The sequence below is a fragment of the Athene noctua genome, chromosome 5 (genome assembly GCF_965140245.1).
Source record: "Athene noctua chromosome 5, bAthNoc1.hap1.1, whole genome shotgun sequence".
In the NCBI taxonomy this organism is placed as follows: Eukaryota; Metazoa; Chordata; class Aves; order Strigiformes; family Strigidae; genus Athene; species Athene noctua.
In genome coordinates, this window is record NC_134041.1 from 14,313,561 (window position 1) to 14,457,739 (window position 144,179).

Here is a 144,179-nt window from a genome sequence, read left to right on the forward strand (position 1 = left end):
TTAAAATTAAGAGTGGAAGAATTAAAAGTAAATGGAAATTTGGCATTCTCATAATAGAAAGACTGATTGAAGACCTTTCCTACAGCCAATAAAACTATTTGGATTCACACACCTGTGGGTTTTCTGAAGTGAATGTCAACTTTACCACTCAATTCTGTACTTGTACACTTATAAATACATGCCACACATAACCCTATAAGGTATAATAAATATATGCATTTAAATATCTATATTTATTTTAAATCCCAACTAGTTATGCAAACATCCTATACCACTTGCATTTTTGGTCTAGCCACCATGGGCATCTAAACTTCAGTGCAGGCTGCCATCTCACACAGAGTTACAGCAGAACTGCCTATTAACACAGCCAAGGCTCCTTACACAAGATTTTTGTGTTTATAAAGCTCAAATCTCTTTCTTAGTGTAACTATTACTCATAAGCATTAAAGTTTTTTTGAAAGCCATGTTTAGGCTCTCCAGACAGCTCCTGGGCTTTCTGTAGTAGCACTGTGCTCGAGCCATTGTTCTAATAGATGATGGCAGTGCCATTGTTGAACTTGGAGTCAAAAGATGCTATAATTCTAGGTAGAAGTGTTGATACTAAATAATTCAGTGTCTTTCTGGAAGGTAGCAGCCCTATAACCTTTCAGTTCTCCTCACCTACCAATCTACAAAGAAAAGTTGCTAGGAGAAGCTATGGAGGAGTGTGGGAACAGCTCGTCTTACAGGCATAAAAGTTGCTGGTAAGAACAAAGGGAAATTAAAATATGAGACATACAGCTGTAAAAGAAAATATGCTCTACATGAAAGCACATCAGCAGCTCCATCTGTAAATTTGCACTCACCCAACATGTTGGGAAATGTATAGAAATAGATAAAAAGAGACTGACAGCAGTGCATGTACCACAACTTAGGCAATGTCTGAAAAGAGGGTAACAAATTCTCTGTCTTAATGAAGCATGGAGAAGAAACTGATCTCACAGTACAGTTTGAAAAGCCAGGCCAGTCACCTGGGAAACAAGAAAAAAGGAAAAACAAGCAAATAGGCTATCAGCTCAAGCTTCACAAAGCATTCGCAAAATAGAACTACCATAGACTTGTGAGTTAGTGGTTAATAGGCTCTAAAATTATAGAACTGTCTACACTACATGTGGAAACACAGGTAGGTGAGCCAACCTTTACACTGAAGAAGATAATTACTGAAGCGGCAGGTTCAAAGTATATTGAAATGAAGACCATTAAAGGTATTTCTAGAGAGATTTCTCTGACTTCAAGGAGCCATTTAGTGATACGCTTGAAACAGTCTGCCTTATCATCCTGAATTTACAGCAAATGGGAATTTGTTGCCATTTAATGGGTAAATCGCTTCTTCCTCGCAGGAAGGGTGAGACCTGTGGACAGAGCTTCAAAATGGACCTGGGCTGAGCCCATGGACCTTTAGCTGTGAGAAATAAAGTGCTAAGGACCATGACCAAAGGCAGAATGAGGCAGTGTGCTTCTTCACAAACAGGGGAAGAACAATCACTAAAGTGGGCTTGAGCTGCCTGCAGTGAAAGGTGGTATAAAGGGTGAGAAGACTTTTGGTAACTCTGTGAAAGTACAGGTTCAGGGAAGCAGCCAGGTTTTTCATGAGGGTATTCCCCGACCCCGAGAGATAAGGGGACCGTACTTTGCTAAAGAGCACGAGGCACACAAGAAGCTGACAACACTTTCAGATTGATCCGGAGAGAGGGAAGAGATGCCAGACTTCCCAGGGAGGCAGCAGTTCGATTTCTCGTCATAGCACTTTGCCCTCACTGTCATTCATTTTGCTCTAGAGCCTTATAAGATCTTCGACCCAAAACAGATGTTTTGTCCCACTAATGATACTTAATTGGAAACCTATTGTTTTTACAGACTCTTAGGTGTCCTCAATCGGCAGATTGAAATAACATGAGGGAAAAGGGATTTAAACTGAAACACACAGGTGATACTTTGTCCATTTTATTACCTCAGCATTAAGTAGTTTATTTTTGGCTCTCTGTCTTGGGAGAAAATGATTTGGATTTAGCCTTGTAAACAAAAGAAGATAGAAAGATTTTAAACAGTTTAAATAAATACATACTAAAAACCACTCTGGAAAGAAATTAGAATAATTTGAAGCTGCACAATAAAAAAGATATATATAAAAAAATTCTACTTTTCCATTTTGAAGTCCATTTAAAATTCTTCAGATGAGAAGGCTGGAAAAAGGTGTCTACTTCAGTCTCTTATCTGAAGCCAGGAGCAAGTGTACAATGCAGAAAAAAAGGAACCAAAAAAACCCTTTTGTTTTTCTCTTTGATCCCTCCCTCGATCCTTCAGAACAATATAAGAGAGCTTCAGCTATTTTCTTTTTCTTAGTCTTGCTATTCTGGAATACCCCTGAATTTCATATATTCTGTTTTTCCCAGTTGCTTTTCTTTCTTATCTAGAAAAGTTATTCTAACATATCTCACCATTTTCAGCTGGCCTCTTTTTTTGTGGCACTATAGGCACAGTGACTGTCCCAAACTCAAAGCCAAATGAGAAGCGCAGTGCAACATTACTTCTGAGATCGATCCGATGGATCCCTGATCTCTTAAACAGCCCATGCTGCAGTTCTCTAAACCTCTCACTAATTTACATTGTGTCAGAGGACTTAAACTATTCTAACTATGAAGAAGACTGAATAAAACCAGAGACTGATGAATACTCCTCTTAGCTGTCCAGAGAAGCTCCGTTTAAAGCATCCTCTAGGTGATGCTGCCTCCTCCTGCGGTGCCCTGACTCTGCCACTCTGACAGCAAGTTAGACACTGACCTTGTCTCTTCCCTTCCCTCCTTTGTGCACTCACAGGCAGATGTGGGAGGCACTGTCTTCCCAAACTGCTCACAAGCTCACAAAACTGGTCTTGTATTTACCACAGGTGCTGCTAGTAAACAAGCCAAAAAAAAAAAAAAAAAAGCAAACCAAACCCCACAAAAAACCCCAACCAACCAATACCAAAAAGACCAAAGTAGAGTTATTTGTCTAAAATATTCTTTGTTTTGCTTGTGTTTATGCTATGTTGATTACCATCTGTGTTAATGGCTTCCACAGGGATTACCAAAAGGTGAAAAAGCCCAGCTTCACCTCATCATTACAGTACAAGGGATAAAGAGAAAGGGAGAAACAACAAATATGTATGAAGACAGTCCAAGGACCTGATTCACTTGCAGCAACTTACTTCTCTGGCAGTTAATTCATGTGCTGTAGTGGGAGGAATGTTCTCCATGCAGGGATGTAGGGGGAGAGAAAAGAATGCTGACTTATGAGCTCCACTTGTACAAATAAATGTCACTGTTTACTTGTGAAGCACAAAAGACAACAACACTTAAGGTATATCTGCTTGAAGGAGCTTAACAGGGATGCCAACTCTCTCCACATTTCTGTTTCTTGCCCTATTTAATTAGCTAAGAACTCTCCAGAAACAATTTATCTTAACCTCATTAACAATCTCTGACAACAGCTTTCTCTCCAGCTTTGCTTCCCCTAAATTCTCATGATCAAGAAAGACACAGTTCATAGTTTTCTCTTCCCTGATTTTATTCAGTTTTGGTAGGGTTTTTTTTGTTGTGTGTTTTCTTTTTTTTTTTTTTTTTTTTTCTTTTTTTTTTTTTATGAAAGCCTGCAGTATGTAATGAACGATTGCTGCCAGGAGCACACTGCAAAGTGTCTATGTGACGATTATGTGAGAGGTTCATAGTCTTTCACGTTCCATGGCATAGAAGTGAGCCTTTGGGGCACCTCAAAAAGTTTTAAAACACTTGATTTCATTCAGGGAAGAATCAAACAGTTTCACTAGAAGAAATTGTCTTTACACACATAAAAAATGAAGCTTTCTAAAGGGATCTTTTAGTTAGATGACAGAAAACCTGCATTTTGTAATACCGCAGGGGTTCTTTTAATAAGTCACTGAAAAGTTCCATTTGACAAGTTAAACCCTGAATTTTTTTTCATACTTATTATAGCCAAGGAGGTGCTAACCTAATACAATGGGCAAAGGAGTGTTATCACAATACAATAGACCAGACAGAGTTAGTACAATACTGGGCAATAAGGGATCTCACTATAATGAGTGAGAGAAGCAGTGTCTGCAACATAAGAAGCACGCTTCAGAAAAGAGAAAAGAAATGTATTTGGTTTGTTACTGGTCATTTTATAGCTGCAATTGTAACCCAATGCAATGACCTCAAGATGCTTAAGAGTCTTCTTTAAAAGGGAGAATGATTATTTCAAAGGTTCACAGGCCAAAAGAGACCATTACAGTACCTAAACTAGGGGCCTCAGTAACACAAGCTATAGATTTTTGCACAATGTTGCCTCTATCCAACCTGACAATTTGGAGTTACAATAGTGATGTTAGTCTGGAGCTTAGTTTGGCCCTCTATATTGCTCACACTGATGTGCTGTAAGGACTATGGAAGTATTTAGAGAATGAGATGAGAGAGTTAATCCTGGCTTCCATTTAGATATATTTGACAAAAAGTTGCATAAATTAAGTCTGAAATCACTTCTTTTTCTGTACTTTTTTGGTATCTCTTTCCATGACCTTTATTATATTCTTGGCCCTCAAGTCACTTTCCTCCATTTATACTCACTTCCCAGCTCACGCTCAACTTTCAAGGAGCACTAGCTCTAGCATCAGGATAGTCCTATAGAAAGTATGAAGGGTGTTTTGCTAGAGCATTCCCATCCAACACAGAATTCTAAAGCACAATGTGGGCAAAAAGTATGCTCAGAAGAAATCCATACAATGTGCTATATGTAAATCTCCACAGGTATTCAGCAAACTACACTCTGCAAATTTATGTGACCTACTTTTTCAGATTGTTTAGCACCTAATAGTATCCTTGCTGCCAATCAAATGGCAGCTGCAAATATAATATATGCCCTTGATCTGGGAAGAACAGAACGATCTATGGATAACTTGAATAAAACTTGGGCGAGGTGTAGGAGAAAATGACAAGGATATGAGTTCGAATTTACAGCACAGCTGTATGAATGCTTGGCTGGGGAAGAAGTGCTGCTCATTCACTTGAAGTGAATTCAAGTGGCCAGAATGAAATATGTGGGGTAGAATGGTGACATTAAGCATAATTGTAATATACAGAGATACAATTTCGATCACTTTAGATACGCATATGACAGGCATCTGAAAGTCCAAGTAGCACCTTTCCTGATTACCAAGAAGCTCGATTACAAAGCTTCATACAAAACAGTGACACGCTTGAAAATACCTGTCAGCAATCATAATGTATGCTGCACTAACTTTTCTGATGTAGGTATGAAAAGGAGGCAAGCAAAGTATGTTGGAGTTACTTCGTGCAGTACAGTTTAAGGAGGAGTGTGCTTACTTCTGGACTTGATTTTTTAAAACATTATTAATGGTTTAATACTGAGGAAAAAGGGCATTCTTATCTAACACAGAAAAGTGGTAGTGGTATATAGGCTTGAATTCAAACATGACAAAATACAGCAAAGTTACAAATATCGCTAGAATGAAACAACCCTTTCGGTTTCAGTAAGGCCCAATTTACAGGTACTAAGAAAAAGAGACTGTGAAATATTTCTGAGTTCCAGTTGCTAAATAGCCTGCAGGAGTCAGAAAACTTGGTTTTGTGGTTGAGGCAGTGGATACAACCTGAGAAGAACTGGTTTCAATTTATAGTTCCATGTTGCTTTTGGAGCAAATCACTCTTAATACAAAATGTGGATAGTATGTCATGCCTATTGGACTATAAAAGTTTTAAAGGCAGGGAAAATCTCTCACTGGGTGAAGACTCAGCACCTACCTCAGAGAAATATCTATCTTGACTGAGAGGCTGAGGTATCCCTATATTAGAAATACTGAACAATAACAAAACAAATATTGCTGTCTCTTTCCAACCTCCCCTCGCTGCTGGAGCTTATCTCAGATGTGAGGCTGGGTACATAGATCTTCTGCACTTAGCTTTGTTGTGATGCTGAGGGCAGGCACCTCTTGCTTGCTGAAGATCAGGAAAGCTGGCAGAGACAAAAATGAACCAGAGAGGTGAGGGAAAACAGAAGGAGGAAATGATGGAAGAAAATGAGCTGGTGATGATATTCTGGTGGGCAGATGATGAAAAGCAGTTGCTCCTGAAGACCACTGTTGAGATCAGGGAAGGTCTTTGGGCAAGTGATGGTTGAAGTAATGCTATTTAAATGGAAGACAGGGTGCTGGCAAAATAAAAGCAAAGGCTCGTGTGAATCACACACACTGTATGAAAAGCATTTCCACGTCCACACGTTTACAAGCCAGTAACAAGGGCTTTCCAGGTCTTTTTTGCATAGTGTCAGTAAGGATCAGTGCTTATCCCGAGCGATTTTCACTTCATAGTCTGGCACTAGCTAGAATAGAAAGTTCTCAGGGCATTAGAAAATGTTGTTTTCACCTCAAAAATAAACTAAATATAGGGGTAATGATTAAGGCGAATAAAACCTGATTACATAGTCAAGTATCCACAGTTCAGAAAGCAGGTACAAAGCATGAGAAACAGCAAGGGTAAGAGCTCCAAGTCTTTTTTCTAGTTAGCACTCAGTGCAAAAACTAACCCTTGCTCTGAATTCTCTTCTCCTTATTCCTGTGTTTGATGCTTCATGCAGTCTTCACCATTCTACTTCTCTCATCCTTTCCTGTCACAAATCCCTACATCTGCAATACTGCTGTGCCTTGCTTCAGGACATAAGGTGGCACATGGGATGTGAGCTAATGGTTTCAATAGATGTATATGCTTTTAGTTCAGAATGGAGAGGGCATAAGTTAGAAAATGAACTGCCCCCTCTCTATCAGCCTTACGCTCTTCCTTCTCTAAGGGACGTCTGGAGTATAATGTGGTGGGAAGACATGTTACAGACGGGTAAGGCATGGTGAGAAACTGGTTTTATCTGTCAAATTAGACATGGAGATACAATGAACAGCATTTTCTGGACATTAGGATGAAGGTTTGTTTGGCAGGGGTTTTGAAACTCAGTCACATATTTTTTATTTAACAGCTTACTAGATAGTGTATTATAAAATTGAGTGAGTGTTTATGATCTGTGTTGGAAAAGGACTATGGGATGCAAGTTGCTGGTGAAAGTGGTTTCAGTTTGTGTCTGAAAAGGCTGGCAAGGATGAAGGAGACCCTATTTAGCTTGGCCCTTAAGAACTTGAAGAACCTTGAAGAACTGCACACCGACCACCATACATCTGCTCCATGGTTCCTCCTGGGGCAGAACAATAGTCGCCCCATTTCACTGTGGGAATTCAGCACACAGTGCTTTCAGAAGAGGACAGCAACTTCCTTCAGTTTATACAGGCATATGCATTTATTGCTAAGGGAATCTAGCTTCCCATTAAGTGCCTCTCAACTCAAATAGCTCCCATTGTTCTGTCTTTAAAGATGTGAGATGTGCTTTTTTTTGTGAAAGCATGCAGAAAAAGACCTATACTACCAAAGACAACTTTTCTTGCTTCTTATCCTTTAAAGGCTTTGCAAAATGTTCCTATTTAATAACAGTTATCTTTATGTAGTAGCTGAATCTTTTCATAAGCTAATAGTTGTAAAGCACTGTCTACTTTGCTTAATGATACTATTTTCCCAATATAAAACAGGGCTAATGGGTGTCAAATGTGAAAGCAATATTCCTGCAATTTATCACTTAAGCCTTCTTTCACTCTTTTGGGGTGAATTGTTGTATTTTTAAAGGGAAATTGATTGCCATGAGTGAATTCTTTTATTCTTCTACATTAACAATTCATGAATGAAGCCAATAGCTGCAATACAATCTTCAGTTCCTTGTCCCACCAATAACCTCAGCTGTATCCTGGAGGGTAAACTCACACTGCATCAATCAACGGTCTTCGTGGTCTGTAGCATAGCCATGTGAACTGTGGCTTACACTATGTTCTCCTTTGCTCCCTTGACTTCTGGCAGTTGGGAACTGCACAAAAATGAATTAACTGTTACAAAGTTTCCTGGCATGCTGTACTTCACATGTTTGGAAAGTTACATTACTAGAAAGAACAAAGAATATAGACGTTTACTCTGAGGTTTGGAATCAAATGCCAATGGTCAAATGATCCTTGTGCACCTTTCTTCTCTGCTCTCCCCTTCCCCCTGCCATTGTTAAGCATTGGGCAAGTCCAGTTAAAAAGATTCTGGGAGATCAAAGAGATCTCAGTTAGGGGACATTTTGGACTACTTATTTAAAAAAAGAAAAAAACCCTCACCAAAAATCCCAACCCCGAAACAGCACTATAAAACTGAACTGGAAAAGGCAAAGAGGCCAGCAGTTTAAGAATATATTAAGATTGCACCTGCAAATGAGTTCACTCACTTCTTTCCATGAGCAAACCCAGTGCTTGTATTCCCAGATGAGAAATAAACACACAAAGCTGGGCAGGCAGACATCCAAATGCCGAGACTTAGTGTAACTGTGTGCCTACAAAACTCGTATGTAGAAAATGGAAGCCGTGAATGCGGACTTCAGCCCAACTTGTGAAGCCAGACCTGTTGTGGAGATAAACTAATTGAAGTGTGGTATAACTGCCGGCTTCCAGTCACTGTTAAAACTTATCTCTGGCATGTCTCTCTCCTCACCACTGCTGACTCCTCTCTTGAAATCCACCTGTCCATTTTCCCTCTTTACCAGCTTCTTTAGGCTCAGTCTCCCCACAAGCATGTGTATACATGTGCCTTTTGCTGTTGTAGCTCCTCTCCAGCCACATTTGTAGTCTCTGCATGCTACAACCTGTACCCACACCCACACACCTCCTGCACTGGGATGTTGCTGGTCTGCACACCCCAGGCACTGCTAGAGAGACTTCACACAGGAGTAACCCCTTTGACTTTATGGACACCCAAACCCATTTACATGCTCGGCAAAATATCACTAATGTCACCACATAAGAAGTAATTTCGAAAATGTGGGGCTGATTTTCAGTTCCTTTCTACTAGATCTATACTAATTTAACCTGTAATTTAGTGCACATCTTAAAAAAGAGACACATATATATACATACACAAGATATTTATGATTTTTTGCAATATTTTTCTTCCCCCCCCCCCGTATTTCCTTATATATGCTGCTTTTCATTAGACACTTATTTCTAGATCAGTTGCATCATGGCACTTGGTATGGCTGGTTTATATCACTCTGTAGAGCAAAAAAACCCTCATACCCTAAAAATGTTAAAAATCTGAATGCCTTTCATTAAAAAAACCAATTTTTTTGGTGACCGAAATCCAATAAAATTTAATGAACTATTACTTTCTCAGGAAAATAACAAATGAAGATGGAAATAAGTAGCTCACCCTTGTTACCGAAATGATATTTAAGAGAAGCTGCTGTGGCTTCATTTCTGTAGCATTTGACCTCCTTGGGATAGAGGAGATACAAAACATTTTTGTTTGCAGATTGTAAGATAACAAGCAGTACATCTGAAAATACAAACCTGAGATAACTCTTCTTACAAATGATCTTGGGAGAACAGGAACAGGTACAAGATATTAAAAATGAAAGAGGCAGAGAAAGAAATGACAGACATGCAGGTTGTATGAATAAAGAGCTAAGAAAAGATCTGTGGAAATAATTGATTTTTCTGAATCACGACTGACACTTCTTAAAAATCCCCAAGTAATTTGATGTCCACCTGAACCTAATGTTTTGGGTTTTTTTGTTTTTTTTTTTTTTTCAGAATTATCCACAATTGAAACAAAAATTGCTTGAGGTCAAATAAAAATGTTTCGTTCTACCTGAATTTGATTTGAGGTGTTTTCTGAGACTTTAAAAAAGTAAAATAAGAACAACTTGGAAACAAAGGATTTGATTCACAGGGACTTAAGCAGCACTGCTAAAATTGAAGAAAGAGAGGAACAAGTAACGATGGTGCCTTTCACAAACTGGAGCAGGAACAAGGCCTGGGATGTGGAAAACTCAGGCTCAGATTTCACCTTTATCAAGTTGCAGTACAGACATTAGTCTAGCTTTCCTTTCCTATCTTCCAAATGTAAGTTTAGACAAACATTCAATAAGACTTTGATTACATGTTCATTATTCAACATGTTACAAGATAATGTCTATAGACCCTAGCTGAGATCAGGGTCCTGTGTACACCAGACAGCATTAAAGGAATGACTTTACTCCACATAATGGAGAGAGATCTACATCCTGTTCTCAAGCTGCGGCAATACACAAAAAGGCTAAAGGTTTCTTTGTCCAAAGCAATCCCTGGAAACAGGTCAGAAATCCCAAGTCCTGGTTCAGTGGCTTTCCAAAAAATATTCCAAGACACTATAAAGACTTTCTCTGATGTCCCTCCACTCCTCTGCTCCATGAACTGGTAGTACTGAGACTCCAGGAAAGCTCTGACCAGGTAACACTGATTGACAAAACATTTTACACGGACAAGGGCCAGTTAAACTTCACCAGACTAGTCTGCAGTGTCATAAATATTTGCAGGATTGACTGTTCCCTCCAGAGGCAGCCCCATGCTTCACCGTCCTTGCTGCATACAAATGAAGTCACTCCACAACACAATCGAGTGCATATGCTGTGGTGTGACCTCCTGTTTGGTGACATCCATCATTGAAATGTTCTGCGGTAGCAGCTGTCTGAAAATCATCTGGTACATGAATTTTTACTCTGATTTCACTAAAACCCAATCAATAAGGGCACATAGCTTTAGCGTTCTCATATACCTGCTCTGTGAATAAAGTAAATGAAATATTTGTGCAGACTTTTGTGATTCGTCTTGAAGGACCTGACCAGAAATTGGAACATGTCAGGAGCTAGGAGGAGGGGACTACTGACAAGGAGCATTGCATGGACATGCACTGTAAAGTCCTCTCTTCTGGATAGAGGAGAAGGAAAATCAATCCAAATATGAATGAACACTTAGAAAAAAATCTCTAAAGATTCATTTGGCATAAGTTAGTCTTTCACTTTCTGATGCTGGACCCTAGCAAGCATGTAATTCTGATTAAATTAAAGGAGCATTATAGATAGGTGTTCCAATATGAGTATATATCCCAGCTATACCTATATTTGCATAGGAACTTGTGAAAATATTATCTGGGCAAAATACTTGTAAGTATATTATGGGGGAGTTTTGTTTTTCCTATAAAAAGTAAACCCATAAACCACCCGATTACTTTTTAATTATGGAAAAATCAGGTAGCAAGTGGAAACAATCACTGTCTTTGTATTCTAATAAGAAAACTGGGGCAAATCAAAAGTGCAAGTAGCAGTTTCAAAACAAAAGATTTTTCTTTATTGAATGTGCAATTAAGCACAAAGTTCCTTGGCTACTAAAAAATTTACATGACTAATCAGAAAGCTTCTAAAACAAAGTCATTAAGTATGACTTAAGTCATACATGCTATTAAGTATCCAATACTTGGATACTTGGATTACTTGGATACTATCACACTTGGATCAAAAAAGACCCAATGCCTCTGGTGGCAACACTGAGAAAATAGATATGCTTGTTATGTTCTGAAGCTTATTCTTACTTATTGACTTTTAGTTATTCTCACAGACAGGATGTGTGGCTTCGTAAGAACAGCAGTGCCAGCATGAGGCAGTAGGGTGATTATTCCTAAACGTTATGCTATTGTTCTTAAAACACTCTTCTACAAAAAAAACCAATGCAACAAGCTAAAAACAATAGTAGTGTACTAAGAAAAAAACAGTGGCTTTAAAAAAAAAAACCCTCTGGAAAATGGAGAGGAGATTTTGCAGAAGAGCTCTTATTCCTTTTAAAAATTAGGCAGGGTATTATGTTTTGCTTTCCAAGGACTTACGTGGGACTGAACACACAAAATGGCTAAGAGCAGAGACCAGAGCATTTCAAATGAGATGATAGTAACTCTTTCCCTCCAAGTTTTTAATTCTGACAAAAGTGTGGATAACACAGAAACATATCTGCTCATGTTTATTACTGTTCTAGTGAGAGAACGACATCTGGTTAAAACTGTAATTTACTTTTCATCTACAGAAGTTATATGTTAGTCTTCAGTATTCAAGAAGAGATTCCTATGTGATTTTAAGCATTAAATCTGGTTGGTGCCTTGTCTTAACATCCTTCATCTTCTCTCCAGTTCTCTTGCTCCTATCTTATTCCCTAACTTCTTTTCCAGCTGTCCACAATTATAAAAGTAAATGATTTCAATATGATGCAAAAGAGTAAACAAACCCTTATCCTGCAATTGTTCTAGGCACTGTGAAAGAACAAATAATCATTTTGACAGGTAGACAAGAGACAGGTCAAAGTGATCTGCTGAAAGTCTGCCTTCAAGAAAGGTCAGGAATGTAAAGCTTCTCTCTCATTTCTTTTCTTCTACCTCTTTCTTTTCTTTCCTTCCGCTCACCCCCCCCCCCCCCATTTCAGGGCGACCCAACAGCATTCACAGATATTCAGCTAAAATAATCAGTGTTCATAGAAAACCATTTCTAAGGCAGGCATTGCAGAAATATATGATCTTTCCTGTATTTTTTTAAAGTAGTACTATGAGATCCCCTTGAGTTTGCATAATGATATAAAAAGCCATTCCCATGTTATTAAAAAATGACAATAAAACATACCCTAAACAGTTAACTTCTTAAAGATAGGATAATAAGTAACTTTCCTCTAAGATGAAGAGTCTGGACACTGGAATGGGAGAAATCCAGTTCACCAGCTTTTTGCTTCTGCTTCTCACTATTGCAAGAAGAGATCCTGTGCTGTTAAAACAAGGTACATGTTTTGAAATAATAATCCAGAGCCCTAAAATATGGAGGCTAACATTTAAAAAAAATCATGCAAGTACTGCAAAATATTTATAGAGACATCTAAATATATTACTTCTATATCTTTATATGAATAATAAATTTTTTACTCTTTTTAAGTACCTCCTGTCTCTTTCTGAAAATGTTCTCAAGCTTTTGCCCTCCCCCAGGCTATGAAGATTAGACTTTTCTCCCCTCTAATCACAGCAGGCATCACTCTGCAATCACTGCTTTCCAGCAGCTGGCCTTTTTTAGCTGGTAGGTGGACAGCCTTATCCTGATCTGTGGACAAGGGGCAGTTGGGACACCTGTTCTGGCACTCATGGTCTTGTGTGATTCATGGGGAACTGCAGTGGGAGCTGGGGCAGGGAAGAGGCAGTTCCTGGCCACAGTGTCCTAGGAGCAGGGTGGCGGCTGGAGGTCCTGCTGCCCCTCTGACTAGGGCTGCCACGTGGGGAATGGAGGTGTCAGGGTACACTGGTGGCCCAGTGCTGGCCAGAAACATGACACAAACTTTGTCCGTCCCAGTGTGTGTGTGGAGATGGCTTCCAGGAGGCACCACCAACCCACATTAGAGACCTTTGTAATCTGGTAGCTCTCAACTATACATTTGCTTGTGTTATTATTTCTCATGCTAGCTGGCTTAAACTACTAAGGGTAATTCTAGGACAAGCTACAATTCCAATTTTTTTATGCTGTGTAGACATGACCTTTGACTATTTGATTGCAATTGGCATTGGATCAGGGCCTGTAGCCAAAGCTGTGTCGCTAGCATAACATGCAACACTCTGCAGAGCCTCCAAGTCTAAGCCATCACCTCTCTGATCTAAAATACACATAATTGCAATGAGTTGGGAGATCCTCCAGCATTTCACAGCATATATTAACAAAGATTTTCTGTTTTCAGATACAGAAATACACAGAAGGCCAAATTCTTAGCTTGCATGAAACAGTGAAGTTTAATGTATGAAGGGAAGAACTCTGGTGTGTGTGCACGGGCATGGGGACACACCATTTCCATGTTCCACTTGGTAGTTCTATGCAGATAAGTCTGTGAATGACCTGGAAAAAAACTGACAAAATGGTTGTGGCTTTACAGTCCAGTTTAGGCTAAAACACAACTATTAAAGAACGTGATTTGGGCATTCCACATCCTGTTAGATAAATTTGGGTCCTGCCTTTTACATACAGTGCGATGGTAAATTCTTGTTAGAAATTCATACATACAACAGAATTACAGTTCTGATTTCATGGAAGAATTGTGGCTAAGACTAGTTCAGCAATGAGAGAAATGTCAACATCTCAGCTCTAGGTGCAACACAGGGCTGTCTGGATTAGTGACTCTGCCTCTGGCTCTTCTACGCTGTGCGAGCCAGAGACCAGCCTACTCTAAAAACACAGTGGGTCTGTCAGAGGAGCACTGCAGCTACCAGTGCACTGAATAACATCGAAGCTATTGGCATCAAAAAAACCAACCCAAAAATCTCTCTCAAAAGCAACTGCCCTGTCAACCTCTACATAATTTGATTTATCTGTCACACACACTTTGTAAAAGAATCAACCCATTAATTTCAACAGGGTCAACTTCACACTCACTAAAAAGGGAATGGGACACAATGAATAGGTTTTGGTCAGGCACAGTACAATATTTATGACCTTTTTCCCCCATTACAGTTATGCCACAAACACATTTTATGCGAGTAGATCTTGTTAGACAAGCAAGCATTTGCAAAACATTACAAATGCAACTGAGTATAATGAGTACACTTCCAGAGAGGATATTCTAGTACCCTCCAGGCCTTGATTGGGCAGCTCATTTAAACATCAGGTTAAATCCTGTTTAAGTGAAGTGCCTTATAGAAGTTTTTCAGCAGTGCTCTTAATGGCTGCGAAAAAAATGACAGGAAACAGAATGAAGTCAGCTCTCATTTTCTTTCCCTTTTTCAGCTAAGGACCCTAAGAAACCTTACTCTCGTTCTTGGTGGTGTTTTTTGTTTTATTTATTTTTTTTTTTTTTCCCAGACTCATGAATTCTGCGTGGATTTAAGAGGGAGCTATTTATTTCCTTCTCCCTCTCCCACCAAGTGCCACAACCCCGATGCGACACCACCACCGTTTACCTGCACGGCTTTTTGCGCCCCCGGCCGCACCGGGCCCAAACCGTACGGCCCGTCCGCCTGCCCGTTGGCCCCGGGCTGGGCTTTCCCGCCGGGCCCCGCTGTGTCCAGCTGTGCGGGTCCAGCTGTGCGTGTCCAGCTGTGCCCGGCTGTGCCCGGCGCTGCCCGCGGCGGGGCCTGCCCCCGGCAGGTGGCACTCGGGCTCCTCGGCAGCGGCGCGGCGGGCGGGCCGGCGGCGGGGAGGGGGCGTTTGCCAGCGCGGGTTTCGTCGCCGGGGTAGAGGCAAAGAGGCGCTTTCAGTGCCCTGACTGCAGCAGCATGTGCCGGGCGGTGAGCGCGGCCGTGTCGCGCAGGGGAAGCCAGGGCGCGCAGGGACGGCCCCGCGCGGGTGCCCCCCTCCTGGAGGGAGCCGGGGCTTGCGTCTGAGCATGTGTAATAGCACAGCGAGCCGCCGTGGAAGGAGAGTTTAAAACATAGTTATTATCCTCAGGGGGAAATCTCTGCATCAAGAGGGGAATAGATGTGCATACTGTAACTCCTGTTAGTGTTAATGGGAATTATGTGTGTAAATCCCCAAATCCCAGTGCACAAAGATGAGAGTGTCCCCGTAAGGGTCTGAAATACGCATTTGAATTAAGCCTGACTGTCGGGAAACTCATAATGCTGTGGCTGTTATTATAAATTTATACTTACTAGGACTAAGTTTCACCTGAAACAACAGAGTCTGAAGTGTTATTTGTTCCAGCAAATTATTTTGTTAGATGTGATAATCAGTTCACAGCAGGACTGCAAGAGGCTACTCAGCTTGTTGACAATTCTGGGTCCCATCCAGCTTCAAGTGGCTTCTGAAGCGGCTCTAAAGGCCACAGAGGGGATTCCCAAACCCAGCTTCTCAGGGGGATGTGGCCAGGGCAAGGCTGACTGTCCACAGACACTTCTCAGGACAACCCTTTCCCAGGGGCAGAGTTACCTGTCCTGCCAAGCACAACCGCACCCCAAAGCACAAACTACAGGCGAGACTCAGCAGAGGTGCTGCTGTTCCCAGCCCCCTGTATTTTGCCAGGTGGATGAGATTTTTTTATGATGAGCTAAGTGCCTAAGACACAGTATGAGGTGGAGGAGGAGCTGCAAATCAGTTCTCCTTGACCTACTGGGCTACTCTGTAGTTTATTTCTGAAATTACATGACCTAAGGGTATTCCTGCCATTAGCATTACCTTTAAATTAGGAAGGTGCCTTTCATAGGAGCTTTTGTCCCACATTTATCATCTCAACTTCAGATCAGATTCAATCCCAGAGTATCCCTCCTCCCAGGGCTGGGAGGAAGGAAACCCTGTCCTGACCCTGATGTATCAGCAGCTCAGTTGGGTGAGTAAGTCATGGCACTGCAGGAGGGATGCCATGTGGCTGGGGGGGCTCCTAATGGGGAAACATGTCTAAAGAAGCCATGGCCGTGGCTTCAGCCTGCCCTGTGTCACCTTCATCATTTTATTATATAGCCCAACACCTAAGGGTACATGGAAGCATAGAGGACAGGTGTGGAGGGCCTGAGCCAGCAGTGCGTGCATAGCAGGGAGGGGTTCCCTTTCCAGGACTGTCCAGTTTACACGCTGCAGGGATGCAACAGCACTGGGTGCCAGCATGAGCTTCAGGGACACTCTGTACAGAGACTGCCACAACCATGGTGGGTGACACCTGCCAAACAGCCCCTAACACCCTCTCACTCTGTCATATTTTATTCTTCTTCCTGTCTCTTTTCATATCAGTGCCCAGACTCTTCGCTCCCCTTGATTAGCCCACTCGCAGACAGCCATGTGTGCTTTTTAATCCTGCACAGTCCCAAGGTTAGGCTAAAGCAGACCAGCACATAATGCCACCTTAGATTTAAATACCATTCAGAGAGACTGGGAGTTGCTTTATTCTGAATGATTCCTTAATCTATTAAGATACTTGGAAAAGCACCGTTAATTATTTTTAAACCCCACTTTCCTAGTTTAAGCCTGGGTGTAACTCCAACAAATTCACTTTTGAATCCTGTAATGGAATAGAAGTATTGCCAGTCCTCATTAAAAACACCACAAAAGCCACAGCAGCAGCGCTGTGTTCCTTGTAATGATTTGTTTCACTGATAGATCAAACGGCCTGTTGACAATGGTTGACTGCAACTGACAGCCTCTTCTAATAAGATAAAGAAGTTGTACATTTTATTGATTATAAAGCAAATTGGGTTGTTGTCCCTTTAAATTTTTTATTGACTACAAAATGGAGGACTTATGCCTTTGAAATTGCAGTTTGCCATGACATTACAATGAATTATAATCCTAACCTATTCATGCTTCCTCAAAGGCCTAACCCATTTGCCTGCCTCACAAGCATGTTGTAAAATGCCCTGCATTTACATACATATTTTCAGGAGCTTTTTATTCAAGAACTGCAGCAGACTCGAGAAAGGGAAAGGGGCTGAATGGGCAAGAATTCTTGAGATCCTGGAATTTTAAGAGTCTTGCAATATCTCATCATAAGCTACGAGCTCAAGGCAGACATTTTCAGATAAGGTTCTTAGTTTTTTGTTACACAGGAGGTGAAGTTTTTAATCCCTCCTTGCTCTGAAGATCTATGTTCCTGAACATCCTGGGAATGGAGCTCATATTGCTAAAATAAATCTAACACTTTCTAGATCAATATTTAGGGTCAGATTTTATAGAAGCTCAAGGCACATCAAGGAACTCTTTAAAGGCCAACCACCAAAACCAGGACCTCCAGATCTGCTATCAGCATCTCTCTTGCAACCCGAGATATCTCCCTGTCTGACCCCAAGCTGTGCAGGTGCCTCCAGCTCTGCCTATGTCTTTGTGCAGAGCACAGCATGTACATGGGGATCTGTGGTGATACAGTGCCTGACTGATACCCAACCCTGCCGTGTGGCATTGTTCAAAGGCAGAGGCCAGTAAACACCTTACGACCATCAGGCAGAATGCCTCAAAACCACCATAGTGTCAACTTTACTCTCCTAACATGAGACAAGGAAAGAGAAGAGTTGCTTTTCCCTTCCCTGACACATCTTTGCAGATAAGAAAGCTGGAGCACTTGACTCTGGCAGTAACGTCACCCAGTTGAGACAGTGGCAGGAAGGAGTCCTGGCTTCTGGTCTCTAGTCTCAGGGCTATTTCTGTTCTCTCGTTTTTCCTGCTCTTTTCCTGTTCATCCCTAACAGCGGGAGAGTATAAAATGGGGGGGGCTGTTAGGAAAAAAGTCATGGAAGTTGCTGTCAGAGCACAGGCTTCCACCTCCTTTTTCAGTGCACTTCCAAAGTGACAGACATTCAGGCTCCTCTTGGCCCCATGATGTTTTGCTTTCAGTGTGAGATTTGTCAGGAAAATGTGCCCCTACTTTGCTGAGTCCCAGCTCATCGGCAGGTACCTGGAAAAATGCTCCTGACAAGTGAGGGATGTATATCTGAATCCCTACAGGAGCTGGAGCATGCCCTACTCAGATCCACTGTTCCCAGCTATTAGGCACTTTGGTATTAAGTGGATCAGTGTTGCCATTGCTGTTGGCTGTGAATCAAGAGGGGGGAAAAATAATCCTTGCTCTGTTATTAAGAAACTAGATGTAGGTAACATCTCCCAGAAACACTGGATCCCGTACATGATGGCAGTTGTCGTCCTAGCAATCACCTTTGTGTATCCTCATGCTCCTCCCTTTTCAACCTTGTTCTTATATATGAATAAATAGGAGAAAATGTCAGATATCGCATCACCCTGAAAAACATCACTCTGGACTGAGTATTTTATCCATATGATCCTTTGCATGTTCTCATCTTCAGCTTCCTTAAGTAAAAAGAGCACACACATACGCTATGACACACACAATTCACAGTAGATCACAAGGGAAACCCTGTGCTGGAAACTCAGTTTCCAGCTGCTTTAGATGTGGGCAATTCATGAGCTGCGGCCCACAAAGTGATGAGGCACCACAGATACTACTGGCCTGCAACAACCCTGGGGCTTTCACTTCCCAGGGACCTCCCCACCGTGTGGAGACCAGCTCCCAGATCAGCACAACTGGTCTATCAATCTGGAAACTCAGCTCTTCAAAGAAGCAGTATTTCCACGAACGGTGACCAACTGATTAAACCCATAGTTTGGCACTTCCATACCTTATTCTACTTTAAAATTAAATGTCTGAAGTGGTTTAGTAACACCACCACTGATTTCAGTACCAGCATTTTTGCTTAAGAGACTAGTTTGAAAATTGTGGTCCAGGTACATGGGTTATTACCAGGTAACACCCATTCACTCATGAAAAGGATCAGTTAAAAGCAGCTTGCAGTGCAATAGTTCATGCTTTCTCTGTCCTACAGGGATTGAAAGTCCTTTGGTTTCCTGTTTGTCGATAGGGTGCTTTCACCAGTGCTCAAGTCAGTCAAAGGGAGAAAAAAAATAGTAAAAAAAAATTAACAGAGCTCATAGAAATATTGCATTCTTTCCTAGAGTGGAGGCAAAACAAACAAAAGTTTAAAGTAAACAGTCTCTACCAGCAGATCTTTTTCCCTTTTATTTCATGAAGTACAATGCCCTTCAGCCAGCAGAAGGCAGAGAAAGTTCTTCCAGGAAAAAGAGTTATTTGCAAAAGTTTACTTTAAAGTTTTGTTTGCTTTGCTGCACACACACACACAAAAAAAAAAAAAAAAAAAAAAAGAAAAGAGACCCTTTCTTGTTCCACTTTAGTGCTAGGTAGAAAGAAAATGGATTTCTCTTTATCGACTGGTATAGGTCTAGCAGAAGTAAAGGCAAGTTTCCTCATGGTCATGCCTCTGCACTCAACCATGATCTGGAATAACGTTGTGAGAGATAAAGCAGGACTGTCCTGTTCACCTAGGACATGCAGACCGGTGGAAAAAACAGATACGAGCATCTCTGATAGTTCCACTGATATAAACAAGCATAAAGCTACCAAAGTCAAACAGTGTAATTTTAGTCTAATAAACTTCTCAATGAATCTTTTCCTTCTAAATCTCTGTCCGTTTTGTAATAAAGACAGAAGTTGCAGTCTGTTTTCATTCACACTCCTATAAATCTGGAGTGACTGGAAGGGAGCTAAAAAAGCTCTGTGGTTGGTTAGGACAGAAATTCTAACTAAAAAGTAAAGCGGTCTCAAAACAATAACCATCACCTTTTGTGAAAAATGTTCCCATTTCTGATCAGTTCCACTGTTTCTGTTTGAAACAGGCTCCTTGATCAGAAGTTAATAAATGCATGTGGTGAAACACGCGGAGCACTTCATAAAACATATAAGAAAAATAGGGTTGTGTCCTGAAGACTTTATAACAGGCAGAATAAGAAAGAAAAAATAGACTAAGATAAAAAGAGATTTCTAGCAATGTATAAGCAAAGTGGGATAAAGCTGAATAGCAGCTGGATTAGTGCAGCATGAGTTTGTTTTTAAAGTACATCCCTTTTCTGCACTTCCACCCTCTCCCCTCTGCCCTACCGCCCTGACCTTGTTCCTCCTCATTTCAAAAGAGCCGTCCCTCCTTGTTTCCCTTCTGACCTGCATTCCTCACTGCTGGCTGTAATGTGGTGATAAAGGCACCAGTAAACCCAGCCAGCTTGCCTAAGATCAGAAGATACAGAGGGTGATGTTAGCAAATTAACTGATTGGTATAAAACAAAAGGAGAAAAAAAAGTTGTCAGGAAGCTGAGAACTTTTGAACCCATTTGAACAAATAAGTGGCAGAGGAGCAGGCATGTCAGTCACAGGAATATCATCTGCAGGAGCCAAGCCAGGGCTTGGAAGCTGCAATCAGATGCAGCCTCTGGTAGGGGAACAGAGCTGTTTAAGAAAGGGGAGTTCCAGCCTTGCAAAGAGCAGGACACAGTGGGACTCCCTGCTGCCATTTCCAGCCCTGACAGACCTGTACTTGATACCCTCAGGTTGCTCCAGTCTGCAACACGTGCAAAGAGACACTGGAGTCTCTTCGTGCTCCCCTTATGATTATGGTTTCAAGGGCCCTGGTCTGGTAAAGAAAGCATGCTGTACTGAAAATAATTACAGTAAGGCTTTGAGATACACGCAGACTCACTTATTTAGTAATATTAACTGGCTTTCCTGCTTTTCCACCAGCACTAGGAGGGTTAATACCTTCCTCCTGGGCTGGCCTCCAGAGATTTTGCTCTCTGTGGCTCCAGATGGCTTTCAGAAATCTCTAAAGTTTTGCTGCCCTCATTAGTGACAGATGTGAGAGTTATAATTTGAAATTTAGGTTCAGTAAAGCATTGTGAAATTCCAAGAACCCGCAGAAGCACTCTTAAATGTGCCTGTGGTACAGATCACAGAAAACATGCTCGCACGTAATGCTGAACAAGAGACTTTATTACCAAAAACATCGCTTTCTTTTTCCCCCTCCACTTTATCTTAGACTTCCAGTGCAGCCTTCCCTGGAGCCTCCCACTTGGCTTTTTGCTGCTCCCTAAAGCAGGAGCGCTCAAGGCCTCGCAGTGTGGCGGCTCACTGCAGCGGATGCGCCGGTAAGAGGCCTGGCAGTGCCTTCTCCTGGGCTGACTCCTGCACGCCTCCACCATCCCCGACAGCACAGCGCCAGCCTCCTGCCTCAGATGCTCACTGCCTCGTACAGCTGGAGCCATGCACTAACTCTGTACTGGTATCAGCCCTGCTATTTCAGTACATTCATTTCAACCGGCACCTAAAGTAACCTGAACTAGAACCCATCTCAACCACTGCTTTCATCACAAAAGCAGATTTTTTCATTACCTCCATGCAGCATGCCTGAGAACCACATCCAGAGCATGCTTTCGTTATAAATTCCCTTCCTTTCTTCCTGCTATAGAAAGGGGAGATCTGAAACATGGCTGCACTCCTGGAGAGGATGTTTCCTTTGGCAACAAGCCTGTAACCCTCATCTGTAGAACCTGACAGGTAAAGCCTCTGAGGTCAGCCTGCTTTGGCACTGTACAAGGCCTGGAGAAGGTACTATCGCTTCATTGTCACTACATACAGCCCCTCACCAGCAGCTCTTGTGTGCAGAAGACACACGGTATCCTTCATTAGTATTGCCTGAAATTTTATTTGGGGGCGGAGGCCTAAAGTAGCCATGCAACATGTGATCATTTCTGAATGGGCTTGACGTAGATGTAGGTAGTAGAGAGAATCTAACTTTTTGGCCATTCACGTAGTTAAGATTACACTGAACCCTTGAAAGGACAGCTTACTTTAAAATGTTTTTATGTAACTTGAACATTGTGTATAAGTAGAGGATATATTTCTGCTCATCCTTCTCAGCACAGACATACAACATGTGCAAAGAAGAATATTTCTGAGATGAATGCACCATCCTAAGGTTGTCAGATCTAGAAGGTTGCTAATCATTTGTAGCTTACAGCATATGTATTCCATGCACACAATTACTTTCTGAAAAAAGCAGTAGCTTTAAAGGAGAAAAACAAATGAAACAAGACACTTCAAGCCATGTGACGGTATAAGCAGATCTCATAGGCTTACATGGTTTCATGGAAGCTGAGCAGAACCACAGGGTCTTTCCCTTTTCCTGTCTTATTGTAAAATTTTTCCTGCTGTTTCTGCAGGATTATGCTGTCTGATTCACTACCCTGTAATATTTTTAGCCTAGAAATGTTGCATACAAATAATTCATTAAAAAGGTAGCATACAGGATATCATTGAGAGTTACTTTAAGATTCAGTTGATAATTTTTCACCTTTGTTTAGCTTCAGGGAAGGTATCCTTGCAAACTGTTACCATTTGATGATTCTCTCATTTTCCCGATAAGCCATAAATCTGGTGGTGTTTTCCCCTGCCTTCCCCTTTAAATGCTATCACCTCCTCTTCGCCATCACTATTCCCGTTTCTTTTGTCAAGTTCAGTTATTCAGACAGGGAAGTATGTGGTTCTCTAGATGATAGCTTTCCATTTTGTCCTGGGATTTTTATATTCCCCCCCCCCCCCCCTTTGAAAACTACATATTTGAGTTAGGAGACATGCTGTTTTCTGTTACCCACCAAGTATCACCATTTTTACCTTTGTATCCCATTTCTCTCTCTTTCTGCCTCTCTGTTGCAGCACTGAGATCCCTTACTGCAAAGCCAAATGCTGCACTCCAGTCTCCTCAGTTGTGTGGTTATACTGGGAGCTGTAAGGCAACTGCAGGTGGGCTGTGGGTGCTGGGTAAACCACAGAGAGGAGGGTCTCTGGATAGGTATGTCCTTGTTAGTACCTGCCAGAGGAGGGTGGATACATGGCTCTGCTCCATCCACTTAGAGAGGGACAGTATGCACCACTGCTTCTGAGAATAAGGTGTCAAACCCGAAGTCTTTAGGAGTTATATTATAGGCATTAGGTGCCAATAGTAATAAAGACAAATCAGAGCTGAGTATAAGAAGGGAGATTATCCTTCACTAGGACACACACTGTAATTTCAGTGAGGCTATACTCTGCTTCTCTGCTTCCATGCAGCCCACCTGCCACAGAGGTATACAAGCTGCCTCTCCCTTAGCATCTATCTATATGGGTTACAGCTGCTACTAATTTAATTTAGGGCCTAACCCCTTGATGACAAAAGCCATGACTTGTGCATATGAGTTTGATGAGTCCTAGCTGGGTATTTGCACATGGTATTTCTGCAGCTCTCTTACACAACAAGGAACATATTTTCAGCTTAAGAAGTGTGACCTGATTTTTCATCATTAACAGAAATGAGCTGATACTGACATGGTTAAGGTGGGCATTTATAAGTGTGTCATCAGGAGGGAAAACCCCACATACATTAAGAAAGACAGAGATGAAATCAACAATGGCTCAGGAATGGCAAGAAAAGCAACTTTAAGCTTGCTTTAAAAAACAGAAAAAGGCTCGTAACATCAGTGAATGAAAAATAGCTAAACAAATTTCACTATTGATAATGAGCAGGAAACCCAGTGCTTGGGATCATGAGTTTATGCAAATCTGTTATTACTGCAAATTGGCGTCCTAAGACCCTGATCATACAACGCTTGCACGTATGCTTAACTTTATGCACATGAGCAGTCTCATTAACGCCAAAGACTTAGTCGTGCATAAAACTGAACAAATGCACAAGTGTTTTTGTAAGACTGGGATTTAAACGCAAGGGATAGAAAACAAATTTACTGTATCATCAACAATTATTTCTGAAACCCATCAGAAGCCAGGGTGGTGCCAGAGGTCTGTTTTGTGTAGTAACATTCAAAGAGAGGAGTGGGATTTTGAAGACTGCTGCCTTTAACTCAATCCATTAGGCCCAATACTGATGGGCCAAACAGAGGAGGAAAACATCCCTGCACAGATTAAAATATAACTGATTATGGGTGTTGGAAACATAGTATTTCCCATCCCATTTTACAAGATAAACTGGATTGCCTCTTAAAACTACAGATTTCAAACTTGGTTATTGTAAAGAGGAACTATTTATAATCAACTTGAATTTGACTAAATTATTCAGTAGTGTCTCACAAAAGTCTTACAAAATTAATTTGAGTGGTGTTAGGTTTATGAGGATTCAGAGCTGACTGCAGCATTTATATAAATAGTTACAATAAATACAAAGGCTTATATTGGAGGGAGGTGCCTATTGCGCTGCACTGAAGACTGATGGCTAGTCTTAGAGCTAGTTTTAATTAGAATATTCAGTAATGCTTCAGAAAACAGAAGAGGTCCCTTATGTTATGAATCCTGATGAAAATATGCAATTTCCTTGGGAATCCAAAAGAGTAAATGCAATAAAATTTGAGTACTTACCAGCAAGACAAGAAATAACAAAAAGCTGTAAAACAACGTCTGTAGAAATAGAGCCTCTGCCAAATTTAAAGGGGTAGCTCTGGAAAAGGAATTCTGGGAAAAGTGCAACCCTGAACTAGGAAGATGTAAAAATAAGGCCCCTACAAAAAATAAGGTTATCACAAATAGAATCTGTCAGAAGTCATGTTTATGTTTCGTTATAATTTCTTATGCTTTTTAAGCTTTTTTTTGTTCCAGTTTAAAAAAAACCAAATTAGTACATTCTCAGCAGTCAGTTTTACTGCTACTTTTTGTGGTTGGTTTGGTTGTTGGTTTGTTTGTTGTTTTTTTTTTTTTTTTCCCCATACTTTCTGTTCTTTTCACCCAGTAGGATTGCTGCTGTCAATTTTGCTCTGTAGCAGTAAAGTTGATGGAATTACGATACTTTCCCTTGGTCACATCTTGAAGCTTGTTTCAAATCAGCAGTTCCAGGACCTCCAGGTCCCATGCATGGCCATGTATCTGACTCCTGGCAAAGTCTGGATATTGCAAGGGCTCTTGGTTCTCTGTAGGGTTTGTTCGGGAGGGTTGTCATGGAGATAGAGTCTGCAAAATGCAATACAATCTTTCATGTGGCTGCAGTCTATATGGACAGGCTGCCCACGGCAATGGCCCTGAGAGCTGAGCTGGCAGGGAGCCAGGCAACTTGTGAAAATGTTTTAGCACATTTGCACTTGACATTTCGCTTGTGGTTAAATAGAGTATTGGTGCATTGATGACCAGCTGTTTTCAAGTCTGCATCCATCTTAAAGGCTTAATTTTCTATAAAAATAACTTTGGAGGATGACTTTGGTGAGGTAGCATCTTCGCTTCTATAATCTCACAGCACAGTAATGATGCGTGTCCTGAATGTATGAGAACAGAGCAGAGAGTAACACAGGCTGGGGCAGGTTTGTTGGCCAGCAGCCCTCCTCCCACTAGCTCTTTTCTCAAAGGAAGGAAAGTTTTAACTTTCTTCATGGGTTAAGTTTTGGCTTTTTTACCTCATCTATACAGGTTTCAAAGAAGGAGGTAGGACTTCTGTGACTAACTGGCATCTGGCAAGGGTGTGATTCTAAACTGGACTTTAAGGGACTATCATGACAAATATATAAAAAGTGGTATTATTGGTGAGAAAAGTTATGCTGGAGGTGTACCAACTGGAGGAATCAGCCCTGCAAATATTTGTTTGTTCTGCCTAATGTCACCATGTGCAACATTGCTTTATATGGCTGGTCAGTAAGATGCAAATTCTTGGCTTCAGAGTACCACCATGTTCTGAGTTGAAGGACTGTGACAATTGGAGAGTGGAGGAAAGTCTGAAATAAATTTGAACAGTATTTATGGTGCTTTCAATGCTTACCTGCTTCATGCCAGTAGGTAAAGAGCACAGATGATCTGTTCATCGGCACAGCTCTAGCAGACTGAACCTCCCAAAGGCTGTGATGATAATTAACTCCTAAATGGTGAGGTCTCTTTGAAATACACTTCCAATTCTTTAAGGAAATAATTATTTCAGAATAAACCAGTCTTTCTTAATCCAGACCTTATTTATTATGTTCTGAAGCACACCTTGAAATGCAACGCTGAACACAAATTTCTCTTTGATTGGTTTAATGGAAACAATTTCTCTCTTCAGCAAGCACTTGCTTTCAGAGTGAAACCTTAACATTTTACTTTTTATCTGTCTTGCCAATCATTAGGGTTTTTTTTCCTCTTGGACCCACCTGGAGATGTCATAGACCTCTCAAAAGCATGTAATCTGAAAAGATGCCAAACAAAGTTTTTATTTTTCAAACCAGTCAACTAGTTACTAGTTGATCTGACAAATATGTCACACATTTATTTTTGGAAAAACAGTTTGTTCAGCTGGTGCACGGCACTTGAGTGCAAGTTTGCTTAACAAAATCATAACTAATGGCCAACTGTTATTTTTCTGATTTGATAGTTCATACCATAGACTCATAGAACAATTCAGGCTGGAAGAGACCTCAGAGGGTCATCTCATCCACCTTCCTGCTCAAAGCAGGGTCAGGTATGAGATCAAGTTGCTGGGAGCTTTATCCAGTCTTAAAAAACCTCCAAAGATTTTAACACAACCGCACAACCTCTCTGGGCAACTGTTTCCAATGCTTGACTATCCTCAAGGTGAAAAGGTTTTTCCTCATATCTTGCTGAAACCTCTCTTTTTTCAGTTTATGTCCATTGTCTCTCCTCCTCTCTCTGCTGGGTTGGGGTTTGTGTCACTAAGGGCTGTGACAAATAAACCCTTTTATTTCTTGTCAGTAATTCTGCATGCATTAGGGAGAACAATTACAATATCCTTCAAGCTCTAAGGCAATGAATTTAAAGAAAATTTTTGTGCTCCTTCTGTGCAATATTAAAAGATGAAAACTCATCCTTGCATGTAAGGAAAACAGAGTTTCAATGAAGATCTGACCCAGAGACTGGAGAGCACCGTTTTCCTATAAAAGATATTCTTTCATTAAAAAGACTATTGTAACCTAAACACTTTATGATATATTTTCTTTCCAAGGAACTTTTTCAATCTCACTGAGCATGCTGAAGTCATTATATAGTTACTAGAAATGCTTCTTTGTCCAGACAGACTTACTATAGGTTACATTTCTACAGGAGATTAAAAATGATGTATTAGTAGGTATCCTTTTAAAAATACTCTTTTAAGTAATATGCATCTGCATCTTCCCAAACCTGGAAGAAGACATACAACAGCAAAGAAAATACAGCAAATAATATACAGCCATGAGAACTTTTACCACTGTATTTAGTTAAATGAAGGGAAATGTTGAAATGTAAAAGCTAAACACTTCAGTTTATTCACATATTTTACATTCAAATGATCAACAGATTTTTTTTTTTTTTCCAAAAAAGAAAGAGTCCTCTTGTGGTTTCCAAAATTATAACGGAGACATGGAATATACTTAATGAAGCATGGCACTACAATGCATACAATGAAAACTTTGTGTATATGGAAATAAAGATAAAAACCAAACAAATTTGACCATTACCAAAAATGGTTTTCTTTAATATAAATAAAATTCAGAGTAGTGCTTTATTTTAACAGACAACACAACAGTGGGATTTATTAACTACATATTTACAGTGCCTCACTGGGAAAAATACTGAGCTTCATCTGAGATCTTAGACACTTCCTGAGAAGGCAACATGGACGGAGGATTGCTCAGCATTTCACGTAATCTAGGTGCTAAAAGGGTGAAATTAAAGCATACTTTTAAAATGAGTAAGATGGCAAAGGTGGAACTGCTGATGCATCATGTTTATGCCCTGATCTGGCAAAACTTGCACCTCAAGTACTCCCCTTTGATTTCAGTAGATCTATGTATGCTCCTAAGGTTAAACGCAGGATAAGTGTTTCAAAACCAGGAGCCTCAGAGGAAGACAACTGCTTCACTCAAAGATGCTATGAGTAGAGAAAACTGCTGTAATTACAATTTTACGTGGTATGGAGGCACACGACCTTGAATCCCAATCTGTATTCTTCTGCATGGGTGATTTCTACCACTTACTTTTAATTAGATCCTACAAGGTCTGGATTGCAAATATCTTTATCAAGTGACAAACTTGTGAAAGCATCTTCTTCCCACAGCCTCCAAAATCATAGTGCCAGTTTAGCAGATCTCAGTCTTTTTGGCAATTAAATAAAACAAGAACCAGATCTTTTTCAAAGTATTCACAAAATAATCTTTCACTTATAAAATGGTTGTCCCACCATTCTTGTATCAGATCTGACCTCAGCTCTTTGGATCTAAACAGTTCTTTTAAAGTTATAAAAATAAAGAATTGATTAATATACAAATATATATTTCAGAGTGATAAGAGAATAATATTAAACAAATTCCTTTTTTAATCTACTTTAAATTAAAAGAAATGTTTTCAAAAGTCTGGGCTGAAGCAGATCTTTATCTACTGACTCTTTAATGGAACCCATTCCCTGCAGATGGCCGCATACTACTTGTTATAAGAAGCTCATTGCTACAAAAAGACAGTGAACATGTTTCCACTAGCAAAGCAATTAATAAAATCTGCTGTGCCAGTTGGGTTTTGGTATCTTGCTTTCAAGAACTGCAGATATGTCTAATATTAGAAACAAAACCTAAGTCATGAAAAGTCCTGAGCTTCTTTAGAAATTTGCTTCTTTCCCTGGTCTTCATTAATATTTGTTTTACAATAATCCAGTTTGTTTTGTATACTGTTTGTATACAGCATAATATAAATGTTCTGCATGAGTGCACACGTATGTACAAAACCAGTCAGTAATTCAGTTAAGAGATATGCCTGCTCACTGGATCATTTCATACTTTCACAATACCATATTTTTCTGTAATATCCATAAGAACATCATCTAGGTTGCTCCCTTCTTCCACTGAGATGCTCATGCATGATTTCCTTCCATTTATCTCAAGCAGCCAAAACAGCAAGGAACATTTTTGAACAACCTATAATATTCTTCCTGAATCTGAAATAAAAATATTGAATTCAAATATGAAACAGATTTATTAATAGTTCTATATGGTTTTAAACTCATTTTGTACTGCTCCTGTCACTAGATGTTTAAAGTGGGGCTGCTTTTGACTTTAGGATAGAATACTAAAGAAAGTATCATCTCTGGATAGTGTGGGTGAATCCTGCTGCTAACTGGAATGACTGGAAGTGAGTTTTATCATACACATTGCGTTATTTCATGGGGATAATGGCACTATGACCAATTTTACAATCTTAAAAAACATTTTTCCATGTTTCATACACTGGTTTTAAAACTGGGAGAAAATATGTGGAAGATAAAAATTGGAGAGAGATCGTGTCTCCACTGAAGGCAATAGCAAAATTTTCCCTCTTCCCTCCTCTCCCCCATCAATAGCACAAGGATTTCCTCCCTTGCTCTGATAAAACATTCACACCACAACTGCACTTCAGGGCTGGGCACCTGCCTGTGTAGGTACCCAAAGCTGCCTGAGTCACTTCCCACAGGGAACAGGACACTTACCTTCCTGGACAACACACAAAGGAATATGAAGATGAACATCCCCTGGAATGCGTTGAAGATTGTAAAAAGATACGCAGTAACCACGGATCCCTGGACAACATGGAGGACCCCAAAGATCCAGGTAGCCCCAAGGAGGAACAGGAGAGCAAGAGCACCTCGGGCACAGGATCTAGAGAGGAAGGAAACATTGCAAACAAGATGTGGGCACACGCTATTTTCCTTCCTTCACCACTTTGGATGGTGAATGCTGCCTAGGCAATTTTTTCACAGCTGCAAAGGCCTGAGAAGTGCAAATGCATGGGCTGCTCTTTAGGGTGTGCTGTAGCACTGTGGCATGTGTAAACTCGTATATGCACTGCAGAAGAGCAAAGGAGTAAAACTGGAGGGACTTAAAACACTGGCTTCTTTAATCTTCAGATATGTTTTCTCTGGTGTACTGCAGCACCATATGATTTGATTTAAATCTACTGTTAGTGTAATTCCCCAAGGAAAAACATATGTCTGTTATGAAGCATTCCCCCACTTTTCCTCCTCCCCCTTATCTTCCTCAAAAAATAACCCAGAAAAATATATAGTATGCTCTTGGGTCAGTACATGTGCATGACATCAAAGGGTTCCCAGGCTGCCTCTCAGGTTCACTGCAGAAGATGGTGCCAGTTGTAAAACTAGACTTTCTTTCATTCTTTCTCTTTCAAAAAAAAAATTTTTGTTTTTAGAACACAAATACTCTCAAATAGTTCCTGGGTCAGCATATTGATGCTTTAAAATTATAGGAACTGATTGGCTATGATTTTTTATTTCAACATGCTGTAGAGCTCTGCTCACAGACTTGAGCAAATTACAGCATGTTGTCTCAGAAACGAAACCACTGATTACTTTCTTATTCATTCTCAGCCCAGTCATTGCAGGACTTCCTTTGAACAACAGACATTTTTAGCACTGTTCCTCTGAAAATGCATAATTTTCAACTTCATTAAAACCAGCTCACCACATGAAACTATGAAGGGTGAGGAATAAGAGAAAGTAATCAATCAAACAATTGCTAAATCCTAACTATAAATCTAGTGCAATGCATTGAAACTGCAGGAGTGTTCCTAAGCAACACAAACAGTAAGTTGTTTTCAATGTTCCCTGTAGTACACTTCAGCTTTTCCTGCACAAACGGTTTTCAAGGTCCCTATAAATCAGTTTTAAAGAGAGTGAGTTGATGGAAAAATCATAGCAGCATGCAAAGTAAAAATCCTGGAGAGAATCCTCCCCCTTCCCCCCCGGTGCCACAGAAGCACAATGTCCTACTGTAGACTTTTTACAAATAACATGAATGTCTTGATTCTCTTATCACCAAATTACTTGTTACTTCAAGGTAAATATTTTAGTTCCAATTCAGGCATAAGTTTTGAAATCTGGTTTGTCTTGCACAGAGGCTGTGGAAAGTACTTAAGAAAAAAGGACAATTACTTCTTTAACCTTGCCATCAGCCTTTACCCTCTAGTTGATATGGGCCACTCGTATTCCTCGTACACCTCTCACACAATCTCTGTGTTGCTGTAGAGGGTACTGCTCAATGGGAATAAAGATTGCACAGTCTACCTCCAAATCTCTATAAGTGGACAATAGACAAAACCCCCCCCTTTCCTTTTCTACAAACTGTCCAGAAAATTAAACTGTCACTTTTGAATACTCACTTTCATCTCTGATTGTATTTAAGCTTACAGAAAGTAGAATTTGTAATAAATGGCAAACTTACCTTATATTTTCATAACAACTAACTTCTGGCTTCAGCATTGCAGTGTGTCTAAATACTTTATAAATAATCACTCCAAAAGCCAACAAATTAACCTGGGGGAGTGAAGAAAGGAACTTTTAGTTCAAACCAGGATACATTTGAATTTTAGTAACTCTTACACATTTATATGAAACAAATCAGATGATAAAGTTTCTGTGTATTTGAAACCTACAGAATCCAGTGCCAGGAGGGGAAAAGACCCACCCTTTCCTGATCCACTTCTATTAAAAAATATGAGCCCTGTAAAAATATGTTGATCAAATAGGACTGTTACTCTACCTTATCTCAACAGTATCACTACCAACAGTCTGCAAACGTTTATTGATTTTATTGGTAAACCTCTTTGATTTCCTGCTGAGATATTTTCTCTAAGTAGAGATATAAAGAGAGAAGAGAGAAGAGAGGGAGGAGAAAGGAGAGAGGAGAGGAGAGGAGAGCAGAGGAGAGGAGAGGAGAGGAGAGGAGAGGAGAGGAGAGGAGAGGAGAGGAGAGGAGAGAGGAGGGGAAGGGAAGGGAGGGGAGGGGAGGGGAGGGAAGGGAAGGGAAGGGAAGGGAAGGGAAGGGAAGGGAAGGGAAGGGAAGGGAAGGGAAAGGAAGGGAAGAGAAAAGAAAAGAAAAGAAAAGAAAAGAAAAGAAAAGAAAAGAAAAGAAAAGAAAAGAAAAGAAAAGAAAAGAAAAGAAAAGAAAAGAAAAGAAAAGAAAAGAAAAGAAAACTATAAAAGCCCTTTCCTCCCATGGATTTTCTTATAGTATAGTATCACATAGATCTTGACAAAATGCATGTCCTTTGTTGCTGAATAACATTAATAACATCAGATGTTCTAAGGTTTTTGGGGTGTAAAAACTTTCAAGAGGCACAAAAAAACTTTGAGGTTTACACCTCAAAGAATTTTTAAAAAACTAACTTTTGTTGAAAAGCTCCTTGCTGTGTGTTCTCATATTTTATGTCTGTTTCATAGGTGAATAATTTCAGTATGGTTTTTTTTTTCCTTGCCTTCTTTATAATGGCATTGCTTTATTTCAGTTTGAAACAAATAAACAAAAACAACTAAAAGAAGCAGTTTTGTAAAAGATGCTCAATTCTGGTTCTGAACCTCTGCTTGGCTAAGCTTCACTGATCTTTCATTTAAATTCATACTGCATTCCTTTAATAATGTGGATGGGTTTGCCTTCTTGCTTTTTTTAAAAAAATAATCTTATTCTGCTTTGTAGCATTTAACAACAGAATCTATTCAAAGTGTTAGTAAATGAACCAAATTTTAGCTGAATGTCATCCAGATACTATTTGTAGATCCTTGGTTGTAATCCCATGGTTGGTTTCTGTGGGCTTCTAGCTGTAGACTGAATAGAATTAATGTCTTCCCCGACTTGTTTCTCCAGAAAGACTGTGGTTTTCCTCCCTCCTATTTCTTAAAAAAAAGAAAAATCCTCTGAAATGAAAACAAAAGGCTGCTGTAGGAGCACAGCATCACTTTAAAAAGAATCAGTTTCATTTGTTAACACTTGTTATGTATGACCTTAGAACACTTTTGTTGTGTCGGAGGGGAGTATCTGATATTAAATGCAGGCTCTACTTTAATTAGCTGCACGCTCATACTTTAATACAGCATAATGTATTTACAATTTGATATGACAGGAGATAGAGCTGATTAGCAGTTTAGGGAATTAATCCTTCACTGAATACCTTGTACTTGCACTGATCGTGAGAGCTATTCTGAAGCTCCTTATATTTAAAATTGTAATCTATAATATCTCCTAAACCAGCAATTTTTCAAAGTTAATTATAAGTCAGTCAGCAGTTGTGGGTAATTATATGCAGACTTACTTTTTATCTTATATTTGTGGTGAATAATATATCAAATAACTTAGTGCACACACTGTAATCTGCATAACCCACCTAATGTATTTATTAATCTTTTCTGAAAAAGGAAGGGTAAAATGTGATCAAAGTACCATAAGCATGGAGAATACACACCACCACTTCTTCAGAAACTGCTATCAAGATTGCAGCACAAACCATGAAACCAACCTTCCTCTCTGCCAGTTGTCACCAAGATCACTAGTGTCAACGAGAGCCTTCCTATTGCCGTTAATTGGCTCTGTAGGAGACTCTTTGGTCCAAAAGCACTTATGCTTCTGCCACATACACCAGCAGCAGAACAGAAGTTTTGCTGAGCAAGAATGGGGCGGGCAATGGGCAGATGTGGGGCCTTGCGGCAGCAGACTCCATTTCTCTTTGTCCCAGCAGGGCTCCTTTACACAAATGCTATTTATACCGTCCGTTGCACAGGATAATAGGATTTGGCCCTCTGCATTAAGGTAATACCTGTTAACTACGATCTTTTCATTCATCAATCTATTCTAATGGGAATAATCTGTACGTATCAGGGGAATGGGAGAGGTTAACACCGGCATGTCGGAGTCAGCTGCCAGAGCACAATTATTGTACAATATGTCTCAGGTAGCCTCACAGGAAGTAGTCTTACAGGGTAATGAGGGTGAGCTTAACTTCTGAAATACCTAGTCATTTTCAAGATTTATTAAAGTCTTAAGTCAGTTTTTGCCCCATTTTGAAGCACTCCATTAATAAAAAATAACTACAGTTAAGTGCATAGACTGCCTTTACACAATGTTCAGTGTCTCAGAAGAGTAACTTTTAGGCAACATAGTGGGGTTTTTGTTTTTTGTTGTTGTTTTTTTTTTTTTTTTTTTTTTCATTTCAACCCAAGTTAGAGGCCTCTGGAACTGCATTTTGTCTTTTGGGGGACAAAATAGGTAACAACAAAGTACTTGTAACTATGCTGTGACACAGAAATGCAGAAAAGCTTGAGGGAAAACAGTAACATGAGCTCATGAGTAAATCCAGGAGAAAAAAGTAGCTAATGTTAATAGTGTGTCGAGCCTGGCCTTTAGAGAAACCTGGTAATCCAACAGGTATCCTAAACTTGACATATTCTGCTCTACCTGATACTCTGCATGTTCTTTGCTATGAACATACCAGTAGCCTCTGCTATTTCTGGGAAATGCAAAGTAAAATGTTCATGTTGAACAGTTGGAGTGAGTAGGACTAAAGGGGAACTTGCCTTTATATAACTGGTAGTCCCAAAGAGCCATACATACTTCAGCAAATGGGGTGGGAAGTCAAAACACCCAAAATGCCCAGCCAAAGATACAACCACTTCAGATATTTGAATTTATATCTAAAACTGAGCTTCGAATGAGCAGAAATTAAAGCAGTAGTCTGTAAAAGTAATCCGAAAAAAGGAATCCTGTATCCCCAAATCTTCCAGCTGGAAAGAACTGAGGGACTTCTGTATGAGAGACACTGAAACATCTAAAAAGGCTTCAGCTGCTACCTATAGCCAAATATTTCTTGGGTTGTAATCGCGTGTTTTCAGTTTTGTAATTAAAGCACAATCCTCAGATCTTGTTGAATAAACCTTAGATGGCATTATAATTAAGCCTGCCTTAAGGTGACATGCAAGGTGAATGAGAATGAAATGGCAAACATGAGGCCCGCTGGTTTTGGAGAGGCAGCAAGCTGGAGTAAAGCAAGATGTGCAGGCAACTGTGAAACCAGGCTCAGGACAGGCTTTGCACAGGCCTGGAAAGGGCCAGCCTGGAGGCTGCTGCTGCCACACACCGGCTTTGGGAGAAGTTAGCTGTCTAATGAGCAGAGATACTCCCACATCTTTGGACAAACCCAAAGTGTGAAATGCTGGGGCATGGCCGAAGTTTTGTCAAGTCAATAATGACGTTACAGTGTGACATGGAAAGTTCTTGTGCCTTTGTTTTCAGTGTTATTACGTGGTTGAGCAGTCAGAGAAACTGCTGCATGTCCTGAGAGAGGCTTCTCGGCAAGTCTAATAGGCTAAAGGGGAACTGCATTGTTTCCAAGCCCCAAACTGTTTTTTTCTTTTAAATTTTTATTTAAAGAACCACCTCAAACTGCTATTGGACAAACAGTGAGCTCAGTCACTCTATTTCACAAAGGAAACCGCTGACTTTCTCACTGCAAGCCCAATTCTGTGAGGTGCTGAGGATACTCAGCCCTCCCTCCCCCCAGGATTGAGTGGGAATCAGGTTTCACTCAGCATGCTCAGGTGCACTACAGGACTAATTTTAATAATTAATCTATTCCTTTTTCTTTTTTTTTTTTTTTTTTCTCTCTCTAAGTGGTTAATCAAAGACAAGGGCTGATATAGGAACAGCCTCTGCTCATAGCATCTTCAGGGAATCACTTCTTCTTAAAGATATTCTAAAAGTATTTTAGCTTTCTTAAATTCTTGAAACATGGTATATTTAAGAACAAAGGTAGGAAACTTACATTTATGTGAAATGGACATGAAATAAGGGCAATTATTAGGATCCCATGGAATCAAGATTCTGTAGATATGAGCAAGTACATTCATGTGTATAACCCAGTATAATCTCCAAGGAGCCATCAATCTGGACGAGCTAGGTTTTATTATACACCTGTGATTGAGTTTAAAGGGAGGATGGTAACTGTTTGGCACATCTCTCTTAGGAAGAGTCATCAGAATTTGGGACTTTGGAGTGACTTCTGGCCCCATTAAACCAATGGCAGGACTCCTGTTGAATGGTAAAACTCCCATTGCCTCCAGCATTGTCATGGCTTTACCTCTTAACCTATATCATAGATAATGCCAGTCTCAAGGCACTCAAGTCTCAACTCCATGGGCAACTATTGATACTGCTGTGGGTTTCACCCTGCTTATTAGCACTTGCATGTATCATGGATGCACACTGTGAAATTTTCCTGGCAGCTGTGTTTTGGTGATGTCCATGGTATGTTCCCATGTTCACAACTGTGATGCTGGTGGATAAGATATACTGCTCGTAGCTTGGATGGGCACAGGCTTCACTGGGTAAAAAACTGGCTGGATGGCTGGGCCCAAAGAGTTTTGGTGAACAGAGTTAAATCTGGTTGGTGGCCAGTCACAAGTGGTGTCCCCCAGGGCTCGGTTTTGGGGACACTCCTGTTTAACATCTTTACTGATGATCTAGACAAGGGGATCGAGTGCACCCTCAGTCAGTTTGCAGATGACACCCAGTTGGGTGGGAGTGTTGATCTGCTCGAGGGCAGGGAGGCTCTGCAGAGAGACCTGGACAGGCTGGAGCCATGGGCTGAGGACAACTGCATGAGCTTCAATAAGGCCAAATGCCGGGGGCTGTCCTTGGGCCACAACAACCCCCAGCAGCGCTACAGGCTTGGGGAGGAGTGGCTGGAGAGCTGCCAGTCAGAGAGGGACCTGGGGGGGTGATTGACAGCCAGCTGAACAGGAGCCAGCAGTGTGCCCAGGTGGCCAAGAAGGCCAATGGCATCCTGGCTTGTGTCAGCAATAGCGTGGCCAGCAGGGACAGGGTAGGGATCTGACCCCTGTACTTGGCACTGGTGAGGCCGCACCTCGATTCCTGTGTTCAGTTTTGGGCCCCTCACTACAAAAAGGACATTGAATGACTCGAGCGTGTCCAGAGAAGGGCAATGAAGCTGGTGCAGGGTCTGGAGCACAGGTCGGATGAGGAGTGGCTGAGGGAATTGGGAGGGTTTAGTCTGGAGAAGAGGAGGCTGAGGGGAGACCTCATCACCCTCTACAGCTCCCTGAAAGGAGGGTGCAGAGAGCTGGGGATGAGTCTCTTTAACCAAGTAGTAAGTGATAGGACAAGAGGGAATGGCCTCAAATTGCGCCAGGGAAGGTTTAGACTGGATATTAGGCAGCATTTCTTTCCAGAAGGGGTTGCTGGGCGTTGGAATGGGCTGCCCAGGGAGGTGGTGGAGTCCCCATCCCTGGAGGTGTTTAAGAGTCAGGTCAACATAGCACTGAGGGATGTGGTGTAGTTGGGAACTGTCAGCATTATGTCAATTGTTGGACTGGATGATCTTCAAGGTCTTTTCCAACCTAGACGATTCTGTGATATAGCAGGCACACAAGGAAGAGTTCAGAGCTGTCTGGCATGGTACAAGCCCTAGCATCAGGTCTGACCCACAGCCACAGATCAGTCTGGATAATTTCCTGTTGTAAAGAAATTCACAGGAGAGAAAAAGCAATTGCAAATTCAAAGAAATTTCCTGGTGCATTCTTAATCATCTTGTCAACAATATGGTTTTGTCAAAGGAATTTAGCCTAGGGAGCTCTGTTCAATCAATCACACATATTTTAGGACAGGATGGGAAAAACTGTGTGGTATTAACCTACCTCCAACTAGAGCTAGGATGGCTCTGTAAATCTGTTTGCAGATTTGCATCCCTACTTCTGTCTCAATACTACGTCGACTAACTGAACAGTGTACTTCTGCACAGTCTTCTGTAATGAAGGAAAACTGCTCAGTGGTGGGCATGGGTAGAGCAAGATACTGCTGCTTTGGCTTCTACTCCTAGTGGTTCTGGGACCATCGCAGAAGAATTTCACCCATCTGCAGTTTGTAGAAGAAAATAATAGTCGTATGCATATCAAGACATAATATTATTTTCCTAAGATGAGGATCCAGAAGAGCACTGAGAAACAATCTCATCTATTGTCTAAGCAAATTACAAACTTCTCTGTTGATTGGTAACTGTATTTTGCAAACTAAGTGATAACATAAAAATGAGCACGTAGGTCCTAAAATGCTAAATGTTCCAAGCTGTTGGAGTTCTGCTAATAGCACATTGCTTAGCAACTGCTATATTTAAAATAGGTCCTTAATTCTACTGTTAAATGTACGTATTTTACATACTGGAAGAATAACATAATGTTCTGTCCTCAAGTAAATATCATATTAGAGCTTCACACTGCATGAAACTCTCTGTGTAGGTACAGAATGACAGTTATTTTTAGTTGAGCACTGAATGGTATAAAATACACAAAATTTAATAAAGCATGCAAAACATCTGCCTGCAAATAAAAATATTTGCACTCATGTTGAAGAGTTGTAGTTTCTTTCATAATTAATTACAATTAAATTGTAAGATACCGAGTGAAGTGATATATCATCATTTTGTCCCATCAAGGTAGCTGACAGCTGTCAAATTTGGCAACTAAGAAATCTTTTTTTCCTTCCTCCCCCCTCCCTTTTTTTAAACAAGACAAAAGAGCACTTGAAAGCTCAGAGGGAAATGGTCCATCTTTCATGGCGGTAGCTCAGTTAGCACCTGGACATCTGGTAAAATGAAACAGATAAGGACAAGAGGCATTCAGGAAAATTTGAATGTCAGTTCATTAGCACTAAGAGACATTTAGTGTTTTAGACTATACTTTCACCAGGAAAGGCTTCCTGACTAGGATAGCTTTTCTGATTAAAACCAGAAAGGACACCCCTGAACAATGAAAATCCCTGTGGACGGGGCATTTATTCAGCATGTTGGAGACACGGGCACAATTTTCTATTTAATATTCAGACTAGGCTATGACCCACAGTTTCTCCATCCTCTGTAGCAGCTATTCACTGCTATTGCTCTGTCAGCCCTGCTGGATCTATTCCATGCCATATAAATAATTAAATATTCACTGGAGCAGGGAGACCTGGATCTCCCTCATCCCCCAGTTCCTCATCCAGAACTACCTAAAGACAGTTTGTTTTTTTTTTTTTTTTTTTTTTAAAAAAGTGAAGTAATTGATTAATACAAGACTGAATTTTTGAGGCTATTTCTAATACACATGTATTTATAGAATGAAAAAGGAATCTGTAATTTTGTATGATATTCTTGTGTAAAAGATACACTCCAGCCTTTGAAAAGTTATTAAAACACTTCAAATATCAGTCTTTTAAGGCTCTCTAGAGTTACAAAGAAGAGAAGGTATAAGAAAGAGGCAGCTAATTCTAAAGATTCAGACATACTAGTTCTGATGCAGTCTGAGCACTTTACATTCAAACTTCAAAAACGAAACCCCCAAATCATTCCCTTTTCCTTTCTTAGTCTCTGTCTCAATAATTGATGAAACCATCTATATGCTGATGTCAGATCTCACAAAAAAGAATGAGAAAATTTCTCCTGCTGCTCTCTTAGGCATATACTTGAATTTTTTACATATATCATATTGAATTTGGCTCTTTCAAAAAATGTCTGAAGTTCAGAGCAGCTGTATCTGTATCAGTCTTTACAATGACCCTCATTATGAGTGTTTGAATTAATGAGCTTGTGATGGTCTGAATTCTGCCATAGAGAGCAATACATTTCTGTCTTTCTGGCTGTATGGTTAATGGCTGGGTAAAATGACAACATTCAGTGGGTCATCGTTATTTCAATCAGGGGAGAACAGAAATAAGCTATTAACAATACAACAGTTTAAGCTTCAAAATGAAAATGTATGCTATATTAATTGCATAAAATTGGACACAAGCTGGCAGTCAAACAGTCTGGGTTTGTCTCCTGACTGATTTATCTCATTATCATGTCCCCAGTGAATACACCTTCTCAAATTCTTTAGGTATACGACAGCAGTCTTATCTGGGAGTAGAAAATGTAACAACAAACCTCCTTTAAGGCTATATTTTGGGGAAATATTTTCAATAATGCAGGACTTCGTGATTCTAAGATTCTAATATTTTTACTTGTTTTAAAAGTTAAACCACAGCTAAACCTTGTCTCAGGAAATACATAATTTTCACATAGGGTTGTTCTTTATATATGCATACTTCAAAGTTGTTCGTTTAGATACCTTAGGCTGTAAGTTTAGACTCAATTAAATGTTGCCTTTATATTTTTAGAATACTTATCTCAAGCTGTAAATGAATGAATGAATGAATGAATGAATAAATAAATAAATAAATAAATGGGGTTTCTATATTTTTCATCAGAGTAAACAACTTCTCCAGCTTCTGGATTCGATGTTGTTTCTTATTGGATTGCAAAGCTAATCACATACTAACCTAAATATTTTTATTTAACCTCAGTTCTACAGCCAAGGGCAGAAGGGATGAACCAATAGAACTGCATCTGACCTCAGCTGTAAATGTTAGCCCAACTAGATCTAGTGGTAGGACTAGAGTCTATCTCGCTTACACTGTAATTAAGTACTAGATTTATTCTTCTCCTCTTCCAAGAAGCTTTTGAGAAGATGTATTTATTTGGGAGTTGGTAATGACATAAATCAGGCTGTTTAATGAACTGATTCCAGGTGCATCAAATGTTTCAGACTACATGTTTCACCTCTCCTATGGTTTCTTTGCATAAATGCAAACCTGTCTAAGGCTGCAGCTGGAGCCTTATGCAGGAGACCTGCAGAAGTATTTTTATCTAGCAAAGAGGAGTGAAAAAGTTGTATATTATCTTTTAGCACAACTAACTTGAGTGAATAGATGAGCTACCAGGAGGGAGGCAGCATCAGGAGCATGACTGAGATGTCGAGTCTGACAACAGCGTATATTTGCTGTTTTGGAGGCATGAATAATTGACAGCAAGCTGTCCATGCCTTCCACACTGCCAGATCCTCTAAAGGATTTGACCCTTTGCTTTTTAGAAATGTTCATGTTTCTGCTGTGGATGTGGTCATAAAATCCCATGCTGTGGCTTAGCTGTCTTACTCAAAGCCACAAAAAGCTCCTTCAGTGACAGAGATTTCCAAACAGAGTATTCACGTGCAGTTACTACTGGGAATTTAAATTTGTTTCACTAAATGCCTGTGAGTGATGAATGAGAGGGCGGTAGAATAGCAGAAGAAAGCCTGATTTGAGTGACAAAATATGTAGTGTGGATGTAGTCATTATGTAATTACTAAAAAAGTCCAAAAGACATCATCAGTCTATATAACTAAAGCAAACTTATGGTGTCCTTTCAATTAACAATTTAGGGTAGAGATATATGTTTATAGTAATTGTGCTTATAACAAGGCAATGCAAAGAATCGCCAAGACAATAATAAGCAATCAGAAAAAAAAGACAAAAAAAGACTGATTCAGACAGTTGTGTGACTTTCCTGAAAAAAACCCAAACCACTAAGGTTAACATACATGGGTCCATTCAGACAGTGGGCACAGTTTATCTTGTTAGAAAAGAAAGATGCCTGGGACATTAACAGGCACCAAACTGTGGAATGTTTGAGGAAATCTGCACAGCCAGTTGGCACCTGTGGGGGCTCTTCCCCTTCCCCTTGGCATCCATACTCCCTCACCTGCTATTTCTGCTTTCTTCACACTTGACAACAGAGGACATGCTTGGCTTTTCAAGTCTAATGTCTTTTCAGTGCATCTGAGGGAGAACTCGACATGCTTTTTCTTATAGCACCCCTAAGCTGAATTTAAAAAACACCCCTTTTATATGAAATATCCTTCAAGGATCTTTGAGCCCTGTGTGATGAATTTGTTCCTGTGTAACAACATAAGAGCAAGAAATTTTCATCGCGTAGACTAATGGCCACAGCCTCTCTTTTCATGTATTTCCAGGGATTTTAGAACAGGGGCTTTAATGACAAAGGGAATGAAGAGAAAACCTTAATTTCACATGAAAGCCCTGGTCTTGCTGAGAAACTGCATCCATCGGGTATGACAGTATGGAAGCTGTGGCTTGGACATTAAAGCTTGTCCTGTTCACTAAACAGGGCAAGCAAGTACTTCCAACTCAGTGATTATTCAGCACAGCAGGTATTGTTGTTGCTGAATAACATTGCAGTTTGAACTCATCTGTTTCAACCAAAATTGCAGACTCAGTCTTCAATTCCACAACATAATTAATTATCTCCGCTTTATCCACAATGGCATAAGAAATGCAACAGAGACACCTTTAACTGAAGTCACAGAGGGGCTAATGAAAAGGGGACTATTATTATTTCATAAAGAATAATAAATCCATTGCTAGTCCCTGTAGGAAATTTATTTCGACTATAAGGGAAGACTGGGGAACAGGAGTAGATATAAAAACATGTTTAAAACAGCTATTTTCTGAAAAACACACAGTAAACGGTGCAGAGGATAATTTTCTCATCTATCTAAGGAACATAACTAGACATTTATCATGAATAACCCTTTGGAAAACCCAGAATTTTCCAAATCATAAATATTCACTGAAAATGTGAGATGGTGATATGGTTTGTTGTGATGGAGGTCAGAGGTCAAACAACTTTTTCAGTAGTAATCCTTAGAATATCAAGAAATATCAGGAGTAACAAACATGAGCTGCTTCACTGAAGAACAGGAATAATAATGTGAAGAAGCTCGAAAATGCGTGTCCTTGATTATACCAGTGTGATGTGATTGACCTCAGAGGTTTGGTTGGTTTTTTTTTTTTTTTTTTTAAGTGGGAGCAAAGGACTATCAGATCATGCTCAGTATTGAAATCTGGGAAATGTAAAACTTTAAACTCTTTGAATATTTACTTTTCTACAAGAAAGATGTTCAGTTTGAATGGCCTAGATTAAGAACATGAAATTTGTGAGTATAAGAGAAAACAGCAGAGTAATGGATTTGCCAGGAAATTTTTCTGCATTGATTGCAGCAGTATTACTAATCCTGAATCAACCTAAATGTACGGAACTGAATAAGTATTAGAGCTGTCCAATAAGATTTGATGAATGCACTATTCCATTAATTTTACCTTTTTTGTTGAATAAATTATTTGACAAATAATGGTAAAATTCATCAAATAAATTATCTGATGAATATATTTTTAAAGTAATCGACTAGCTCTAATGAATATGCAGGCAGTTCCTTAATGAAAAGCATTACTCTACTGTTAGCCCACTTTCATCACTCATATGTCACTTTTTTGTATTTTGCAACTGCAATCTGTATATTTTATTCATTTACCCATTCATTTATACATGGGAAGTTCAAAACAGTATGGTTAATCAATCACTGCAATTCTTAGAATATTTTTGCTTTACAGGTGATTATTCATTACATTTATTACATACTAGAATGCTTAATAAAAAGAACTTGGCTTTTCTGAGGACACCTCTCCCAAGAACTATTCTTGGCTTGTACGTCCCGAGTCAAGTTTACAGGAATGCTCTGAAAATTGCAGGGTCCATTTATAAGCCATTCTTATAGTTGCAAACACTACAATTATCAATTGTTTCAAGAAACTGGAACTTGAAGCCAAGCCAGACACACCTTCAAGGTCCCCAAAATACACATTGGAGGAGTAAAACAGGGAAGAGCGTACAGGATCTATCTCCTTGCTGCAGAGCACTAGGATGTTTGGATAAAAGCCACAGAGAGAATTATTTGGATGATGTTCAATTTTGGAAATGTTCCAGTCTCAAAGAGCAAGTCTGTATTTTGTTATTACAGAGGTGATCTCAACAAATTATACTGATAACAAATGATACTGATACAGTTAAATGGCAAATTGCACCTGTTAATGTTACAACATGTCACACTTCTGCATCCTCTTTCCTCACAGAGGTATGCCAATTTATTGTGGCAGTGACAGTAGGTATAATGGTCAAGCCTGCATGACTGCCAGTACTGCAGTGGTGCAAATCATGTTATCATGGGTGACTTTGAACTTGCTGCATGAAGCTCAACAAAACAGATTTAATGGGAGAAGATGGTTGGAGAGAGTTATATTAGAATCGTTGCCTAGAGCTGCACTTGGAGTAGCAGCAATTCTCTTCCAAATTTTCCTTTTAACGGCTTGTGGATTTCCATAAGAACAGCATTAACAGTCTTTGCCCAACCCTTCCAAAGAACATAATTTCTACTGCCAGTTAGGCAACTAATATACAGCTGTCCCTCACAATAGGTACAAGTGGAGGGACTTATACTGTGTTCAGAGTTTAAAAGAGGAAGTTTCCCAAAATGTCAGCAATGCAGAATAAAATGCTTACATGGGTCTGGTCCCAGTCAACAAAGAGTGAGCTGTCCTGCTGGGGGGGGGGAACCATATATAAATCCTCCACAATGGGAAGGAGTTTGTTATTAGCTGACATTATGTGCTCATCAAAACTGCAGCCACATTACCCTGAAGATAAATGGTTATTTCCATTCTACACACTTCTTATTACAGGGAGAATATTATTGTAAGAGTGCATTACAAAAGAAAAGAAAATGTTCTAGTTGTTGGGGTTTTTTTTTGTTTGTTTGTGTTTTTTTTTTATTTTGTTTTGGTTTTTTTTTCTCCTCACTTTCATACCTTTTATCTCTGGAGCTTATATTTGTATTTGCCTCAGTCAGGCATGGCTTGTGGTGTATGTGAATTCCCTTAAAGCGTGTGATAAACTCACTTTTCTATGAAAAAGTTTAAATACTTGTTATAAATAATTTCTCCATACTTGTATGCTTTGATCTAATCTACCCCATAGTTTTAACTAAAATGAGTGTAGTTCTAAAGATTACAAGCATTAGGAGGAAGAAATAAATTGTAGAAATTATCTTCAGCTTGCAGCTTGCTTAAAGGTTTAAAATGCCTTTTCTTTGCTAACTGCATCTGAAGAGCTTCTGACATATGCTTTCATGTACAGTCACCAATCTAATAATAATAATAATAATAATATTAATTTTTAGATGAGATCAATAAGACTATTACTTTGCACTTAAGAATTCTGAAAGAACCTTAATATTAATAAGCAAACACCTTCAGAAGTAGTGTTTCTGCTTAAGCAGTCAGAGGAGAGAACATAGTTTGTACTCCTGATAAACACTCGAGCTCCCTATGCTTCATTATTACTGCAGATATGAAGCCCAAGGATGTGTTTGAAATGGCGTGCCCTGAGACAGAAGATCATCACTGGGTACAGAACTGTTTCTGTTGTTCATCATTTACATGCTGTCCCAAAGGCATGTTACAGTATAATCCAAACCACAAATCTCCTGGGTCCCCATTCATAGAAACTGAAAGCACCAAGTGGGTACATGGGCATTTGTGCTAAGAATGACTTTAATGTTTTTGTGCAAGAATCAGATTTGTGGTGAACAGCTCTCTAGAGATTTGGTATCCAAACTCTCCAGGCTATCTTGGAAAACCTGCAAACTCAATGCTATTAATAGATGAAGCTCAGGGTTAAAGATAAATTTGAAGCTGCCAGATTTTGCAGCTTTCTATATGAGGGTTGTGGTGCCCTATCTTGGTTATCCCAGAATAAAAATAACATTTCCTTCTCAGAGTCCTTAATTAGCATTTTTTTTTCTTTAATTAGCTGTGGGCAGAACAGAAATCTTGGAAAGAGATTGTTTTTTGAATTTGAAAGAGTGGTACTACTTTGGAAAGAGTTTAATCTTTATTACAGTGGTGCCCATGCAGTATGCTTGACAGAAAAACTGGACAATGGAAACAGAATTACCACCAGCAACGTGCCTTCCACAGAGCAGACACCTAACACCAACTTCATCTTCTAGAGTCAGTGCCTATTTTCATACGGTTTCCCATATTTTCCTTAGACCATAACCTGGATAGAGTGTGAGCAAATTACCTATCTCCCCGCACTCTTTGAAGACATCCCTCTTGCAGTTCAGGCTTCAATTTGCTATCACTCCATCAAAGCAAGCTGTCTAAACACTCAATTAAAAAAAAAAAAAATTAAAAAAAAAAATGACACAGCAGATGAAGCAGCTTGCTGTAAGTGGGTTGCCTTTCGTCCCAGGGCTTGTAGTGCATGATTATGAGAGATAATAATAAAGGTATGCAAATACTGTGAAAACAAGCTATCACAAAATACTTCTGTAACACACAAAAAATAGCAAAACAACCACAGGGCTATTTGCTGTCCAGCTATAGCTCATTTAAGCTTCACTTAGGCAAAGGAGTGGGAGAAGAAAAAAACCTGTCTGGCTTCTATCCTCATCCATAGGAGGACTGCATTGGTGCATAGGATCTGTATCAACTTCTATCACCTCACCTTTTTCATTTAATTTGCAGGGATTTGTGGAAGATCTGGAGTGCTCAAAGAATGGCTACAGGCCTCATCTTGCAGGATTTGCTTCTGTGGCCAGCTAGACTTACATCAAAGCTGCTGCAGACCTGCTCTGCCTCTGTACTGTGTACCTAAGATCCCTCATCCGTCACAGCTCACACAGAGCTGAAAACAAGGTTACAGATGCATAAATTTGGGGCATGTTGTTTATTTTGATAATGCAGTTTTCCTGTGCTAACAGTGCAGTGATACACTACTGCCCATAAATCTTCACCTGAAGGCAGATGAGGAACAGGAATGAGAGCAAAAACAACAAAAAAGATCCAACCCTGCTGCCTTCATGGAAGAAAGAGATAACTTAAACCTAAGAAGTGTAAGAATTTCTTAGTAAAGGATGGTCTCTCCCCCTGATTTTGTTTTACCACAGTAACCTGTTGGCTGTCAGGACCATCTGACCCCAGGAGCACTGAGCCAAGGGAAGTTATGGTGCATTGCCTCTCTGGAATTCTGCTGTGCTCACCAGGAGGGTGAGACAGGGAGGTATCACCCCGCAGTTGCATCTGTCAGGTTGCTGCCTGCCTATGCACAATCTGCGGTAGAAATCTGGGGTGGAACTTCACGAGAATTATACCTTATCCTTTATTCAAGCTTTGAAATAGCTAATATATTGAAATAAAACTGGTTTGCCATCATCTTGTGTGTGTTATGCATTGCCACTTCTTTTTACAAATCCTCACATTTATCACCAAATAGCTCAAAAAGCCACAAAGGGTTATAACTGACTTGACCATAGATGTCATGAGGCCTCTCTATTGTAGCTTCTCCTCCTGTTAGCTCCAGCTATTGCCAGATCACTGTCAACCCAGTCATACACAATAATGCCCCATTACAGTTGGAATGGTTTGTTAAACTTTATAGCACTTAGAAATGCTCCCGAGGCACCAAAATGCCTCGATTCAGAATTGAACGTATAATACCTGCCAAATTTGCAGGTTTGAAACCACTTCCAATAAGAATTAAAAAGGCCCTCTTCACAGCTGAAATAGGGCTATCAATACTTGACTTGTCTGCCCATGTGAAATAGCAGGTTCTTTTCTCTGACGTCGCAATTTAGTTTAAAATAGCTTTGATGATGACAGGGTACACGCGAGTGATAAAACCATAAAGATGACAGTCTAATCTTACAAAGATGACCGATCACTGATAAGAGATTAAGTCACACAACATTTGAAAAACCAGATTATCTGTCTGCTAGGATAGTGTCTGTGTACACCTCCTGCTGAGCTGTGCTGAGATGCCAGCAACATACAAAGATACTACTTCTTAAAAACCAGAACTGTTTCACAGAATTTCTCAAACCACTGGGATAAAAGCAAGCAAGCAAGCAAGCAAGCAAGCAAAGTGTTCTGATCTTATACTGATATTTTTTTTTTTTTTGTCAAACATTCATTTTTCAGGCTAGTAAAGTATTTAGATGTACAGCATATAAATAATTTAGAGACACTATAAAAAGGTCTAAATTAGCCAATTCTGCCCTATAATTAGCACTCACAGCTATGCTGGCAATGGGTGGGTGATTATTAAACACCTTTTATTATCATTTTTATGTACTACAGTAAAAAATGAAAATTATACTTACAAGAATTATTAGACATGCTGGTCCTATAAAACTCCATATAAAGTTATTCTTTGTGCTGAGCCAACATCTGAAATGTAAACAGCAGAAAATGACTTGAAATGTGCTATTGTGACTATTGCATCCTTATGTATGTTGATTTGGACACAGAAACAGTGACTTACACTTCTGTGGTGCCATAGTACTTGTAGCCCAGTGCAGCAGAGATTCCAACGACCACAGCTGGACTGACGTAGCCAAAGACATAGAAATTCTTGTGCAAGAAACCCTTGTTGTAGATGACTCCCATAACTATAAGGTAGAGGTGAATACCTTCAATGCACATCCATGCAAAAGCAGCTAGAAGGAAATAATGGAGTAATCCAGCAGTAATTGAACAGAAGAGCTAGAAATTCAATCAGAGAAAGCAAGAGTCATAATTCTATTAGTATGCCTCGGTTAATATAACAGCATAAGCACAGCAACCTAGTGACTCTGAAGTGGTGGTCCAATAGCCCAGGTGTAATGCTGATTGACAAAAACTTGGCCTACACCCATGAGCACACTTGTTCATTAGTGTTTTCTGTAGCAACTGGTAAAATAAAGAGACTAAATTAAACTTTTAAAATTGGTTGTGTTGGTTTAAGCCCTGCCGGGAGCGGAGACCACGTTGCTGTTGCCCCTCTCCCACCCGCAGCCGGTTGGGCTGGAAGTGAGGCACGAACCCCGGGCTAAAATAAGAAATTTAATACAACGGTGTGATAAACAATCTGAACAACAACGGTGGCAATGATAACAACAATAAACAGCAATAACAGTGAACAAGACAAACGATATACAGAGAAATACCGCAAAATGGTCACGGAGCAGCTGCCCGCCACCAAAAAGCCAAGGAGCAAGTAAAATCTAAATTTTCCCGCCCTTGGACATGACGTCAGCATGGTATGAATAACCCGGCTGGAGATCCCTTCCCCCTCTCTCTCTGCTGGGGAAACTTACCCCTAACCTAGTTGAACCAGGACATCGGTGCATGAATTCCCAGAAAAACTGTATAAACAAATTGACAAGGTTGATCCCACAGCTATAGCTGAGTAGTCTATATGCTTTTCTGATCTAGACAAAGATCATTTTTATGAATTTGATAATAGTGTAATTAAGCATCACAAGGAATTATTTCTGAAATAATGTTTGTTGCTACAAAGTGTTTGCAAAATTATATTTCTCAATCAATCAGTACTGGAGTACTACCTGAGGCATAGCAGCTCATATTTTTTCAAGTAATTTAAAATCCTTTCAGCTACTTATAGTAGGAGTATTCTAATAATTTATGCATAACTGGTTTCCTAAAACTAACATGAAGTGCAAAAATCAACAGCCAAACTTGTATGAAAAGCAAGGGCAGCTCAAGACTTCACATGCAGAAAGGAAAGGGGTCTTCCAGCCAACAGTGCAACATCGTAAATGCCAGCTTGGGACTGCAGCTCTGGCCTGGCTTGTAGGGAAAACTTGTCATCCCGAAAGCCACCAATGTAGCTTTGTACAGCATCCAAAGAGATGTGAACAGTGAAAATGCTAAACATATTGAGACCACAGCCTCAGTTAAAGTGACAACGTTTAAATGAAACCCATAGAGCAAAGTCAATATACACCAGCTCAGATGAAGACTCTACTTCTTTAAACGTCCATTTTATATTTTCTGTTACTAGCCTGGGAAGTCACTGTCACTAGAATATTCATACTGATACTAGGAAATACTGGAAGTAGATGGAAAAATCACATCTTATATTGTCTATTTACAACACAAAATCAAGATACAACTGAAAACTACCCACCTTATTATTGTTCATATTAATTCCAATCAGAAAAATAAGTTCCGCCAGGAAAAGGCTGCAGCAGAGGTTTTTGTGAATTGTCGTTCTAGTGCTTTGAATTTCACTGAAGAACCAGAATGTAAAAATGCACATGGAGAGGCAAATCAACGAAATAATTATTCCTAGCTGAGTGATTCTTGTAAGAATGTTATAATTTGTAACACCCTGGGGGAAAATTATAATATAATATTTAAAAGAATAGCTTTGTACTTTCTCAAGAAAGACCTCATTCTATAATAAATTTCTTCTTTTCTACAAAATATTAATCAAAAATATTTGTAGAGTTTTACCGCAAATGTACACTTTGGATAATCTAAAAAGTATTGTTTTTTTTGTGGGACAGATATAATTCTAGGGAAAATCAGTAATGAACTGTATATATTCCTGCTCTTGCATTTTCAGATATTTTTTATCAAAACTTTTTATTAACATCAGTATCTCCTATTATGATTTTAAAATCAGATCATTTTAGTGAATGACAAATACACTGACAGTAGGACATATATTAATATGACATGAACATTTTCTAATATAAAAGGACTTATCACAGCGGTGACTTAGATAAGCAAAATTGAATAACTGAATTTGCAACATGATCAAAACAAGACTCTGAAATAACAATCACTTCAAACAAATGCTATTCAGATATGTAACATGAGCATTCTCCAGAGAAACACAGGCTATTTTAATATGGGATGTGAATATTTTCTGTATAGGAATACAGTTGTATTTGCTGCTTGGTATCTGCACAAAGAATCTCTGAAACACATGACTGTGCATCAGCATAAGGATAGTATTCAGTTGACCATAAAATGTATCCAAGTAATTTTTTTTTCTAAATAAAGGACCAGAGATTATTCTCCTCCCAGCCTTCCTTTTCAAAATAACTATATAAGTACCTGCAGAGGTTTTAAATTTGAACTGAAGACTTAGGATGCTATTTAGCAACCAGGAAACAGCCTCTATCAGCATGAAGTTCACAGTGTGAGAGGACTCTCTCAATACAGTATATTCATGCTGATACTCCGCTTGCTGTCAGTTCTGATACCTTATAAAGCTGCCTCCTGAGGCAGAACCTGAGCTCTTGCAGATCCCCATACAGACCCTGGAAATCTATGGGCCCTCTCTTATATTAAGAGGCACATAAACTGAGTGGTCATTCTCACAGTTTTGTGCTGGTCATGAGCATCCATGTTTAATAGTCATAAACTTCAAATTGATTATGCTGTTATAAACTCTCAGGAGAGAATTTCAAGCAGATTTTATGATGCCAAGGTTAGACAAATGGGTGGCAAAGTTTTGTGAGAGAGAAATTTAGGGCCATATGGTTACTGACCACCAATGAATGCCAGTTAAATCCCATAGCAGTCTTAAAGCGGGTTTTAAAATTAAAAGCAATGCACCAAAAATAAGCACAACAGACTGTGTATTTGGAACGAGATACTTTGCTGCATCACTGCTCTGTAATACTGCAGAAAGGACATAAGGAAATTCAAACACATATGGGAGGAATTTTGTTTGCTCTGTGCACAATAAATTGTGTGTTTGCTGAACAAAAACAAGAGACAACCTAAAGGGGGAAAAGTACCTAAGTTTCACTGAAATAAAACGTAAGGAATGAAGACAGGAAAAAGTATCAGGTAAAACATTAAATTAAAATAGCACTTACAACAGAGCCACCTGAGGACATCAAAACAGCAAAATGAGTCAGATGATTACATTTGCATGAGATATGAGTGGAGTTGGAATGTGTCAGCTCACAACCTTCTGTAGCCCAGTTGCCATTCATTGTGTCTACCGAGTAGTTCCAAAACGCACATTTAATATCTTTATCTGCAGTCTGGAACAGAAACAAGATGTTTTACTGATGGCAAAAGGCAGGATATTACCCATCAAGAGACCTTTCTTACGTTAGCCAACACAATTCATTAAAAATTGCTTGTTACCATTGGAAGGTTAGGAAACAAAAAACACGTTTTGCAAGGCCTATTCCAAGCAATAAAAACATGGCTGGGGATGGAAGCATTTTATCCACATAGCTAACACCCCACCAAACATGTTGGCTAATCAGATTACTGAACCCTTCTGGCACTTGCAAAGGTGTTGGAATTTTTACCTACTGAAAACATTGTTATATATACACCTGCACCTGCTGAACATGGACTAAACCCCAAGGTTACAGCCACATTGCTTGTCCTGCTCATAGTCCCTTCCAAACGAGCAGTTCAAAAACTGAGACTTATTCTGTGCATTTTACAAAGTAATCTGGGATAAAGCCAGGGTCATATCACACCTGCTATATCAGGTGCAATGACAGCGATGAATAAGACCATTAGTATTATTTATTACAGTTAGTACTTAGTAACACTAGTCAAAGATAAGGTCCCCACTGTACTATAGGCTGTATAAATATATGCAAATTTATATAAAGGTGATCTCTAGCTCAAATATTAGAAGGCAAATAACAAATTTAAAAGCTGCATAACCAAGGTTAACACCTTGTTCCACTGCCCACCTCCCTACAGAGTCACTTTCTTATGTTTCTGATAATTCTTTGTGCCGTGTAAGGCAATTCTTCACATACAAATGAAGTCAGCAAAAAATATATATACTGGAAGTAAAACTCTCAGTTTTAAATAAGTGTGTTCACATTTGAGAAATAACAAGTTGCAGTACTATAGATTCTGCCATTACCTCCTAACTTCAGGTTAACTTTCTGCATTAACTTTAAAACATTTCTTCACTTTTTTTAGTATGCATGCTTAACCATCTGATAAAATTTCAGAAAGAAACCCACTTAAATACAGAATAGTCAAGATCCTGTAACAGTCTCTGGTTCAGGAATCTATGTTTTATTTATACTACAAACCAGTAAAGATGGCATTGTTGTCCTTGCGTTAGTCCCACAGCAATTTTCAGCGGTATCATGTTTAGTATATTGCACTTAGGATGTCACATTTGAGATTAATCTTATTAGAGAAATAAATTACAAACTCACATCAGCAAACAACAGAATTATGCCTCAATATATCATACACAGCAGGTATGGTTACATCACATAAAATAATTAGCTATTGTTTGTTTTATTTGAAGCTGATAATAAAAAAAACCCCTTACCTTGGCATACTTTAAGGTAAATGTTATTTTCTCGAGCTCATAGAGCGTAGGTGGATTTGAGCTAATTGCAACAGCTATAAGTGATGAGCTTACTGTCTGCCTCTGCTCTGAAGTATCTTTCAAGGAGCGGTTTTTAGGCGATGAAAGCAAAGAACCAATATTGCTATACCGCAGAAAGACAACTGCAACGGTGCCTATCAATCAAACAGACCATGTTTAGTAGTTTGTGGGTTTTTTATAGAAGAACAAAATTGAAGACATTAAGGAAACAATAAACAATAGACATTATTACTGCCATTGCATAAAATATGCAAAACAGATGGAATCTTTGTGGAACACTTATAAAAATGTTTTAGAGACAGTGAAATATAGCTTTATTTAAAACAATGTAACTGCCATTAGAAATAAAAATGTGTGTTCACGTTGGAAATTCTAATTAGATATATGCATATAATATTTTTTCTAGAGTAATATATGTTGCTGCTGTTCTGCAATTGGCTACACATGTGGTGTCAGGTCTCAAACTAAAATGGCTCAGACCTGGGGTAAATGCTGGGCCTCTCTGAAGTACCTGGCTTGGTTTGACTTCCATTACAGTGGAGCCAGAATGGAAGACACACAGGGAAAAAGGAAGGAAAAAGTATTTTAGGATGCAGTGCTGATCTGAAAAAATGTCATAATTTTTCTCCCTGGTATGAAGATAAACCACATTTTGGGGTACTAATAGGTGGTAAGATTCAGATTAGCTGGAAGATTAAGATTGAAACGATCTTTTTTATGTTTATTAGGTTAGGTGGCTTAATTCCAGAGCTCTTCAAACACATTTATTTGGTTTTAGTGATGATAGTAGTTGTAAGCCATTTCTATAGCACTCTGAAGTCCAAGCCAAGATCTGGGCCCTGCTGGTTTTTGTACTGAAGAATACATGTTCTTGCTCCAACGAGCTACTCTCTAAATAGAAAAGATGCACCAATTTTTGAAGGAGTAACACAGGGAGTTGAGGGGGCAGTCCAAAGTCACACAGTAGATCTATGGCTGAGAAAAGGATAAAGTTTGGGTCTCTGTTAGCAATATTCAGTGTTAAACTTCACCAGATACTCACTGTGCCACTGGAAGTGTTAGAAATATCAGTCTTGAGACAATAAAGGAGTAGGAGAGGGTAATAAAAATACCTTGACTCCTCTGTAGTTAGCAGGGTTGAAGTTCAGTCTTGGTAAACTGCACATTTGGTTATATACTAGTGGGTACAAGTGTATCCAAGAGGTTTATTAAACCACCTACTTGCTAATCTTTGTTTCTTACCATTAGGATGAGATTTCTCTCTCTTCTTTGGAGAGATCTTTATGTAATCTCCCCCTGTGTATACATGAGGGTGAATGTGTTTCATGTGGTGTGAATCAAAAGCAAAAATCTTGAGTGCTGAAAAAGAAAAATACTGTACAAATCACAGTTCCATTATAGTCAACCATAATTTACAGTTGGGTTAATAAATGTGCTATTAGAGTGCATAATTACCGTAAATTTTAAGAATATATCATTGTGCCAAATATTTCAAGAAAAATGCTATTAATATAGCATGTTTGCTTAAACCTCTGTGTTTTGTTATTTCCATGCATACATTTTGCTCTCATACTTTTTACTCTTTCCATGAAAAATATAGTCTTTTATTTACCTTGCATTAAATTAGGCACTGGAAAGAACAATGTAGGTTACTTTAGGAAGAGCTATTGCTTTATTAAAAATGCATTTCTGAAAGGGTCCACAAATCACAATTATAAAAAGCAAAGCATAAAATTCTCCACTGAATAGTAACATTTGATAAAAGCCAATTTTTGAAAAGTATATATTTTATAGTTATCTATCCATGCTACCAAATGCACATTGCACTGTGAAATAATGATGTGTCTTGTCAAAAAGCAAACAAACAAGCATCACCCCTCAGGACAAAAACTACATTAGAGGACATTGAGCTCTTTACTTGGTTCATTATAGTGCTGACTTTCAATCACTCAGGATGGGAACAAAAAAAACTCAATCAGGCCTTTTTTTAAAAACAAAAAAAACAAAACAACAAAAAACAAATCTAAAACTTGACTGATGGAGGAATATCACTAAGCTAGACCATCTGCATTGCTTATAGCACAGCACACAAAAATAATATGAGCTATTCAATAGACCAGCTGTCAGAAAATGTTTGTCAGGACGTAAGAAATAGTTTTCTGAGGCTGGAGTTTTGAAAAGCTTGTATTTCGAGAGCTTGCACCATAAAAAGCAGTGGAGAAAGAGGGGTAATGTTGTAGGTCTTGTCCCAGAATAGATGTGTGGGGCACATATGAGCCCTGTGGAAAATCATGCTGAAAACCAGTAACAAAAAATTTTAGTGCTTGGGGCCGATTTAGACAAGAGCTCACACAGTTTCCTATTTTAGAACAAAAGCAAGCCAAAATATAATTGACCTTTCAATATGGAAACTCCTCCCCATTCTCTTTATCAGCTTTTTTTCTCTTGCCTTGGCCTGACTGCTGTCTACACTGCCACCAGAGGCTGCAGCCAAACCCTCTTGTCTTGACCTTAGTGGCCCTGGCTCTGCTGTCACTAGAGCTTCTGCTTTTGGCCAGGGTGGTGGGGGAGCAGGGGCTTTACAGCCACCTCCTGGCACCACTCTGGATCTGCTGCAGACCCAGAGGTGTTCTGCGCTACATAAATCTGCTTCTACAGAGTTTGTGTCATGAAACAAATCCCTCCCTGTTTTTTCACCACTCTCTCTTGCTAATATAGTTTCAGAAAGGTGAGGGAAGAACAGGTGGTTTGACCTGCCTCAGGACCAAAGGAGGACTCTTTCTCATCAAGTCATCTTATAAAACAGCAAACAAGTAAGAGATTGTACTGAGTCTAAAATAAGAAATCAGATCACATACAGTTTGGATACATTCAGAAAAATAAAGATGAAAGAGTGGCCACTGCCAAAGGAATCATCATTTCTGTATTAGAATTTTCAAAAGCGGCTGGAATTAGCCTTACTCTGCTTCCACTGAAGGAATGGTAAAACTATTATTACCACAGGAAAATCATCAGCAGTTGGTGTGAACACACTGGCATGCAGGAAGAAGGTAGAAGAGCAAAATGGTGAAGTTGAGACTAATCAGTTCTCCTCTGAAACTGTTCTTAAAATGAGAAATTGCTCTGAAAAAAAAGCCAGTCAAGATCAGACTGATGAGGTATAATCTTTATTCCAAGCTCATTTACAATACCTTCACTGAACCAAGAAGAGTAAAAAAATCTGTACAAAGCAAATTCAAATTTCATTCCACTGATGTTTTTATGCATATAAGGTGCATAGGATAATTTTGTGCATAGAAGATGAATCCAGATTCACTGTGACAGTATGACTATAATGAGAGATTGAAAGAGAAACTGAAAGGAAAACTTTCCACAGCCTCTCAAGTTTTTTCTGGGATCTGAGCTCAAACATTCAAACTTTGAAAATTATACCTACACTGAAAGTCAGGTGTTAGTTATGAAACTCATACAAATTAACACCTGTGTGTTTCACATAACACCATTTCTAATTTTCATAATTGTGCTGAAAAATTCCTCAGAGTAATCCACATCTAAAGTATACCTTAATGTTCTTTATCTTACCTATGTCACTTGTATTAGCATCTAGCTGTGTTGTCTTTTTGAAGTTCTGTGACATGAGAAGTGTCGCTTGTTCTGCAGTGTGCAGCAGCTTAGTCAGGCTCTGTCTTTGGTTTTCTACAGGAAGAGCTTCCCAGACTGTAATTTTGTCTTTTTGCAAAAAATTGTTCACAGTGTTAACGAAAACCTGTAAATAAAAGAATATTTTTAAGCAGAAGAGTCATATGCCATTTGTAAAATAAGAAAACCGCCCATGACTTTAAGGTTTGGATCCACTCACATTAATGGTTGTATTATGAAGTGATTCGTTGTCAAAAGCAGAGTAATGCATGGTGTTCAATGATGAATAAGATAGTGCTTCAACATAGGAAATCACATCTACAGGTAAAAGTGGTCCCAAAGTATTTTTATTAATTTCTTGCAGCATCTCTAGGGGTGTTTTTAAATGGCTAATCTGAAAAACACAAGAACTTACATCTTAATGAAACAAGTAAATCACGTTTCTGCAAATGAAAGCAAACCCAATGCAAATGACTGATTTCTGTGAATGAACATACTGGCTTTTGAGATGCTTGTACATAAAGAAAGGCACTATTTAAATCAACAGGTTGACCTATAAAGTAATGGTGTTATACATGTCTGGTGTAACCCTAACAAGCATCTACAGTTAAAATTTTCATGTACTATTGTTACTTTTTATTTTTAATTACTGCAGTTTAATTTATTCTAATGCTCCAAAATGAACCAAGATATGTTCTGCAAAAACAATTAAATATCAGTGATATGGTTACTCTGTTGACTCTTTTCTGTTAAATTTTAGCTGAAGAGGTGGGAGCAGATGGGCAATATTTGTATATTTTGTGTTTTTTTTTTTTTTTTCAAATGCAGATTATGAAGCATATAGTTTAGTGAAACTTTACTGCCTATTGCACCTTCACTGCTTCAGTTTATGAACTGCTAAATGCATTTACATAAAACAATTAGTTTAAAAAGTAATAGGCTAGAGAGAGTGAGATGAAGATTACAAGTTTCGGTCTCATGGCTGAATAAGAAAACAAATTCTTACTTCACAATACTGAAATCTAATAAGATTTTATCCATTACGTCCCCCATCCCCGCAACACCTGATTTATAAGATCTGTAGTCTCTGCTGCTGAACAGCTTTTATGAGGCTTGCTTTGTCTTTGACTGCAGCTGGATAGATCTAGAACACAGGCTAAAAACCAGGCTAAAATCTGACACACTGTTATTTACGTACAATTGAAGTATTTAATTTAAGTTTAGTTTGACTATGTATTAAAAAAACCTTCACTCCAAGATCCTGCTGTGGCATTTACCATGTCTTTGCATGTAAATGTGGTAAGCATGTATTATATTTAATATAATGTATTATGTTGCAGGTTAACATAGAAAGCATGTTAGTACAATGTATATCTTACACTAGGTTAATGAAAGACTTTAATATCTTTCTGAATCTCATAACTTCAGCAAACTGCTTAACATAAAATGCAAACATATACAATTGATTTTAATTTATTTATGCTTTCATTTATCCTTTTAAAATAGACAATACTGTAGCTGTAGACTAATGAATAGTGAATTCATTAATACTTTTTTAATCTGCTTCAGGAATCTCTGCTTCTGGTGGAAAAAAAAAAAACAGTCCTGAGTCCAGAGTATTTGAGTCTATAAATTCTGTACAACTTTGCCTGCTATGCTTTGAGGAGTAAATATACTAGCATACCAGGATGTTACTGCTCCATTTTCTATTTTGTCACTTGTTGACATTACTTTTGTAAGCTATCTTGCTGCCTTTCACTCTGAACAAGCAAATAATTGCACATCAGTAAATGCAGCAGTGTGTAACTTCAGAAATTACAGAAACAGTTGAGTGATTACCAGACTTCTGAATTTTTCATGCATCACGACTCACTTCGCTGGAAACAGAACACACAGATTCCCAGCAAGTTATTATCATGATTTGAACATACAACCCAGTTCAAATAATTTGAAATTATTAAAAGGACTTCTGTAAACATGCTTAAGTTCAATTGTATGCTTCAAGCATTTGTTAAAAGCTCCTTAAGAACTATTATAATTGAAATAACAGTTTTGAACAGAAACAATTAAAGGATTTGGAAATTAATCTATAAACCAATGCTACTTACTCCAGCTAAAGTTCTATTAATATGTTCAGTTATACAGTCTTTGTATAACTCACACTTGGTCTTCGGATTTTCTGTAGAAATTAAAAAGAAACTAATTATATATTGTAGTTTAATCAATGCTCAACATATACTCACTGTAAGAGCCCTTGTCTAAGTAATTTCCCCAAACCACCAGCATTCTGAATTTATGCACATAAGACACAGCACTCCATTCTCAAACTACAACTACTAAGACTTTATCTTGGTCAAAGTTACAGCAGTGGATTGGACTCTGAGCTTTTGTTTTACTCAGGTAGAGGGTTCGGCCTCTTTCCTTGGGACTTCCACGGGTGAAGTTAAGAGATGTCTCGGATATACAGAGAGGAGTACAGATCTGACAACTATGAGGATGTAACCATTATTTCAAATGGATTTCATCACACTGTTTAGTAAAAATACATTTATAGAATGATTCTATTCTCGGGAAATGCAGATGCCACTGCCTTGCCTCTTTTTCATGTCTTGCTGATTAATCTAACTGAAGATGAAGAGGCACTGGTGGGTTACTCAGATGTAGCTCTATAATAACACATAAACCTTTATAATATCATGTACCTTGGCAGGAAGTGCCATCATTTGGCTTAAACTGCAATTTTCCTGTGGATGGTTGATAACCTTCCTTACAGGAGCAGTTAAACCCTCCATCCACGTTTTCACATTTTGCATGATCTCCACAGGCAACAGTTCCTTCATTGCTGCACTCATCTACATCTGCAAATATCGTGAGAAATTGAATTTTTTATTAAGTATTTACAGACTAACACCTTGCTGCTTTGTTGATAATAACCCTGCACACTGCAAGCAGTTTCATAATAAAATTTCATGGAATGAAAAAAAGCAAAAACTAAAAAGGCAAACTTAATGGCAAAACACCTGCCAATTATAATACTTAGGGATTAGAAGGATAAATCATAATTGATCATATTTTTATACCACCACTTTTATTACTATATAATACTACATTGTTCATGTTTTAAAACCATGAGTGTAAATATTAATTCTATCATAACAAAATGCTCGGCATGATGCAAATCATCTGAAATCCATTTTCCAGAGATTAGACTAAATAGATTTTCTCAGCCTTATGATTCAGTCAGAAAAGAGAAAGGAAACTGCAGCCTTTTCTTTTAAGTCATGGCTTAAAAAAGATGCTACAAAAGATCACTCTATCCATCTCGTTAATCTAAGATTTAAGATCTGTGCCCTTTAAAGTGCTTGGCATGTCTTTTTTTTTAATCCATATTTAATTTACATTTGCCTAAAATGGCTTTTGTGCTTCTAAATAATTTGCCATTAGGTAGGCAGGTTCAGTAACTGGGTGGGGCACAGTCCAAGAGTAAATCTGATGAATTCCAGTAAGGGAATCCATGAATTGATCAATTTAGGAGAGCTGGGTACTAACTCCCTGGCTGCAATAGGGATTATTTTGCATTATTTGGTTGGCTGAGGATAAAGATCAAATAACTCAACAGAGAAAGTAAACTGGGAACAACACCAAATAATTCTGAAGAATGAAGTAATGGACTGTGAAGTGCTGTGCTGGAAAGGAGAAAAAAGTGAACAGCTTTGGGACAGGTATATATCTGACGAAAAGAGTTGAAAAATGAAGAAGTGATACATGAGCAAATTTAAAGGAACAGTCTGAGAACTGAACTGAAGGAAAGGTAGAGAGGGGAATGGATGAACCACAGAGGAAGACAACCTAAGTTAAGAACTGGCACAACACTGAGTTTGGGAAGGAAATTGCTGAAAAAGAAATTATTAACCCATTAGTCGAGGAGAATAGCTACCTGAATTGATAGGCTTTTGTGCAGACAGACAGAAAGCAAGCAGATTTAGGGGGCTGGAAACGCACTATTAGCATTTAGGAATTATTTTTGAACTCTTATTTTGATACAAAATTGTTGGTGGTTTTCAAAAAGGAGTAGAACAAAAAGGAGCAATGATGTCTCTGAAATAAGGTTGCTAGAGAAACAGAAATTGTAGAAAAATGGAAAAATGTACTGCATGCCTGTGGTTATATCCAGGGAATGCAGAAAGATGTCTGAAGGAAACGTGGGGGGCATCTGCCTCTTTGGACAGCAGTTTTGGCAACTTTGTAGACCATTCTTTACTAGTGGAAAGAGAGTCTCCATAAATAATCAGATGAATGCTTTTTCTTTTTTTTTTTTTTTCCTCTTCTGTTTTGTGCTTAATTCCCCAGCTCCCTTTCTTCTGCTTGTACTCCTAGATGTCCTCCTGGGGTTCAAGATGGTTGAGGTTCTGCCTCACTTTTATATCCCTATTTTCCTCACTGAGCTGCGGTTCTGATTTGCATCTGAAATGCTGTGTTTAAAGCCTGGAGTTCAGAAGCTCCCACTGAAAAGCCACTCAGATTCCCACATGCGCAGACACGAAGGAGAGGTGGGGCTGGAGTTGCATTTGCCCTCTCCAGCACAACCACCTCTGCTCTTCAGGGAGAGCCGCCAAGGAGGCTCTGTGTTTGAATGAGTTGATGCAAGCACTGAAGTTTAAAGTATGAGGTTAAATTATAATTATCTGCATTAGGGAAATAGCTTCTTTCCATATTTAATAGCCCAAACTGCAAATGTTTCTCTTTAATGAAGTGAGTTTTGCATTGTATTAGTATGGTTACTGTGACCTCAGTATTCATAGTCATGGAGCTAACCATGTTATACATCAATGAACCTGGCAAAAGTGAAGAAGAGGAGTGAAAAAAAGCATGATATAGTGCCACACACAGGCTACCTCATAATTTAATGCTGTCATTTAAAGACATAAGGCTAAAGTTCTTACGCTTGGCATTTAAATAACCTCTCACATCAGTAAATTATAAAGCTCTTTTTGAAACAAATGGGTGCCTGTCAGTGCCATGTTGCGTGACTCTGTGTAAGACAGACAAACTTTGAATGAACTGAAGTGGCAAGGGTGAAAGCCATGACAATACCAGTTTGTATAACAAGAACACACACCAGCCTTATACCAAAGCCTTCTTTAGCCTTGTCAGCTACACAGAGATGGACATGTACAACTTAACAAGATATTCAGTATGTCATGCAGTGCTACACCACCAGCAAATGACGAGCTTTGCTAAAACTTACAATGACTTATTTCTAAGCAAATATTTGAATACTTTCCAGACTACCATTCCTAAGTATCAGGTTTCCATGTGCTTTACTGATGCTATTTCAAAATTATTATAACATTTTGCTTTTCATGAAAATTTAGTTTAGTAAATCATTTATTATTGGGCAGTCACACAAATTACCCTTCCTTTTGTAATTATGTCAGGTATTAAGTATAATGGAGATTTTAATGAGAAGTCAGGATTAACCAAAACAACAGCAGCAGCTCAAGCACCAAGGTGCATCTCTGGCAACAGGATGGCTATTTAAAGTCTGATAAAGACATCCTATTGAGTATATGCAAATAGACTTTCTGCAGTTGAGTTGTCCGTATGGAATGAGTCCATATCACGCCTATCTAATTTACTGTTTCCTGGGGAAAAAAAAATCTCCTGGATGACAAAATTAAAAGGCAATATGCCTGATCTTGCAAGGTACTAATCAGCTTCGTATCCCTTTTAAATCAATGAGATTGTCAGGGGCAGCCAACAATATGTGACAGTTGCACAAATGCTGCTTTTAAGTTCCTGCTTTGAAATACTGTGTGCAGTAGCTGTAGGTTTTCGTTTCTTTATATTTTGTAGTTATGTCTTTTTAACCGAATATGCAATTGGACCACACAGGGACAACAGCTTGTCAGTGCTTTCAGCAATCCAATTTTACTGGAGCTTTGGGGCGAGGATCTCAAACTGTCCTCCTTGATCTACTATGGGAGCAGGACTGGGCTGCCAAGGCTTGCGTGAGCAGTCTTCACAGACAACATTCCTGAGCAAAGGTTGAAGAACAGCAGCTTTTTAAACAGAAGAGCATTGCCATAGCTCTGCAAAAAGCCCTGGCCTTTTAGTAAATATTCAAAACAAATCCTGAAGCTGAACTTTGAAGCTTTTATAATAGCTCCGATCAGAAAAATAATATCACCAACACCACTTAGGCTAGTGTGAAAATAGATTTATAACCTTTTATTTTATTTCTGTGCTTTGTCACTCCTCATTTACTGCAGCAGGCAAGGAAATTCCAATTAAATTAAAAGTACTGAGAACAGTTATTATGTTCAGTCTTGCCAATTACTGGATTGTACCTACATCGCTTTGATTCTTCACCAGTCAGTCAAGACAGCTTGATGTCTACATTATGCCTTCTGCTTATTAGTAGCTTGCAAGTGATTGAAAAGTCCAATTGCAAAGGACTAGATGTTCCCTCCCTGTGTCTCCATACTGTGGAAGGCAGCAGCACACACAAAGTGGAAATGAAAAAGCCTACAAATGGCACAGGTGAAAGAAAAGTTAGCAATATGGCATAATGCTATATCCCATCCACTCTACAACTCCTGTCACAGAAGAGGATGTGATGGAGAATGGTTGAATTACTCTCAGAAATACCTGAAGAAAACTAATAGCATGTTCCTGGAAAAGGCAGAGTGGCAAGGATGTCACTTTCATTTTACAGATGGCCATTTTCATGTTTTTACTCTGTTGACCAGGATGAAAAAAAGTAGGTTTATATTTCACCTTTTTATCTGCAGCCAAACATTCAATAAAATGTGAAGCCTAAGGAAAAAGCATGGCTTTTACACAGTAAATAGATTTTAATAGCTCACATTCAGGACAGCAGAAAAATGTCATCGTCACTGCATTCCTCTTCCTTCTCCATTTCCTTTCTCCTTCTCATTTTCTGTTTCTCCCTTACTACCCCCCAGTTCCTCTCCTATCTGCATATTTCATTGTTTTTCTCTTCACCAATTCTGCCTGATAACATGGATGAAATACTGCTGACCCTCAACTTGAAACTCAACATTGTGGTTGGATTAAGGGTGAACTGACATTTCCCAAAACCATTGTCTGAAATTTTCTTTTGATCTAATACCTTGAGATTTATAATCACTTTGTATTAGGAAGTTTAATATAGTAGCAAAAGAGGGGAGGAACACACATGTGTATGCACATGGACTTTGAAATGGAGTGTCACACATAGAGAGTGATGTACCACACTTGCACCACTGGGAACTCCAGATCGGTTTGATGGCATAAACAAATAGGCTGCATGATGGCATTCCCTCCAAATTTCAACTACTGTATTTTTCCAGTTACTGCCATATACATCATGCACATATGCTGAAAAAAACGCCTTAAGACTTTACAGAATCTGAAAATATTTGGGGGCCCTATACAATTTGGTAGGATGTATACTTTGTGGCTCTGTCCTCTGATTTGTATTGAATAACTTGCACTGTCTTTACAATCGCGAATTCAGTGTTTGTTTCAGCTACATGTAGCACACCATGAAGACACTACTGTCAGCTGCTTGTGTGCAAGTCATATCTACTACCTCGAGCAGCAGATCCATTGGGTACAAAATATCCTATTATGGTTTCCCTGACAGATAAAGTAGAAAATTAATTGTGGATCAGAAGGTTGTCTTTAGGACTCACTGCTTAGTAAAGTAATTGGTACGCTTGTATAATGAGAAAAGGTGCCCACAGGTAATTTTTTATTTCAGTGTAAGTTTTGAAATCTCCCAGCTCCTCCCATACGGATTTGCAAATATGAGAAGAAGAATGGTAAACTAACCCCCAGTAGAGGATAAAAAAAGATCAGTTTGCCCAGTAAAGAAAAGGGGGGGGGGGGGGGAAGAAGTTAGCAACCTAATGGTAAAAACCTAAAGTGACATGAGAACAGTCAGAGAAATAACTTGGAAGACAAAACTTGTGACGCTGAGGAAATGTCATAATGTAAAAAATCAAAGCTTGGAACAGAAACAGCAAGAATATTTACAGCTCAATGTGCTAACAGTCTCAATCCCAGCTAATTTAAGAACGATTCATAGTGGCTGGATATAGCAGATGGATGTTTCAGATGGATGTGAGCAATGGGCAAGAAATGTTGATTAGATCACTTTCTGGCTTAATATGCAGCCATTCTGCTGATAGTAAGAGCAGTAAGAAGAGAGGTTGTCAGCACTCACGAGCTCACAGGAGACATATCTAGAATGAGACACAGTCAGCATAAAGGTGTAAAGGGCAATAGATTTATTTCTCATTTTCCCATTCCCTGAGGACTGTTGCAACATACAGAGAAAATTACCAGGAGTTTGAAAAAAAGAAAAATAGTTACAGATCTTCCATTCAAAGGAAATCCTAAAGGATTGCATAGCTGTTCAGAAATAACATTTTTCCAGAGAACTTTTCCTCCCCTGTAATCTTGAACATGTTCCATCCAACTATTACAGAAACAGAGGCTGATGGATGGCACAGGCTGTAGGATAACTGCTTGATCTTGCTCATTGCTTTTGATCAGACTTGAAAAATGACCAAAAATATTCCAACCAAAGTCCCCAAACAGAAGATATTTGGAGCATAGTAGGTCAAACATATAGGGAATTTTGTTGGTCCAGAGTGACCTGAATGCAGAATACTTTGTCACTCTGCTTTTTTTTTGTTTTTTTAAAGAATATGACCACCTTGCTCACAGATCAGTGAAACAATGACATAAATACATGGATTACTGGGGATTTCTGTGTTACCTTAACTATATATTAATCATCTAAAACTGTGACATGTGATTTTAAATTATTGCAGAGTCAAGATTGAAGCGTTACTGAAAGCAGTGGCAGCTGCTGTGTTATGGGCAAGAAGTGTGGGCCTGAACTTGAATATTAAGTCTGTACCAGTCCAAATTATGGGGATTTTATATCCAGACTCCAAACTTCACAAAGCTGAAAGCATTTTGCTAGATTTCTATAATTAACAGAAGCAATAAGAGAAGAGTGACAATGTAAAGCTAGCTGGCAGACATTAATAACTTACCCACACAGGAGGTTCCATCATTAGGTACAAAAGTTTGTTGACCATTGCTGGATTTGAAACCAGGCACACACATGCAGAAATAACTTCCCACAGTGTTTGTGCAATTGGCATGCTCTCCACAAGGCTGCGTAGCATTTTCACATTCATTATCATCTGTCAAGACATAAATTACAGAAAAATATATTTGCATTTGCCAACTGAAGAAAACAATAAAGCGAAAGTTTAATTTGGCCTCTGGTATTTTATTTATATAAGTTTTGAATGCTGAGCTGGCACTCTTGGTGTTTGTCTATATGGTTTTCCCATTGCCAAGGATGTAATCATGTTCAGCAGCACTCTTCTACCCTCATCCTGTGAGAGTCAACAAAGGAAAAAACCAGCAGGATACTGAACTGAATGGTTTAATTGAATGCTCACTTTGGAATAAAGAATTGAGACAAGTACATGTTCTGTCAGGGTTGTATATGATAACAGTTTTTGCTACCTAGAAATCTACAGGTAGAGAGTAACCTCAAGTTTAGAAAAACAGAAAAAAGAGCTCAACAGGGTATCAAGAAGTCACCCACTTACCCTAATACCAAAGCAGGATCAAACTGAGATGTTGTTTTCTGGCCTGTTTTTGAAGACCTTTTGTGGTATTTCTCAGCAGTCGCAGACAATAAACTTATAAATTTTGTCCTAATGACTGATTTGAATCTTCAAATATGTTGTTTTTTCTTAGTTATCCCAAAGATCTTAACAAACAGGTAAGTAAGATTCATGGCTTGATCTTTACCTCTTAGCAATTGCTGTGCAAGTCATAATTTCTGTATCTGCAAATTTACATGATCTATTTTACAGGGTTAATTCCGTGCCACCAGAGATACAAGAAAAAGGAACTATATACACAAGTTGTAAGACTGCTTCACCTCTGCAGAGACTCTGCATGTGCTATCACTATGAGCATGGGGATGCCGCTAGCTTGATCACAGGTCAAATGAAATCAAAATCATGCTTTGAACTATACAGTCGATCTTCTGCTATGACTCAGTAAAACTGTTTCCTTTCCAGAATATTCCAAGGTCCCTGTTGTCTATTAAATAATTTTCAGACCGAACTTAAGAAAAAATTTCAAAAGCTTCCTTATCCAGTCACTCTACTTATCAAACTGAGAGTAACACCCACAATACTGATAATTCCATCTTTCCAAATACCCATTTCTCCCAAAGCACTCCAAAACTCTGAAACAAAAAAATCAATGAAATTCTCCCAAATAAGATGACACTGAGTGGAGTTCTCTATTTTCTACATCGTGAGAAAGGAAAAGAGTTAAAGGCTTCCTGAAGTCTACTGGGATTTTGTTCCTGTTCTCAAGCAGAAGGTACTCATAACATGATGAATGACAGGAAAGAATTCCAACAGGGAGACAAATAACAATTTATTGTAGAAGAGGAATGATTAAGGAGCGTGACAGGGAAAAGAAATACGATTTCAGAAGAGATGCCCAAGGATGATTTCAGAAAGGTGCTTCTGCTTTCCTGATGGTCAGTGTTCTCATAAGTTGTTTACATAGATAGGGTACAGATAAGTAAAGTGTCATGTAATCTAGGGCAGTGCCAAGATTAAATTACACCACGAGCCATAAAGCATTGCAGGAATACATTTCTGCAATATAACTTAGTTGTGTCCTCCAGCATAACCCTAGAACAGGCCATTTTCAGATTTGAATTCTGATTTTGAACGTTACTCAGTTGATTCAGAGATGCAAATATGAATTCAGAACTCCAGCTTTTCTCAGGGGAATTTAGGTCAACAGTATCAAATGGATTATGCTCATTATAACTAAAATTGAATGTAATGTAATGAGGAATCCAAGTATAAGAGCACTTGGCCAACACACATCCACAACATTTATTCTACAGCTTTGGTATTCATGAGACTACAGCAGAGAAGGTGCATGATTTGGATCATAACAATGCCAAAGTAAAACCAAATCATTTTAAGTGGAATTACGATAGGAGGAAAAAATTGTGGTGTTGATCCATATTCAAAAGCAAAGCATGAGAACATGAAAAATCCAGTTTGGCATGTGGCATTGCAGAGACCAGGCCCCAGGACACTTTAAAAATCTTAGTAACAACGTCCAATTCTTCAAATACCATTTGTGAGTGTCGGTTTGGCTCTTTTGCAATTCCAGTTTGCTCCCAGATCCTGGTACTTCATGACAAAAGGAAGTGGACTACCCTGTTTTAGCTGCCAAGTAAACTTGGTCTTGGGAAAGTATTACAGATCCTGGAAAACAATATGTGTTGACTTTGGAAAACTCATGGGATAGTAGTCATGGAAGAAGTAGAACACTGATGAATGCAGAGCTTCATTCAAAGTAGAGGGATAACAGAGCTAAGGAGCGAAAAGCTACAGGCTACATGAAAGAATTTTTGGAGTTGTTTTCTAGGAACTCAACCATAGTCCTCAACATCCAGCTATATTACCTTTTTCAGGTGGTCCAAAGAGTTTATAAGCAATATTAAAAAGACTCATGCAGTGGTCATCAATAAATCCTTTACAATTACTCCTGATTAAATTTACTGGATTATTGGTGTTTCTTCTCAATATTTAGGATGTCTATAAGGGGTTTAATGGTGACTATATTGCCTTAGGAGACTTACCTATTGAGTGCACCTTTCGGATAATTTGAGAAACCCTTAGAATATCGCAGAAGAATAGCAGTAACTTATATTGAAAACACGAGAATGAATATTTTAAGAGTTAAATTTATAACAAGCTTTCTTTTCACTATTCCCATGGTCTAATGTAATACTGAGCAGACCATGCTGAGGGACAATTTACTGGACCACATCCTACTTCCATTGAAATTAATGGCATAAAAGTCACTGATGTAAGTAGGTCCAGGCTGGTGCTTGCTATGGAAAATTACTGGGTCAATGAGAAAAGCAAGTGAGGAAGAAGTTTTCAAGGAAAAAAGGAATTTCATATACAGTTTGACTAGATGTGTTTGATCTGCCTACTTTCACACAACAATGACGGCAAAAATATCTTGTAGTTCTCTGTATAAACAACAATTTTTTTTTTCCAGACAGCAGTTCAATGTGAAGCCCAGGAGCTTAAAGTAATTTTTCAAGTTTTACATGATTTATAATATTACTGGATTTGTGATTTAAAGGACATCAGGAAAAAACAACAGGATTTATAAATGGAAAAACATTTTGCATCTTTGCAGGGGCTTTTTTTTTGGTTGCTTGTTTTTTAATAAAATTTTCTGTCTATACAAAGAGGATACTTTAAATGACAGCAGGTGTATAATCTACCTGCTTTTTTTTACTTAATTTAATTATGGTATATTTATTCGTTGCTGGCACAGATACCTATTGAACACTGCAGGCAGTATTTCAGGAATGCACAATCCTTTAAAGATTTTTTTCTTTCTTCCTCAGCAACTGATGAAAAATTTGGACTTTTAGAGACAAGATTGGCCAAATGACAAGGTTAATTGCTGCAGATAAATGGTAATGGTGCATTCAAGTATGTTTGATACACAAGACATGTCCTGAATAGCTGAACTGTCCTGAGAAATGACAGTTTGGGGCTGGGGAGAAGGTTTTTGTTTGGGGTCTTTTTTTTTTTTTTTTTTTTTTTTTTTTAACATGGTAGTTCTATGATATTTGTATTGCTCTAAAATCTCATTATAAAAAAATCACAGTGTAAGGAAGGTTATAAATAGTTTCCTAGGAAATGAGTTAACCCAAATATGGGAGGATACAGAAATGTGTACATATCTGAATATTGATAGAATGCCTACATGATACAGGTGCAAAATAAACCCAATTCTCCATTTTCATCCTAAAAATGCAGCTACCATGTATTTTACTGTACATAAATGTAATTATCATTAGATGGAGTTAGCTACTAGCTGCATGTAATCATATCTCTACTAGTCTCTTAAAAATATATAAGGATCTTCAAAAGCAGAAAATATTCTGAAAAGATATAGCCCTTTCAGACTCCATTTTGAATTGAGGATGGTAATTCTATACTGAAACTGCTTGTGTTCAATAATATGAGAACACTATTGGTTTAGGATTGAGTAGCTCCATTAAGAAGTTTGGGCATTGATGGAAGTGTCCCCCTGTCAGAGGGCTATAAATTGGATCTAGTGTTTGAACAATCACTCTTTTACATCAGGTAACATTGTTCATTAAGGAAAGTGGGTATGAATTTTGTTTAGTGTTGATAGAATATATTTTTTTGTATAAAGAGGATTCAATTTTTAGAAACTTTAAAACAAAAAGGAAGAAATATTTGTGGATTATAGGGCATGATACAGTTGGAAGCTAGTGGGATCTGATAAAATTTTTAGGAAAAAAAGGATAGAGAATATTTCTTCTATCATATTCCATATCCTTTCTAAAGTGCAAGTTTTACCCTGTCATATATGCTGTTTTAATACTGGGTGGTTATAAAATTATACAATAAGAAAACATCAGGGCAACTACAGCTACAAGATGACACAATTAGTTATTATTGTGACAAGCATGAGAAAAAGCTTTGAACTATCAGTTTTAGATGTAAGTTTTTGTAATACTGTTTACATACTTTACATGAAAAATATCATGAGAGAGAGTATTATGGCAGTGGATTTATCTAAACAGCTTTGAAGGTTTTCCATTGCACTGGGCACATCTCCATGGTAGACTTTTTGATGATATGATGACGTACAATATGAAGAGTTAGTTTTGGGGTGAAACTTGTCATATTGATTCACAATCACACAGAAGTTTTTCTTTTTTTTCCTTTGTAAATTTTCAAGTAAATAGCTTCTCCCTTCACTTCAACAAACAAGGCTGAAACTACCCAAGTTAAACAGAACAATCACTGTATTTTCAGTACTCACTAATCCATGCAAAATGAGATTTCTACAGAAATAAATCTATATAGACACAAAATATATTCTGGGCTCGCTGTCACTGAATTAAATTGATATCAGTCAGGCTGATAGCCTTTATTAATTGGCTAGTCAACTGATTGGAAAACTAGCACTGTTGAACTTGGAGTCTGGTCACTGGTGAGAGCCACCTGAGGTGGGATGGTCTACGGCTGCAGGAGTTTACCACCTGGGAGCCCGCCACATGGAAAGCCTGGCGTGGAGCTGCACAGCCTGAAAGCTCAGCCCTTGACATCCATGCTTTTGGCTCTTCTGCAGAAGAGCTGGAATTCCCAAAGTCTTGAATCAAAATCTGCCAGTCAGACCTACATCTCCCAAGGCTTTCTACTTGGGTCTTGCTACAGGTAGAACACTTGAGGCTCTTGTTCCTCTGCTTCTTTGGCAGAGGCTGCAGTCCTGGCTCCTCACACAGGGTCATCTGTGCTGTGGCCAGGGTGCTTTGTGGGCTCTGACCTGGATAACCAGCCAGGCTGGCCAAAGAGGCAACAGGCTTCCCAGGGCAGCAGAAATCTGGCTGTTGCAGGTGAACTCTTTTGACACCTTGACATTCCAGACAAGGATTTTAATAAATTAAAAACTCCTGAACACAGCTTGAGTTTGATAACCTGAGTTTTCCCAAAGCCACACCTGAGCAAGCACAGGCACAATGGTGTGATTTTCATAAGTTTAATGAACACTTGATGTTACTAAGGACCATAAGGAGCGCACACTGAGGCCATTATGGTATACTACAATACATTCACAGTCTATTCAGTTCCTTGCCCAGATGACATAAAAAGAAGCAATTAAAACATCAACAATTAATTTTGCCCCAATCCAGGCCTTTTGAAACCAAGGTTGGAGGCCTCTGGGGCATGCCCTTCTATCAAGAACAGCAGTGGCAGCACAGGGCTGGGGACCAGTATCAGGCACAGTAGTCTGAAAAGTGGACAGCACTAGGTAGGAAGGAAACGCAGCCGGAGCAGCTGGGGAATTCACTGATTCATTGCATCCGGCTGTTCTCTTTCGACAGCAGCCGCTGCTGCCAAAGCTGCTATGGAGCCCCTGGGGGAAACTAAAACTACCCTTCCCTAGTGCAACCCTCATGGGAGAACAGTACTTGAAGTGCCTCACTTAACCCCTCAAAAGCAAGGAAATGAAAGGCTTCCTGTAAAACAAATTCCAGTGCTACTCACCCTGCTGTGCTTAGCTTGTCTGGAGGTCTCGGAACAGTGGGTGATCTTACATACATTACTTCTGTGCTGCAGGACTGTGCATCTACAGCCATCACAGCCTGAGTTAAGAACAGCAATACCATTAACAACCTTGCCTTTCCTTCCTTGTGATGAGTTTCCATTAATGGTAATTTAACACAATTTGTTTATGATTCTCCAAAGATTCAGCATTCAAGTTTGGTCTAAATCAGCATGAAAGAGCAGATGCTTAGAAAAACCACTTGAGACTGCAGAACTGGGCTGGAAATCTCATTTAAATATGAATTGCTTTCATAATAGACCCGATTCATCTTTGTCCTACACTGGGGCAGGGGACCATGCAGTTGCTGCATGGGAAATCTTGCCACTGCAAGCTCTATCTTGCTAAAATTTCATAACTCCCTACCTGCTTGCAAGAGCTTTTCACAATGACTTCTAGGGAAGTTTTTGTAACTTGGCAGGAGTTTTTAACTGGTTTGAACTTGAATGCTCTGCAGTTAGCTGGACTCCTAAAATTCCTTAGTTCAGCAAACAAATATTTTCTCCCACATTCTTCACAGGCTATGTGTATACACAGAGATGATTTCAGATCAGCAGTTCTTTCTTGTCTGGCTACAATAAAGAGCCTCACAACAAAAGAAAATTCCCTTAGTCCTGGTTTAAGAAACAGGGCAGAACAGTCTAAAAGAAGGAAAGGCATGTTTCTACATATTCAAAACACACTTAGGTTGAGTTTCAGAGAATGGACAAGGTTTGGAGAGGTTAATATATTATCTAAACTGCTTTCCTCACCTCTTGCTGGTGTTTTCAGACATCACAAATTAAACATGAAAAGCATGTATTATTGTGTAGGTGCCAGTGATGAAATTGTCATTTGCTTAGCCACAAAGAACAACCTGCCTTTTCAACACTTGAAATATCAAAACCCAAAATCATAATTTGTGATCCCTCATATGTGAGGAATCAGGGTGGGGGGAATCTTAAAATGAGACGGGGAGTCTAAACAATGTTAGATTGATGGTGCAAGGTGCTAGTCCTTAGCTAGAAACAAACCATTTATCCATACAAACATCTGCAGGAATTTGAGAATAAAAAAAGAACAGAGTGCTCAGAGGGAAAGGGGGGAATAGATACCTGTTGAGAGGCCCTGTCCCACCTTTTCCCCAGCACTTCCTCCTCACCTCCTCCATAGTCCAGGGGTCTACATACACTGCAGACAGCTGCAATGCACCCCCACTGCTCCCCCCGAGGAGATCTCAGACCTGCACTGACCAGCAGAGACTCAACAACAAACCTTCAGAGTTATGCAGATGCAAGTGAGGAGCTTCAGTTTGGATGTCGAAACCCCCAATTAGTTATTCATTGTCTGGCTGGCACCTCTTCCCTGAGTGGGTCATGAGAGGAAGACCTGTTCTGTGAAGATTCCCCCCTTCTATTACAGGCAAAACTCAATGCTGGTCAGGCATCGCCTGCTGATGTGGTGAGCAGGGTCTCAGGGTATGTGTCAGGGGTGCAGGTGAAGAGCACAACCCACATTACAGCTCAGGCACAAGGGACTGGGAGCTGCCACTCACTTCAGGGAAGCAGACCATAACCTCCTTACACCTAGAAGACTCCAGGCTCCCCTTCTGCCTTCCTCCTAGGAAGGTGGCATTAATTCACCAGCTGAGCACCTAGCTTGATGAGCAGTTAAAATGCAAAACTAAAGAAAGAGAGCAACTGTAGCAGAGTAATGTCAGAGACAGCAAAATGAAAAAAATCCATGATGAAGATGGCCTGCTGGAGTGATCAGAGAGAGTTTGGAGGTGAGGAGTGATGACTGGATGAATTTGCTGCAAAACTGGATTATAGACACTGAATAGGAGGGTATAAAACAATAATTCCATTTTCAGTTCCAGTCATACGCAGCTCCTGGTTAGCCATACTGCGAACTCAAACAGCTCAAGTCTCCCGTCTGACAGGATGTGAACAAGTGATATGTCACCACTCAAATCTAAACATTTTGGTCCCAAGCAAGAGATAAAACAGAAGGAAAACAGCTTAGCAAACAGTTTAAGGGGGAAGAAAAGTTTCCAGGCAGCAGTTTCCCCAAATTTCAAAACAAAAAAGATATTTATTCAGAAAACACAGCCAGGAAATGCATCACCACTTTACAGTTTATATATGAAAACCACCATGGCGCCATCATAGTATGGGAAAACAAGATGTGAAAAAAGGGGGTGAGACAACACAGCTTGAATGAGGTAGAGGAACGTTAAGCATTATCTGATGAGCTTTATCGGACTTGCTATAAGCATGCATCAAAGACTGTGATAAGAAATAGTTCTGTTCTCTGTCAGGATATGGACTTATCGTTCAGTCGCACAGGACCAAATCCTGGGATCTTGAACACCATGTGCCAGCAGTAGCACTGCATTCCCACTGTGCTGGGGAGCCAGGGCTGGAAGCACCCGGGTTCTCGTGGAGGATTGTCGCTGTGCTTGCTGCTCTGGGAGCCCTCCACAGAGCGCAGCAGGCTGTTTCAAGTATTTAATGCCAGTGACACGGTGAGGCATGTGAGTTCAAACAGATGGCACATGGTGGTGAGCACAAATCAGAGAGTACATGGAGCTCCGTAATGATTTATAAAGTAACTAAAATAATCCAGGCACAGAGCTAGTTGTATGTTAAAGGTACTTTTAATTGAAGTTGACTGTCATTTTGTTTGAGGAGGTTCATATTACACATTTGGGAGCCAGAGATGAAGATCCAGTTGCTGAATTCCTCCCTAGAGTGGGCAGACAGGTGTGTTTGAACTAAAGGGCAAGCTCAGGTTCATCTCTAATTCTGAAGGCTTTTCCCCCAGCTGACCTGCTCCATCACTCCTTCTTGTGGCAGGCTCTGAAATAGCAGAACTGTTTCTCCATTTATTTCTGAGTGAACAGGACATTCTCACGTTTAAGTGCGTGAAAAGTCTGTTTCCATAACAGGGCTTGACCTCAAACTCACTAATGTCCAAGGAGTGACTCCCATTAACCTGCATCTTTGCTTTTATAGAAGTAAAGGGGCAAAACCTGCCAAGAGAAGAAGTCAAGAATGAAGACCACATTGCCCTTCCTTCCCTCACCCCACAGAGCTCTAATTACAAAGATGCAACCTCAATATGCCGGCAGACGCCCTGTGGCAAGCTTACTACTCAAGGATTAGACAGAATGTAATTGAGACACATCGTGTTTCTTGGTTTGCCTCCTTTAAAACCATGGATTTTAAACAAGGTGAAGTGCAGCTGAATAGGAATATGCCGGATTGGAATTGCCAGCAGTATGCAGGTGTCAATGTTTTTCTGAATGCTACCAGCAGAAGGGTTTTAGAAACTTCCTTGATATTAAATTACATCGTTCCCAATTCAGCTTTCACTTTTGTTGCTAACTTACTTGTTTTTACTGAAACTCATCTTTTAACTGAAGAGTAAACCAGCACATGCACAGAGTATTTTTGTTTAAAGGAAAGCGAGCAGCACAGCACTCCCTTACTGAGAAGGATTTGCCAGTGGATGACTATGCCCCCTGAAGAACTGAATGGGCAGCCCAAGTAGAAGTTCTGTTTCAGCACTGCAAATAGAACTGTATTTAAAAAAAAAAAAACAACAAAAAATCCCATGAAACCAAACCATATAGCCAGACAATATCTGCACTATAATTGCTTGCAGCCTTCCCATTGCATTTCCCATTTACCATAACATTGGCATAGAATCAGCACCATGAAAATAGATGTATCAGAATGTGAGGCTGAAATCTTGATTACATTGTTTAACCCTTTCTTCAGTTTATATAAATAAATGTCATGATTTATGCTGTGTACACATATCCCTCCAATACTCCAGTAGCCACTGTATAATAGCATTTAGTAAAATAAGACTCAGAGTTGTTGCTTGATTCCCAGTGCACCTGGTTCTTGTTATTTTCAACACTAATTTCTAAAAACTCTGTTTGTAGAACTTTCTGAACCAAAATACAAAAACTCCATATGGCACGTTCTGGTATTTGTCTAAACCCAAACTTTCTTCTGCATATTATATCAGAATCTATAAGCCATCTTCTTATATAGAGAAAATAGTTCCCCAGTAGCTGCAAAGAGATTGCATGCTACCATGCACCAAATCTTAGGATCCATCTGAACTGCATTCAACAGATGTTAAATGCATCTAAAGAAAGGTAGTATAATCATAACAAGATTTCTCATCCGTATCTAATCCCCAACAGCTCCTAGATAGGTGTCTCCTACAGCCAGTTACACAAGGGTCATCACTCGCAGGTGGTGATATGTCTGGATTGTTCAATAATACCCCATCTAATGGCAAGTGAAACACAAGGCTGGAAGTCAGTATGAACATGAGTTCCTAGGTCTCATGTTTCCAGACTACCTTCCTGGCCCTGGGGAGATAAACTCTGTCAGTTTACATTTACCACTTTAGCAGCATATTTGGAAGGAAAATGAAAAACTGAACTCTCCTGAAAAGGTTTCTGCTAAATCACGATATAACACAACTTAAGAGCTTTAGTAGGAAATCTTTTTTTGGGCAACAGGAACAGATCCATATATAGAAAGGACAGCTGGGCTCATCATTGTTTAACTAGAAGTCCCTCTTCATGCTTTTGAATCTGCTATTTAAAAATAGGTGGTACATTATGAAGTGCAGGTGTAATTGTACTATATTATCTTCAATAAATTTTGTCCTTTGAAAAATAATTTGCTGTAACATATCTGAAACAGCATTAAAAATATTTCTTGCTTTTAGCTTTGAGATCTGCACAATGTTCCATTTTTAATGTAAAAAGCAGAATACAACAAAAGATGTGGTGAAATTGCTTTGAGCGAAGTAATAGCTCAAATAACATGGAAGGCTATAAAACAGTGACTACAGAAGTTATTTTTTTTACGTTGTGGAACAGTATTCATTGATTTCTGAAACCACAGGCTAATTAAGCTCCAAGTGGACAAAGTACTTTAAGGAGTCTAGTCTGGGCATCAGAGACACTGAGTTCATGATGTACTTTTGTCAAACCCAAGTTACAGTACTCAAGACAAGAGTAGCTTGATGAAATTTGATTGCCAGTACTATTCAGGAGGTTAGATGAGGTGATCAAATGCTAGTCTATGAGATGCATAGATCTATATTGCTCTAAGTTTAATATTAAAGTTAGATCATTAGAAGAAGGTAACACCAATAACAAATAAGTTTTTTTAAAAATATATTTTATTTTTAAAGTCAATACTGTTTCATTCTTGTCAAACATTACATGTGAACTAAGCATATTCCATAATGGCCAACATAGCTTTCACGTGGCTTAGTGAGAGTGTGTTTTTTATACGAGCTCTATTTGTAAGTTATCCTATTTAAATGCTCTGGAATTCAATAGCTTCACTACTGGATAATAAACTAATTCACAAAAGGAAATAATTTCAATCTATAACTGGGAAAAGCCATTAATTACTGGAAAACATCCAGTCTCCAAACCTGAAGATATCAAATATGGTCTGGCAAGGAGGAGACAATTAGACTGAGGAATTCTACCCAGAGGGAAAACATGCCAGCATTACTTCAGTTTAGACTAATGACTTCAACAATAACTACTGAAGTATTTCCAGCTACTGTCAATGCTGTAAGTATTTAACTCCATGGTGTAAACATCTTAACTACTGGCAGAGGTAGTCTCAGAGACTGACCCCAGCAGTTAGTTTCTAATAACAAAAGTCACTATAAAAGCTTATAGGGTTTGGTGTTGTCCTCTGTCATACCCCCCCCCTTTTTTTTTTTTTCCTTCTGATATGAATTAAAGCTAAATGTAATGATGTAAGTGGAATTTGAGGTTATAAAACTCAGGAGTTTGGTCTATAGTACTGCTCAGGCTCAGTTAAAGGGTTGCAGATTTTGGGGTAATCATCGTAATATACCATATAATAGTCAGATATCATCTTAATGGAGTTTACTAATTTGAAAATATATAGCCCTCTTCCTTTCTGGAGCAACCTCTTCCAAAAACCCAGACCGCTCTTAAAGGCCATATTTCCTATTTGATCTCTCCCTCCTGAATGCTACACCTTTGACGTGATGTAGCCCATGGTCTTCTCATGCCAAATGGTCTTGATAGAAAGAAAGGTCCAGAAAGAGCAAACGATCTGGCAAACTTTAGCTCCGTGACAAATGGCACAACAAGTTAACCCACTGAGGTTCCTTAATGGATTTTGAATGTGAGAAGAGTATAGAGCATCCTAAAGTGACTTCTCTTGCTGAATACACCAACTACTCTCATCTTCAATAGTTATTACATACCAGGTTGAAATATTCTGTTCATTTGTAATCACTGTTGTCTACACAACTTTGTCATCTTCTAGTGAAGGTGTTTATTCTTAGATACAGTGGCTAAGGACTTTATTATCCCAAAGATATGAAACACGCTTAGTAGGCAAAAATATGAAAGTTCCATTAAAAACATATCCACAGTTTGGACTGAAGCAATACTTACAACAGGGAATAATGTTGAAACGTGGTACAAGTCAGAACTGAAAACACTTAAGTTTGCCATCATAATACAACCTGCCACAAAAACTGTTATTATGTGCATTTTATCCCTGGAAGTACTGACAGGCAGGAGGGTGTAGATATGGTGTATAAACACTGTATTTTTCAGCAACTGGAGATACGCCTGTACACCTCAATGGAGGGCTGCACCGAGCTCCGAGGCAGGTTGTACTGCAGACAGTTAGTGCTGCTCAATAGCCAGGCTAATTAGCCTTTTAAAGACAGTCTCTATTAGCCTGGACATAGCAGCATGCTGCATAGCCACACTGCTTGCTACTGCTTGATGTGGTTTATTCAGTACTGCACTGTGTCAGCTCAGCAGACACTTGGAGACAAAGTCCCAATTACAAAACAGAGACAACACTGTTGCCACTGATTAAAGTGAGGGGTGTAATTTACATACTAAGAGGGCAGAAACCACAGAAAAGGGAGATTGTCATAAGGTACTGAATATATGCATGTAAACAGATTTCCACAGACTGCCATACTGAGGATCTGTCAGAGAGGGAGGCACTGCAGAAACCTTCACTAGTATTTTTCTAATTATTACTCATCTGCAAAGGTCTCAGTTGGAAATTCTAAAAACTTGTTTCCCAAGCAAATCACTCAAAAAAAGAATGTAGCTTCTTTTAATTTATTGAAATAAACCTCTCAAAGTTAAGTGCCTAAATCTTAGTTCAAGCAAACATAATCAAGATAAACATCTTGATTATCAAATAGACTGAACTTGCAGAAGCACTGGGTAGATTTCTACAACATGTTAAGTATCCCTGGAAATTGGGCCATTTATTAGATATGTGAAGAAGCACTGCAAGCATCATTTTTTAGTGTTGGACAAGAAACTGGTTTAACAAAAAGCAGCAGTAAATACTGTTACTTTATTTTTAACCCAGGAGAACTATTACATCATGTATCAAATGTTTTGTTCATTAAAAAAAGTCATTGCCTTTTGTCCTCTGCATCCATCTCTGGATGTACCAGCACAGGCAGTTCTATAGGATATCCTTAGTTTTGCTCCAAAAGTCCCAGCTCAGTCAAGATACTGAAGATCCGAGAATAGTTTTCTGGGAAAGGTTCTCTGAGCTCGGGTTTGTTGCAAACTTTGTTACAGTAAGCATTAAACATTTCTTTTGTTTATTCAGTCAAGTGAAGTAGGATTACATCTCAAATCTAAATACAGATATGCACAGAGAAAAGTAATGTTTAAAAAGACATTTATTTTCAAATGGCCAAGCTGTTAAATATGAAGATACTGGATTAGCGCTTAAATTCTTACTCTAGCTGCCTTGGCTTCAGATCAGGCACCATGAAGTCAACCTCCAGGATCTCCTCCAGAGACTCATTGAAACATCTGGAACAGGGGACAGCTGAAGCCAGGGAAAAGGGCATCTTGGGGAATGAGACAGCAGCACACATTGTTGGAAAAAGGGTAATGCCATGCTTTGGAAAGGCTGACTTGGAAATTTGAGTAAGGACAGAGCATTTCTTTCCTCTTAACTGGCAACATCCATGTTACATCTGTCAGAGGCAAGTGAGAGGCCTTAACTCAACTCTGTGAGTTAAGGCTCAGGAAAGAAGCAAAGATTATTTTCTAAACAGGTCCAGTTTTAAGCCATTAAACTCCAAGATAATGATGGGTTTCTTGAGGAGCAACAAATTTCTTTAGAACTTCACTCAGTGCCTGTTTTAGCCAAAGGCTGCACTGTTGTGTTATTTTATGTTTAAACATACCCTACTCTGACAAGCCACTGAAGCCTTTAAAGTCTTCTCATCTTTATTGCAGACAGTACTTTGATGTCAATGCCAGAAAAGGTCAACAGAACTTCAGAATTAGACTTGTTTACATCCAACATAAAATACAAATAAATGAATGTGGCAAGGACATCCCAGGCAGATTAAATAAGGCCATGTTTTTCTAGTTCTACTCAAAGTGGTTTTGTTTTTGCCAACCATTGTTGATTCGATGATGACATCGCTCGCAATGAAATTCACTTATTGAAGTGCTTTCCCCCTCAAAATGTTTCATCAATCATAGCCCAGAAGGGCTCTGTCATAGGGTAATTGCAACTTGGCGTACCAACAAAGAGCATCCAAACATCCTCAGCTTCCTTATCTATACAATGGGCAGGGATGACAGCCATTTTATTAGCTGAGATATTGTTACCCCCATCAGATAAAATAGTGTGTTTTGTTGCTTTGATGTTTTCTGTCACCATAGTAGAGCTGTCGTTTTCAACTGCATGTTTAAAGAACTGCTGCGGTGGCAGCTTATGTTCCTTCACAATAACACTGCCTACAAACATCTCTGAGACAAGGAGTATACTAATTGCACTTTATCAGAAAGAGATGGGAAGAGCAAACAGAGTTTCTGCCACAGTTATTTCTAGTCAAGACATAATTGTGGAGTCATCTCTTGTCTACATTTGTTTCCTTGAGGGAAAAAAAGATCACCGGAGAGTGAATTCCCTCTGAATAGATAGTTTTTGGGTGTCTTCTCAATTGGCTATTTCAGCCATCTCTGTTATCCTGCCTCCACATACAGTATTATTAAACCACTAAATGTTTTGTGAATTAAAAATAAAATTTGGGGTAACTGCTTATATTTAACTCTTCTCCACAATAGCAACTATTACAGCACTCAAAAATATGTATCTTACTTCCACATGCTTGGTTAGATCATGCAGACTTTGAAGGCTAACAAAAAAAAATAAATCTGTCATACAGAGCAATATGCAAACCCATTTAATTTTCTATTTAAATCCTTCTTCAGAGTGGACTCCTCCTGAATTTCAAAACAGCAAGCCAGTTAACCAAACTCTGAAGGTAGAAAAGTCTCCTTGTCGACACCAGGCTTATCTGACTGTACTATCACTCGGGCAATAATTATATGAAGTGCTGTAGACACAATTTAATAACTCAACATTTGCCAGCTGCTACCAAAGACTTCCCATCTATACTAAGCACAGGGAAAGGCTGTGGACTCTCCAATAGACTGCTTGACAAATACTGTCCACATCTTTTATGTCAGCAGTGCTTTAGCACACCAATTTTTGCTGAGGGATGTTGTTGGAATGATAATGGAAACAGCACAATTAGAAGTTATCAGCCCAGCAGGATATCTCATCTTTGGTGGGTACTCAGCAAGATGTTGCCCCTGATAACAGAGGGCAATGTAGGCATGTGTAAACTGTTCTGGCAAATACAGGCATCTCTATTGACCTTCACAGTTCTACACATAAAATATGCCTCCAGGGAGTCAAGAGGCATTTTCACTGGTGCTGAATCCAACAGCCCTGACATAATGACAACCTACCCCCTCTCCCCCCAGTAATTCCAGGTGGGTTCTGCCACATTTTTCCAGATATATCTTGCTCGCTCTTCTCTTGGAAGGCAAATCCTGCTCATCCCTTTACACAGTAGTCTCCTGATTTTCCACCTTCATCTATGTTCCTGAAGCCACCTTCACAACTGGAGGTTGTGAGCTGGATGCACCCTTGAAGACGTGACCTTGAGAGACTTACGGGTTTCATTTTCATTTATTGACTTTGTTATAGACTGTGGGTGGAAGTCTGTGGAATCATTTAAACTGCCTTTGTCTCAGTTCCCCATCTATAAAATCCTTTCTTCTACCTTGTCTGTTTTGATTTAAACAAAACAGACTCACACTCCCAAAGGTGACGTGTACTTCAATAGCAATATGAACTCATTTGGCACCTTGATCTTGTTTGGGTAAGCATAAACCAAATAATGAATCCTAACAAATGAAACAAACTGAAACTTCCTTTCAAGCACTGCTCTCCAGAATGTTTTTGCTTTGAGTGAAGGATGGTGCAAGAGTAAGTTGCATAGTTAGAAGAGTACCTTGTTTCCCCACTACCAAGCAGACCTAAAAAGGACATTCTGTCATGGATTCAAGTAGTTGTGAGATTTAACCTTGAATACCTTTTTTGATATCGCAGAGAAGTTCCACATTGCACATACTTGTTTCTGAACCCAGTGCTCCCATTGCTGAGCACTGGAGATAGTCTGGAGACACAGAGATGAGTCCAGCCCAGTCATTGGATGCTCTCCTTGCAGTAACTAACACATCTTTCTCAAGCAGACCAAACCCTTCCCTAAAACAAATTTTCTTTCCTGCTGAAAAAAAAATCTGGCATGGAATTCAAGATAGAAACTGTGAACAAGAAAGAGGGCTGTGATAGTCTATTTTAAGCAGAATTACTTGTTATTTTTAAGCCTCAATGGGCACCTCAAGGTTACAGTACTCAGTACTTTAGAAATGCCTTCAGTATGTGGAATTAATACTTTCACAATATTCAGTATTTTTTTACTCAAAGTTTTAAACTCTGAAGTCACATTAACAACTCAGATACTCAAAGTTTACACAAGACAAGACAAAATTCAAGTTTCAAACTCCTAGCAACACTCTTTATTTTAAATAAAATAACTTTTTAATGTTTCCAGTTTGCAGGGTACACATATACATAGGATCTGATTCAGAGTTGTATAACTTGGCAACAAAGCTTCTGCAAATCCAGTGGTCCCACTCATTAAATTCTAGTAGTTCTCTCATTAAATTCTTTGGTATTCCAATGTTGCATACACTCCCTGGGTATACCACATATCAGACCTCTTCAAAATTAATAAAATATTAAGAATTACATAACTGTGCTACCTCATTTTGTTAACATTTTAAAAATCCTCCTCACAAGAATTTGACATGATAAGCTAACAATAAAAAGAATAGAGACTAGCAAATAGCTACTGGGAAAGTCAAGGGCAGAGAATTGCTCATTTCGTTATCCATACACATGCCTTCAAAAAACACCTACTACCACACTTCAGACTTACAGCTCTGACTAACACCTATGGACAGATTTAGCTCACAACTGCCTACCTGCTTCACAGAGAAAGTAACTATATAAGGGTCCCACCTTGCTGTCGGGATTTAAAAACATGGAAGCACTTACCCTTGCCTCCTTTTTCTCTCCTTCTGCTGCTCATTGCCATGATACCTGCCTATATTCTGAAGTAGACTGTCAGTGGAAATCTCAGTGCTCTTTCCACTTCCTTCCCTTTTAATAGCTAGTTCAAGAAAGAGGTAGTAAATTGGCATCTGGAGTATTGGGGCCCAGGAAACTACTCAGCTGCAATTGAAATCTGGTGTGTGTCAGGTGTGACAAGTTCTGGGAAAAAATCAGAAACTTCCACAAACGAACTGCAACTGCCAGAATCACAGCATGGTGATGAAAGGGGCTCTTCAATGAACAGAGTGCTCCTTGGTCACTTATAAAGTATTATTCAGTTATCTAATATTCAGTTATCTAATTGAACCTTTAGATAATGAAATATTTTTTAAAAGGAGGAGGGGAAAAAACAGCAACATGGACTTTGCTTGAGCAGATGTAAAACTGACACATCTGCCTCCCTCGATACTAGCAAATTGGCTCTTTCAATATGTTTCATTTGTTCTCCTGCCAATTGCTGATCTCTTGTCAATTTACTCTCAAACTTGGAAGGAAATTAAATGGTTTGATGACATATTGGTTTCTGTATTTTGTCTTTGAAATGCAAAATATATATTTCAATGATCTTAGAAAGGTTTCACATCTTTGAAATTTTTGCAGTTGTAAGATGTTGGTCGTGATCCCCATCTGGAACATAAGGGCTTAACTCTATCTAACTGAATTAAGTTATGCAGTTTATCACAGCTGGTGATCTTGTCCATAGTTTTTCCACAGATTAACACAGAACATGTCGTATACTTATTTAGAAATATGCAGTGTGAAAGGGGGTGACTCCCTATATGCTTTAGGCATGCTTGAAAATAGCTATACTAGATGATTGCCTGAAAATGCTTCCTAATAGCCTTAAATACTCAAAATGAAACGACGGAACTGTCATCACAGCAAATCACACAAGGAAAGAAAAATGATAGCAGCATTAACTGCATCAGCCACCTGCTCTATAAAGGTTATTAAAATGATGGAAACAGTATGCTGGCTATGCCATACATTTAGGCTACAACCCCCAGCAGGTCCAATATTCCATGCTACAAGTTGTAATTTATGTGCCTATAATTTATATTATACTATAATTTACACAACATTTATCAGAATGTTGGCTGGAAAAGACTGGCTACTGACTGGGGTACTCTAATTCCTTGCTCTGTGGCTACTTACTTCTTTAGCCACAGTTTGACAAAGGATTTTGGCACCAAAAGTAAGACTTTGACAAATGCCTGTGTCGTGCTCCTTGATATGCCTTGATATCCTTGATATACCACTGGGAACTCTTTGCCAAGGGGATGGGGTCCTGTAAACATAATATGCCTAACACACCTGTGAGAACCTGCACTATGCTCAATGCAGATGCAGTCACTTTTATTCAAACATAGGAAGAAGAAAATGAGAAAGAGAAGGAGGTAGTGGCAATGTTCTCTTCATAAGCAGTGTTTTACCGTTAAGGAGTTTAAAGGCAGTCCTAAACAAAGCCACTCTCCCCTGGTCTTGAAAAGCACCCTAATCAACCAGCCGCAGGCAGTACCTCAGCAGAAACATACCCCATCCCTCCTACTGAAGCTACTCCAGTTGGCAAAAGCAGTTCAATCACCCCGAGCCCATGAGCACATGTCTCCAGCCAGGCAGACAGTGTCTTCATGCAGGAGTCTTGATTTCAAGTTCCTGCCCTAGGGATGCCTAATGTATTTTACCCAAGAATTGTTTAAAGTAAAATAATCTGTCATATAAATGAATGGAAAGGGGCTCATTTTCAGAGCCACTGACACTATGGATGGCCAATATAGATGAAAGCACTTACATTTCGGCATTCTTGACTGAAAACAATGGCTTCCCTCTCTTTATGCTAAATTTATCCATCTGTAAAGCAGACACATTACAGTTTACCTAACTCAGAGAAATGGGTTAATACAACTTTGGCAAAAGAAAGGCTCCATCACATTGCTTTACTAGACATAAAAAGGTAATATGAATATCTGATTTTAAATCAACATTAAGACAGTGTAGACTCTGGGACATTTCTGATATTGCTTTGTCTGGATAATGTAATTCATTTTCTAACAGGTCTCTTGCTGTGCTTGATATTCCACAGAGCCAGCCTGTGTTACAAGATGTACATAGCTAATCTGCTTAGAAAAGAAATCATAAACACCACTTTATCCTGCATTATTTTATTCATGAGAGTGTTATTCCAATCTGTGAAACCTTGAAGTATGGGTTAGATCCTGGGATCATATAGCCATGCTGACATTCCCCAAGTTACTCTACTTTAAACATTCTTTAATTCTGGGGGAGAAAAGTGGTGCAAAATCTTTAAGGCTCACATATCTGTTTTAAAACTTCCTTGTAATTTTTTTCCCCTTTTTTGTCTTTCTTTTGTTGCATAGTTATATAAGGAAAAATCTCATTATACTATTCCACATGCTTTCCTAAGTGGATAGTCTCAGCAGCTGCTGGACTAAAATTTCTGTAATATGTACAAAGCGTCCACACATTCCTTAGAAGTCAGCCACATATTTTCAGTAGCATTGTTTTCACAGGATAATCCTTAATGATATACAAAACGAAACCTGTTATCTCTTTAATGAATGTGTTTTAAAGTCCAAGGATAAGCGTAGGCAAGTGACACATAGAAGATAGTAAAGATTTGCAGAGCAGTAACAAAAGCTGGCAGAAAGGAAAACTAGTTTCTCTAGAGGTGGCTTCTCCAGGGTCATCTCACAATATAATTTAACTGTGTGAATCCACATTTGTGCAATATATATGAATTAGTACTAAAACTTCATTAGACACCATCCCTAAAATTTATTTAGAGAGCTGGATCCCAAGGTCACGCAGACATTGACCAGAAGATCTTGCTAGATCAGATGCTGAGAGCTGTCTCCCATGACAGTCCTGGGTACTAAGCCACAGTTAAATGTCTGTCTTGTCATAGATTTATTCTATATGTGCTTGAAACTGAACCATGTCACATATTTGGCAGGAAATGTAATCCCTCCACAAAGACGATTTGATCCTTGGTGTGATCCTGCTGTTCTCAGGCAAGAATAGCTCTCAGTAAAGCCAGTGCAAGGTCTGTCCATGTATTTCCATTTTGAGTAAGGGACCAGCCCCAGACATGGAGTTACAAGAGCAGAAGCTCCTGTCCCCAATAATCCACATGACCGAGATGGCATAAGAAGAGATGGGCTACAGATACAAACTATGCAGTGCACAAACATGATGCTTACATCTGAATTCATACAGAGAAACGGGATTATTTTTAAAATTGTTTTCCAAAGCCCCAAGTGGCATGGGATGCAAACAGCAGCACAAGAATTACTATGAATGACAGCAAGGCATGGCTCCTGGTTTATACAACACCAGATAAAATCACTGAATGAATGACATTTTAAGGATCCTCCCCTAGACCAGACAGCTCCAGAATTCCTCTGTCAAATTTACTCCGGGTGTTGACACTCTCTTTGACTTCCCCTTCTCCTTTCTTCTGTTCAGACCATCATGACAGTCCTCTGCCTCCTAACAGCCATGTGATGCCTTTCTGTCCTTTCTCTCTATTGCCTAGATAATAGATAGTCTCATCTCTCTGCCATTCCTTGTGCTCTGGTGGTACTCCTCACATGCGATGCCTCATTGCTGAAGGGTGTGCACTTGGGATGTACTACCCACTTTGCCTTAAAACCCTAGGTGTGAATCTCAGCAACTGCCCAATGTCTTCCAAGAGAAAGGAGAAGAGAGGGAGAGTGAACCTGCAGTTATCTTCTGGTATGACTGCTCTCAATCTCTTCTAAAATAATGGAATAAATATCATGAGTGTTAAAATCATCTGGAACAACAGGGGAAGCATGACCAATAAATAGTTTGTATTTTCAAAGAACAGATCATGCCAGATAAATGCAATTGTCTCTTCATCGTTTTCTGGGTTAGTGTACAGAAGGAACAGAGTGGCTGCAGTATATCCGGGCTGTAGTATAGCATTTGATACAGTGGCTCACAAATTCTTATTAGAAAAATAATTTATAATGTCTTGGATAAAAATGCTGTCATGTGGATTGAAAACTGGCTGAAGAAATGTAAACAAAGGATAATGAGTCATGACAAACAGCACTGCGCTGAGCTGTGAAGAGGTATCCAGTTGGGTTGCCACAGGAGTTGGTGTTAAGCCCAGTTTTATTTTACATATTTATTAACACCCTGGAAAAAGAGATGTACAGCCTGAGAATTAAATTCACAGATGATACTAAATTACTAGATGTTGTTAACATCAATCAGGACAGAGATATTATAGAGAGGGAGAGGAGAGAGGATGGGAAGGGGAAGAGTCAGTGACCAGATCTATCTATACAAATATGTGAGAGAGGGTTTTATGTCCCACCTGATAATAACAGGAGCCCACTGACATATCAGCCCAAAGCAGCTTACATCTGGTTTGTCAAAGGCTGGAGCAGAGCAATAACAACAAAACCAGCTAGGAGAGAATTATTAATTATGACATTTCCCCGAAAGATCCCAGAAAAGGCTTCACTCTCATTTTCTAGTCTCAATAAATTTCAATGTTTGTGATTTTCTAAGATTTTGTCTGGTTACATGCAATGGAGTAGCATACAGCAATGTAATACAAAGTCATCTGTCTTCACATCACTATATTATGTCACAACTCTGAGGAGAAATCAGTGGTAAAAATCTTGCCATTTTCTTTGTATACCTTGTTTACTTATACTATTAACATGAAGAGAAGTAGTAAAAACTGACACAGAGGTAATAAAGACTTTCAAGAATTTCACTCTCCACAAGCAACTCAAGTCCCCCAAATTGAACCTGCTTAGAGGTGTAAAACCAAAACCAAATTCTCTAGCTATTTGCAGCAGCTGACTAATAGATCCCACATTACTGAATGAGAAAAAGATTTTTTTTCAAGCACTAGGCTCTGTGTGCTATGGAAAAACCTGTGAAAGTATTCCATTGTCCTAATCTATTTTAGTGAAACTATGTGCAGAGTGCTTAACTACAGCATATTTTTATTTCTTTTCCATTTACAGAACACATTTGCATGATGAATTGGATATGGATCTGAATGTGGTGAATTAAGGCTTTGGACCTTTTATATAGATTAAAGGATTTCAGATAGTTTCAATGCCTTTTAAATGTACATAGACACTATGATCCATGTACACGTGTTCATTTATAAATAATCTTTCCCTAATAATTTATAGCTCAAGGAGTAGAAAAATCTAAATAGACTGTAGGTCTAATCAGACTCTTCAGTTCAAATAAAATTTTGCCTCTTAAGATAATGTTATGTTACTCAAAATGAAGCCAAACAAAATAGATAGGAACATCTCAAATAAAAATGCTATGGAATACTTGCAGCAGAAAAAACATTCCTCAAGACCTGTAATTGTAGAGATCTGACTTCCTACCATTTTACATCTTGAGTTTGCTTGACTTTGATGGCTAGGGGAATGCAAACTCAAGGTCAAATTATTTTAATGGCCCAATCCAAAGTAAAATTACCCTTCCATGTGGGATTCTTCAGTATATGTGAATTTACAGTATAACTTTTCACATCAGGTTATATGGGGAAAATGTTCAACTTTTTAAAAAAATTGTTTGGTTTTTTTTTTTAATTTAGTGGAAGACAACTGAGTTCAAAAGGTACACTTCAATGTCACTCCCACAGAAAACCTTAACTTATCAAGTAAAATAAAACCACCCATTAAATACTTCATTATTCCCTACTTTCCTTCCTGGCTAGTAAAGACTGACATGGAGAACTGGAGAAAAATCAGCCTGAGAGGGCCTAAGTAATGCACATGGAGATGCCTTCAGGTTGCTTCAAGTTATGACAGAGGACAACTTGGGCAAACAAGTGAAAAACATGTCTGGCTCCAAGTACAAATCCTGAATGCTTGATGATCTGATTTCAGATATGGCATGGCACAGAGCAGAGTCCGTCAATGACTGCTGTAAGAGATTAAAGGAATCAGCTTTTAAAAATATCTATCACTGCCACTCGCTACTATTTTTTCATGTAAGTATTCCAAAAGAGACTACTAAGGGAGCAAGGTTAAAAATTTGCAGGAGGACTTTAGTTGTAGTAGTATCCAAGTAAATATAAATTTTGGTTTTGTACAATGCTATTATTTGCATGACATAAAACAGTTGTACATGGATGCTTTATTTTTTTAAGGGAATGTTACATCACATAAAATTCTTAGGCCTGGCAAGGGAAAAATCCCTGGGTCTGAGTCTCATTTGATGAAAACTGCTGTAGTTAATTTGAATTTAGAGAATGCATTTTAAAGATTATTAAAAGTCCTTTAAATGGGTTCTATTATATTATAATTTTCTCTTCTGTCTCAATAATTGAACACATCTTTTCTGTGGAATATTTGCAGAGACTTTTCCTTCCGCCAAAATTTGTACAGGTTAAACCCAAATTTGCCTAGAAAAGTTATGTTGAGCTTGTTTCTGGCAGCGATCCAGCAGCACCTTTATATCTACACGGCATTGTGATTATCTCACAAATTCACAATACTTTAGTTCTGAACCATATTATTTTCCATAGAGGCAACATCCTCAGTGCTAGTCTGAATGCTCTGAATGTTAAGTGTCTGGCTCTGGCTGGATTCTCTACATTTTCTGTCTGTGAACACGTAGCACATGGCCCTTGATTACTGCTTTTAAATTGATCTGTGTCTGCTATGAAAATATATTGCTTCATAAAAGTCTTTCAGAGTATCAGCTTCCAAATTAATGATTTTTCTCTCAAGCTCTGACTTTGAGAGCTTACAGTACAGAATTGTGCAGTCCAGCTACTTGAGTCAAATTGAAATCCATCCATCTGCAATTCAGATCCAAATTCTTTCAGTGCTGTTGGCTCATCTCTAGGTAAAGAGCAGCTGTTGTCCTGTTAAAGTGACTGTAAATAATTCTAACTTCAAGCTTCAAGAGTGAAATTCCTCCTGCTTCACTGGGGACTACTTAATCCCCAGGATGTTCCCGGATTTGGTCTTCACCTGGTGGGAGCTGCATCGCTCTGCTGTAGAGCTGTGCTGCTTTACACCAGGTAAAGACCTCGCCCCAGCAGAGCCCGTGCAGAGGAGCGCAGTGCTGCGTGCCAGCTCTGCAACCAGCAGGGCAGCGTGCAGGGATGTGGGGTCCTTATGCTGGGCCAGAACCCCTGACTTGCTATGTTAATTGACCAGGGCACTTGCACTGATATACTCCAGGTGACTAGGTGGAAAAGGCTAGGGTTTCTTTCCCGTGCTGTGACCATCTTTCATTTTTCATCCCCGATAAGCCTCTTACTGTGCTTTTTTGAGGGTTACATGCGTTCTGTAACACAAACAGCACCACACCAGAGACAGACTTGTTTACAGCAGAGATTCAGTAAAGTGTCTGAAGGAAGAATTTTCCAATGAAAAGAGATGGGCCCTAACCAAGAAGGAAGGTACTTGTGTTAAAGCAACTATATCAGAATAGCAGATGAATCATGATGCAATAGCACTATTTGAAAGGATGTTTTGAATGGAGCTGTCAGCAAGTATTTTAATAGCAAGTCTTCAATTTCTTCTTTATGGGGTTTTTAACCACCGAGAAGAAAACATAAGTAACAAGGAGGGATTTAGGAATTGTTCAGTGTTTGGCTGTTCAAAGAAAGGAAAAGAGCCCTCCACATGCATTGCAGCTAATGAAAATTGCCATTATGGGGTTTTTTTTCCTCCATTTGTGGATGTTAAACACTGTAATAATGTAAAGTCCTTATGATTTTCTAAATCTTCTCAATAAGGAGGATATTATCTACTTATTTAATTAGCGAATCTCCGACGGCAAGGAGCTGCTACCACCAGCAGCTCCAGCTCGTTCACATAGTTCCCCTCCCTAATTAAAGGGTCTTTGCAGTTAAAAATAAAGTAATAAATCAATCAAAAGCCCAAACTGCCAACAGATGATAGGGGGAAAAAAAGCACTTCAGGGACAGATTTTCAATTGCTCAGCACCCACAACTGGGATTATTCTTTTGAAACAACTCAGTCCTCCTTCAGGCACCTAGGATAAAGCCAGACAGTTCAAAAGTGCTCAACATATATTTCTTTGGAAAATCCACCCCCAGCTGTGGCTTTGTGTCCTACAGCCATTGTGGCTTACAAGAGTCAATCGTAAGTCACCTCCCTGTTGGAGGAAAGTCATCAGCATCACCCTTTCTGCAGGAAACTATAATAAAATACATTACTGTACTCATCCATGCTCTTGCCATTGCTTACTGCAACAAGAACAGAGGCAGCAGGTGTATCAAGAGACTATTTTTACCACACTGCCAGTGAAAGCAACAATAGCCCTGCACTTGGTTTTCTGTTGCAGCACTCAAAACCAGATGTTTATATTGCAGCACAGACCTCTTACTAGTTTGAATATCAGGCTCAAATTTGAATGCTGCTGTCTGCATGGCATTCCTTGAGGTTAATGTGCCATTGTCAGGTTAAAAGTTTTCTGGATGTTCATCAGTCTAAGGCCAAAACCTGAGCAATAATTCAAGAGCACTATACAGCTAATAAAAGCTGTGATAGCTTTCTCTGAGAACAGAGAATACAGCCCTGAGGCCTTTTAGCACATCCTGCCCCTCCAACTAGAAGCATTTGGGGGGATTAGTGTACTACCTGTTTATTCAAGAGGATGTACAAAAAGTTCAGCTAACAGTTCTTTTCTTTGCAGCCCACAGCTGTGTAAATATTATCCCAGCCTCTCTCCTTTGACATCCATCTAAGCCTCAGACCTCAAGTGCAAAATGGTACAAATGAAGCTCAACACTTCTGTAGCCCACCACTGTGTCCTGACACACCTAGGACTGAATATATGGCTTCTGCTGTGAGAGCAGTGATGCTGTATGATGCACCCCTGAAGTGACCTCATTTTCTAAAGACAGCTTTCCTAAGAATTTCCTAGATTTTAACCATGGAACTGAGTATGATGAAAGCTTTGTGAAATCAATGTACTGAGATTTGCGTGACAACCCTAAAAAAGCAGCCAAATCACAGTTCTGCATAGTTTACAACTGTTACCCCGCATAGTTTCTATTTTGATTGGCGCAGATGAAAAGCTGTGTTAAGTTTTAGAAACTTCTCCTCATCTCTGCTTTCAAGTCAATACACTTTTGAAGGCTATTTGCCTTTCCCATTTTCTCTGCGGTAGTTAAGGAGATAAAATTCTTTCTGTATGCACCAGATATCCCTTACACAATGGGACAGAAATATTGATATTTTTATACTGCACAGTGGGTCATATTTATGAATTGATGCATGCTTCATCATAGCTCTAAATAATGAAACGTTTTGGATAGATACAAAGTGCCTGAACATGTTCATCTGAGTACCTCCAGTTTCCACTGATCTCCCTTCTGAATTTCTTACAGGCTGATTTTGAAAAGGTAGAGCTTCCTTGGCATCAATGCTACCCAACAAAATGATTTAGTCAAGACAAAAAGTAAGGCAAAGCCTCCACTCTAATACAATTTTCCACCTACTCCTTTCCTATCACCACAAAGAACTAATGTAAGGCTTAGAGCTCCTATTTAGGCCCACAGAGTTTAGCTGAACATCTCTTTCATTTCATGCCAACATCCTGAAGAGTTTCTCTGGTGTTTTTTAGCCACTCTGATGTTACAGAGATCAGTGATGAAGACCTTAATGCAATGCAGAGATCACTGCTACAATAACTCCCTGCCCCCCCATGACAATCCTGCCTCAAGCTGTGAGCCAGGGCTATGCTGCCCTCAGCCCATTTGAACTTTGGGGATACCCAAAAACCATTACAACATTAGGAGAGCAGTGAGGATCACTGGACTGTCTCCCAATATGGGACTGAGCATGAGAAGATAGGGCAACGGTCGTGGGAATGGACCTGCAGCTCCTCTGTGCAGATGGGGCAGGAGAGAAGCAGTGGTCTCTTGGTGCAGGATGAATTCACCTTTTCTCTTAGTCTCCCTCTGGTAAATTTCTGGGAATGAAAACTGCAATCCCTCAGCCTAATTTCACATTCTTTAAAGCTGAGATTCAGACACTTTGCCACAAATAAATATTAACTATATAAACATGCAAGTCACCATCTATGCTTATGTTCTCATTCAGTGTAACTTATGTAGATTGCTGCCTATGTGCATAGCTTTCATTACAAATAAAACATAAAAGCCAATGCACATCCTGAAGAGCTATTTTTCTTTATTGCAACGCCATTACATGAAGTCTACTAACATAAACAAAGATTGGACTCGGCTGTTTTTGAACAAATAACCATTTATTGTCAAGGCTTTTCAGGAGCTTTCATTTTCCTTTTTGAAAAAACATGATCCTGTGCCAACCTAACAAATGTGTAACATTAAGTAATAAAGAAAATAATGGGACACCCTGCCACACTATTTTATAGACAACTTTAGACTGTCACAGTTGTACAAGTCTAAACTAAGACAGAAACCCAGTTAAATAAAGCAGACATATTAAATCAAAACCCCACCAGCAGAGTCCCTTGGGGCATAGCTGCTGTTCCTAAATGCTACAACTGGCCTTTCAAGCAGGAGGATGCACAGGAATAACAGTCCAAGGGCAGAGGAGCCCATGTGCTGCTCTCTCCTCCCTGCCACTGGAACAGCATGCAGAAGAGCACAACTAGAGACCCTTTTCCCTTTATCATCTCCTGGCACAGCGGCAAAGAGCACAGGACAGAGCTGTCTCAGCCCTAAATGAGCAGCCACACTTGCAGTGGGGAAATCAAAGGAGAATCCGCCGCACCTCTGCTGTGCAGACTTGCCTGCTCGCTCCGTCCGCTGCATGGCAGCAGGTGAAGCTCTGGCCCCTGGTGCTCCATGAATGTTAATTCCACCAGAAATCTCCATTTTGAAGTTATCATGAATCTCTTAAATTTAGCCCAAAGTAATCACACAACAACCTATCCATTAGACAATGAACAGAGATTATTCAGCTTCCTTGTACCACAGCAAAACAGCAGCTTCCTTCCTGCCAGTGATTGTGATTGTGATTAACTGCGCAGTTCAAGGTGAAAGAAGAATGCGGTTCCAGGCGTGCATGGCTTCCTTTAACCTCAGCAAAACACAGTGCCAGATATTTCAATTAGTGTGTACCAAGGTCACAAAATCAATTTCTTATCACCGAAAAACACACATACCGTAAATTTCATTTTCAAGCCATAATCTCTAAATTAAATCTGTGTACCTAAAAAATATACAGTGCAAAACTGCAGTCCTTTGGCCCCCTCCTCCTCCTGCAGCCAAGCAGCATTTTCACAAACATCACCTGGCTTTGTGCTCTATATTTAGACCACAATGTTTGGTTAGATTCTAATCTTCTTGGAGAACGTCATTATCTCTTTCTTTGGCAAATAGGCCCAAAGTGTCAATTACCTTCTTAAACTCTTTCATACACACAGGGATGAGCGGGGTTTGATATTCTGTCTGCCAACAGCTCAGTCGGCAATTTTTCACAGTCATACACAGAAAAATTGTGCACCAGCATATCATCCTAGATAAATTACACATTTCATATGAGGTTACAGACAACTTCACCACTCCTAGCCAGTTTATTCTGTAAGAGGAAAACAAACAAACAAAATAAAAGGAAAAACAATCCTAAGGAGAACACTTCTCTGCTATTGAACTCTGTGAGTTATTGAACAGAGACAAGTTAAAATGAGTATGCCATATTGGTGGGATATTATATGTAAAACAATGTAGCTGTGCAGAAGTGACATCATCATCTCTTATGTGTGTAATTCCTTATGATACTTTCATTGTTAATGGGGAACACTAACTGCCCCAAAGGCAGCTGTGGAGTCTGATGGCTGTAGCAGGCTCTGCCCTGTGCAAATCTAGGTACAGAAGATGTTTCAAGGAAGTGGAATTTATGGAAGCAATTTCTTTCCAATAAATCCCAGACTTTCCTTAACAAAACCTAATTTCAACTATACAACCACAGAACGAATAAAACTGACAATTTTGAGATTGAGTTACATTTTTTCATAGAAAAGGTTGCTTTTATTCACATGCCTACTGACATATATGTCCCTGTGTATGCAATTGTGTACATTTAATATACATGTATGAGAATACATGTTCTGGAAATATCTTCCATCCATTAACTTCAAACCAGCAGGTGAGAGGAATGTATTGTTACTGTTGGACCTTCTGGGACTGCTTCAGATGCTAGAGATATAGGAAGTGAATCATATCTCTGGTAAACATGAAGTAAGCAGACTCTGAAATAATAAGTTGAAAGCTCCTTACATGAATTTTCCCACATCCTCTAAACACATAACATATTGATTGATTCTTACTACCATAAAGCAGGATGAAAAGAGTATCTTCTCAAGAAAGGAAATCAGCTTTATTTGGCAAGGGTTAAAACACATTTTGAATTAAACAAATAAGAAACCAGCCATGTGCAGCTGATCAGCTTGAAAGTGTGGTACATTTTTGAGAGAGACAAATAACTCTTTTCTACCACATCATCTACACACATTTTTAAAACTCTTTTTAGATGCAAACAGGATTAATTTAAAAGAGGATATGATTACAGATGTAACAAGAGGAAGTTTTGTTTCTTCCTGGCCCATACAAAATATGCATTACTGTATTTTAGTCATGCTCAAAGTACCATTTCAAGAAAATGTAAACAAAAACCATGGAAAAAAAAAAGATAGAGCTTCTTTTCTTTTCTTTTTTTTTTTTTTTTTGGCTCAAATGTATGGATGTAATAAGTCTATCAGGGTCTTGGTCCAAGGCTTATTAAAGTCAGGGTCAATCTTACAAATGATTATAGTGGACTATATCTCTGGCCCAGGCAAACTGTGTTTTCTGGCAGTAGGAAAGAATGCTAACGCTCTGAAGATTTCTCTCTATCTCATTCAAGTGAGAAACCGGGAGGGATTTTTTCATACGAGTGAGAAAACTGGATTTGGCACTTTGAACGCATAAAATGTTCTGAGTCAAAATTTTATGGACTCGGACATTTACAGAGGTAAGGAAATTGGAGTAAAACAGTCTCCGCTGTGTCTTATTCAGCAGGTTTGTATTGTTACTTCAAACGTCCTGCACTGCTTTCCATGTGACTAATATTCTCATGGATGCATGCACTGTGTTAACACACTATCCCCATTCAAATTCCCGATTTACTCTTAAAAGCTTCAACTAAAATATACTTTCAATAGTAGCTAGTTACAAAGAGCAATTTAAGTTATAAAAAGTAAAGTAAACTCTACAAAAGCTGTTTTGACTAACAGTGTTAGGCAAGGGTATGGCTATTTTCAGGAACAAACATCTCTGTCCTTTGTGACTGGAAGGCAACCATGTAACAGCTGGTTAGTCCCCAGCAGTCTATGTACATCATAGCCATCAGACCCTTCCCAAATTCACAGAAAAGTGTAACATCTTGCATATGAAAGAGCCAAAGCCATACATAAAGCCATAGGTCCCCAAATGGCCAGGAACCTGCTACATTAACCTTGTACACTGACATCCACGCTTTCCCAGGCAAGTGGACTGGCATGGACCAGAATATCAAATCCTCCTGGCTAATTTGTCCAGGTTTTTCAATTCCATGATCTGCCTACAGCTTTAATCTGGAATGTGGGATCAAGATAACCTCAGCTGCATAACTTTGCAGAGGTCAGTGCTTAGTCTCTTCACTTCAAGAAAAGATGAAAACATTCAGCTACATTATGACCAATGAAGATACGGGAAAGAATAAAACTTTCTGTTCCCTGGAGAGGAACACTAAAGGCATGGGCTTAATTAAATATAATACCTACATACGCAACAAACAGTATGGTGCCTCCTAACACCTGAGATCACCAAAAAGCCAGACACCTAATCCTGGAGTAGGAATCCTGAATTCAAAGATGACTTCTGCACTTTCACACAGCCTATGCTCTTGTTTTACCATGTTTTATCCTGAAACTGTGTAAAAGATCCAGCAGAATTTGGAGGCAAAGCAGCAGAGATTGGGAGACACAGGAGGAGGGGCAAAAAGGAAAAAGAGTAAGGAAGAGTGAGAGACAAGCCCAGAGGCTATGAGAAGCAAGTCAAAATGGCTGAAAATTAGTGATCTGCTTTGGCCTCCTGAGTAGCACATCCCAAGTTTTCCAAGCTGTGACCCCCTGTGTTGAGCCCTGTTATTTGTGTTTGGCTAAGGCATAACTTTCTCCTTCTGTGCTATGCTAGAGCAGCTGCAATTTGCCTTTTTATAGCTTGTGGTAACTGATAGCAGTGAAATGAATTTAAGAAGTGTGTGGATTGGATCTTTCATATCAGTGATTTCAGACTATTTGGTAAACACAGAAGTGACATCCAATGACATATGCCTGCTGGTAACAAAAAAAAAAAAAAAAATTCTCTGGTGAACCAGCATTTGGCTTAGATCATTTTCTGTTGAAGAACACTTCTGGATAGAATGAAATGATTATACACAAATGTTTTACAGGGTCATGTTATTTTGAAAGGTAAAATTTTCCTCAAAACTATATACTGATTGGGTGCTGCAGAATAACAATGGTGACAACAGTGAAGCAAAACAAATTCAGTGACTGCAATAAAAGTTGGGACACAGTGACATCATCTTAGAGCAAGGAGCTGATGTCTCATAGAAAAGCTTCTTTTTACAGCTGGCAAAAAAGAGTTGGTCGTATGGCCCTCAGAAACACAAGAAAATATGTTTGTGTTCAGATATTGAGTAGGCATTTAGTTTGATTCAGCTGAGTTTACACAAATTGCCCTGTGTTCTAACAGGAATTCTGTATTTTGATATAAAATACCACTTTGCACTAATGTATTTTCTGCCTCTGGAAAATGACAAATCCTCCTACACTGCACTTCAGAAAGAGAGTCAGTGCCTTCCTTCAGTACAGAGTTTCCCTGATAGCCTAATCCCTGCTCACTATTTCTGGAAGAGCTGTAACTATTTTACAGGTAAGACTGATTAATTTTGCAGTATAATTTGCAAGTGACATTTACAAGGGAATATTGTGCAGGGATATCTGGAAGGGATGTTGCGTTCAGACTTTTCCTGCTTGCCTGCCTACCCTCCTGGAACAAACAGCACTGCTTCATTTTCCTTCCGTATTTTACAAAGTTAAAGTAAACACTGTGATCACACTGTTTACTTTAATTTCCTGCAGTGTGCCAGCAAAGCAGCAAATTGGCAGTCAGCAATCAAGAAGCAGCCAGTATTGAAACAGCAGAGCTGCTTAGGAAAGCATCAATGATGCCAACTCATTTTTTCCTGTTTTAAAAATAAAATATTGGCTCCTATGAAGTTTTACTTCTAGTCCAATCTTCTCTAAAGGATCTGAAATTTTGTTTGTTTTCTTTAATTTTGTTTTGGAAGAAAGCTGGGATTTTGAGCAACACCTAATTTATATGACAGACTCTTTTTGTATAAAGAAATGGATTTTAAAAAGTGGCAAATATACACTATTTATCTGTAAAAAATCCATGGCATTTTTGCACAAGAGGAAGTTAACTTGTCTATAAATCGGTGTTACCTGGATATATTTTTATTTTTATGCCAAGAGCTCTAGCTGTTGTACTTCGATAGGGTGTATGATAATGTGAAGCTAAAGTCTCGTGCATTACATGCAGAGTACACAGCTGCCCGAGGATGGAGTCCTAAAAGGCAAATCGTCATATTTTCAGAGGCTGTTCTCTCTCATCTAATGCTACATAAAGCAAGGAATATAAATACAAAAGAAGAAGTAAGAAGAATGGGATAGTATTTTGTATCTCAGAGGTGTAAAGCTTGACAAGGTGACTCATTTATGGCTTTCTGAAAGATACCGTACAGAAGGAATTTATTGCTATGTAAGTTATAATTCCAATATATAAAAGAGGCCAGATCCTACAATCAGTTACTCTCCTGAATATGTGCATTCCTACACATATTCTTACTAAAGACAATGAGATTATGGAGAGGATTAGCTTTTTGTAAGACTGGCCAAAGTATGCCTTTGGAAAGTCCAAAACATGACCTAATTTAAAGTGGTTGATATCTTGTGGGAAAGATTGTAAGAGGATAATTATTTTAAAAGCCATGACTTTGACACCAGGAAATTAAATTCATATCTATATGTCTTTATCTATACACAGCAAATCCAATAATCTTGAGCTCTCTGCAGTCACTTAGCCAGCTGGCAAAGGGAGCAAAGTAAAAACTAACAAACTCCATTCCCAAGGTATGCTGACATCAGTGATTCATGATTCATCAATAATGGTGCTAGGAAATAAATGTAACAGGGCATTATTGCCTTTTGCAGCGCAGTAAACTCAAGGGAAAATGTCTAAGTGTATCACATTGAAAAGACAGAGCTAGCAAAGAAATAATTTTTACAAGTATTTAAGAGGTGTTACAAGCAAGTGGAAGTAGAGAAACAAATGTAAACCTTTTAAAAACAGTGAGAATGTTACTATAAATAAAAAAGGACAGTTTTCCAGCTATACAAGCTTAAGAGGACTGACCTGAAAAGTAAAATTTTTTCTTGTTCAACATTTTTACACAAGGAAGAATCTGAATTGCTTGTTCCAGAATAAACCCTCAAAACAATGACTGTTGCTTTAATTGTCTACCAGGATAAGCACAATGAAGAAATTGGTTCTTATCTATGTGAAATTACTAATGTTGTTGACAGTAATTATGACTTTCACGACCTATCTAAATAACTAAAAGGGCAAATATGTAAACACAATGTACCATATATACTCTTCAGAAAATGCCTGTATTAGCACATAATTGATGATATTCTTTGAAGGTCACTGGACTATCATTGTAAAAGGCTAAGATTAATAACGGAAGAAAAATGGGTAGCTATCTCTAGACCAGCAGATACACCTGCTGCTTTCACCATACAGAACAGCAAGATCTAATACATCACTGAACAACTGAGGCTTTGCTTTATGTTTTCATAGCTTTAAACTATTTATGATAGGGTTTAGCCTATATTTCTAATTCTTTTTAGAGCCTACCCAATTAAAATTCAGGTTACTTGTTTATGCTATTAGAAAACTACTGCACAATATTAATAATGCGCCATGTAACATGATGCCCTAGAGAAACGTCATCTCTCTTTCAGGGGCAACAGCCACATAGTTCTGATACAAACTTTGCTGCTTAGCTGGAGGGTAAGTGACTTTGGCGGTTGTTGAGGTATTTTACCAGAGAAAACGGTCTCCCAACATAAGGCTTGCTTCAAACCATTGCCACTTAACTGCAGAGCAACACAAATACATCTAGTAGCTGGTTTGCCTGGACTGACATTGGAAATTTTATTTTAAAGATTGAGTTTTCAAAAACTTAGTATAATTCTTAATAAACAACTGATTGATTCACAGGGTTTGTGAATGTATATTTCACTGTACTGAATGTTCTTTAAATGATTAATAAATTTCAAATTAATTTTGAATGTAGATTTTCCTAAGAAAATATAGGCAAAAGAGAAAGTAAGAAAAAGATGCTATATGAGAAAAAAGAATATAGAAGGTGAGATAGATCCATCATCACACAAATGGATTTAATAATGCCATAATGGGTACATATATAATGTATAATGTATAATGGACTTAAGAATATCAGTAATGTCAGTGAAGAACAACAGGTACCTTTACTGTAAATTTAATTGATGACTCATAATCACAACTTTCTAGAAAAGTACAGACAATGTAGTGGATACCAGATCATGATAGATAAGTAAATGCTAGTTTGATTTGTTCCAGGTAGTATTTCTAAAATTTGGCTTGTTTTTCTTCTTTTTCTGCATTATTCACAAGCGCAAGCCCTTGACTCTGCAAACATAACATGCACTTAACTTTCAAATCAACCATAGTAGTAAAATTGAATTAATGCAAATACAATACTAGTGTGGTGAAGGCCATTTCTTCTTATTTTCTTTTGACCAGCTCGATAGACAAATAATGATTGACCTATATTTAGGGCAAGGTTATCATTAAAATCAAGAAATATGTTTAGTGACTACATGACACAGGATGAAAAGTAAAGGCTGAGAGAACAGTGTTTGTACAGGCTTGAGAAGAGAAGGCAAAGGGGAAATCATATTGCCGTGTAGAGCTACCTAATGGGGGGTCACAGGGGTTTATAGAGGCGATGAAGCTAAACTATTATTAGAAATGTAGAGCGGTAAGTGCACATGAGAGGCAAAAGTTAAAAGCTGCAACAAGAGAAACTGCAACTAGATATCAGAAAATAGTTCTCAGATTTATAGTAGTTAGACACTAGAACGGGGGCCCAGAGAGGTGTGTTGTTGAGATACTCAAGACTTGGCTGGACAAGGTCCTGAGCAACCTTCCCTAAGTTGGACCTGCTCTAAGTGGGGAGCTGAACCTGCTCTGAGTAGGGAGCTGGACCAGATGACATCAAGAGGTCTCTACCAATCTATATTATGGTATGATTTTTCTGATTCCTTATTGTTTACTATTTTAGCCAGCAATATTTCTCTCTAAGCATTCCCAGCTTATAAAAGGGTAGACGACTTTCTTAGGAAAAAGGTTCTACATTTTCCTAAAACAATCACACTTCCAAGTACACCATGGCAAATGAGCTATAAAAACCCAAACTAAAGGTGGGATGCATACCTGTGCTCATAACAAAACCAAAGTGCCTTTGTTATTGCTAAATAGCCCAAGATGCATGAAACACAAAAACTGACCAAACAGATGGTTAATATTCATAACCACTTTTCAGCACACTGACAAATGACAAGATTCATATGAATTTCAGCCTGCTTGGAGCGGGGCATTGCTATATCTAACAGTAGAAATAAGTACTAGAGCTATTCGTAGTGTAGTGTGGGATAACTCAAAAATGAAGGCAGGGAAAATATATTTTTCTTTGGATGGAAGATAGAAGCATCTAGAGGCAGATCCCTCTGTAGAATTTCTGGCATATTTCCCTTGCAAGCAGCTGTAGTGGAAAAATTAACAATGGCCTTACATGTGGGCATGTCTCGGTGGCACACACACCTCCTCAGTCTAGAGTAGCCCAGGAGTTGTATTAGTTGATTATGATCAGTTGCTAGGAAGAGTGGCCTGGTGCTGTGTGTGTGTGGTGAGGTGTGAGGGCTGTTAAAAGTAACAGTCATGACAACGCCAACCTTTAGAAGTCCTGAGTCACGAGGGAAGTTTCTGAAGATAAATCAGAGAAGATACATCACCACCTCTCATGACAAAGGAAAGCCGCAAAACAGCTTATGCAGGTCATACTCAACTGAGATGCACGGAATTATATATTAACATACTAGGCTGAGAGTAAGTTGCAGAATTTCTCAGAAACTGCTAAGGTTTTTTGCTTTGAGAACATGTCAGTGTAAGGTGTTTTGACACCTTGAGTTAATGAGCTCCTGAGTAAGTTTTTCAAGCAAACACATACCAGAAATGCATATAGATAAAATTTTTTACCGTTACAGAATGTTATGCCATTTCCCGTATATCCTTGGGAGCAATAGCAGCCTGTTGTCCCACCCTGAACTTCACACCTGGCATCTTTGTGGCATGTCCTGTTGCAGTTTGCAGAAGTACATCCATAGTCCAGCAGACTGGAAATCAGAACTGGAACAAAGGAAAATCAGACTTGGTTGTTTATCTAAAAACTACATTCTGAGCTCTAAAACCAGGACAAAAAATATCCACAAAATTGGTGTATTCCAGTAAAATTAACATTATCACAGACTCAGATATATTGCAGGATGGGGCAAGGGTCAGCAAGTACTGGGACTTCTTTGTTAAAACTATCCAGGGGCTAGGAACAGCAGACACTGCAGATTAAGAATTTGTGTATATGTTCAACCAGCGTAAAATTGGTAAACAACATAGAAGTTACCCAGTGATCTGGGGAAAACATTTGAAAGGCTTTCAAAGCTCTGTATTACTTTCCAGTAAAGAACAGACATTTATTTGCACTCTGAATTATGTATTGAGTGTAATCCAAACTGCCCTACACATATCAAGTGAAAAATACCGAAGAAGGTTCCCCTGATAATAGTTTTTATTTTTATAAACACTTCCATACTTGTGTAGCTAACCTGTGTTGCATGGTCTGAGAGATTGAAATGACTTGTCAGAGTATTTACAGCATTATGACATGAGGTTTTAAGAATTTACCAAAATTATTTAATCTCTTAAAATACCATTTCCATGTTATAAAAGTATTGTCTTCTTTTTTTCATCCACTGGATAATTCCTAAAAGGTATAACTACTTTCCCACTGAATGAATGCATGAGGTTTTCAACACAAAGGAAAAAGGACTCTCTCCCTTTGAGAAAACTAGCAACTCGCTGAATAATTATACACATCCCGTAATAGGTTAGAAATAAGGCAGTTAGCTCGGAAGGGAAAGTAAGTTTTTGACTTTGTACTTTATAAATTGCTAGTAGGACATAATGAAAGTTGCAGAACACAGAGACCCTTTTGGATGCTGTCTTCCCCTGCAGTTCTGCTTTTCCCTTCCCAAATATTATTCTGGATATTTGCTAGCCTAATGTTATAATTACAAGTTTCATTGCTTCAGGGAATCTCACTGAAGCATTGTTTTCTTGGACAAATTAAAATTTCATCAAAGATTCAAAAGACTAAAAATTACACACATTTTTTTTTAAACAATTATATATTATCCAGATCAATTTAGGTATCACCAAGTTTCATCTTTTCCTACAGTTTCTGAGGTCAGACTCCATTTTCCAGAGATTAAAACAGAAACTTGTGGGACTCTGTTGTCATTTTACTGTTCATAACATGTGAAATCTAAAAATCTCCCCAGCAGACATAGAGAGAGGGAAAAACCCAAAAAACAAACCCACGGAAAACCACAATGTTTCTGCTTTTTACAGAACAAAACCCGCAGTGAAATAAAGACTGACATTTGTGGGATTTGGTTTTGGGATGATCCTAACCATGCAATTATTGAATCTGGTAGCAGCACTGACCAAAGCTACGGGAACTTTCAGTCCTGGGTACCCAGCAGCCTTCCACCATCTCCAACACACTCATTTCTCCTCGACAGACCCCACTCCCTTCTCACCTCCACTCCCTCCCCAGGGAAGGAGATTTCACCTACCTAGGAATGGAAGCAGTTTCATTGGTGATGCTGTTGCGGCACGGTGCCTGGTGCAGAGCCCCTGTGTCACAGAAAAAAAATTCCCTGCCTTAAAATGTATGACCATGTGCAAAATACACACACGTGCCTATCAAGAGTGACGTCCTGGTCCAAGCACAGCCCTGACACTGCCCTTTGTCCCAAGTTTCACGTTCCCAAAAGCTCCTGAGACTCACAGGCAGGACAGGAAGGGTCAGGAGGGGCTGAGGACCTGGTCTTCTGGCAAGCAGGGAATAAATGAGAAGGGAATAAACGACAAAGTAAAAGAGGGGCAATAGCCTGGGTCTTGCAGGGGATGTCAGAGAAGATTCAGGAGTGAGTGGGTTAGAGGAGCACAGGCTAAAGGAGTTGCTTGGGAGAGTGCCTGGGGCAGGGGGAGGATGAAGATGGAAGGAGGTGCAGCCTGCTGTCAGAAGGAGTGAAGGAGCAGCAGAAAAATGGTGGAGCAGATCAGGGAGGGTGAGTAAGAGGTGGGAGAGATTAGTAACTAACTCAGGGTTTATGTGCTTGAGGTATGGTCTACATGCTTCCTTCCACCTTTTTCTGGTGAGCTGAATATATGTGAGCCCCAGGACCCGGTTTTTTGGAGGCAATCTTGTCTGACTGCAATCGTTCTTCCTACTGCTTTCTTTGGTTTTGAGATAGATCCTTACTGCAGCCAAGCAATATTGCTTTAAGAGTAACGGCCTGTGAGGAAGTACAGGAAATCCACTGAACTCTGCTTTGTGAGGAAAACAAAGAGGTATAATCAGGGAGGAAAGAGGCAGGAAGGCAATTGTATGGCCAGAAATCTCAGGAACTGAAGGAACCAAAGTTTCTATGAGTTCAGTGGGACTGAAACAGGGTGTGTGTAATAGGACGTATTCAATATAGTTGATGTAGTAAAGCATTTGGCATGTCTTTGTGTAAAATGTGAGAGCAGTTCTATCCTCATTATAGCATCCTAATCAACAAGACGTCAGTGTGTACTTATATTATGCAATGGACATGGCAAGATTTTCTTTAATCTCTTATGAATGATGCAGATACCATCACTTCCCAGCTTCTTGGAGATGGCAACTCACATATTGAAGAATTGTAAAACTGAAGCATTGATGTATGCCTGTCTTTATAGATGGAAGCAGAGGGACATGCACATACAGGCATGATGCTAGAAGCATGGACAATCTCTCTAAACTATATAAAACAGACATGAGGCTGTGGAATGTCATTGTGACAAAATATCTCATATCTGGACAGACAGTTTTGAGGTTGGGAGTTTCATATGGAATGAAATGAGAAAGCATCAGCCTGCTCTTAGGAATTATCTGCAGATATGGCAACATTTTTTCTAAACTTGTTAGGAACTATTTGCTCACCATCATTTTCCAGCTTCATGTTTGCTGCTGGCTGGAGTTCAATGGGTTAAACTTTGGGAGGTGTGAGGCATGTAGAAATAGCACGTAGGTGTCTGGCTGGCACAGAGTACTTCTGTAGCACCTTGGCAGAGAGAGAGGAAGCTCCAGTAAGCGGATGTTAATTTTTGATGAACCACAGAATAATGAACAAATGGTCCAGGTGTGGGAAGAGTATTTTTCTCCTGTTTGCTTTTGTGAGGGGTGGAGGACTTAAAGGGGAAGAGAGGAAGGGACTAGGAGTTAGTTTGTTTTGTTAAGTTTTCCCATAATCTAATGCACAGAGACACAGAAGAACAGAGTCAGATGAACTGAGAGGAGCTTTGATCTGCATGTCCTGTCCTTCGTGCTGACATGAACTGTATTGTAAGCTTGGCTTGTCTGAACTAACTTACAGATCCTGCTGCTAAATTTCAGTGGACTAATAAAGGCTGGGTTTAGAAAGCCTATAATGCAGAAATTCTATCTTATTGCCCTGTGCCTTTGTACTCCCCCAAATCAGCTAAAAGATGTTTAATAGTAAGCAAGTGGAGAGAGAAAAAAGTTACACCCTAAAATTCAGGTTCTAAGAGCTGAAAACATACTTTTGAGAAGCCAGAGTTGTACATTTCAATAACATCTAGACATCAGGTTTCTGCAAGGAGGGTTCAGACTGCTTGGAGAGCAATTTCATGAATCATAGTGATAGTAAACTTACAGTAAAAAGTTTAATTCCTTTTCTGATTCAAGGCCTAAGGACACAGGAGAAATTGTGGATGACTCAGAAAAAAACCAGAATCTCACTATAAGAAGACAAATGTTTCCTTTCCTTTTTGCTAGAAAAGTACATGATAACTTACTTTTAGTAGTCAGTGGTTCAAACTCATCAAGGGGACCATGCCAAACACATCAGGAAACTTTCCATCTGGAAGAGTATTGCTGAACTAATTACCCCATGCACAGGTAGAGTGGACAACATCAAAGGCAGTGCATATGTCTAACTGGCAAATGGTTTACATTGTGACCGGCAATGGGTGAGGAGGAGCACATAAAGAAGATGTGGAAGAACAGAGCAAGGACAGAAGAAGGAAGGTTAGGTCAAGAGGAGCTCTGGGTGATAAAAGGAGCTTCGATCAGATTTAGAAGGCAATAGGGAGACGGTGAAGAAGAGGGATTTAGGAATATCTTAATGAGATCTCAATACTGGGAGCAGTGGATTACTTTTGCATTAGACTACTTTAAAAACTGGCTAATGTGAGTGTCATTTAGAGGCTGAAGACAGCAAGGTCGCAATAGGCTTGGATGTGGAGAAGGATGGACTTGACAAAGATTTTATGGGGAGAATGAAGAGGAAAGGGAAGATTTCTGAGACATTTTGGAGATTAAACCAGGAGGATTTACTGATAATATCTATTGGCATATAGGGATAAGGCATTAAACAAGTGGAGATGAGCAGGTGAACACATGAGATGAGAAAGCAGACACTTTCAAATTTGTGCTGTCAAAATTTTCAACATATGCTGAGAAAAAAATATTGAGGTGTCATAAAACTGAAGTATTGATGGGTGCCTTTATAGACAGGGAGGAGGGACATGCACAAACATGCATATTCCTGGAAGACTGGAGAATATGTCGAAATGAAACAAAAAGGGTACAAGAATGTGGAGCAGAATCCATCCCTGCTTGCCTTGAAATAAAGAAGCATTAAAAATAGATGGTTTGTGGAAACACTCCAAAAGACAGCTTTTCCATTCTTACAGATGGGAAGCAAAACCCCAATTCTATACTTAAATATGTTGTTCGTTTTGTAAATGGGCTCATTTATCTTTGCAAGACTGAGTTAGGAGGGCATAAGTAAATGAATATACCCAGGTTAACATGCTTGACTTCAAACCACACGTTTTTGATTACTGATCACTGTGATTACAATATCTTATGTGTGGCTGTAGAATTCTTAAGTTGCTTTTTTTGCTGGTGAACTGATAGGAAGACATCAGCCTCCTCTTATAAATTACTGGCTATTTTCCAAGCTTTGCATCATGAAGAAATATATTTATTCACAGTGGTTTTAAAGGTAATTGGGATGCTGATTATGCAGACAATGCTATGAAACTAACACCCACTGCTGATGAGGGAGGGAAGCTAACACTTCCTAACACTCAGGTAGTTTTCAAAAGATAAATATAGAGCAACTGCTTTCATTCCAGAAACTGCCTATAGTACCAACAAAGGAGCAAAAACTGAACAGAGCTAGTATTAGGTGTGTTTCTTTTCAGTGAACATAAGCATGATCTACTGTATTAAAGATATTTATTCCTTTGATGTGATCAAATTTGAATGCTAGCTGGTTTGAGACCACCATGGATCATCCTGAAAGGGGATGGTGAGAGTGTGTATCAGACTGAGAGATCCTGAATACTCCAGGTAGTGTTCATACATCTTCAGCCTCCTTGCTCTTGAGTTCCATATATATTCAGCACACTCAGACTCCAGTATCTAACCCATCAACAGGGTGCTCCAATATAATCCACTCTGTATGTGCATGTGCATGCACACGCTCATACATTTATCTCTATCACATAAACACAGATATGTATCTGTTACTGAATTGGGCTGATAAATATTTAATGCCAATAATGAAAAGATGATCATGATCTTTCCTTTCAGCCTTTGGGTTTTTTTGATAAATGACTGTTCACTTGAATCACCAGGTTTGCTGCCAAAAGGAAAATGGGATGTAAACCACACTGAGGATGCACAAATGCCTTGGATAAAGCTTTTTTTCTCTGATGCTTGCTGTTTTTTTAAAACATCAGGTTAATTTATTGGTTTTGAATCAAATCCTATCACTTCAAGAATTTAGATGGTCTTTATACTACTTCAGAAATGTTTCATTTATCCTAGTCACTAGAGCAATTACAGTTTTTTTTCTAGTCAATAAAATCTGTATACAATTGAAAAGGTACTTAAATGTCAGATCAAAATAATGAATTTCTATGGTTGGTTAAAACTATTTCCAAAGAAAAAATCCAGGGAAAACATTTTTCGAATACAGACTAGTGTATCATAGAGTAGCCTACCTCAAAGGACTCTAGCCCAAAAGTAGTGTTATCATCTGTTTCATAACTGCCTCACCTCACCTTCCTGTCTGAGTGCCTCACAAATTCTTATTATTTTATGTGCAAACATCATATTCCATCTGAGACTACAGGGCTGAATATATCTCTTGGGATGATGTAACTCTAGGCAATTCTAAAGCAATAAACACACAACACACATAAGCATATGCATGCACACATCCTACTAAATCTGCGTAGCTATGTCCATCCGACAGAAATTGCACATTTCAGTGTTTAGAGCCATTTTCTTTCTGTTCTCTGCTTTACCTTGGATGAAGTAATGAAATGAGAGAATTTAAAGTGAATGCAATGTTTCTGAAAGCCAGATTAACTGCCCTGAAATTTGGCTCTCTTTCTGCATCTACTGGAATAGAGAAGAGATATACCGACTGAGCATGAAGATCCTCATAGCTAAAAGGGATAAAGTAGTTCAGTTTCCATGTCTGTTTATGCTGTCCTGGGACTGGTCATGCTACAGTAGTTGTAATGATAGTCACATCTCTGCAGGGGGAATAGACAACCCCATGGATAATTACACCAATGAGATGCCAGATTACCAGTTGCTTTTAATCCACACTCATTTTATACCAGAGCAATAGAAGTGAAGGGCTCTTACAGTGCAGTGCTAATATGTTAACTGCTAGATAAACAGAGTAGTTCCTAGAAGAAAATTACCTCTGTTTTACTTACATGGGAGAAATGTTCTGACACTTCTTCTTCGTCTATCATACAGTCTTAGACTTGAAGTAGTGGCAGTCACTGTCCTAACCTGGCCAGGTGTTTATCGTCTATATATTCCAGCAGGCCAGTATCCCACAAAGCCATCCTGGATTTTTTCTCCTCAGATAACAGGCTGAAAAATGGTTAAAATATGACATAGGTTTAGGTCTTTATAGAATTAACTTCCATGTCTGTTGAGGAACTAGACCTTAAGCGAGAATCTTGGAATTTAAGCTTACACTTCCCGGGAAGCTGCAGCTGCTGTGGAGTTGTACCTTGCAGAGATGCAGGCCCTAAGGCAGCAGAGGAGGTCTGACCAGCTAGATGTGACCACAGGGATGGAGAAGTCTGTGGTCAGATGAAGTATGCAGAATACTGGAATAGAAGATGCTCTTTTCCATCTTCTCAGTCCCTCGCAATTACAAATGTTCTGGTTAACATCTTCTAGAAGCGCTGGCTCTCTGCTGCTTTTGTGTTCTGCCTCCCTTTTCACTGTCCTGCCATGGCCAGAGCTCTTTTCCCCCTGCCCCCATTCCTTCCTCACCACCTCTCCTCACCTGCAACCCTTCCTTCTCAGGAATTTGTGCATTTCCTGTTTGAGAACTCTTGCAGAATGAAAAATGCCTGAGGACTCTAGCAGGGAAAAAAAATAATACTCAGAAAAGGAAAACATTGGATGATTATTTAGGACTTAGAGTGGAAAGTTAATCCTATGAACTGCCAAGGGTGCTATAAGTCAAAAAAACCCATTTGTGTTAAGAACAATTGTATCATCACTGACTTTTTTGCATTATCCCTTCCTAGGCAGAAGACTCTGTGACACATGGGCCAAGAAACCAATTATTCTGTAATATTCTTTCTCTGTGATATTATCTCCTTCATTCAAGGTTTCAGGAACATGGTAGTTCACTGGGAAGTTGTAAAGTTTGTAGAAAAGTTGGCAGTAGCCCACAGAGCAAAAGTAAAGTCCCTCCACTCAATGATAGCATGGACAACACCTTGAAAGAGAGTAGAGCAGAAGGAATCGGAGGGACAGGTCTTCAGGCATCCCCACTATTATCTGATTGCTTTTCTAGCATCCCAGTCATTTGGCAAACCATGTTGCTCATGTGGACTGACTCCAGAAAGAGCTTCCTCTGGACCCTAGTACTACACAGCAGAAGGTTTGTAGCATCTACACAAAAGTTCAGGCTGCCTGGGACAGTGACTCAGAGCTGTATTCTCACTTCTTCGTGCTAGAGGCTCATATTACTGTGGTGTTAAGGTACTGATGGCTGGTTGAGCTCTGGAAAGTTCTGCTGAAGCAGTTTAATATTAAAGCTTGTAGTATGCCGGTTCGATCTTCTGCTAGAGGCCACCACTACAACAATATAACTGTTGCCTCAATGAAAAGCTTAGCATCTTAATTTAAACCTAATTACTCATTGCTAAACCTTTCTATTTGTTCTCTAATGCTAACTGCTGGATTGTGGCATGTCTTGAAGAAACTCAAAATATGCCCATCACAGTTTCATATTATTTTCTATGATGCTGATGCTCTATTGACTCTGAAAGTGAACTATTTAACTTGTATCCTTCAGACCACTTTTCACATGTCTGCCCTTTCCTCTGGAATTATTTTGACTATGTCCTTTCACAGTTGCCTTTTAGCTTAAATTGGTGTAATTCCATCCCTGATATGAAAAATTAATTATAAACAAATAAATCTAGTGATTTTTTCCCCAGCTTGGACTCCTGCACAGAGGTCTAAAGATCACTATTTTCATCTTACATTAGCCTTGCTTATGGCTGAAGTAGGACAGAAGAGATCTTTCTGATCTCTTCAGGAGTGATTCTTCAGGAGTGATATCCCAGGAGTGGATTGCAGCCTTTTTTTATTTCCTCACTACTGCTGGACAGTGTGGCCATCCTAACCCAGAGAGGTTAGAACTAATTCATGCCCCATCAATACATACAAGTAGTTCAAATGATTTATTCCAATGTTCATTATCTTATACTTGTCTTCACTGAACTTCATCTGCTGTCTTGTTATTCAGTCACTCAGGTTTTATTAGCTCCTCCTGAAATTCCTTGCTTTACTCCTTGGTTTATATTAACTTAAATAATTGTGTATTGTCAGCAAATTTCAGCACCTTGTTATTCATCCCATTTCCCATATCATTAAATATGAGTGGTGAGCAAATAGCGGAAGAAATTCTTCATGAATATTCATTTGAAGTTAAAAGCAAATTCCATTTTGACAGCATTCGTGACTAGTGCTTGTTCACTTTCTGCAAACAATAGAGTGCTAAAGATTTGCTAGTGCAAATGCATGCAGGAAATTCACATTTTACTCCCATATACAAATAATCCCTCCAAATAAAATTCAACCTGAATATTTCTAGGCAAATCTCACATTTCAGAGGTAGAGGAGATATCTCTAGAGAGGAAACAGAGCCCCAGAAGCTAGGAGTATGTTTCGGAAGACCTCTCTTTCCCATGCAGAGGCAATCTGACACGAGACAAGTAAGGACAGAACTGTATTTCTGACACATCCCATTCGCCGTCTGTATCAGTGCCCACCCAATGCCAAGCAAAGACTTGCAGTCCTGACCAGCCCTCCATTGCCATCTGCACTGGCTCCTGACCAATCCCATATTTCCAACTGTTTTGGCTTATGGATTGGCTGTTCCATGCATCCTGGAATTCTAGATTAGTCCCATCTGGTAGGGGATTATGGACTCCCAGCAGGTTTCATTGTATAGGTGCTACCTGGTATTGGTCAGCTGAGCCATGTACAGCTCCTGCTAACACGCTGCTGGCTCTGACATCTCTGCTCTCCTCTGCAGCTACATAGCCAGGCAAAAACCTGGATTTGGCAGGACCCTGCCAACCTCAGCGATTTTAAGAAGTAACAGTCTCCCTCACCCATACAAGTAGAGATTGCACTGCTTACATTGTTACGCTGTGTGTTTCTAAAACAACATCATGAGATATGTCATAAAGCAAGATCATAAAAAATTGAGATATTTTATAATAGCAGTTAAGAACACATCCAGTCTGTTACCACTTCTGTTTTGCATTGCACAGCAGCACTAATCTAGATCAAGGTTATCTTTGAAATCCATGTAGATGCTAGAAAGGGAAAACAGAGAAGCAAAGCCTGTGAATGAGGCAGGGAATTTGCAATACTGTGACATAATGCATGAGAAATATTGCTGTAGCAGAGAGATGAAATTGATTTGATTTCCATATGCCAAGAAGAGGTTGAATGGAGGGAGCTGGTGAGCAGTTTAATTCGATTCTCCTCATCCTTTTTTCCTTATTATTCTTAAGTAGCACTGATACTATGTTAAGTGTGCATATAAGGACAAGAGCCTCTTCAGTCGCTTCAGTAAATTCAGATCTACGCTCCACGTGAACACAATGTTGAAGTTCTCATACACACTCTCACAGAGGACCATTTGGTCTTTGGAGTGATCAGGCTAAATTGTTTTAAGGTCTGTTCTGCACATTAGTATAATGATGAAAACAGAATGGAATATAGTCTGCAATGCTCAAAAAGCAGCAAGAAATATGTATTTTTCTCAGTCATATATGGTTCAGTATGTGAACACCCTGGTATGGCAAGCAGTTCCTGAATGAATTCCTGCCTGCAAGCTGAAGTTAGTGGAAATCTTGCTTATGCATGGCTATAGGACTTGTTCTTTAAATGAACTGAAATACAGTGAGTCTATTCATGTACTGCTTGAACTGGTACACTAAAGTCATCACTTACTAATTCAGATGTTTTCAGATTAACTATTTTAAATGTTTTCAAAATACACTGCTGCTATATATATGTGGCATAGTCAGTGCTGATTATACCATATGATACAGCTTTTTTCATAATATTGCAGGAAAGGAGACGTGCAGATAGTCATATGCAACTTCCTTCACAAAAATGCCTGTATTTAAAATGAAAGGAAATTAAAATGAGAATCCATTGTTTAGATGAGAAAGTGCAAAGGTTCATGACCAAATTAATTGAATTCTGATTTTGACCTTCAGACAAAGCATTTTAGAACTTTCCAATAATGACATCATATTTACTTGGTGCCTATGCCTTAGTCTGCATTGTTTTAATTACTTAAAGAACAAAACAACTATAGATTTATAGTATATTTATGACACGCTATATGTGTTAGAATCCTAACACTCATCACAGTTGCTTTATTTCAAATGATGATATGCTGGACTTCAGCTCACAAGCCCCTTCACCGCAGCCGTACAGCCAAGATCCTAGAAACTTTTGGGCACACAAATGGATGCGTGTGAGAAGTTCCAGTATGTTTCAGGGAACTACAGGGATGTGGAAGGTGCACACGTGCATTTGCTATTCTATATTTCACATTGTTTGCAATCCCCATTCTTTAGAATTCTCCCCTAGGTATCTCGAATTATCTTTTATTCCAGTATTTTCAAAGCCTCCCTATCAAGAAAAAGGTTTCCTTGGAGATTTTGAGAAGATTTTGAGCTCACTGAAGTCAAGGGAACTATGCTGCTTTATGCAAGCTGAGGATCTAGTTTGATAGTCTCATCTTTGTGAATACAGAGCAGAATGAATTTATTCAAACTTATGAAAGCCACATGAATAACTTTGTTTGAACAATTCTCTTGTATCCCCTCTGCATTTACAGTGTAATTTAGCAGTCTGAAATTAATTTTTCTTCCCTGATTATGTTTTCTACAGACACTGGAAAGGTTGATGAGTACAATATAGTTTTAAATGATGTGCCTTGTTTATGTTTTTTCTTTATGGTCCATTACTGTAGGATTTGAGTGGAACCATATGATTATAGTCTTAGGTTGTCATGCAAATGGACTCATTTTGTTCCATTTCCCATTCCCCTTACCGTCTTTGTCAATGCGATGGATAAATCTTGCTCTGTGTTCTGTTCCTCATAGACTTGCAAGGCTGTCATCAGAGTGGATTAATCTTCTGCCTGTGTTATCACAAAATTCTCTGTCCTAACAATGACTTATCACTGAATTTAAAGCCTGATATACTTTATACTCAATCTGTAGACTTAGTCTTGCAACAAAAATTGTAATGAGAGCTAAAAATGGTACAAAACTAATCCATTTTTATCACAGTCTTTGAATTGTAATTTCATGCATTTCCTTGAATACAGCATTTTACTGAACAATACCAAGAGAGAACATGGTAGAATAACATACATAGAATTTCAGTTTTAAATGTCACCTAAAGTAAACTGCAAATTGTTTAATTAAGTGACCATAACTGTATTAGAGATTATTGCCAGCATAACTTCTGCACAAGCAGTTCCTTCGATAAAAGCCAGGATGTGGACAAACTATTACTCAACAGCATATAAAAACACCATTAAAAATAATGATAATGGTGGGACTTAAACCTAGCATAATACAAATTTTAGATGTACCGCTTCACATGTAATCCTTTATCTCTCCCCTTCACGTTTAGCTATTGCATCATTTTTAAACTGACGTGTGGTTGTTATACATGCTTGTAATTTATTCTTTTCTCAGGGTTCTCATACTGGTCTATATTATAAGAAAAAGATGTTTTAAGCATTTCTTTAAAATATATATTTCTGTATGTGCTCAAGATGCTAGATGAAATAAGAAAAGTTTAATATTTTTTGCTCTCTGATGTAAGGTATAAAAGGCCAAAAGAACCTGATATAAGCTATACTGGATAAAAATAAAGTCTCCTAAACTTTAAGCTATCTTGATATTTTATTAGTATATTAGGCTTGTCTACACAGGGATTTTAAAATGAGGAAAAGGAGTCAGTGCTAGACTACGTTAAACAGAAGCAAGGGCTTCCACACCACTTCCTAAAGCTGATTTACAGAAATTCCCGTGTTAACCATTTAATTTACAGATTCTGCTTGTTTGACTTCATAGTTGGCAATTTTGGCAAGGAACCCAGTGCAAACTTTTGCATGTCAGCTCTGTGATTTTTCTCACCATCTTTATGAGATGCCTCCTAGAACTGGCAGGAGGCCTGAGCCTTGCTATGTTAAACTGCCATGATGAACTCCCATAACTCAGCTGTGTTTTGCCAGCTCCATTTCTAAACTGCCATGCGAGCAGCCTGGAAGACACACTGCTCACTTACAGCAGTCTTTAATATAAACAGGATAATGTCTTGTATTGGCACTCACACAGTCAGATGATTTGGCTTTGCAGCTTTAGAGAAGTAGCATTATGGTTTCAGGAGAAGGAAATCTGGAGGATGAAGTAAAAAGCAGTGTGTGATTTGTTTAGTGGTTTTTGTTGTGTGTTTTTTTGTGGGTTTGTTTTTTTTTTGTTTTTTTTTTTTCCTTGGAGGCGTTTCTTGCAAATGCTTTCACAATGTGCAACGTTGTTGCTTTACTTGTGGAGATGTGAATGTCTGGTAGGACACAATCCTGGGAGGAAAGACAGTACTGAAGAATTTTATGCTGGAGAAGGTGATGATCCTACTAAACTGTTAGGTGCTCATTTAAAGTGACAGAATATCCAAGCAAAAACCCTTTTTCTCCCAAAATTTAAAGCAGTGGCATACCCTTGTTGCCTACAATACCAAAGAAGGAAAAACTTGACAGGCAGCAGCAACAAGCAGGGAATATACTGGGTAGTCTGGATGTTCCCTACAAGCGTTAAGCAAATTCAGCCAGACCTGTAATATACAGTGCTGCCACTGGGTAAGAAATGACTGCCTCAGAAATGGAAGAAGACTTGGTGAGAAGATCTGTCCTAAGGATAAAACCTGTCTTGAAATGAGCATGCTAAAACAAACCATCTGCTTTGCCATGAGCTGTCCTTTATAACACCCACATCCACATCTCACTTTACACGCACAGTACAAAAAATGTTTCAGAAATTATTAAAATTTCTTAAGAAGTGTTTCTAGTTCAAACATTAGCCCAGCAATGCCCACATCTCTACATTCTGATCTGTGGACACCACACAGCGTTTCAGCCCCAATGCTCTCTGTGCACTATAGCACTGACATGTTACAGCTCAGCCCCGGGACCCAGCTTCCATTCTTGGCTTCTAGAATCTCCACAGCACAGCTCAGAAATGATGGTGCACAAACAGCTCTTGCTTGTCTGCCAGATCATATAACTTATGATCACTGTTAAAAGTCTGCTTCGGTTCAGACCTCAGAATCTATGTAGAAAGGATGGTTTTCTTCCCTTTATTTATTTTGGGAGCCTGTCACCTTTTTTTGGGTGCCCGTTGGTTACAGCAATTTGTGAGAAACCTTCCAGTGTGTTGGTAAACTCACTGTATATGTGCACTGATAGAATGGCTTGCCAAAGTACTCTGTTTCCCAAGAAAACAGGCAGGTGTTGGGAGCACTGACTGAGGTTTGGTCCTGTCCTGTCTTCAGTCACTGTCACAGAACATTATTCCTTTGACTTGGCACTGGGAGTAGAAGCAAGAATTACCATCTCAGTTTTATTTACTCCAACAGCATCTTGTAGATGTTTGCTTTTGTGACACTCCTCCAGATGGGACTAAGCATGCAGCTCTTTGAGTCCCAGAGCTCTACAGATGTCCAGATGGAAGACTAGGGAGTGCAGCAATCAGTGTGTAATTGGGTAAGTGATAGACCTGCTGCAAAGCAGCATTACCTCAGCCTTAAGGAGGATTAATTACAAAAGACCTATGATGCCAATTAATTCTCTTTAAAAAGTTGTGTGTGGATTCAAGGCACTTTAAGTCAAAGAAGCTGTAGTTAATACAACATAATGTGCCTACATAAATAAGCAAGTGTTGCAAGATATTAAGCACTTTATATATCAGACAAATAGAAGTACTCGAGTTATTTTTTTGTAAATGTATTCTGTAAACAGTAAGAAACTGATCCCCCCTGCCACCAGAGAAGTCTTCCTAAAGCAGACTGTAACCTCTAGTTTTGTCTCATATACAGCACCCAGTGCTGAATACTGAATGTGAAGTTTGATCCCAAAGTGCTGATAAAATACAGCTGATTTCTCAGCTTAGGCTGACAAGATTTGTTCATGCTTAAAAAAATAACACCTCAAGTGACAAGCCCTCAAGATTTCAAAGGAAACCTAAGAGAGTTTTGTTCAATCAGAAGGTAACAGAGATGCTCTTCCTGACACATCGCTACAGTCTCAACGGAGTTAGACAGGCACTGAGGAGGGGGAAATACTACTGATCAGGTTAACATGAAAACTTTCTTTGCGAGCACTAATTGGAATGCAAATCTTTGTACCATAAAAAACCCGAGTTATGAATAGAGCATTGCAGTTTAATTGATCAAATCTGTCGGTTTCTAAAAAGCAGAAGATACATACTCAGATATACTTGACTCTCAACAGTTTTATTAATAGGTATATGGTGCTTCAGCTTTCTTAGACATGACGGTATAATACACTGTATCTTTTTACACTTAAGTGGATTTCCTGTGAAAGGCACACAAGAAAGGATCTGATTCATAACATGAGCTGGAATGTGCCTGGCAATGCGGTCCTGGCACTGCTGCCACCAGCTGAACTGTTGAGGCAGCAGAGGTGTACAACAGCAAGAGGTGGGGCTGGCAGCGACTGAGTATCATTGAAGTATGGAGGTTTGCCATTGTTCCATGAAAGAAAGTACAATGAAACGTATTACACACAAGCTTGTGAAATACCAGGAAATCAAAGAGAAAGAAAAAAAAAAAAAGGCATTACCTTAGGCTAATTGTTGTTTTAATTTCATTGCCAAGTAAGTTTTAACACTAATATGATGATATTTTTTTCAAATTTTCTACTCTAAGAATCCAACAGATTTATGAATCATGTACTGAGTGATGTACTCACCTTTGGATGGGTGTATGAGTGCAAGGAGAATGTTGGCCCATCTGCACAATGCTTATCGGTATGCAACATGACAACTTTCCCCACAGCTGCTTTCTCATTATAACTCAGGTGGGTTAGTTTCAAAAATCATATCTTGAGTAAGTCACTCTACAGATGTTCGCTTTCACCCTATGCATCCTCTCCCTTACTTCCTCAAAGCGAATTATATTTTTCTCAAATCCTGGACCAACATTTATCAGAGCATAAATTGGAACTTTTCAAAATTACTGTAATTAATGGAAAGCCTGCAAAATCCTTACCTATCCAAGGGCAAGTATAAAATCCTGTAATGAAGTGTCATTAAAAACTGTAGTATAAATTAAAGCTGAACTAGAATGCAATTGTTAATCTTCCCTCTGCTCCCCAACTAAAAAAAAAAAAAAAAAAAAAAAGACTTAATGATCCTGTAATCCAAAACAACAAAACTCAGGTATCTCAGGTATATAGCATGATGTATGGTATAATGCTGTTTCATTAATATGACTGTTATATGACTTGTGTTTTATTACTGGAATAATATTTTATAGATTATGCTTGCATTTTGTGTTGCATACCTGATCTCACATCATAGCTTAGAGATTTATTCTTTAAAGAGGAGAATATGAAAAGAGGAAATAAAAAAGGTAAATCAATAGGCTTATGTTTCTACTCTGTGTATAACCACATGAAGCTTTTCTGATTTTCCAGCAATTCCAAAAAGCCTGAAACAGTTCCAAAAAAACCTGAGTCAAAATGAGAAAGCATGAGCTGCCTGAAAACATATAATTTTAAAAATTAAAATAGTAAAGAAAAAAAATCTTCAAATAGAAAAATCCTTTCAATTTGAAATACTGAAATATCAAGATATTGCATCAGAGCAAAGCATTTTTTGACTTCTGTTTCAGTTTTTATTTAAATTTCTATCCATCTCTTCTTGACATAAAAACTTCAGAGAAATTGAAAAGGAACCAAGGAAAAATTCATCGCCACCCAATCAGTGTTTACCAACAGAATTTTACCTACCTTTCTCCTTGACCCTTCTCCTGAAGCTTGGCAAGGACATGAATTTATTTATGAATTTTTCAAGTTTATTTTTTATGTTTTTCTAGAAAAAAACCCCTACGACTGGAGAAGTGCCAGCATAAATATATTTGACAGCTCATGGAGACATAACTTGCTGCCATTAATCGTGCTGGCTAATAACAGCATAAATTTACCCTGCACAGAGTCCTCCCCTTCTAAGTGTAGGAACAGTTAGGTTTGGAGAGATTAAGTAAAAAGCAACTGACTTGTTACCATGCAGGTGCACTGAGGCTTTCTGAGTGTGGGGAAGGTGTGGGCAACGCCTTGGGGACCAAAGTCCAAAGCCATGGTGGGTTGTGGCACCCAAAGGTGTGTGATGAGGGGCTGGCCCCAGCCAGCACTTCATGGCCAAAGCAACCGCAGCAACATGAAATTCCTGAACGGCCACACACCCGCCATCCCATCACTGACCTCACCCATGGGTAAAATGAGTCCCATGGAGAGGTGGTGGGCAGCAAACCTGTCTGTCTACCCATCCTCGCAGGGCAACCAACACATGCTTGGTTGGGACAGACAAACCAGAAATGTAAACCATCCCTCCCTGTTTAGGGTAATCTGGGCCTGAGACTTTTATAGTGTGACTTTCTTCAAAATGTCATAGCAGCCAGTTTCAGGGCTCAGTAGAGGAGCAGCAGGGGAGCAGAGGGTATAAATATTGCCATTTAATTAACATTATACAATATGTTTCCTATACAAGCTGACATAACTGTCTATATTTCAAGTGGTAGGTTTATACAGCAATGGTTGGAAATGAGCAGATTTACTGCAAATACTACCATAAATAAACTTTCCCAAACCAACACTGGTAACACAAACAAATGATTATGTCTCTTGTCTGAAACACAGCAAAAAGCAAAATTGTGGCAGGTGTGACACCTGATAGCTAAATTGAAATTTATAGAATGCATATGGCAGAATTTCATTTTTCTTTTTCATTTAGTGATCAAAAACTAGATGACAGATAGTGTAAAATGAAAACAGATGAAATGAATTTCTGCATGGATCCTGCCAAGTTTCATTTTCTCCACAAGTTCTTGGAAAGCCCAGAACCTATTCCCACGTGAATGGCCAGAATTTGCAGATTCTGCTCTTTACCTCTTCATCCTGCCATCTGACAGTTTGCCAAGTCCTGTGTGCTGCAGAGTGATTGTGAAGACAAGTCTGTTTATTATGGTACCAAGATCTTTCTGTCAGACTTGATAGCCTAATTTTTATATGGAGTATAAATAATATATAATAAAATATAAATATATATATACACACATGCACACATTAGTTATAAAACTTTTCAAAGTCACAGTCATTATACTGCTTTCTCTGATGAAAGCAGAGAGACTGGATATTAAATGAAGTGTAATGGAAATTTGATATGAGTTTTTAAATGTGTGCTGAGGTAAAAGGTGAACCTAGTTAACTAAGCAACAGATCCTTTTACTTGTCCGATATGAAACAAGATTCTCTGTGGAATAAGTTTCAGACAGGCATGGAGAATTTATTTTTAATCAGCTTTAAAATACAGTCTATAATAAGCATGCCCTCAGGCAGTTATACTGTGCATGCCATCATAAAAGAAAAGAAAAAAAAAAGCTACAATGAGGCTTAAGAAAAATGGTCAACTGGATGCTAGTTTTTTTTTTTTAATCTGTGGTTGTCTTTGTCCCTGCTGAGGATTTCTATATCATCTTTTCATCACGAGAGTTTGGCAGAGCCACTCAGCGGGTGCTGTATGTTGGGACCCACAAAAATCAATATAGGGAATATGAAGGCAATTTTTAAAAGCTAATGTGTGAAACATTAAAAATCCATGCAGTATAAACCATGTATAATTTTACCAACTCCACAGCTCAGATGGATCAAACACAGCAGAAATTGTGGTATATTGCACACTAAAGTGAAATAACCTTTAAGGTTGAAGATTGATTCTTTTGGGAAAGTTTTTACAATGTGGTATATTAAGCACTTCAGATAAAAATATCATGTCCTCTCATAACAGGGAAATACACTTTTGGAAGAAAACAAATGGGCTAAATGAAAGGAATTAAGCTTAGAAGGGGAAAAGTTCAAAATTTATGCCTTTAGTAAAAAGTATAAGAAAATTATCAGATAGTTTTCTTTTCAGAGCACAATTCAATCCCAGCTTTGTAATGAGGATGTACCAGTTAGAAAAATGTTTAGTGTTTTCTTGAAGACCACATAATTCATATAGGATTAAAATTATTATGGTTAAAGCTTTATCTACCTCTTAAACAGATGGTCAGCTCTAGTTCTAGAAAAAAAAAAATTGTGTTTGTCAGATTTTTCATGCACTGAATCTATCCCACTAAAATCAAGGTGACTGTTCAGGGGAAAAATCAAGAAAAACACATAAGCATGCTACAATCTGCCCCACAAAAGATGAAAGATGGGGAGTATTTTTGTCTTGGCTGGGTAGCTGGAAAGCTGAAGAACAGAGAGGTGATGGGACATGCCAAGGTTATGTAGGAAGTCTCTGTCAAGGCAGGAACTAAATATACATCTTGGGAGTCCTAGAGGGTACAATATCATCTCATTTTGAATCTAAGTACTCTGTCTAATTCAGTGCAATCTTCCAAAACAATTATAGCCTACAGCGTATGCACAATAACCTTGAAAAAATTTAACATGTATTTTGTATACAATTGCTAGCACAATTATCCTCCTAGTACACTAGCACGGAATCAATAGTAAATAAAGAGGTAGGTAAAAGGAATCAGCAATATTCAGGAAACATTAAAAATGGAAAATCTTCACCAAACCCCAATCAGAGAATTAAAGCAGCCATTCCTGCACTTAACCCTACCAACTTGTCCCTGTACTGGCTGACTGGATTGATGGGGCAAAGGAATGAAAATATAAGCTTACTTGGAAATGGTCTTGGTTCCTGTACAAATACGTACACAGTGCCTCAAAAGACATGTACTTTGTAATTTTGCCATAAGAATAATATACTTCACAGTTCCTTTCTTAATTATTTCATTGAGACCTATGGGAGTCCCCTGTTAAAACTTTTTCTCCAATGTGAAGTCACATTTTTCATTATTTAACACTTTAGTATTGTGGATTTTGTATTTGAAGAATTTTAACTAAAACATTAAAACTGTTCTCCTTCAGAACAGAAGTGTATTAACTGCAGAGCAGATTTGCATAAGACTTAAGAGAGAGAGAGGGTGAGTGCTATTAAAAATGCCCCTAACACACCTGAAATACATGCTAGCAGTCAAGAACTGAAGGACGAAAATGAGATGCTTAAAAATATAATGAACTCCTGTGTGTTGTAGAATTAAAAAAAAAAAAAAAAAAAAAAAAGAACAGGATATTAAAAAATGTCCAGGGGAGAGAAAAACAAAAGACTAAGTAACATTTCTGAATAACAGAGAAGGGGAAACAAGCACCAAGGACTTAGGCATGGCAAAATTCCTGTGTAAATACTTCTCTTCATACTTCTAATAGGAAAGAATCAGAAGCAGGTATTGTTGGGAGCAAAAACCAAGAGACCGGAGGGAAAATGTAACACTGATTTTCTGTAAAGGGAACATGAACATATACTTAAGAGAAGTTAACAAAAAAAGACTTCAGGATCCGAAGGACTTCCCTCCTTGGGGACAAGGAACTAGCAGAGACGTTAGCAGGTGGCATCTGACAGATTTTGCAGACCGGGCTCCAATACCCAAATGTTGAACAAAATGTAATGCTCAAGTTTGAACAGATTGGAAAGGATGAGTGACCAGGACATGTAAACTTTTAACCTGGCTTTTGTTCCAGGTGAAGAACTTGAAAGGATCACAGAGGAAGTAATTTATGGGAACTGATGGAGTGGAAAGCATGTCAGTGGAGTCAGCCTGAGTTTGCTGAACTCAGGCTAACATTACCGATTGACTTTTTCCACATACTAAATTGGGCAAAAAAGGATGAGGTAAAATTAATCTGGACTTCAGCAAGAAGTTTTGATCTAGTTACAATCAGAAAAACCACTGAGATAATGGAGATGAATTGCTGGCTCAAGATGATGATGTGGTGGATGGTGATTAGTTTTCAGATAGAGTACTTCTGGGCTGAGTCGTGGTTCAGCTCAGCCAGCACTGTACTACATAATCTCTAATGATTTTAAGGCAGTGATTAATTTGGTCTTGATCAAATCTGTTGTCGGAATTGGGAGCAGCAATAAATAATTATTTCCTCAGAGTTGATGTTATATACATTAAATACATCTGAGGAAGATTCTGGGTCTTGGTGGAACAACAGTTATGAGCTTTTATGTCAAGGAATGGAAGAGGTGTTGAGTCACAATTTATAAATCCATTTTTAAAGTGTTATTTAGAAAATGAATACAAAGATAGTGATGGGGGAAAAGCAGTGCATGAAGTAGGGAAAGTAGGGAAGAATACACATAAAAAGGTCATTGAAAAGCCAGTTTTCTCCTGGGATGAATAGATGGGGACATAAGCTATACTTATTGCATAGTAATATGTACCTGCACAAGCTGAGTACAGAACACTAACAAGCAGGAGTTTCTGTAGTTTCTCACCACTTAAAGGAGTGTGACAGACTGCTTGCAATGCTGAGTGGGAGAATTCAGGTCAGTAATATTCCTGATCCAGAGAGAAGCTTCAAAGCAATTCTAAATTGCCTCAATTATATTTAGAATACCACAGACTATGCATTTTATGTACAAGTGGATTTTTTTTACCTCTGTGTAAATGACATCACAGAGGGGAAAGCAGTTCATGAAATGGAAATTTAACATGAAATGCAATTTCTCTAGTCAAGATGATATTGAGTCTTCCTTCTCCACAACAGACCTACAAAAGCTCTACTTTGCCTGTCAATAATACCATTCCACATAACCCCATCCTTTATCCTGCACTGTACTGCCCAGGTTGGGAGAACAAAGTGTATTACTACTTGGAGAATGAAATAATTAATTGCACTTTTGTAGGGGGAAGGTTCAACAATGCCTCTTGCTTCATCCTGATGTGGTTACTGCTGCAGTGGGCTTCAGATGCTTCTCCTCAGGTAAGGAACAACGTTCTGCACTGTTGGTCTTATTGTTTCCCACACTGGCCACCTTTCTGAAGTGCAGGGTATTCCCTAGAAGAGCAGATAACAGCTCATAGGAGACACTGATCACCATATGAATACTCTGAACCAGTCCTGATTTCTTACAATTGGTTCAGTTTGAAAAAGGGGAAAAAAACATTCAAAACCAGAAATGCTGGCATTAGCAAAGTTATGTTCATTTCCTCATTCAGAAATCAGTCATTCTGGTTCAAGTCCAGATCTGCTGGAACTGGAATACTCATTTTTGTTGTCCGATGTTGTCTTGATTTCTCCTTTGTATATACAAAAATTTGTACTCCTATCCCTCTAACATGATGTGGTTTTACTTGTTCCAGACTCCTCTGCCTGGCAGCAAACTACGTTAACCTTTCTGTATTTAATGTAAAAAGGAGATTAAAGAGTAAAGACTGTGGCTTTAGCCAATATTTTGCCATGACTTATATTCTCAGAGGTTGCTACTCAACAGTAGGTACCATTTCCAGAGTATTTCTTGCTGCTTTTTCAGAGTCTTTTCTCCAGGAAAATGAAAAATAACAACATTTTCTTTTAGAGTGTCTGCCATCCTGACAACAAAGGAGAAAGAAGCACCAAGCTGGCTTTATTTTAGCAGATTAACCATATGTCTGACATCTGTGGGACATGTATCCCATTGAGAGAAAAGAATAGCCCTTGATTTTATGGAGATCTTTGCCAGGCTATGGGCTTGGCATCTGATCTTCTCACAGGATTATTATCTGTACAGGTTTGTCAGAACTTTTCCTCTATGCTTATACTGATAAATACCAAAGAAGATGAGAAAAAAAAAGAAACATTGCTTTAGCCTTACCTCCATAGAAGTGACTATGACATAAATGTAATAACATAATATAAACATAATATTACAAAATGGTCCAAAACATAGTGATGTTCCACATTTCTTGATAGAGCTGAAAGACAGAAACTTTTCCTTTTCCTATCCATAAGAACAATCTGAAGATTCTGACCCCAGAAACGTTTGTGCACATTTAACTTCTACTACTAACAGTAATCAATCCTTCTCACCGGACTCATCACATATTTAAAGTTGAGTATAAGACCAAAGAATTCCCAAGGCCAGAAATATGAGTCAGGGTTTACACGAAGAGAACTGAGGTCCAGAGGGATTGAGTTGCCAGGAAGTGACTATATATCAGAGGCAAAATTGAATTCAGACCTGGGACCCAGTCATCCACCTAAATCACAAGAGCACATTTCTTCTATTTAATCATTAGATAAAAAGTGAGATTGAAGAACAACTTAACTTCAATTTGTTTGGAAACATTTTTGCCTCCATTTTTGGGCCAGATTACAAAAGTAGTTTCATTTTTCTATACCTAGATCTATCAAATTCAGAAGGGTAAATGCCCATAGAAGACTGATTTTCTGCTTGCTTGTTGTTTTCTGTTTTTTTATCCTCCCCTAAAAATAATTCCTAAAATAATCTAAAATTCCTGTTGTCTATATCTCAAGTAGACAACAGTCTGAAATATGTATACCTGTTTCTAGTGAGTTAGAATCACAATGTAACTATGATTTTATTACCATATCTTTTGTTCTCTGGGTTTCTATTTCAAGGGGTTGATCAAAATTAATGTGGTCTCTCTACCCAATGGCATTTATTTTGGTTATAAGATTAGAAATGTAAATTTGCAATAAAAGAAGAAAATAGGAAGCTGTTTTTAATGAATATTTTACACATGACTAATTAACAGAATCCCCTACAGGAATTTGGAAGTAATAAGGAATTGACTGAAAATAAATTAAAAATTAATAAAGGGGTCTCCAAACAACTTTGTTTATGAGCATTACCAGTTGCATTCTTAGTTATGAATATTTCAAGCTGCTTTGCTATTCAGGATGTTTTATTCTTGGAGTGTTCATAATTTTAGAGGTGATTAGACAAAAAAAAAGAACAACACAAAACAAAATGTCTTGAAATGATAAAACCTACCTGGGGAAAACTTGCTAATGTACAAATAATGGCTTAATATCCATTGTTTTTGTCTAATAATACCTGCAGTATGATGTTCCTCTTAATCTTCAGCTTCTAAACGGAGTGAAGAGAAATGTTCAGTAATTCATTGAGAAAAATGAAAAACTTTTCCAAGATATTATCTTAAGACAAGAACTACAGACATGCAGCTGAGCATAGTCATTAATAACTGTTGGCTGAGCCTGGAGAGGGGCTTTGCACAGACTGTTGCAGCAGTCAGAGCTGGTCCAGCATCAGTTTGTGGATGGCGGTGCAACATCAGAGCTGGGATACCAGGCAGACTTTGACAAAACCTGCACAAATATACTTTGCTAATGGTAGAAAATATGGCTATCACATGGCTATTCTGTTCCCATTTTTTCTATGAAATCTATACATCAAAGTGCATTGCAAGACAATGGGATGAAAAAGCATCTTCCCTTGTTTACAGTATACCTTATATCTGTAATATTTTAGCTTGTTAAAAATCTCTGAAATAAAAATGAAGTGATTTGAATTGTCTGGTAGTGCCTCTGATACAAAAACTGATATAAAAACTTCCTCAGAGAACTTAAGATAAACCATCTAGCACCTTTAGTTGTGGAAGGTCAGAACATAAACCTGAAGAATGGAAAGAAAAGGAAATAAATGACCACTGCAAAATAAATAAATGGATCCACTTCAGTGTTAGAGGATCTGAGATGATCCAAAAGATATAGGTATCCTAATACCAAAGACAAATTACATCAAAACTAGGATAAAATAGTAAGTATGGAGTGAGGGGTTTTTTTGGTTATTTGTTGTTTGGTTGTTTCTTGTTTTGGTTGGTTGTTTTTTTTGTTTGTTTTTTTTTTTTTTTTACTTCAAACCAAAATGAAACCATGGCAGATTTTGCACAGATAGTCACTTCTTCCTTTCTGAATTTTAAGGACTGAAACCTATTCTTGTGTTATATGCTATCACTGGCAAAGGACTTCCAAAAAAACAGCACAGAGGATTTTTTTTTAAATAATGGTGTTTCCTGAAGATATCGAATGTTCATAGAAAAAATACTTGGGGACATATTTTAAGAAGATAATAACCAACACATTTAGTGTAATCTGTGAAGACTGTATGAAATTCCCTTAATCAGAGCTTGAAGATCACCACCCAGAATAAAATGATTGGCCTAGTATTTTTGTGAACTTATCCTTCCAGAGTAAGTATTAGTAAAAAAATGCCTTTTTTGTCATTGTAGTAATAGGAATAATTATTATAATAAAAATAAAAATAGATTTGGTTACATACCAAAAAAAGAAAGTCACACACCTTAATGTGGGAAATTCTAACTCTTCACATCAGTAGCACAGTTTCTCTGTAAAACAGAGGTAAAAGATCTTTCCCAGCTAAGTCTCTATGAAGTGTTTGGGCATTTTACTTCAGATTCCAGGCAACATCTGCCAGAGGGTGCATGTCACTAGTGTTTGATGGCTCTCTTCAAAGGCAGTATCAGACAAGATGTATATGTCATCTCAGCTTTTCCTCCCCACCCAGGTAGACAGATGAACAGCAAGAGGATGCTGCTACCTCCCATGACAAAATTACCTTGACAGAAAACGAGATTAAAAAAAAATATGAAAAAGCAATTTCACCTTCTTTCAGTTCACTAATTCCTTTTACATTTTTGCTGCCACCTGAGAAGTCTAAGGTAGCTTAAATCATGAATTAACAAAAAGCATGTGAGTCCATTCATTGAAAAAATTTGCAGATATCTTGAGAATAAAGAAAATGATGGCTCCATCATGGTCAAATGCAAAACTTCCCTTAAAGTTAGTAGGAACCCATTACATTTCAGACATGGCCGTTCTCATAATAAAATTACAAATTTCTTCTCCAATGCATGAAGGCACTAGAACTTCTGCATCACATAGAAGAAGACCATATATTTCCCAGATCAGCACAGACTGATTAGTTTTGTTTAAGCTTTCTAAAACAGAAGATCTTCCTTGTGTCTTTCATGATTAAGTATACAAAAATAATAGAAAATTTGCAATAGGATTTGGCCCTAGACACACTCAAATGAAACCTGGGAAAGCTCCTAATCTTCTGAATTCCTATTTGAGCATCACAATCTTCAGATATCACGTGTTAGTAGTTTAAAAGAACACTATTTACTCTTGAAAAACCAAGGCATTTTCTCCAAGTGTGAAGATACTGGTTAGCTTCTAGTCTATTTTTCCAGCACCCTCATCTAACAAAGAACCAACTAAATAAAAGTTCAAAGAGTTTTTACCAATCTGTAAATGTAATGTGTTTCTTAAAAATAAGTAACTGATTGCAATGATTTAGCTATCACTATAAGCTTTTAAATGAAACCTTAAATATATCCGCATTGTAAAAAAAATAAATATTACAGTTTCTGAGGTTTATTGATAAGGACATTTATTAAGGACTTGTGAGCTGATTTGCTCTTTTGAAGATAAGCTCTGAACAACATTTGTTGGTTATTCATGATATCCTCCACAGCCTCTAGTTTATTTTTCCCTTTCCTAAAGGAAATACTTTTAAAATTTTTTTCTTTTTTTAAGGTAGAAAATCACCTTGAGTGTTTCTGACTGGTTTACAAAGATGAGACCAAAAAATTGTTGAAATTTAAATATCAATAGCTGCCAGAAAACATTGGCAAGGACTCCAACCGCTGGCAAGAACTTTTTATTGAAAGAAATAACACTCTTCTTCTTGTTGAGAATTAACGCCTGTAGCTGCAGTAAGAGTGGAGCTGTGAGGCAGGAGCTCACCAGGAGTACAGTGTAACCATCAGCATTAATAGGGCTGTGGTGCTGGAGGAGTCGACAGGTAGTGAATGAACAGCTGGGGAACAGTTTGATTCACAGATGCTTCAATATTGCTAGAAAGGCCTGTGGTGAAATTCATGGATGTTTTACAAATAACAAACCCATAGCTATTCCAGCTGTGAATAGTCGAGTTGCAAATGATAGTTTGAGGGTGCAGGCCAATTTTTCCCAGAGCTACAACATATTGTAGGGGATCGCTATGTCGCTCTGCAATACATTTTCCCCACAGGAGTGATGGAAGGAAGGTGGTGCAGCCTCTCCTTCCCTCCCTTTAGCACCCCAGACCATGCACAGTTCCCATCACATGGCAGGGAAGTGCTAAATTCAGCTGTGTCTATACACCAGCTGCCAGACTGTAAAAATATTGAACATCAAGCCTTTCAAACCATTCTACCAAAGAAGTAAACTTTAGGCAAATGAAAAGATCAAAACAGTTCCTGATTTGCAAGAGCCCTTTTTTAAAAAATAAAAAAAAAGCAATTTGTATATATTTTCAAAGGTTTTGATGTATAAATTCATGAGAAAACTCTGGCAAAACTTTCTCACAAGACACGTAACAGGGAAGTAAACAACAAACCAGAATTCTCAGGTCATATTGTTTAGTGCAAGAAAACTGTAAACAAACAGATTAAACAGCGAAAAGTAAATGAAATTTTGAAGTCTCTCAGGTATAACTTCCTCAGGTTCTCATCTTACAATGAGTCTGTGTAGCAGATATTGCAGGGTCCAACGCTACAATTTGCATTTATAAAACAGGAGCAAGTAGGTGATCAGTGGAGGTAGCAATAATTTGCACTAGCTGCTGTGGAAATACTTGCAAATTATAATTGCAATGTTCTCTTATTATTAAGAGAAATCATTAAATGCTGGAAAATGGCATACAAAACAGGTTTATAAGAACATACTAACCGTATATATGCTGAGTCATGCTCTATGGAAGCAGCATAATTCCTTTCCTACAAAAATAAAAATAAGACTAGTAATGATTTGAAAAGCAGAAATCTGTCTGTGTATAAAGAGCTAGAGATTATAAAAAACAGATTGAAAAATGTGTTTAATTGACATTTCTAGCATCTGTTATATTTTCATCTTCAATTAAGAGCCAAATCCAAAGAAAAGAAGTGTTTTGGCTCTGAGTCAAGTTAGATTTTTCTGGCTTTAGTTCATTTTTATCAAGTGCAATTTTACTGACTTCTACTTATTTATTTATTTTTATGGCCCAGTGTTTTTGTAGCACATTTTTATCTTGCATATGTGGGTGAATTTTATATAAGTCATATGTATTAATTTATCTACTAAAAGGTATAGAAATGCCATGAATTCTGACATGCCTTCCTCCCCTTCCCCCCCAGTAGTAATTTATGGCAATTATTTGGATCCATTGTCTCTCCAATGCATTAAAGTGTCTTGAGCCCTGGCACAAGCAAAGAACAGAAATAGTCTTTTACTTCAGTCTCCCCACAGAACTCTGCCTACAACAAAATGAGCACGATTTCCTTCCCGCTCATGAATCTAACTCCTCTTTACCTCTGCAGACACTACCCTATCTTCTGTTCTTTCCCCAGATTTCCTACTTTCATGCTGTCAAGCCCAACAGCTCAGGCTATTTTTGACCTTCCTTCCTCTGGCTGGTTTTCTGAAGCCCAGTCCACTCACAGCCATCCCCCATGAAACTTCTGACGATGCAGGTAGTGAATTGCCACTGCCTACAGTGAAGGCTGTGGTGGATAGTGTATCACATTAGAAATATTCTCTAAAGATCAGAATTCACATCCTAAATCAATTCAGGGGCCCATAAGAAACCAGTACCTATTATCTGCTGCCTGGAAGCCTTACTAAATGGGCAGCCCCCTACATACCACAGTCTAAACATGATTTAGCTAAAATATAGCTGTGTGTTGGTTCCTTGCAGAAACTAGTTGGGATAAAAGAAACAGGATCTTTATTTGAAAAGAAAAGGTGGTAAGATGTAAGCAGGTATCAAGCAATTTTTTTCTTTAATGACAGTACAGTGACAAGGACAGAGCTTTTTAAAACAAAACCACCTATTCACTGTAGCAGTGAGTTCAAATAAGGTGTATTTTATTGCTTATTTTCCTTGTTGTGTTACCCAAGGACTGTAATGTAATTTGCTAGTGCCACCTGCCCTATTCAGATACATTAAAATAAGGATTCTTTGCTGTTTTCCAAAGAACATAGCCACTTTGTCCTTTGATCTCAAACTTGTATTAAAAATTATGTTTGGATGTTTGATTTGTTGTTACAATGAGTAGGCAGGCAGTGTTTTGCAGTGAGCTTTCACAATCAGATATTCACTGCTATCATTCACTTTTAAATAAAGTGCTGGCATGGAGGGAAAGTACAAAGCTATTTTAAAATGAAGCACACTGATTAAAAATGAATAAATATGTTGAAATGATGAATCTGACTGTAAAGGAAGTAAAAATCTACATTCCAGTGCAGGTAACATACAAGGAACAGAAACATTTACCTTAAGTTTCTATTTAGCTCTACTGACAGCTGTTCTCAGTAAAACTGAAATAATGATACTCCCCTCTCATTCTCTTTCCCTTATATATGTGTATATATAGATACATGTGTATTATATGACAGATAGATACTAATACCGGTCTTTCTTCTGAAAACTTTGATTCAAACCTCAACCCACCAGCCTTGGAGACTGAATTACCTCATCTCAGAGTTTTCAATGAGTGGTATTTCTGTGAGCACAAGAGCTGAATCCCAGGAATTAAACTGAGAGTGAAGTTAAGTGCTTGCACCTGTCTTGCCTGGGACCATCTCACTTTGATACCATATCTAGTTCCTTATGAGAGATAATTAAGCCCTAAAAGTACTTTCATGGAAGACCTTTGGGCATTCACGTACATCAGATAAGGCCTGAACTGTGTAGCTTGCTGATCAAGACCCTTTCTCTCATAACATTAGAGTATTTATTTTTTGTTTCGTGAGCAGTCCTTGAAACTGCTCCTATATCCACTAAAAACTATAGCAGAGTCCATTAGACTGTCATATGAAATTGATTGGGCATTAAACTGAAAAAATCTATGTTTAAAATCTTGCCATGCAAACTGACTTTACACCTGGACTGACCTATAGCAAATAGTCAAGACCCTCAGAAATGCTATGATGGACCATTGTATAAATGGAAATCTGCAATCAATCAGAGGAGTTTGCACTTCATTGATCAGCTAAGAGAAGAAGAAAGATCTGTAAGTGCAATTCTGAAAGGGAATTCTTACACATCTTGTTTACCTGGAGCAGAAACTAAAATGTCTGGATTCCTCAACACTGTGGAACTGAATTTAAATATTCAGCAAACCATTGAAATACTTCCCTAAAACAATCTGTAGCCAAAACCTCAGACAAAAGAGAGAGCTAAGCATCTGTCATGAGCATTTCTGAACTGTTAACATGTTGTAGCAAAACCAGCTTGCATTTCACACAAAGAAGTGTATTACTTTTTGCATAAATATTGGCAGTTCTAAAGGTACACAGTAGGTATAAATGTTATGTACTTGCCAGCATGAATTATGCTATCAGACATATATAGCAGTTAAAAGATATCTATCAGAAGAAATGGGAGAATTTCACATAAATCCTGTATAAATGATATGATTGGATTTTGGCCAGTAGCATCTTTTATCCGGTGCCTTATCAAGTAGAAAGCTCTCCTTTCTGGTAAATGTTATACTGAGGGAGTAAGGATGGCAGGAAAACTGAGCACTGTAAATATACTGAATGGTTTCTTTTATAATGGTGTGTTGCTAATGACTCCAGAGTTAAGATTGGGTTGAGACTTGCATTTAAATCAAGGCTGAAATCCCCTTGTTTCACACTTTAATGGTTGAGTAGTCTCTAAATTTGGCATAGTAAACTTCAAAGGAGAATTTTCCTCGGTTTTTTCTTTAGTAAATATTTACTACATAGTTATTAAATATTTGCAAAGGAAAGTTGGAAAGGAAACAACTTTTCTTTTGTGTTTGATTTTCTTGGGTTTTACAGTCCTCAAGCCCAGCAAACTTCACAAATCATAAATGCATATATGTGTATGTAAACACCTTACATCCTTTTACATATCTTTTACCTGGTAACTTACTGTCAACATAGACTATTATAGAAATTCTCAATTAAGCACAAACTGCTGTTTTGCTAAACCAACCAACCTACTAGATCTGTACATAGAGGAGACCTTCATCCAGGCTCTTGTTCTGATGAAGATAAGTACCTTGTCCCTTGGGTTCACAAGTCTTTTTTCTGTATGGAGCCGAGCAGCTCACCACATACATAATATTATTACTTTTGTATCAAAACTTGCTGTTACAATCATGAGGTTTTATGACAGCATACTTTGATCCATAAAAATATTGCAATCATAACAGTTGTAACACTCAGTTTTGCTCTAGAGATGCATAGGAAGGTGACAGAATTAGACAACTGACCCACAGCTAATAAAAGCCGGAAAAGTGGATTGTGAAATTGGATAGAATCTGAGTCAATTATGTAGTTCATTCCTGCTCTGAAGTTTTTCTTTGCAGAACTGCTGTTAGTCTCATAATGCCTTCACTTAGCCCCCTTTTTTATTCCAATAGCCAAACTCCCCACTGCAGGACAGCCCTTATGAAACAGGCTTCATCACTCCGATGTGAGTTGTTTCCTTTGTACTAAATCAGAGGAGATTCACCAGACTCAAGCCAGGCAAGAGGTGAGGATTTGCATTAGACTAGGTTAACAAAATCTTAGGTTTAATGTGGGGAGGGTTAAGGATGAAGCCAAAGAGAGAAATAATATATCAAATGCCATCAGAATATTGGGTAATTTCTGAGTTTATTTGCCTTTCACAGCTTGCAGTACTGGGATGAACAATCTAATAACCCCATCCACAGAAAAGAAAACAAACAACAAACCTGTATGGACTTCATACAGTATAGCAAATATTTGGCTTAATATATAATATTACAATTGGATTATGAATGAAGGGTGGAATTTCCTTTTGATTAAGTAGAGATGGATTAGTAAAGGAGTAGACTGAGATCAAACAGCCTGTGGAATTAACACAGTTCTTGAGAAGTGTAGCAACTAGCAAAAAATGAGAGAACATTTCAAGAGAACAACAAATAGTTCCCGACTTCAGAGGAAGAGGGAGACAGCCAGCCTCCAAAGAGCAGTGAGCCTAGGGTGCAAGTGAGAGGTTGCTGCATCCTGCCCCATGAGAAGCAGTACTGAAAAGCTGTGTGCCAGAGGGATTTTCTCCTGTGTCCATCATGTTTCCTTCAGTTCCTTCACTGTTCTTCTGTGTGGGAGACACTTTTTTCAATTACATAAAAGGACAAGAAGAGATAAAAGCTGGGTTCAGGAAGTTATGCTGCCCAGATAATGACCCTTTCTTTGTTAAAATTCCTAAATGTGAAATCCCAAAGAGAACAAATTCAGCCTCTCATCTTCTATTTCCCTTCCTCCTTTTGTTCATGCTGCTGTCAGCCTCTTTGACACATTCTCCTTCAAACACTCCCTATCAACTCTAGTATTTCCCAAGAAGGAGACTCTTTTATGTTCTTCATCATCATGAAGACACCATACATTTCTTCAGGTCAATGAACAACTTTCAGTCTGACCATTCAACCTGACAAATAAATTACATTCAGACTTCAGAAGAAAATAATATATCTATGACCAAGATCAAACAAAACCAATACTAACAGTGTATTATTCACCATGGGCCCTTTCCTCATTTCAGTGTTACTGGAAATATAGCTTATCAATGTTAACTAACCTAAATATTTTTGTGCATTTAAAATCAAATAGAAATTTAAATATATCGGTTATCTGAAATCTAGAAAGCCTTTGATTATTCATCCTAGCTTCCCCTGATACAACAGTGTTTAAAGAAAAAAGCTGTGAGGCCAATCATAGACCAAATGAATAACATGTGTAAATTCTCCATCTGGGAGCCCTAACTGGCTGCAAAAGAGACACCACTGGTGCATTTTACGTGAGCGCAAGTGACAAAGAAGTGCTGCAGGTCATGGAAGGGAAAGCAAGTGACTGTCAGAAAAGAGCCTGATGATATGTATAGGCAGAGTAGTAGACAACTGAAGCAGTAAATATTTAGACCCAGGACTGTAAACAAATACTTCCATGGTAACTTTTTTTTTTTTTTTTTTGATGGAAACATTTGAAAATTATTATGGCTGCAACAAAAATTGCACTGTAGGTTTGTCTTGTAGCCTTTTTATAGGTAAGGGCTCACAATTTAATTCCTGTCCTGAATCATATACCAAAGAGACAGCTAAAATGAATAGATGTTGCACGGCTGTCTTAATATTTGAAGGATTAGGGCCATAAAGGGTGTGGCATACACAAGTAGGTAAACAATATGAATTTAAGAGACCAAGGTGAGTTATATGTGAGATTTTACAACCTGAAGAACATTTCACTGAGATGTGCATTGCCTACCCAGCTATTGCATAGTATGTACAGAAAAGTAGAAGTTGGAAGATTAGAGATTACCTATGAAAAACAGGACAGTCGGTGTCTCTTCTAAAGTACCTGAAAACTAAACAAGTTTTTAGATGCGATTTTTCTTAGCCTTATACAATATTATTGATAAATAAACATTTTGTTTGTTTACAATTGTGTTAACCTGTAACCTGAAAAAGTTACTATTAAAAAATCAATATTATACAATTCATGAGCTGACCAGAAGAACTGTCAGTTAAATACAAGCATTTCACATAACTAAAACCAGGTAAACTGAACTCTTCAAATACTAGGAAGGATTTAGCATCAGATATTGCACCTTCCCTCAACAGGAACAAAAATAACAAAATAATACTAGTGGTTCACAATCATGCAGAAAGATGCTCAGCTGCTGAAACATGCTTTACTGCTATAAAGATTTTGAAGATGTACATCTTCATGAAACTTTAACTCCAAGGGATCTTTGAGTCATTTTTACTTTGAGCATTTAAAAAAATTTTTCTAATGTTTTCAAAATTCTGGAATTTCTGTTTTTCTTTTGTACATAGAAGCATTAGCATGTTACAGAATCTGTGGGGTAGAAATATTGTACAGAATATACACACCTTTTGTGGGCAAATTTTGAACTACTGAGAGTTGGAAATTCAAAGTTGTCACAGTTTGTCACAAAGTTTGTCACAAAGTTGTCACAAAGTTTGTAAATATATGTACAATGGTTTCTGCTCATACTTTAATAGTCAAATCATTCCATTAGCCCATTTCACCTATTGTCTTTTCCAGATCAAGCTTTCTACCTTGTAATAGCATATTTTTTCCTTGTTAGGTAAAATAATATTTTCCACACCAAAAGCCATACACATAGCATCCAATCTGGAGTTGAAAAAAGGCACTGAATAATAAATTTCCTAAAAAAACAACCAACCAAAAAAACCCTTCTTGAGTGGGAGGAGAGAACCTATTAGCAAAGTCAGGCTGACTTATACAAATAGTTTCAGCCAAAAAATGAAACATTTTGTTTGACATCTTTTGAAAATGAAATGTTCCATTTTGGAAATGCCAAAAGCTTTCACTTTGACATTTTCTAAGTGAACCTTTCTTAATTTTTATTTTGAAATGAATTTTTCATTTGAAACAGACAAATGAAAATGGATTAAATAAACTGGAATTGGGGCAGAATATTTTGCTTGGTGTAAAAGAAAAGATTTTGCTTATCTTAAAGAAAACAAAAGGAATAGTTTTAAGTTTTCAGCATTCCTGGACCTATAATTTTTCTGTAACTTTTAGTTTGCTGTTAAATTTGTGGCATACTCAGTTATAGTCAGAACATAAAATAAATACTGCAGTCTATTCACTTTTATTGGGATCTATCACTGTACTTCAGCTGGACCACAGTGTTTATTGAATGAGCAAAATGTAGGATCCTCTATATTCTGTTAAAAAGGAGAAGACTGTAGGGAGAGAAAGGGAATACTATCATCAGCAGTGTATGTGTGTGCATCCCTGACTGTCCACCCATCCCTCTCTCATAGCTGATTCCCCATTTTCCATCTGTTTAATTTGCTTAAGCAGTTAATTAATTTATAAGCAACTTCTGTCAATACGTTTAAGTTAGCAGCTAGCTGTCACAGGAGTATCCCTTCTTACTAGGGACTGACAGAGGCAGCCAGGGACTTGGGGGAAGATGATTTTTATTAGTCAGATGAGATGAGAATTTATCAGTGTAAATGTTGTTATTTTGTCAGAAATCCTGCTTTATATCATAGGAATAAACACAGGACATTGTATCCACCTTTTGCTTATAGAGAAAGGGTAGACAGTCATGTCCTCATGGGTGCTGCCCACCACAGAGGAAGGGCAATTTACTCCAGCATTTGCAAGGCCTGCTCAAAAAATGCATACCTGGTCAGGTTTTCTGCTGTTTATATTTTCTAGACAAAAGTTCTAGAAACTGTCAATGTTCCTATAAACTATGAGTTGTTTTCTTTATGTTTTCACAGCAAAAGAGAAATTCCCTCATTGATTCTCTTAAGAACTTTCCTCCCAATGAACTCTGGTCCCATTTGATATTCCATAGTTTCCTATTTCATAGGTACTTTTGGTTCTCTCACTAGAGTGGGCAATTCATGCATGGAGACATTTATTGCCAAATCAGGCTTGAAATGCCACTGCACTTTTGCTTTTATTAACTGCCTTTACATGATGATCATCTTGCTCACTGTGACTCAGCACTGAACATTAGAGATCTATGTGCAGCAGATCACTGCAGTTGGTGAAAGATTTAGGCTTTTTCCTCTCCTCCTTGATAATTGAGGCTTCACTTAGATGGAGAGAGAGAAAATATTAACACCTGGAAACGAGGGGAAAACAAACAGAGCATTGTTGAGCTTCATTATAACTAAGAGCTTTAGTAAAGGGAACATCAGTGCAATTAGGGTGTAATCCAAAGCCCATTAAAGTCATTGGGAATCAGTCCACTGACTTAAATAGGCTTTGGATCAGGCCCATATTGCATATCAGAAGGCAGTGCTATCTGAGGGAGATTGCATTTCAAAGTGTGAATAACACTGCTGCACACAGCTTTGCTGTTAGAAATTCCAGCTCTGTCACATTTTCTGTTGCTGGCATCCTCTTTTCATCAACATTTGTCTTGTAGCAGATTGTCGTTATTATTCTAAATCCAAAGTACTTTTTGAAAAGCATCATCATCGTTCAGGCAGATCTGTTGAACAGTTCTATAACATGGTGGGCATGGCCACAACCAGCACAGCACAGTAATAAAAAGACACCCTGCAAACACGTCATTTTAATGTCCTATCAATTTTATGGACTTTTTAAATGCTTTGTAGGTCTGACCAAAACAGGCCTCGTAAGCAGAAAAGGACGACTGGGGTCAGTTGCTCAGAATGCCAGCATGTTTTGTAGAAGCCCAGTGTCAAAAGGCCTTGAAATAACCATACATTTCTCCCCATGATGCTGCCAAGAGAGGGTAGGTGGCAGAAAGCATTCTAATCAATAGTAACAACTTTGTCCCTAAATTAATTACTGGTATTGATTGCTGGCCCAGCTAATTATGGTGAGTCAGGACAGAATGTTGCATTTGCTGAATTTAGGATGAAAGCAAACGGAGCGTGCTAAGGGAGCTGGTGGTAAACACAATCCCTTCACCAACTTCTAGCACACACCAGGGCAATGGCTTTCATCTTCCTGTTTCCAGGTGGATGAACTTGTAGGAATTATGTCCTCTATCTGCCAGCTACTCTTACCATCATCCACGAGTAGGGGACCTGTACGGAACCATCATGCTCAGGAGATGCTCAAGTCACCCCTGTCCAGTTGTGCTGGGGAACATTGCTTTCTGCTATTTACCTCTATGGCTAATTCTACTTTGGACATTGGAGTCATTGTGAGAGAGAAAATACAAGTCTAGATGGACCAGAAGGAAGGGATTGTCTGAACTCTTTCTATGTTCCCACCTGAGTCACAGGACAGTTGTTTCCTGATTTCCCCTTACTAGGCACATTTGCAGGACATTTCCAGAAGCTGTGTATGTAGGAAAGGTAACATAAAGGTAAAAAAGTGATGTTTATCGTATGCCTAACCAGGGACTAGAGGATGAATGAAAAAAAAAATTTACGAAAGAGAAGCAAAAGAGCAAGCAAGGCAGCTACTAAGCTTGACATAGAAGGCTGAAAATATACACTTTGCTCTACATCGCTCTATCTAACAAGCCAGGAAAAGCTGTGGCTCTCTGGGGTTGAAGAAGGCAGTGAGTGGAAAAGCCTATCAGCCTAACCCAAAGGATATTGATGTAGCTCACAAGGAAAAAAGTTCTGTGGTGAGGGAGGTTGTACAAAGCCTTGAACAAATTAGCCTTGATATTTCAGGCCAAATGAGGTGATATTAATATTGCTAACTAATTTTCATTGTTGTCCTTTTTCATTAGTAACTTTCAAAGAGATTTACGAAGGAGGTCTGTATCAGTATCTGATATACAGACAAAGCAAAAAAAAGTACACGAACTACATACACTTAAAGAGCCTGGACATTCTTTGAACAAGCCAGGAAGAACAGAAATAATGGAGAATAGAAGACACATTTCTTTTTTCACCTATTTACAACACAATTCAAGTAATGATTAAATTAATTCATAAAAGCAGGAGAATATTCCTGTGTGAAATTCTGTGACTGGACTATTAACTCTTTTATATGAGAGTCTAAAAAACCTCAAAAAAATCTCTAGAAATGCTGTTGCTGAGAGCATGTAGTTTTGCTACTAGTAATAAGTAATAAAATATGGGAAGCCTGGATGTAGAGAGTTTGCTATTCATGTTATAAATATGCATCCTCCTTCACCCGGCAGAGAAGATAAATTTAAATTCTCAGTTCTTCAATCCAGCTGCATCATTTGGAATTAATTTCCCTGAAGAAAAAGCAAGGGATCAAACAAGGTTGATCTCTGTTACAGTCACTGAATAAAATTGAACTTGATGCCAAATATTAATAATCCTTGGGCATAACCAATGGTAGCAACAGCAAATTTCTTACTCAAGGCAAAATATTTTAGCTCTTATAAAAAGGCTTGGATTAAGTTTATGATCTGATTTGTAGATGAGACATCTAACACAATTATATTCTGATGAACTCACATGTCAGAAACAGACCATCTTTTCTTTTACTAGATTTTTTTGGTCATGACACCCAGTGTCCATCTTGGAAGAAGACAAATAAGTTTGCAAGTCTATAGCTACTTTCTTCTGAAGACACCAAAATGCTCATAAATATGACTTCACTTATTCAAACAAATGAAGAATGGATATTTACATTAAATAAAGCTGTCCATGGTGTGAAATTCAGAAGCAACCCACTAAAAGGTAATCAGACGGGAAGATTATTCTCCAGTGGAAACAGCAATAGCAGTTAGGAGATATAGTCTGGACGTACTTACTTGTATGCAAAGTGGTCAAGACCTCAATTTCACATTCTGCATTAAGATTCATATTCAATAGCTTATTACCCCACATACTTTCCTGTATCTTTTTAATTTAATGATAAGCAAATACTGAAAGATGATCATTGAGTAACCAGTACCACTTCCTATAGCACATTTCTTTGTCCATTTAGGAGATCTGATAGGATTACCATAGAAATTGGCATAAAAAAGTGTTATCATATTGTGAAGGAAATAAAATCAAATTAACACCAATTTAATTTTGAATAAAAATGCCCACAATAAGTTCTTAAAGTAATTTAGTTCCACTATTTTAACAGCTAATTCAGATTAATTTTCTGGTAATCATGTAGATAAGATCTTATCTAATAGCAGTTGATTGATAGTCTTCTCACTCCTGAGAAAAAGTTTCAACGCCAATTTGAAACAGGGAAAGGTGTTCATTACAAATGTGACCTGTGAAGAAAGTTTGTTTATGTCTATGGTAAAGCTTTGGAAAGAACTGTTTTTTGTTACTGATAACAAAATAAAAAAAAACCAAACCCAGAAATTCTCATTTTATTGGCCAAGCCCATATATTTACAAGCAAAAAAGCCAAATAAATCAGTAGAGTGTGAACAAGGCATTGTGTTTCTATTGAAATTCTATCATTTATAATGAAGTTCTATTTCTTATTCTGAATTTCTTTTTTTTTTTTTTTAACAAAGATTTTTTTTTCCCTACAGAACACTGACGCATTTTATTTTAAAAGTCAAACGATACAGCTTAGAATTCTCCTCTTCTCTGAACGCAGAAAATTAGTTTCCCAAATATTTGGGTTGAATCTGCAACTTTGGAAGAAAAAGTTCTAGCAAAAAAAAAAAAATAAAAATGTGCAGCTCCAAATTGTGAAAAAGTGTCCGTAAGAATGAGCAAGACTTACACCAGTTACCTGCTTTATCTATTAACTGGATAATTTAACTGGGTAATTTACCTAGGAAGTGGCAACTAGAGGATTACATCCAGATTACTTTAAACCAATACTAAATTCAACAGTCATGGGCAATATAGGAGGAAGTGAATGAATTATCACAGGCTTCTTGAACTTTGAATAAAAATAAAGGCAGGAAATAAATGTATCAACATGCAAACCTTTGAAGTATGGTCAAGTCAGAGAGCGATCATTTTGCAATTTTAAACAATTTTGATTTCCATTAAGGGCAACTTTCATCTTCTATTTTTTCTGCTCTGAAACAAGCTGTTGTATCACAGTGTCAGGCATTGCCCTTTTAGAAATGAAATTTTATTTGTCAGATATTAGTAGAATATTAGTATGTAGCCACATTCTCACACCACATACATACTGGCATTCTCAAAATTATTTTGTGAGGAAAATATTTTAAACTACGCTTAAACAGAACAAAATAAAATCAGCTCGCATCTATTCTGTGTATAACAGAAATTGATTTTAATGTTATTTCAAAGCACATACATAACTTCCACACGCTGCTTCCTTTGGGTTTTCCGCAAACTCCATCTCCCCTCTAGCAAAACCCACTAATACAGAATTGCTACCCAAAAGCACATGGATCAGAAAATGTTGTGTCAGATAGGCATAGGTATCATGTGTTGAATGAATTGGCATACTTCGATAAACTGGTTTGGGTGAATCGTTTCATTCATTGTGCTTTGCTATTAACATCTGAGTTTTCTGTCCTCCCAGCATTTTGTTTTTTAATATTAAGAGACCTCAAGTAATTTACCTACACTTACCTCCAAAAAGACATGATAAATGGACTAAGATGGAAGTGGAGGAAAAAACCAAATCAGGCACCTTTCATTTGCTATTCACCATAATTTTTACTGAATAGGTCTTTGCTGTATTACAAAAAGGCAGTACTCTTGCAAGAATGCATAAAAAGACAACTTCACCTTCCTGCTTTCTTAAAATGTTTTCCCAAGGCAGCTGAAGGAAACCAGTAAAGATAGAAATATTATTGTTTTGATTTCAATAAAAGTAACCAATTTCACCTCTCAGGTCAGGTGTTATGGTATGATAATGCCATTTAGATGCAGATTCATTTGTAAAGCAACAAGCATTTTTATAGCCTAAGGAACAGTGGTCCACCTCGTTAACTGGCATAAATCAGCACAGTTTAACTGAAGCAAATGGAGCAACTCTGATTTACATAAGCTGAAAACATGGTCCTTTATTTCCTCAGAACCACATTTCGTAATATCCTGAGGATACATTTCAAAATAAATAAATAATTCAGGGCTGTGTTATTCACCTGGCAAACTTGGCTTGCTTTGTCGAGCTAACACTCGAGCATACCCCTTATGGTAGGCAGGCACTGTTAGCCCACAGTTTCACAGCAATATCGACAAATCCTCAGTTTGATTCAAGAATATTATTGAAAACATTTTCCTCCCCCAGATCTCTCTCATGGAAGAAAATCAAATTGATACTTAACAGAAGAGTTTATTCTGAAGAAATTGGCCATTAGATGAACATCTCATGCTCACAGAGATCATGAGACTTAAAATCCTACTGTAATTAGCATGTGATGAAGATAGAACACTCAAAATGAGGTAAAAGCAAAGGAAAATAGAAAAGCAGCATTATAAATAAAATCAGTTTATGCTTGTTATCAAGTGCAATAATTTAACAATATGGGATTTTCTACACTAAACACCAGGAAGTATGTGGGAGCCCTTGGTAATTCCCCTCAGGCCCACCTGTATCCCATACTTTAAATTAAGGAGAGAGAAAAATACATTGGTTTAAATTTTACAACAATTTTGGCCTGAAGCAAACCACACATTTTCCCCAACACAAATCAGCTGCATTTAATTCCCCAGACAGCTGGCATGAACACAGCCTCTCCACAGGACACCTGAATTACAAAATTAGCACATTCAGAACTCTAAATCACATTCCATTACACTAAGCCCTAAGGTCCAACATTATGGAGAACGAGAATAAATTGCAGAACTTCTCCTGAATTAACCCTCTTAGCACACTCTCAAAGTTAAATTGCCCTTTCCTCCCCTTTAAAGAGACATGGAAACTTAAACACTCCCTCCTGCCCTTTCTCATCTATTTCTCTTCTTGCAAAGTGGCGCAGTTTAT

General features: G+C 38.5%; 1 protein-coding gene across 1 annotated transcript; it reads right to left on the reverse strand.

Annotated features, from left to right (window-relative positions):
• Positions 1 to 27,552: 27,552 nt before the first annotated feature.
• On the reverse strand, positions 27,553 to 104,584 carry ADGRL4 (adhesion G protein-coupled receptor L4). The gene is made up of 16 exons (XM_074906454.1): positions 104,548 to 104,584; positions 102,893 to 103,042; positions 65,713 to 65,865; positions 59,341 to 59,496; positions 58,747 to 58,817; positions 56,859 to 57,032; positions 56,582 to 56,765; positions 54,242 to 54,358; positions 52,940 to 53,133; positions 51,492 to 51,662; positions 49,784 to 49,987; positions 48,137 to 48,357; positions 47,976 to 48,042; positions 31,510 to 31,601; positions 29,763 to 29,931; positions 27,553 to 29,234 (listed from the first exon to the last, which is right to left on the reverse strand). The coding sequence occupies exons 1-16, from the start codon at positions 104,567 to 104,569 to the stop codon at positions 29,172 to 29,174; spliced, it is 2,208 nt and encodes a 735-aa protein (XP_074762555.1). The 5' UTR covers positions 104,570 to 104,584; the 3' UTR covers positions 27,553 to 29,171.
• Positions 104,585 to 144,179: the final 39,595 nt, after the last annotated feature.

Excerpts from the sequence above, each read along its gene's own strand:
- ADGRL4 (XM_074906454.1), bottom strand. The coding sequence starts at position 104,569 with ATGAAACTGCTTCCATTCCTAG. Across the intron at positions 65,866-102,892 it reads TGGCATAACATTCTGTAACG|ATGATAATGAATGTGAAAAT; the intron begins GTAAAAAATTTT and ends ATGTCTTGACAG. Across the intron at positions 29,235-29,762 it reads TTTGTGTGTTGTCCAGGAAG|ATTCAGGAAGAATATTATAG; the intron begins GTAAGTGTCCTG and ends TTTTTATTTCAG.